Here is a 144,179-nt window from a genome sequence, read left to right as displayed (position 1 = left end):
TGCAAGCTCAGGCCTTGATGTGTGCCATGAAAACTGTTACTCTGCTGTCACGCCTGGAAGGGAAATCCCTGCATTATCCAGACCACTGCTCTCCTTGACAGTGGCTACTTTGTTCAGATGCCCACAAAACTGAGATCCATTGAGGCAACTCAGTTAAATATTCCAGAAAAACAGTACTTAGAATAACAATGACCCTCCTTGCACTACAGGTAATTAACCATATGTTTGAAATCCACTGCTTGCATTGGCATGCAAACAACAGAAAGATGATGCTATAACTAGCAAAGAAAAGCAGATAATGGAGGCTTACGTCAATACGTAGCACTGTACCATTGACATGAGTTGGTATACACCTGCAAATTCAAGACTCAAGGCAGTCTGAAATATGTGTAAGAGGCTGTGTCATGCAAGATACTATTCCTCCCAAGTAACTACTGATTTTTTTTTCCTGTAAGAAGTATCACACATCCTGATGCAGCTTCCACTCCAATTTCACCTACTACACTCACTCTACATGCCCAATTCCCATGGGATAGCATTCAGTCGAGTCATCTAGAAGGCTAGAAAACAGTTTGCGAACTGTGATTTTTCAGCTCGTAGCTTTTAAAGAGGCAGATATCACATATGCTAATGGTGTTCACTTGCAAAGATTTAATAAGACCAAACCAGAAAATCATGAGAAGGGAATCATTGCCTATAGATCCCAGTACACTCTTACACTCATACTTCTGCATCAACAGACGAGCTCCCAACCAGCCCTTCCAACTAAACGTGATCAAAGCTCAACTTCACATCAAATGTAGACACTTTATAGCAGCTTTCAGACTCTTGAAAACAAGAGCCTACTTAACTTATGAATTACAATCATGCCATCAAAAAAGCCCTCAAAAAAAAAAAAAGACGAGGGCAAACAATTAATTTAGAATTATGTATTGCTGAAGTTGAAGATGCATTCTTGTCAGCATAAGAGGAAATAACTTGGAACAGTCAAACAAAATTAGAGTTTTAGAGTACTTAATATACCAGTAAAGCCTTTAGATAGCAAATTAATACGGTTTGTATACTGTCTACTCAGACGTGCTGCACTGAAATCACTTTAGGCATTACACAAATACTTTGGGGACTGTCATATACTGAAGGTTGGGTGCACTGGTATTTCAGTGGCAGGATGTGGGAAGCCATAAGGCCTGGCTGATACCAGAAGAGATTTGCTGGCAGAGCTATGCAAGTCAACCCTCTCCTTCGGCAGGTCACAGGTTACACCTTCAACAAGCAGCATAGCTCGCAGCAGCATAGCTCGCAGCAGCTCAACAAGCAAAATAAACCACCAGACGCACTTCTACTTTGCCAGCTGCACAATTACAGACAGTCCAAGAAACGAAAAAAACATACCCGTTTCAATAACATAACCGAGTTCTCCACTGCACACTGGATCCAGCACAGCACAACAGCTTCTTAAAGGCAGCCAAAATGGTGTTTGACGTGAACCAGGCTCAACAGAGCAGTAAGGGCAAGAGTGCATATTGTAAGGAAGGCTCTTGCTTCTCACAGAAAAGCGAATTGGAACTCTATTAACTATCTATTTTCAGTGTCACTGCTATTCTGAAAGGCTTTCTTCACAAGCAGTTACGGATGCTAAAGAACCTAGTACACATCTCTTTCATAGCCTCAGCCTGATAGTTAAAGTGACTGAGAGACAAGCATTTCAGATTTGCATCTGTCTTTGAGAAATGGAGTAAAGCAGCTTTTGAACCTCTTTATTATCCTAGCCTAGTCCAGTTGTGGTTTTCACTTTGTTTACACACACTCCCATCTTGTCCTGTATTCGAGCAATTCTGTTACATGCAATAAGCCACCACAGTCACTAGAATAAGAAAACTCAAAGTATTTTCATCAGATTAAACTCTTCTAGGAAGAAAATACATCATGAGTTACAACCAGACAACTCTGTCTGCACACTGAAGCAGAAAGCAAGCTGCTTAACCAGCAATTGCTGCTTACCCTTTGATCCCACTCAGGGACTCCTCTAGCATCCTGATCTGAGCTCCTTCCATCCCACTAACTATACTTAATTCAAATACTGTCATTTTCCCAAACAAGTGCTGCTCCAATCACTTGTTTGTTCCACTGTAGCTATGTAAGTACTTAATATACACTGTGGCATGGTTATCAACAAGCTTTAAGAAAGATAAAGGTTTTCAAAGACACCTCCCAACCCCACATACGTATAGTTTTTCATAGAATTATTAGAAACATCTCAGCATTAACCTGTTAACATGGGTCAGCCTTCAAATCCCTCATATGATACTTCTTGAAGTAAAGGAGGAATCTGCATCTACAAGGCTGCCCACTCCCACAGCTGGACATGAAAATTATTCGGAAACAAAATTAATTATTTTTGGAGCCATGCAGATATAGAACAAGCAGGCAAGACCACTAATCCAAGTATTTGTAGCTCCTGCAACTCACCATCACATATATAAATAAAACCCCTCATGTTATGGCACTTTCAGCAAAAAAGTACAGATGAAAATAAGGGCAATGACTTCATGCAAATGTTATTCCCGTTGTAACAACAGAGGAACAAGGCCTTCTTTTGGAAGAGCAGTAGTGAGATGAAACATGTTGAAATTAAGCTTTTAATAAAAGGAAGGCAACAACAAACCCACTGTTGAGACAACGCACCGAAACCTAAACACGAGTAACACTCCACTGACTTTTCACCATCCAAGAGGAGATAAACGTAGAGTATAAATTTAATTAAAATGTGAAACATAATAGACAGATTATAAATAATGCAGATAAGCTCATTCATAGTGTGTAATTTTTACACCATCAATACCAGTTCTAGTAGGGTATTAAACTCAATACAAAATAAGACGATGGTTGACTAATGAATTTGCTACTGCAGAGACATTTTTTTCTGCATCATGTTTTAAGAACAAGCACTCATTAAACCAAACCAGAGCCCTTTCAAGCAGCTTGTTTCACAGAAGGCGTAGAAAGACAGAAGTCACAGTGCTTCAAACCTGACACCCAGTTGCAGCAGCTTCTGACACAGGAGAAAAAAAAAAAAAAAAAAGAAAAAGTACTAAGACCCTTATGGTTCTTACAGCTAAAGGAAAAAAGACTTGGTATGTCAGCATGCTAACAAGAAAACTAAGAAAACTCTTTTGTGGAAGGGCATCAAAAAAAGGTTAAAAGAAGCAGGGCTCAAGAAAACTGTTTGGAACCTTACATGCTCCTAATAACTATCAGCGTGCAAGTCAGCCAAAGTGAAGAAAACAGAGAAGTTTGTTGTTCCAGCACAGCTTCCGTCTGCCACTATGCTTGCCCCTAGAAAAGGCAGCTTTCCTTGGGTGTCATCTAACAAGTAACTGCAACAAGGCTGACCTTCCCAAGCACACAGCTGTATCTTCCCTAGCCCAGGCAGGCTGCTAGACTCCCTGTTCTGTGCCCCACGTTGAACAGCAGCTGCCTGAAAGCCAGCAAAGCAACACATCACTGCAAGGTGCGCAAGGGCTGTAGCACAATGTAACCCCACAGCGAACGCAACTCTTCCTCCAAACCCACTCCCTGGGTTTGTCAACGCTCCCTCGCACAGCTGTCAACTAGAGTTATGATGGCAGTGGAAGAGGCAGAGCCAGACCTGTAGTCAGCACCCCACGGAGGCAGCAGGACATCTCACGGCAATGCCTGTCAGCAGACCTAACAACACTCGAAGACAGCAGACTCACTCTTCGCCTGCGCTCACAACGTTTTCCTTTGCTCGCAAGGTTTTCTTCACTTGCCTCAAACAAGGATTTTTCTGCTCCGTTCATAGCGGCGTTGCTACAAACCTTCGGAAGCGCCTCCCGCGGCCTCCCGGCTCCCGCCCCGCACAGGACAGGCGTGTCTCCGCCGGCCACGAGACGCCGCTCCTCTTTTAAGGCCTCACCTTTAAAAAACCGGAGCGCCAGGCCGTACAGCTCCTCCAGCGCGAAGCCCCAGCGCCGCTCCGGGCTCAGCACCGCCTCCTCGGCGCCGCCGGCCTCCGCCTGCCCCGCCGAGCCGGGATCCTCGCCGTTCCGTCCCGCCGCGGGCTCTTCCGGCCCCGCCTCGCCCCGCGGCGCCTCGGCGTTGGGGCTCAGTGTCAGCCCGTCCACCGACACCTCGAGCCGGTCCGAGCCCAGCACCGCCGCCATCCTCCGCCCTCCCGCCGCTCCCACTGCGCCGTGCCGGCCACGTCTCGACTTCCGCCTCCGCGACCCGGAACTTCCGGCCCCGCCCCTGCGCGCACGCGGCCGGGTGGCTGCGGAGCACTGTGGGGTGGCGTGGGGGTGGTGGTCCGGGGCGCCTCCTGTTATACCCTTGTCCCACCTTGCCGTACCCTTTTCCTACCCTGCTATTCCTCCTTCAGCCCTGCCATTCCTTCTCCAGCCCTTACATTTCCTCTTCAGCCCTTCCATTCCCTCTTCAGCCTTTCCATTCCTTCTTCAGCCCTGCCATTCTCTCGTCCCTTGCCATTCCTTTGTCCTGCCCTGCCATTCCCTCTTCAGCCCTGCCATCCTCCCAGGGCTTCTGCTTGTGTGTTTGGAGGCCAAACTAACTCAGGGCTGGGGTTCCCCCGCCTCTGGCAGCCTCTCCCCATCTCCTGAGGTCGAGGTAGGGCTCCCTTGGCCTCAGGTCCCAGGGTGCTGGGGCTACATGGGTGTTGGTGGGAGCCACTGCTGAACACTGTGCTGTTTGGTTGCTTTGTAGAATGGAATCGTGGTTTCTCAACGGCTTTGTGTCACAGATGGAAAGCCTTTTGCCCCAGCTGGGAGTGTGGGGTCTGCTACTGACCTGTCTTACTGCTCCCTGAGGAAACGTGTCAGGCCTTGCACAGGAGAGGCAAGAAAGGAAAGGAAGGAGCCAGGGAGTGAAAAAAAAGAGTACAAGGCAATTATTTTTCCAAGAGCGGTATCTGCGATTAGCTCATTCCCTTGTAGCCGTGAAACGCTGTTCAGAATACTATTATCATAATGGTATCATGTGCTGCATGAAGGGAGAGAGTCACTCTCATGCATGGCTCAGGAGATTTATTCCCAGCACAAGACATCCCCCTGACAGGACTTCAGCATTACCATTAAATGCTGTTGGTCACATTTCTCCATCAAACCAAGAGGCAGACTGCATACCTGGGGAGCAGAGTTGTCTGCATCTAGTGTTTCATGAAGCTGATAGGAAGAAAGAGAACCACACAGCTCTGCAACCTCCTGAAACATGGGAGTGTGTATGGGAGTCCCCGGCTGTCCCCAATTGCTGAAGCCTGACGCCCGTTTCTGGGGTTATCTCCTGTAGTCACTCACACCAGGAGTTCAATGACTATTACAGGTAGTTTTGGATCCATCTGCTGATCTCTGAGGGATGCTGAAGAGATGTTATTAAGTCACACTTATAAACTGCTTTGAAGCCTTTGGGTGAAAAGGAGGAGAAATGTAAAACGTTAAAGTACCTAATTTCCAGTTAGTATTTCTTGAGAGAGTGAATGCCATCCAAGGCACTGATTATTACAAATGGGGCACAATTTGATTCACATGATGATTCATCATTATTCTAAATAAAGTTTACAACTAACTGGAAATCCTTTGTAGCTTCTTCACTAGCTTTTTTTTGATTGAGGATCAAACATAATACTTCGTTTTGTTTGTTTGTTTTGTTTTTTTGTTTGTATTGTTTGTTTTTTCCTGCCAGAGGCTGCAGAATAAGGGTGTATGGTCCTCCTTTGACAACTGGAGCTCTCCAGCGTACACAGTTCTCCATAATGTGTGGTGCTATCTCATGGAGCACACAAACAGTGGAACAGATGATTTTATCTCCTCATACAAGCCTGTACCCTGCTTTACAAGTCTGTCAATTCAGCATCAGATCCAGCTTCACCTTAAAAATTGTTAATTCTTTTATAAAATCACTTGTATAAAATGCCTGTTTTCAAAGTTTTGATCTGACACATTTTCTGCTTGGCTTGTAGTGTTTATGTTTCATAAATATTCTCTTATGGCATCACTTCTAGAGTTTAATCTGTAGTGAGTTTAATCTTAAGATTACTGATTCAAGAAACTCTAAATTCTTTATCCTAAAATGCATCTTTAGAGTAAAAGAAACTGAAGTTCTGACTGATCCCTACTGGATTTGCTGTGTTTCACCCTGATGGAAAGAAATATTTACATTATGCTAGAAAAAACAGAGGTGTTTCTGCTTTGCAGTAGGAGGCTGGCCTGAAACCAGGCAGCCTTTAGTTTGCTTGTGTGTTTGGAGGCCAAGCTAAATCCAAGAGGCAAGCTGATTTTGGGAATAATTACAGAAAACAGGTTTGTCTCCTCCTGACAGGCTCTCTTCACCCATAACGAATATTTGGTATATTTAGCAAATATGAGACTATTCCTCTCTTCTCATGCCAGCTTTGCTATACCGTGGTTACAAGGTAGTGCCAGTGAAGCAGGTTCCTCCATGAAGTGCTGTGTAGTCTTCTAGAGAGGTCCCAGCTGGAGAGCTGGAGCAAGATGTCACGGTAGCACTGCGTCTGACCAAGGTGTGACTAAGGCACAGCAGTGCAGCCTGCTTTTGTCACCAGGCAGAGAGCCACTAGGCCGCACAGAGCTGCTCTTAGTGACCCTCTACCTGCCCACCCTGTAGCCAAACTGCCTGGTGAGCGTGGAACAGACATGTCACATTGACTCTCCATTGTTTCATGCAGCTTCCAAGTCATATCTATAAATACGGAAACTTGCTGTTACACTGCGGTGTCAGTAAATACTGTGATGTGCGACCAGTGGACAAGCTGAGAGCACCATCACGTAGAGAACGGGGAACAGCTGTGAGATGATATGTTAGAAAAAAACCCCACAGGCTCAGATTTTGAGATGAGTCAGGAAGTCCTGGTCTGGGATAATGTAATAACAAACAATGAGATATTTTTCTGGAAGAGAATTTTGAATTTGCAGAGAAGACTATTTGAGCTACAGTGTAGAATCTTGGCTCATCTGGTATAAAATAGATAGTTACCTAGAACTTCGTGTCCCGGTGGCCTCCCTGCTGCTGGTGGTCTGGCTGATGGGCAATGGGGAGCACTCCCAGGCAGCAGGGCAGAGAGGCCACCACTGCACTGAGCTCTGGCCTTGGGAATTGCTTCAGCTGAGGGTTTTGCCTGTGGCCCTTGCCTGAGCTGTGACCACAGGCCACCCAGATCCTCACCTGCATCCCAACCCGCTGGCTTGCACTCGTGGCTCCCTTGGCTCCCCAGCTGTCGGGGAGCAGCTGGCCCTGGCTGTTCCCTGACATACAGGCAGTATGACTTCTAACACCTACAGTGAATTGCTCACGAGTCCTGGAAATGAATAATTGTTTCTCAAAGGATTATGACAAACAGTTTCCAATAGTTTATGTATTTAAGAGAACCCTTAGCAGACAAAATGCAAATCCCAGAGAGGTTGTCTAGTTTGGTAACAGTACCCTCAACTACATGTGTACCTAGAAACTTTATATAGAATAGATCAATTATTTAATTCAACCCAGTGAATGTTTAACAATGAAAAATAACAACTTAGCCGTTGCAATGGTAATGTGGACCATTAAGATATTCATAGAGCACTAGCCTCTCTTAAACAAACTGCGCTTTTCTTTCTGGTGTTCACCAGTCCCAGACCACCAGCCCTTCCTCCCAGGCACCCATGGATGAAACCCATGTGCTTTCTGAGGCAGAGGCTGTCCTTTGGCAGATTTCCACTTGCTCAGTGGTGGCTAACAGAGGAAGGAGACCAGCTTGGAAGGCATGGTCTAATGCAGTGTTTGCTAGGGAAATGACTGCTAAATATTTGATTTTCTCAAATGAACATCTCTAAGCAGCTCCATGCTATGGGCTCAAAAATGCAAATAATTCACTATGCAAATATTGTTATCAACTTATAAGGAATGGCTACGTTAAATAAACTAGGAGTGAACATCAATTCCAGTCCTACTGTTGTTGTGCCAGTGAGAGAACCTGTAGCTGGGAAAGAGTGGACAGCCTGTAACGAAAGGCAATGTGTATGTCTCAGAGAGTGACCAGATTAATGGAAGAATTAAATTCCCCAAGGTTTGGCAATTGAATTGCATTTTTGAGTAGTAACGGGATTCACTTTTTTCCCAGAATATGACAGTTCTGTTCCTCATTTTACTGTCTTCATTTTGCATTCATGAGAGTTTGCTAGCTGGAACAGACCAGGGCTAGAAGGAGTAAAATGTTCAAGATCTTTCACTTTAATTACAGGCTCTCTCTTTGTCTGTCTGCCTTTCCTTAAAGGATAGATTGGTTAGGAGCTGATCTTACACTGCAGAAGTACCCATGGAAGCACTATTACAGTCTACTGGATTCCCAACTCCACTAGCAACATCAAGGAAAACAAATTTTTATACTTACAGCTCTTCAATGCTCTGGCTGATATAATCTAGACTGAAGAGTATATGTAATATTTTTGTTTTCCTCTTATAGTTCTCTTGTTCACAGTAATTTTATAAATTTATTTTTTTTTTACCCCTGTTGGAAAATACCTTTGTTCCAGGAGCTACGGTGAATCTGCCAGTGTTGCCCATTCTAGTGACTACTCAGTTTCATCTACCACCAAGCTGCTTCTTTTGTGGCTGTTACTGGTTTTCCTGAAGTTTAGGAGCCTCAGGTGACCCCACTGTAAGTGCAACAGACAGCAGATCTTCTCAGTAACTCTTCAGATGTCAGGACACTTTAAACTCAAGGATCACACTCCAACCATTTGTACATGCACAGTAAATTGGGTTTGGATCTACTGAGATTGGCAGATCTCAGACAACAACGTGTATAATGGCACCACAGAATTTGTTGAGAGACAATTCTCTTGAGTCATTTAAATCTGTCCTTTTTCATTACTACTTGTTTATTCAAATGTTGTATGTCTGTGGAGAAAAATAAACCAATACAAGATTTTATGTTTCTGCTTTTCAGCTAAGGAAGGGAGCATTTTAAAATCACTTCTGCAAGACCTTCCCCCCAGTCTCCTTTGATAGTTTCAGTTTTTCTAAGAACTAATGAAAAGTCCAAAAACAGAGAGAGAGGAAAAAAGAAAGTGAAAGGTAATTTTCCAAGTAGAAACCTGTATGCAATTTTGGTCGATGCCTGAAAATAACCACAATTCCATTTCCTTTTTCCTTGAAGAGGTCTCCTTTAAAGCATGGACTAATCTTGCCTTGCACACAAGAGCAAACAGTGCTCCGTGCTTCACATCCTGTTGGATGACTCAAAGACAGTAGTAGTACAGCTGCAATTTTGCATATGCCTAGTTGCCCCTTCTGGGACCTCTCAACAGCAGGGTGGACAAGAGTTGTCTCTGCCTTGAAGATAATGCTGTTCACTGTGCCACTGCCTTACATTTATGTGGTAATTTATGGTGACATTCACACTGACTTCTCTAAATTATTACATGAGGTGCAGAATAACAGTTAATCGGATGCAGGGGCTGGCAATACCTTTTTAACTGTGTCAACAAACACTGCTGAAAACAGGTTTGTTGACAGAGTGCTAGAGTGACTCGTGAGGAAACGTACGGGTGCTAAAGTCATCTTTACTAAATATTCCCATTTTGACAGACAGCAAACATCCTGTTGCGTGGACACAACTATACCAGCTACAGGTTATGATAGAAGAATGATTCAGTCTAATAAAATAAGTGATACCAGTATAACATATATCTTATGCTGACAGGATTTCATCTGCAGCAGTGTAACAACCACACCTTTTACAGGCATATGAGCTGAGAGAAGTAGTACAGCACTGTTATCAAGAAGTCATTGCTAAACAAGATATGGCTGGGAATTTGATGACTTCCTGAATTCAATTGACTCCTCAAAGTGATTTTACAGAAGAGAGAACTTGGAAATTGATGCAATTAACAATTTCATTTTTGGCTATCTGCCCAGGAAAAACTGTGAATCAACAGCCAGATGAATGATTTCCACCCATGTAAATTCAGACCACGTACGGATGCGCTTTTAAAGCACCTCCAGAAGGGAGTGTTACCTGTGGGTTAGGGTCTGACCCTCACTAGAATGTGTCCGCAAGCATGACAGAGGTGGCACGCCCCTGCCCCTGAGCTCGACTGATGTTCCAGACACATCCTCTTCTGTGTTGTGCTACATGCCAGCTTCTTCCCCCTAGAGCCATCCCTCTTGGCTCTATTTTCAAATGAACTATATCAGCCTTTGGCCCCAAGCTGCCTGGTGGCATGGGAAATGATAGGCAGAGAGGAGATTTCTTTGCAAAACTTTTTGCTGATCCTCCTGCTTGTCTCTAGGGCAGAGCAAGGCTATGTGTGCAATACATGGTGCTATTCCCTCCTTCCATTCAGTACACAGAAGGATAACATACCTTTCAAAAACATGTGTTAAAGTCAATCCTCTTCATCTAATTCTCATATTCTTTTTTAATGGAGAACATGCAGCTGGTTCCCACCTGCTGGTCTGTGGCTCAGACCAGCCACACTTTTTACGTTGTGTGAGTGCTTTTTTGCTGCTTTGGATTAAATTTCATGACATGACTGCTGTCAGAAGGAGCTGTCCTGGTCTGCTCCCAGCTACACATCACACACATCAGCATCCCTGTTGCCAGCTCTTAATGCTTGTCAGACCTCTCAGCAACGCCCTTCACTTTATCAAGCAGGCAGAAAATTATTCACTTCCTAGGTGCTGGGTTCACTCTCTGCTGGCTTAGAGAGCCGACCCAGTTCATCAAGGGGTCAGCAAAGCACTGACAGCAGCAGGAACATGCTGCTGGGAGCAGGGAAGGGAGAATGGAAGCTGGTTGTCCTTTCGGGGGGAGAGCTTGCAGTTAGAGGCATGAGCTAAGGCCAAATAGCAGTGGTCATGCTCCACCACAGCTTTTAGCTGCATTCTCCTGCCCTGTCCCTTGCACTGAGTCTAGCAATGGAGTGGCTTTGGGGACAGCTGGCTGATCTGGGTGAAAACTACATATTTTTATGGCGTGGTTAGTTTGCCGTTCTTATGAGCCAGATGAAAAAATTCGCCCTGCGGCAACACAGACACTTGATGCAATGGAAGGAAAGCAACGTGAACTGGAAATGTGGGCACCAACTAGCTTGTAGGTCAGCTCAGCTGTAATACCAAACCGCACCCTAAGAAGTTGGTATACCCATCCAGCCACCCCATTGTTACTGGAATAGTCAGGTCACTAGATTGTTTGCTTCACTACCTATGATCTGCTCTAATGAACATACTTTCAGTGCAGGAAGTGTATTTTTATCTCCCATGTTCTGTGCAAGTAGAATTCCAGCAGGCAATTTCAACCTCTTCTGATTTTCGGTCTGCTAATGAGAAGCAGATACTGCACAGCAGGATGAAATCTATTGAATTCTGTTCCTTTGTGGTTTTTGTGGACCTTGGAAGTTGTTCACAGTAGCGACAACCATAGACTGAAATCTACTGCACAGCAGAACTGCTGAGAATTGCACAGGTCCCATTAGACTGGTGATAGTGTTTTAATGGCATTTTTTTTATCCTTTTTTTTTTTTCTTTCTCATCAAGGATAATACAATCAGAGCAGATTATGAAGAGTGAGGCTGGTGAACAAAGATGGAGCCTTTGAACTAAAACCTCCTCACTCCAGTTTCCTAATGGACAGCACAGACCAAATTACTGAGGTAGGACTTTCCGTTACCTACGTATCAGATCTCTGTGAGTAGCCTGTCCTCAAAGGACCTAAGCAGTAACATCCTTTCTTAGAAAAGAAATGCAAAATCCTTTGTTCCAAGGCAGAGTTGCAAATCGAATTTTGGTGTACAGGCTGCACTAGTAACTGTGCTCTCTCTTGTTTTGCTCCTCTTGGAGACACTGCAGCTCCTCTTCCCACAACTGCAGAAAGCTGTGTTTTGGTATGGTGGGGTTTCAGCAGCAATGCTGCCTTGTAGTGAAATGCCGCCTCCTTCCTTTTCCTCCACCCATTCTCTCTCTCTCTTTTTTTAAACTGGTTTTATTCCCAGATCTAATTCATAGTCCAGCCCCATAAACAACTTAGTCAGAGTGAAGAGCTGCAAGGAGAGGAGTACGAATGAGAGCGATGGCAAAGGAGTGGCAGGCAGGATCGCCTTAAGCTGCCAAACCCTTAGTTTTCATCAACTCAGAAGTCAAGACTGGCACATTTAGTACATCCATAATCTGACCCAGCCCCTTTGGCTTAAAGTTCTACAGTTTATTTACACACCTTCTGGTCCATATCTTGCTGACACTTGAGAGGAGTTGCTGCTGAAAAGGTCACATATTTATCCTCTTCAATACAGGGAGATGTGAATCCTCTTCCTTTCACAGATTTTGTTGCAAGATAACAAAATCTTTGAATGAAGAGGGGAGCGATGTATTAACATAAAATTTAAATTAGTCATGGGCTTATCCACTGAGGATCTCATCACGTGTCTCATGTAAAACAGGGTCCATGATGGCTGACATGTGAGGGAGTTTCCTCAGGGAAAAAAACACAGCAAGACTTCTCAAAGGAAAAGCTTAACTAAGGTGATTACATCTTACCAGCCAGATTTCTGAGCCATATTCTCAGGAGAGAAGTATCTGAATGCCCGATTCAGTGGTGATGCGCTCCTACACACCAGTCCTAAAATAGCAGAGGTTAACAACACTCAAAATGTCAGCACTAGACCTCTAAGACAAAATGCTATCATGATGAAAGGATATTTTTTCCTTCTGTTCACATAATCTGTATAAGCTGGCCTCCACTTAAGGAACCTTGCTAGTGCGATTATATGAGTTAAGAGCTCTGGCATAGTTATGCTGATAGGAGCCCTCATTTAGAGGTAACTATGCAGACATAGTCAGGAAGAGTGTGAAAAAAGAGGACGTAAAAAAAACCACCCCTCATATGGACAAGCCCTTAGGCTCAAATATATGTGAATGTCGTATCTCCTTTTGTGTGTTTCTTTTATTACAGTCCTCCATAGAGTGCCTGTCATCGTACTTCTTGAGTAGCCTTTATATAACAGCAAAATAATTTTCCAGCTAGAGAACAGGCTCTGATATTTGCAACAGTAACTGACATTTCTTTGCAGATCAAAATCAGGGGAAGGAAATTCCTTGCCAGATGGAGTCCCAAACATCACCAGTGTGCCCATCACCTCCCAGTAACATGTTAGCCATGACAGACAGCCAGTTCTTGCTAATCCTCTCTATTCAAAAAAGAGGGCAGTAGCAATCTTTCCTGGTTGAACCTCATCCCTGTGGTGCAAAATACTGCATGCAGGTCACTGGGTATTTGTTCTGACCCCCTCACTACATTTAGTGTGCAAAATGTAATTATCTCACTGTTGATCACTTTAATAGAATAATCCAGTCCCCAGGCATCAGTAGTCATGTCAAGAAGGGGCTGGTCCAGATTGGGACTCCCTAATCCCACAAAAATAAGTAAGACTATCAAGTACAACTAGTTTGATGAAAATAATACTTTTTTAGAGGCAAGTACTTTAAGGCACTGCAAAATATCTAATTATTTTGATCTTCTTAATGGCAACTTAGGAGTTGGGAGAAAAATCCTTCAGGAGGACTGGAAAGTCCTAAAGATCCAAAGAAGAAAATTTTGCTAACCACAGGTGGAAAGAAAAAAAAAAGCTAGCTTTAGCATCACATTCTTTGCAAAAGGATCCAAGTTTTTTATCAGTTTCCTTTTTTTGAAAGATTGCGTTTTGCTCTACTTGTAAAATATATTAGAGGGAAAACACCTGCTTTGAAAGAAAAGTTCTTTACACACACATCCCCTCCCAGTGACACATTGCAAGATATTGCCTTCTAATGCCTTGCAGAAGTTAGTTTGATGATTCCTTCTGACACCTTAAAGCTCCAAGACTCTACGAAGAGGCAGTGGAAGGATTAAATAAATTACTCGGTCACTGTGGAAACTCATAGCCTGAGGTTTCTATGGCTATTGTGAGAGACAGACAGCTTCATCTTGTCACCCATGTAGGATTGCTGTACTGTTTTCTTTTCTTCTTTGAACAAACAGGCTCATGACCAATAATTTACCAGTCTCACTTGTAGAAGTGTGGAAGCCACTTCGTGGTCACAAAGCCTCAGACAAAGGTAGACAAAAGCTTTGCAAGAAGTATCAGCCCTCCCGATTTAGAGTGGAGGCTGCTCAATATCTAAAGAACTGAGCTTTTAGTTATCAAGAGATCTTAATCGTAAATAATCTGCAGACTATTAGAGGACAAAGTTTCTGTCTGGTAAGTTATTTAATGTTCAAGGATTTCTAGTGTCTGTTTCCTACGTGCCATTAGAAACCCTTAAATTCTGCAGCAACTCAGCACCCTCTGTGATATCATTATGTATACATGGCTGGACACAAAAAATGTGCTGGCTCCCACCAGACCACATATTGCTACATGCTGTCACATGTAAATTTGCCTCTTCCCTTCTTCAGCATCACTTTATTTAAACAACCTCACAGCGTGTGTTCGCACGTGTATTTGCGCATAGAGGAAATGAGCTCTCCCCTAGGCAGCTCCTCATCCTGCTAGCACTGCTGTGCCTGTGGCACAGGGAACAGCTGAGCACCCTGGCAAAGTGGGGCAGCCAAGGGGGTTCCAGAGAGCAGGGAAGGACATGTCTGTATCTGCAGCACTGTGCCTGGGCACTAAGGCTCCTCCATGGCACACTTCCCGTGTGGCTGGGTGCTTCCAATTCCTTTGTGGATGAAACATCCCTTCTTGGGATCTGGGTGCAGCCAGCGCTGAGACATGGATAACCCCATCCAGCAGTGTGCTCATTTCCATCCTAGTGGCTTTGTCTGATGCCAAATCATTCCTCACACCGCCAAACTGTCCTGTCACCTTTGATAACTGCTGTGCTTGGCAGCCAACCATTTTCTTGCAGACCGGTGAGCTCACTGCCACTTCAAACCTTTGTCAGAGGAGTTCACACATCGCGTGGGAGCACGCCATTCCTCACCCACACTACAAGCGCCCGATCTGCACTACAAAATAAACAAAATCAACTTGCCTACAACAGTGCGGTCCCTTTGCACTGCTCAGTCTCATCAAGGCTGCAGAAGGGACCTAAGGCTCAGGCTGGTCTGCCCAGCAATGTGAGACAGGAGGGGGCAGTTCCTCAGCCTGGCTAGTCCCCACAATGGACCCCAGCAGGACTTCAAGCAAGCACCACAGCACTTGTGAGATTTTTCTGAAACTTTTCCGTGTCGTTTTTATGTAGCTTGTGCTTCCTGCACTCATATTTGTTGGAGGTGTCTCAGGTTGCAGAAAACTGAATTTGGGTGGCCCACTGGTAGCTTCAGCTGGCCCAGTGACTAAAAGAAAGGTTAGAGGGAAAGCAGAGCAGGCTCCCCTTCTTGTTTTGCCATAACTGCAAGCAGATTGCTCAACCACCCCAGGTTTTATTCAGACAGAGACACATCCCTGGAAAATGTATCAAGGTTCTCAACAGAAGGAACTCCACAGAAGGAAATATGGGGATTACTCCTAAATATTCATGTTCAGATTTTACAAAAGAATCAGCTTTACTACAGCACCCACACTTTCAGGGCTATGCTTAGAGGCTCAGCGAGACCCCATCTCCAGTACCTTGGTGGAGTATAATGCTAGCACAGCTCCACAGTCTTTCACCTCTTAAGCAATCTTGCTTCTAGGGGAACTCTGGACCTGGTTAGTGTGTTTTCAAATATATGTGGCCACATCTAGTTAAGAACAAAACCAGGCTTCATATGTCAGGTTATATATATATTGCTGGACATGTCCCATACAGTACAGACAAGTCTATAACTCTATGTGAACCACATCCAGCAAAACTGCCCAAGGAAAAGGTTTGCTGCTCTGTTGCCATTATGTAAGGATCACTAATGGCATATAGTCAGGGGACAGGTAAAAGTCAGGCTACATTACAAAGTAAGATAAATTACCTTTCTGTTAACCAACTGTGTAAAATTACCCAGTTTGGCTAACCTTGAATTCCTCTTGGTTTCTGGGGAGTTTATGTCCCAAATTCCTTGAACTATTTAAGATGATTGCTGTAATATTTTATTTCGGTTGTGTGCACATGAAACAGGGCAGCTTGATAATACACCAGAGACTGTGTAGAGCAGCAGCTGTTACACTTTCAAAGAGCATTACTGAGCTTTTTATAGAGGGCTGCAGTTGACATCATGGCTAAATAGAGTCTCACTCTAAAATGCATTCCACTCAGCCTATCCATTGCTGGAGGAGATGAGGTCGCAGGAAGCAATGCAATGCCAGCACGGAAGTAAAAGCCTGGGGATCTGTTTTCTTCTTTTTTTGTACATCCATTTTGAGAATTGCTCTTGAAAGACATTTTCAGGAAGAGTAAACACCTCTGGGGAAGGACAACAGAGTGAAAATTCTCATCTCAGGACCCAGCATTCAAATCCAGGCCAGCTGAGGAGGGACCGACAGCTGTGGTCACCTAGTGAGTAGGTAGCGCTCTCAGTGCCTCACAGATGACTGCCTAGATGAAAAGAGGCCAAGTGCTTTTACACTGTTACTACTGGCACCACCGTGATGCTGCTGGCACCTAGGTAAAAGCAGCTAAAAAGAAAAAGCAGTAAACACCGTTGGCAAGGAGCACTGCACTCCCAAGATCCTATATGGACCAGACCAGCAGCTTTCAGAGCTTTCGGGAGAGAGCTTTGCACCACATTCACTATTAAGAAAATAACGAAGCAGAGTTTGGGGGAAGCTTATCCAGAAATTGAGGGTACTGAGGATAATGGTCCCTGAGGATGACCTGTACTGTAGCACAGATCTCCTGATCCTTTGCATTGCTTTAGTCTTTTCAGCATGACGCACCACTGCCATGAGGACCTTCTGCAGCAGCACGAGGGAGAAGAGTTTGGGAACAAGTCCCATAAACCCAAAGAAGGGGACTCATCACACTGCTTCAGATCAACTCCTACTTGTACTCTTCAATCTCTGTAGCTAACACAAGGGGATTAGGGACTAAGGAAGGAGTTTGAGCTAGGATGCCCTCCAGACTGCAATGCTCCATGAATTCACCAGGGCTACTAGAATATGTACAAAGCCACACCTTCCCCTACCTGCTAGAGATATGGGATGAGATACGTTATATGCTTCTTCCCTATGCCTTCCTGGTATTTCTGTTCAGCAGTGATGCTAGTCCACAAAGCTGAAATCACACACACTCATCAAGTATTTTACCCCAAAGTTTCCAAATTGTTGCCCAGGTTCCATCCAGAGTCCTTTTTCTCTTTCCATCATCCTATCTGTCAGCTGACAAGAGATGTGATGATACAATATTAGAAGCAGATGCCATGATCGCTGTGTGTAACCGGGTCTTTTCCATGTGAGATATTCAGAAGATACTTTTTGTTCAGTTTTTTTTCAAGAGTGCTGCTCAAGGGATTGCCTGCGTGATACAAGACGTGCAAACGAGGGTGCAATAACATAGAGGAGGCTGTAATGTTGCTGAATGAAAGTTGAGTGCAGAGAACTCACTTGTGCTGATTGTATGAGGTCTAGTCCCCCAAATTTATAAATCCACACTGTGCCTGCATGTGTCTGAGTATCTATACTACTATCGTGCTGGACTTATTTTGTGTAAATGGCCTGGGTTTCCTGAGGAACCTTCCACAGCTTTACATGCACTGCACCTCCCCTCTGAGTCTGTGACTGCAGATAGTTTGATTTTCAGCTATGGTTTCTTCCAAGACCCTAAAAGACCTCATGGGGAAATGTCAATGTCTTACACTTCCCCTGACCTGCTCTGTTTCATCTTACAGAGACACACTGTCCTGACAAGAAGACCATTTAAAAGGCCAAGCCAGGGACGTCTCGCCTACCTTCACCAGGAAAGGCTGCAAAATGTGAGGAGACAGTACATCACCGCAGTCTGACAACCTTCACCAGGCATTGGTTAGATGGCATGCCAAAATGTCACAAGTAGGAGTTACTGCTACAGCCCCTTTTCACAATCTGTCACTGTTTGCCACCTCAAGGGTGAGGTGGCATAATTTGACCTTAAAACTGCATGGACACAAGCTCCTCTATGCTGGAAAACACATCATCCTCATGGCCAGGTGTATCAGCATATACCCAGCAGTCTGGAATGATCAGCACTGCCTTCCCCCCAAATGTCAAATGAATTTCTGCTTAAACATATGACACCTGCAACCACAGGAGTCCTCTCCAACCTCACCCCAAGCTTGTTGCTGCCCTCTTTATGCTGTGCTCCAACCTGGCACTACACGAGGGGACCAGTGGAGAGTGTCACACTGTCTCCTCACTGTGGCACACACACCCGTGTACTTCATGCAGGGCAACTAAGAACAGTAGCTAACAGCATCCCCACAAGGTAACCAGTGCTGCCCTCTGCTCTTCTGCGCTGAAATAGAAACAGAGCTCTAACAGCAAAAGCTCTCTTTGAACAAGCACTGCTTATTATCTGCAGGAAAGTAGGTGGAAAATAACACTGCCACACAGCAACAGCCACAGTAGGAGTATTTTGCTAATGTAGTCCAACAATAAATAGGTCAAATGAAGGCATTTCCTCACCAAAACAGGGCCAGTCAGAGCAGGTACATCCGTTGCTTGTTTCTGCTGCTCCTACTGAGGGAATGCTAGCAAAGGTATTTTTCCACCTAGCTTTCCCCTTCCTTTTCAAGCCACGCTCTGTGGTCAATTCCCAAACAGCGCAAACTTCATCCAGAAAAAAAAAATTGCAGTTATCTAAATAATGGTGTGTCTGCAAGCACTCCAAAGGTCACTTAATGACCCTTTATTTGCATAATTCACAATTCTGCATGACTACATGGAGAAAACCAGCAACCTGGACCTACAGAAACAAAGAGGCTTTCACAGGAGTGGCTCTCCTTTTGCTGTGAAGAGAAAAGGAAGACATGGTCCACCGTTTCTGCATCTGCTGAAAATACTGACAAGATTTTGAGAACTGACTCTGGGAAATCTGGACAGAGAAAAGAGGTCAGGCAGACTTACAGTGATCTGGTCTCCTGCAGCTCTTTGTGCATATACATTTTACATGATCCTAAGTAAAATTCCCCATCTGAAACAAGCTTTTCCACTTTGGTTAGCCAAAGGAATGCAGTGAAGCTGCATTGAATCATAGAGTCATAGAATTGCTTGGTTGGAAAAGTCCAACCATACCTGTCCACTACTAAACCATATCCTTAGGCTCTTCATCCACCTGTCTTTTCAACACCTCCAGGGATGGAAACTCGACCACCTCCCTGTGCAGTCTCCGCCAGTGCCCGATAATCTTTTTGGTAAAGAAATTTCTCCTGATGCCCATTCTGAATCTCCCCTGGAGCAGCTTGAGGCCATACCCTCTTGTCCTATCGCCTGTCACTTGGGAGAAGAGACCAACATCCACCCTGCTACAACCTCCTTTCAGGTAGTTGCAGACAGTGATAAGGTCTCCTTGCAGCCTCCTCTTCTCTAGGCTAAACAGCCCCAGTTCCCTCAGTTGCTCCTCATAAGACTTGTTCTCCAGCCCCTTCACCAGCTTTGCTGCCCTCCTTTGGATGCACTCCAGCACCTCAATGTCCTTCTTGTAGTGAGGGGCCCAAAAGTGAACACACTATTCAAGGTGTGGTCTCACCAGTGCTGAGTACAGGGAAGGATGACTTCCCTGGTCCTGCTGGCCACGCTGTTTCTGATACAGGCCAAGATGCCTGCAAAACTAGATAAAAAAAAAAAGGCCTGGAGAACAGGAAACAGACACTGATGGTGCCCTGGGACAGGAATCTTCTAGGACAACCTTGTTGGTCTCTGCCAGTGTGCCATGCACTTTCTCTTCAGCAGAAGGGCCACAAACAAGTTCCAGTGGCTTTTGATGTATGTCTCTGGACAGCCCAGAGTTGACTGGACACTGTTAATGACAACTCACTGCTTCGAAAACTGAAAACCTAAGACCTGTTTGAGAAAGAGGTCAGTGCTTGCACACATTCCAGACACTTCATTACAGGGAGGAAAGATTGCAACATACAGCAGTTTGCTTGTGGGAGCTTGGCATCCCACAGCTAGGAATTATCCTGGTCCCTCAAGCAGGAGCCACTTCTTGCAGCCAATGGAAAGATCACCCATTGTCTAAAGAGATGCAAAATCAAGCTTTTGGGGCTGGGAATGTCAGTCTTCAGTCAGTCAGGATCTTCTGTGTTGGCAGGTTCCCTGTTTCTCCTGCGCTGCTCTGTACCTGCCAGGACTTCTGCTGCCTTAGCTGATAAGAAACACAAAACAGGGAGGAAGGACAGTTCAACCAAGTGAGGAAGAGAGTTCCTGTCTTCTCACTTCTGCCCTTTGAAGACCCCTACTTTTATATTCTGGCAAGACTGGAGAGAAATACAACCTTTTTCAAAGGCTAGAAAATGATGAATGTTGCTCTGCTGGCGCTGACCATGACATAAATGATGTAAAACACACAGGTGATGCTGTGACTGATATGATATTCTACCCAATTTTGCAATTTCCAGCCACTATCATAAAAACTTTGTCTACAGTCATACTTCAGGCATTGACAATGAGCTGAGGGTGGTGACAAATGAGTGGTAGAACTGCAAATTGAATCCTACACTACCATGCTGCTGCACCCTTTTTTAGATCACTCAGCCTTGCAGCAAAGTGTTGTCAACTCATTTATACCTTCTCTTACCTCAAAGACCTTAAGATAGCCTCACAGATGTGAAGATATGACAGCAAAACAGGAAAAACATGGTCTTGTAAAGATATAGCGGATGGATAGGGTGGCAGTAGAGAGCTTGATCTAGGACTGCAGTTGTCTTATTTGTCCCGTTCCAGGGGGTGGGGAAAAAAAAACTGTCAAGGAGAAAGCTGTCTTTAAATGTCTTTTAAGTTGTCTTAAATCTCCCAAGTAAAATGTATAAGACAATCTTGGTCAAATGCAAAAGAGAGGGGAAAGAAACAAGGGAACTAAAAGATACTGGAGAAAGAGAGAAAAGTATTGTTAAAAGGAAAGGGAGTAAGACCTTTAGACAACAAAGACGAGCATTAGAGTAAGGAGGTGACAAGGGTGCACCTTGATAAATAAGGCCAAAATCAAGTAGAAAAATAACCCTGCCAGAACTAAAAGCAGAGAAGCTGAGCTTGAATAATAGGGGAAGAAAAACCGCTATCATACAAAATGGGCATGAGAGAACAAGAGACATTTTGAAGGTCTGGGGCAAGAGCTGCCTAAGCAGCTAAGTGCCTAAGCAGCCTAGGGGGGCACTGGTCCCTGGGGGAGGGCAGGGATATGCCCTAGAGAGCATGTTTGCAGAGAGGAGTGAGGCAACATGTGGGATGGTATCTGATAGCTTATCTGGGATGGTCGAGCGGGGAGGATGGGATAGCACGGGAGGGAGGTGGAGATACTTTTCTATGCAAATGTGTGGAGCGTCTGTGTGAGCCAGACACCAGAAAACTGTGCTGTGGGCTTACAAAAATCAGAATAATCCACAGAAATAATGCCTACTGCATTCACTGCATGGTATTCTTTCTTTTTCTTTTCTTCAGTAAGAGTTTAAATAGCAAAGAAATATGAGTCAATTCATGCCTGTAAGAGAATTACTTCATCAAATGGCATAGTAACTGCTGCACTCCTCAGCAATGCGCACCTGAAACTGCTGATTTAATGATCAATTGCAAATCCCCAACTCAGCTGGAACTTCCCACCTTCCATCTACATGTTAAAGCTGAAAATCTTCCAAATTGTACAAAGTCCTGGATATCTTTGAAAGTAAACACCCCGTAAAAAAAAATGCTAAAGCAAACTAAAATGGTTTTGCTGCAAATACACAAGAGACCAACACTCCCTTGTCTTCAAAACTAACCAGAAAAGAAGACGAGAAACATTTTAGAATGAATTATAAGACTGAAGCCAGAGGCCTTGGCATGTGCCTGAGCAGCAACAGGGAAGTACAGGGAAGCCAGGCTGAAGAAATCTTCAGTCAATACCATGCAAAGAGGAAAGCCGGAGAGGGGCTGTTTGTAAAGGCTTGTGGAGATAGGACCAGGGGGAACGGGTATAAACTGGAGAGGGGCAGATTTAGACTGGACATTAGGAAGAATTTCTTCGCTATGAGAGTGGTGAGACACTGAAACAGCTTGTCCAGGGAGGTTGTGGATGCCCTGGAGGTGTTCAAGGCCAGGTTGGATGGGACCTTGGGCAGCCTGATTTAGTGGGATGTCCCTGCCCATGGCAGGGGGGTTGGAACTTGATGATCTTTAAGGTCCCTTCCAACCCTAACTATACTATGATACTACGATACTATGATACTACGATACTATGATACTATGATACTATGATACTATGATACTGTGGCTTGTGAAGTTTGATAGCAGTAGAGCAGGCAAGGGTAGAGAAAGATAGTGGATCCCTGTTCATATTTTAACAGGCATCTGATGTTACTGGGAAGATTCTGGTTCTATGTAGTGCCAGCTGGTTTTGAACTACTGGAGCAGAATTTGCTTCACATTTGGATTCTTTTCTCAATAACTATTAGACATAAGCTTTAATGAAAAATAAGAAAGAAAGAAAGAAAGAAAGAAAGAAAGAAAGAAAGAAAGAAAGAAAGAAAGAAAGAAAGAAAGAAAGAAAGAAAGAAAGAAAGAAAGAAAGAAAGAAAGAAAGAAAGAAAGAAAGAAAGAAAGAAAGAAAGAAAGAAGTGAAATCCTCATAAAAATCTATTCATTGCAGCAGCTCATGCACTCAAACAGTTATCAAACAATGCAGGAAAGGAACAGAGACTCTTGTGATTGTCATTTGCTAAGCCAGGGTAGAAAGGAAACCTCATCACATGCAGCGGATTATGATAAGGGAATTGGCCGAGAAAAGGTCAGTTTAGGAATTGGCCAAGAAAAGGTACAAAACAATCTCTTAACACTGCTTGCTCAGGCCAAGAAGCCTGAAAAGGGAAAAGAGGGGACTGTATGGAGGTTTTCTTTCTGTTACTCAGTGCTATTAAAAGAGGATGCAGCCTCTCTGCTATGTATCACTGCCTTTCCGTGCTGTCGTGCTGTGTGTGCATATTCTAGCTGCACCCTGGGAGCTGCCTCTCCTAGGTAGGTGCTGTACAAAAAGGAGGTAAACAGGGTCCTGTCTTTTTCCTTAGCTCTTCCGTTCTTATCTTCTTTCTTTGGGTTTTTGGTTTTTGGTTTTTTTTTCTGTGCTCACCTCCAGAGATAGCTTTTTCCTTTGCATATACAATTTTAATCAAACATTACTAGGAGTTCAGATAAGCCACTCATTTATCTCTAAGAATGGGGTATGACCTTGTTCATAGCATGCGAGTAAGAAAAGGAACAAGATGAGCTCTATTAAATAGAGGCTTTAGGTTCTCTCACATTACTGCGTGGGGACAGAGATAAACCGTGACAAGGAATTGTTTAAGCCTAGGGCTTGCTGCCACGGCAATCTTTGTGGGACTGCACACTCACTGCAATAGTGAGAGCCAGGTACACACATCCTCCCATTCTCAGGGTATCTCAAAACCCGAAGGTAGACTAAGGTTTAACAGTGTCCAAATGCAACCCTAAATATCCCTTGTCCTTTCAACCAGCCTCTCCTGTCTCCAGATAGCTTCCTCCCCTTTCCTTTCCCTCTTCCCACCCCCTCCATTTGCTCTTATCTCCTTTCCACTCCCAAATCCTTGATCTTCCTCTCCCTCCAAAGGTAGGGAGCCAGCTGCCAGCCATCAGACATACTCTATTCTTGCCTCTTTGCTATGTCTGAGTCCCCTCTGAACCTGGGCATCTCGCCCCAAATCTTTTCCTGTTGAAACTTAGCAAATGCAGCCCCTTGATCTTTTCATATGCATTTACCAGGTTCTTACGCCTCACCCACGCTGCTTTCTTCAAGCCTTTCTGTGTGTCTGAAGCTCTTATCAACTCCTTGGAACAGAATACACGAATGGCACCATCAGGTCTTGAAGTCAAGTCTCACACATCTCAGGAAATGGCTTGCCCCCCCACAAGTCACATCCCTCTCCTAAGCACAGGGCAAAAGTCACAAGATACTATTAATTCCTTGTTGCCAAAACCAGAAAGATGTAGCAGTTTAATTTTCAAAGGAAAATAATCAAGGATATATAGAGGTAATCAGATCCTAGCCAAGCAAGACAAGTCATCTTTCAGAGAGGATACAACCACTTGTCACATTGCATTCTTTTTAACCCCATGGAAGATCTGTGCTTTCTGCTGTTGGGCAAGACCTGCCCTTCACTTTGTGATCTGGAATAACTGGTGGCACTGCAGCTGGGCTGGGCTGCACAAGCAGCACCCTGCATTGGGGATTGATATCAGCAGGCTCTGACATCATTCTGTTCTCCAATCTGATGGGCTCCATCACATATTTCTTAACTGTAGGTACAATAGCCCTGAAAGGGGTTAAGCCCTAAGCATGAGCATGTCATCGTCCACCCTTCCGAGAAGCAGAAGGAGCCCTCTATATAAAATATGCTTCTTGGGGTGACCAGGAAAACCCAGAAACCACCTCCCCAACTCCCCTTCTCTATAGAGTGCTGGTCCTTGTCTTCAGGGAAGCTGGGATCTGCTTTGGGACTCCTCTAAGGGCAGAGAGTCCTGTGAGGAGCCATGGTGAGGCAGTGAGGACCTCCTCAGCACCCCATCAGGGCCCTGGCAAGGAGGAGCTCTCAGGGGCACAGCTAAAAATCCAAGGTGGCCAGACACCTCAGGTCTCTCAAGAATACTCTCCAAGACATCTGCAAACTATGCCAAAGTGAGGACAATATGCAGGCCACCTTCTCAAGCTCTTCCTTTTTGTAGCCATGAGGGCTAGAAACAGAAACACTATGAAACAACAACTTTAAATTATAAACATGACATCACTGTGAGATCTTGGAACTCTACCTAAAAGCCTAGATGTGTCTCAATATATAGATCTCAGTGTACATACATTGGGAAGACCTGATAAACCTCTAAAAGCATTCAGAGGTTGCAAAGAGCTTTGTCACAAGTGACTAGAAGCAATTGGAAGGAAATTAAGCATTCATCGAAAGATTTCCTCTTAGATGGAAAGAAAAAAAAAAAAATCTAAGCCTAGCATGCATTAATGATTTTTTTTCTATCCAGACCATCCTAGAGAAGCTGGAAATTGTATGGTAGTGTCATTCCAGCAGAAGATCTGGAGCAAGTGTAGTTTTGTATGCAACCATGAAAATGTCTCTGGTCTACAATTAATTTTATTTGTGAGATAGTTATACAGGCATTCATCCATCAAGATCACTTAAACTTAAGTTTTAGCAGCAAAATCCATGGCTTTGTTTTTTCTTCTCTAAAGAAATTAAATCAGGTTTGTGTGACCACTGGTCCATTTTTGGTCAAGCCCCTAATACAAGCTTTAGAACCCGTTGGCCAGTTTCAGTAAAAATTGAGATCTCCAAGATACCAAGTCTTTGCAAGTTTACCCAGGTAGATGAGAGACCCCTACATGTGCATTATTAAAACTTTCATAGAGAATTAATGTTAAAGAGAGGCACCAAAAAGAAAAAAATTATAAGCTCTGCTGGAATGAAAAAAATATAATGGAAAAGCTGTATCCCTGCAGAGCCTTAGAAACAACAAAATGATGCAACAAGCCAGAGGAACATGAACACAGCAGAGGCTGTACTAGTGGTTACAAACCACTGCATGGCAAAAACATTTTGTCTCATCCCCTCCAGGACTAAGCAGCAGAACTGCTCACATGAGTTAATTATTTGAAGGGGTGCATTTGTTTTGGAAGCAGACATGACTGAATGTTCTGCTGTTGCCTACTCTTGCCATGTGTTTTGGGATGCTTACAGCTCTTCAAGTCATGTAAGGTAGGATCTTAATCTTACATTTAAAAGATGGCTTTGTGGTCCCCTCCAGCCTGAGAGCCTCCCCAGCTTGATGTGTAAAAAGCTGAAAAGCCAGCAGGCCAGCAAACCATGCACAGGGCCCATCTCCTTCTTCTTCTCCAAAATCGCAGTGTTTCGGAGCCTTTCTTATCCTCCCTGGATGCTTGGAGCTAGCAGTGGTGACATGATAGCATGTTTTCCACCTGAAGCTTAAAATTGTGTTTTCATTGCAGACACAGGCACATTTCACACTGTGAGAGTCTCCTCAGCACAGGTACCTCAGTGCAGAGGTACACCCAGCACAGACAAAAGCATAAGGAGTTTCTTGATAGATATAGAGAAGATCAATGTAAGGCTGCTGAAGCATGCTGTAATCTCTGTTATTTATACAAGGTAGCAAAACCCACATCTGCTATTCCCTTAGACATAGCTGTCTCAATTTTAGCTATCTTAATTTCAAAAAGCAAGCCCCTTCTGGACTTATCTCATAGCTTCTGTTACCTCGAGGGAAGACGTAAATCCCCTCTTTGTGCCTATCCGGACACAAATAAAACCAGGTATGCAGAAGGCAGAACAAGAGGGGGCAAAAGTCTGAATGCCTACCTAAATCCTTTCAATCCTTACCTAGGCAGAGCTCTGTGCAGATGCTGGTATCTAAAAGGCATTGGAAACCTCTATCATCAAACTAGGAGGAGTACAGCAGGATGCAAAACTTATTGTCAGGGAAAGGAAACTCTGCTCAACCCAGACACCCCAGACACTGTCCCTTTTCTTTCTGGAGGCACGCTGGCAGCACCTCACAGGCATTGCTTTTAGCACGTCAACAGGATGATATTCTGTGGGAGCTGCGCAGAGGTGTGCCAAACTTGGGAGGGGAGACAACTGGGACAATAAAGCAGAAAGCTGTCCTGCTTGCTTAAGAGTTGGCAAAAGCCTCTTATTCTCGTCTCCACCTAATAGCACACTCCTTCTCAGAGAACACTGTCCCTCTTACTGTTCTTCATTCTTTCAAACCAATCCAATACAGAAGGGCAGCCACCAGGATCCCACAGGGGAAACCAGTGTGTGATCCTTTGAGTAACAGGACAGGAAAATACAATTCCTGGGCTCTGGACTTGCCCCAGAACTGCTCTGCTTTTGTGTCCAGCATGTACTACAGGCACATAGTGGAGGACTCACCACCAACATATATTAGTGTGCTGGTATCAGCCATCCCAGAAAAGGAAACTGAGGTAGGGAGAGCGGAAGTAAACAGAGGTCAGCTCCAAAGACGTGCAGCCAGGGAGTTCCCAGGAACTTCTACTAGAAAATGCAATCATCTGCACAGGAGGAACTCAGTGACACTGTGACAGCTGCATTCCCTTGAGCCTATGTGTGTAATTCTGGGCTGTGTTAACGGATTCCCATGTGATGCAGTCACAGTAACAGAGGTGTAACGTAGCCTGTTTTATACAGTTGCAAAGGCAGTGTTCCTGTTCCCTATCACGGAACCACCACACAAACACCACTCACTACACAAGATCTACTGCAACAAAATTTGGTATGTAGAATTTATCTTTCTTCCACTACAACAAGGTGGACTTCTACATATGTTATATGTAGGTCTCCTAATGAAAGCTTTCAGGCCTGGAAAATATCCCCAGTCATTGCCTCATCAGGGGATGTTAGGCGCTGTTACAAGATAGTTAATGGAAGAGCTCTGATACCATAAAGTGCAAGAGAACCAAGGCAGCTTTTGGCCCAAAGGATGTCACAGCAGTCAGAGATCAAAGAGTCAGCCCATTTCCAGATTTATGAGTCGGGAATAGGTCTATTAGCTCCCAGTACTCGCTCTTTACTTAACATGTACTCAATATACATTGCTAAAGCAGTTGTCTTAATAGGAAGTCTGACACTGAAAACCACCATGCTCCTGGGCAGCCTCTCTCAGTTCTGTCATCTTCTGGCTCAGCACCAGATCCAAGTGTCAGCAGTCCTGGAAGTACCCCCAGATGGGATCCCTTCATTTCCCTCCTGCTCCACCCGGCAGCACCCTCTCACTTTTACAGCCATCCCAGGGGCTGGGAATCCCAGAGCTGGATAAAAGACCAAAACAACCTAGTGATGCTGTAGAGTTAATTTAATTGCGGTTAGCTCCCTGATTACACTGTGGACTCGCACATGGCTTAGCAACACACTAAGCCAAAGGGAAAGTAGCAGGATGGGTATGAACGGCAAGGGGCTGCACTGCCAGCAGCTACTGGAGCTGGGCTGCTGCTGCTGAAAGAAAACCCCATGTACGTGTGTGAAAAAAACCCCACATTTCACTGAAAAAGCTGCTCTCTCTGTCTTAATCCACACCAGGCAAGTCCTAGAAACTAAAGTCAATGTCCCTCTAAGAGTATCATTCAAAGCAGGATTAAATTCTTCAGAAACCTAAAGGATGTCACATCTCTGTTCTGTGTTACACGGGAAAGAAATCTTTGCTTATGGTTTTCAGCAAATGTTATTTGGTATTAGAATAAAATATTCACCATATAAATGTTATATGGGGTGATTCCCTTTTGGTGCCACCTGTGGCATCTTCTAAATCTGCACACAATCTGCAGATCAATTCAACTCTCCCCAGGTCTTTTATTAAAAACCTAAAATACTGCTGCCCGTGCTTCCTGGCTCTCTGCTCAGCCGTGCCCTTTCTCATCACTGTGCCCTTATTACACTAACTGAAAACACTGCACAAGCCTCGAGTTTGACTGCTGTCCGAAGATTTACAAGCCATGATTTCAGGAACAAACTCCCTAGAAACTTCATTAAGGAAAGCATCCAGATCACAGCATGTAAAAGCAAAAAGGTACAAACGCTTCAGGAACAAAACTTTAAAAAATGGCTTTTAATGCTCACACCACCATTCTTCCATACAAAACAATTTTTTTTGTTGTGTGGGAGCAACCCCCTTTTTAAGGATTTTGGTGATGGCCAGGCACGTGGTCAAGGTTTCACTGGGAGACTCTCCAGCTGGGAAACAAGTTCTGCGCGGGCACTAGCAAGCGGGTGGGAAAGGTGATGCCAGCGACGTCTGCTCCGCCCGAGCTCCGAGCCCTGCCTAGGGCTCTCCGTGGGAATTCAGCTTGCATCTCAAAGAGAGGCTGTCGCGGCCGGGCAGCGGCACAGCGGGAAGCGCCCTGCGGGCTCCCAGCACAGCTCTGGAGACAGGAGAGAGAACTGCCGCTTGCTTTGAGTCTCGCACCCCGCGAGATCCCTCGCTCGCTGCTGGAAACCCGCCCTCCGGCACAAGCTCCCCCCAGCCCTGAGCATCCCCTGAGACCCTCTGGGCCCGCTCCCCGCTGTGAGACACACTCATTCACTGGTAAAATGTTGAACAGGACAAAGCTTCGAAGCAAAGGCAATAATATTTTTATTTTACAATTCAGTGCTGAATCGGATACCCTTCTAGAGAAGGCACCCCGTCTTACAAAAGCAGTAGGTATATAGACTAGTTTTAGACAAAGAACCGTCTAAGTCGTCAAAGAATGTTCATGTTTAGGTTATCCAACCATGTCTGGAGACTCCCTTCAGGTTCTATCCTGACCAAAGACAGCTACATCTCACAAGTCAATTAATCATATCAATAAATTCTTGCAACTCTAAGAGACTGTTTATTCTTTCAGGTTATTCATCCATGTCTGGAGATTGCCTGCGTATCACCTCTTGATACAAGCCAGATTTACATGCCAAGATAATGAAACGCACAAACCAGCTGCAGCAAAACTTACCAATTAACGCTCACAACACGAACCTTGGCATCCCCCCGAGCTCCCACCTCCTCCGCCCCCCGCGGACCAAAGCATCCCCCTACCCCTGCCGCTCCCGCCCCCCGATGCCCTCACTCCCTCGGTGCCCCCCCCCCCCGTGGGCCCGGCTATAAGCGCCGCTGGAGCCACCCCCGCCCCGCTGCCGCCGCGATGGCCACGGCGCGCCCGGCGGAGCCCCCGGGGTGCTGGGCGGGGGTCGGCGGACCGGGGCCGGCGGCGGAGGCGCCGGCGGGCTCGCAGCGGCGGAAGCGGACGAACTTCACGGCGGCGCAGCTGGAGACGCTGGAGCTGGTGTTCCGGGACACTATGTACCCCGACATCTTCCTGCGGGAGAAGCTGGCAGACGCCACGCGCATCCCGGAGTCGCGCATCCAGGTGAGGGTGAAGGGGGGCCAGCGGCGGGGCCGCCCGCCTCCCGCTGCACCGCCGGCCCGCCCCTCACCGCCGCCTCCCCACAGGTCTGGTTCCAGAACCGCCGCGCCAAGTCCCGCCGGCAGCGCGCGCCGCCCCGCTCCGCCGCCCCGGACCCGCCGACCCCCACCCCGCCCGCCCCAGACCCGGCGCCCGGCCTCGAGCGCTTCCCGCCCGGGCTGGCGGTGCAGCCGTGCCGCGCGCTGTGCCCACAGCGTCCGCCCGCCTCAGACCCCGTAGCTGCCGGCGGGTGCGCGGGGCCGCGCGCGGAGTGGGACGAGAGCGCGCTCGGCGCCTTCCGAGCGCTCTGAGCGGGACCGCGCCCGCCGCTGCACTTTATCTTCCCCGGCGGCGGCTGCGGCTGCTGCTGCTGCCGCCTGTTGATTCGCCTGTTGATACGGGTCCCAGGGCGTCTGTTTACGCTGTGTGTAAAGATTCCCGTTAGCACGTTTTGTATTTCTGTTTCTTAGCCAAGAAGCTAACACATCGCTGGGTTTTGGGGCTCTGGTCTTAGAAAGCAGAAGAAGGGGACCGGTCTGTGGAGGTTTTTTTACTGTCGAAAACAAAAATAAAGATTTACATTTTTGCTCTGTGTGTGTAGCTGGGGCAGCGACGGGGCTTCTTACCTTGGGCCTGGAGAAGAGGAGGGGGAGATGATATTCCAGCTGCAGGGTGTTCACAGGTCCTGGGGAGCCACAGCGGTGGCTCAGGGGTGAACGAGAGATCCGAGTGCCTGGGGGCCGGGTTACAGAAACTGCCTGAAGTTGTCTCTGTCGGTATTTGCTTTACGTGGGCTCCAAACAACCATCCCATCCCTGACTGAAAATGCAAAGTTTGGCTTAAGTGAAACAAAACCCAAACCCTCGAATCATGGTCTTGCTCTGACAAAAGCCTTTCAACTCTGCTGCTTAAGCCAACGTTAATATTAAACTACAGCAAAGTAGAAGTATTCTGTGAAAGCCATAAAGGTGCTTTAGCTTTGAATTTTAATGTTAGGTGCAACACAGAAGCTGTTTACGTGATCTGAATGGCTCTGCACTGAGAACATCAAACTTGGTAGTAACAGAAGCTTCTCCTGTAATTCAGTCAATTTATTAAGGAAAGGGATATATTACTATACGTGTATGTCAAGGATCAGGCCAATTCTTCCTGTCTACAAAGACTCCAGTTAGGGAAGAGCACCTGAATGTTTTCAGGCTCTGATGGTTTGGCAGCACAGAAAAAGTAACCTGCATACTGGTGGCAGAAATACTCTCTTATCAGGAAGTGTGCTCCACAGAATAAGGTTACCAATGCATAAAATTCCGCAGCGTCATCTCATAACTTACCTGTTCTTGCAAGATCTGGGACAGCTGAACCATGATTGAATTGCAAACTTGTAAAGCTAGGTGGCACATCAAGATTTCTGAGTATTCTCCCTCTGGGAAACCAGAGCTGGCCTTGAAAAACACATGAAGCAAAACTCACCCAACCAAAATCAGGCACCATTTGCCTCAGGTGGACTTGGGTACCAAAGAAGCACATATGTTAGGGGTTGGGAAGATCACAGAAGAGATATAATTACAAGAGAAGACAAAAAAAGGAGATTTTTGGTTCTTGGGGGTGCTGGGTGAATTCAAGTTTACTGACTGTAAGAAACCAAACTATCTTGTTGGAATCATAAGCATCATAGAATTGTTTAGATTGGAAAGACTTTCAACCATAAACCTAACACTGCTAAGTTCATCACTAAACCATGTCCCTAAGAACCATATGTCTTTTAGATACCTCCTGGGATGGTGACTTATCCACTTCCCTGGGCAGCCTGTGCCAGTGCTCAAACAGCCCTTTTGGTGAAGAAATTTTTCCTAACATCCCATCAAAATCTCCCCTGGTGCAACTTAAGGCCATTTCCATTTGTCCTGTCACTTGCTACTTGGGGTAAGAGACCAATACCTACCTCACTACAACCTCCTTTCAGGCAGTTGTAGTGAGATAAGGTCTCCCCGCAGTCACCCTTTCTCCAGCCTAAACAACCCTAGTTCCTTCTGCCTCTCCTCATGAGACTTGCGCTCCAGACCCTTCCCCAGTTTCATTGCCCTTCTCTGAACATGCTCCAGCACCTCAGCTTCCTTCATGTATAGTGAGGGGTCCAAAACTGAACACAGGATTCAAGGTGTGGCCTCACCAGTGCCAAGTATAGAAGCAAAATCACTTCTACTGGCCACACCATTTCTGAAACAAGCCAAGATGCTGTTTGCCTTCTTGGCCACTGCTGGCTCATGTTCAGCTGGCTGTTGCCCAGCACCTCAAGGTCCTTTTCCACCAGGCAGCTTTCCAGCCACTCTTCCCCAAGCCTGGAGTGTTGCATGAGGTTGTTGTGGCCCAAGTGCAGTTGATTAAATCAACTTCTTTTAAAAAAATGACCTGAGACCATCTACAAAAAAGTTTGCATTGTTGTGAAATATATCAACTCTCATAGGTCAATTTATTCAGAGTTACAAATTTCATTGAGAATAAAAGATTTAGGCATTTCTCTTAATTAACAGAACAAGTTTAGCTAAATATAAACTCTGCACTAAAGTTTTGCAGTGGCACAATACCAACACAGAATACAGAAGCATCTTTAAACTATACAAAATTTTTAAATTGAAAATAATCCTGTTTACATATTCTTTATACAGTAACATATAAAAGACCTCATTTAATGAGGTGTCTAAAAGAATCAAAAACATCTCTACACAGCTATTTCTGAAAATTCGTATCTGGAAACAATTGATAACACAGAAGTTTTACAAGACTATTTAAACAAACCAATACACACTTTTTACAAGATTAACATTCCAAAAGGTACTCATAGGCAGGTTGTCACTTTTTAGTTTTGTGGTTTAATTTACTGGTTATCTTTAATTATAAAAGTCTTCATATTTATCTATGTCGGGTATTGTTGGATAACCAGTAATCCAATTTAAAAGTTGTGCAAAACAAACAAAAAGTTGGAAAAACAATATGTTTAAACAGTCATTTATATAAAACACCATGTGTGAAGGAAAAAAGCCATTACTAATCTCTTTCTAGAAAGTTACCATTTACATTTTTATATTCCTTCATTAGGCCCCTTCTATAAGTTACGATAAATTAAAAGTTCTAAAAATACATTGATCAATAGACCTGCCTAACATCCTCAACTTTACAGCTTCTATTTGCTGTCCGTATCCTGCTGCTGCTTCTTTACATCAGGAACACTCAGCCTGCGTTGTCACCACGCACCTGGTTGCTGCAATGGCAACTCTCAACACCTCCACAGAAGTGTAGCTTTATGTAACAAAGCCATGCCATGTGGCTACTGATTTGAGCCATTTCCTCTTCATCACTTCTAACATACCTGGAGAGCCAACAGCAAGAGGTTGTGCAGAATTAATCCGAACTTTAAAAGTAAGTCTGAATTATATGGAAGCATGTTTTCCAGTTTATTATAATAAATGCAATTACTAAGAGGTTACCAGTTAGCAAAACTACTGCATGTGAATAAGAAATGGAGATATCTAACATAATGCTGGCCAGTAATGCTGGTTTTCTTAAGAAGCAGATAGATTTAAAAAAAGGGTCCTTTTTGAGAAGTTTTCTTTTCCCTTATCTTCTGGCAGTTAGGATATTTGGTGAAGCCTACATAAAAGGAAGAGGATTTTCCAGAACTACTTGATGTACACTTGAAAGAAAATTTTCAGTCTCTGTTGGTGTTATTAGCTGCAAAAGCGTGCAAATTTCCCATCTGGCTCAGACCACTCTGAATATGTGCAACATGGATCTCAACGTTATTCTGAAAACAACTACAGGATGAAAAGAAGAAGAAAAAAAAAGTGTTATACCCCATATTAAAGAGTCGTGTCTGAATATTTCTGCAGTGAAAGCCAAAGTACGAACATAACCAATATAACAATTCAGATGAAACAGAGTAGTATGTGCTAATGCAACTTATACTAATGCAACTTACTAGAGCTGTATCTGAAAATAGGATTTGCTCAAGGAGCTGCATGAAATAAGAGTTCTTGTCTCAGGTACTTTAAAGAAGACTTTAACATGACCAGAGTTAAAGAAATATAAAATATTATGAAGAGATGTTAAAATACCCAAATAAATGCAGTAAAATGGAAAGAACATCACCACCTTCACAGTGTATGTCAACCTTTAGCTGAGTCCATTCCAACGTGCTATTTGCAACGTTGATTGTAGAGAAGTTTCACTAATATTTGGGGTTTATTTCTTTTTTTTACTAATGAAAAATGCTATAAAATAGCATTTCTCAGTAATTATTTTTAAATCAAAAGGCCATCCTACTATCTTTGCAAAAAGAAAAAAAAAAGAAAATGTCACGTGTATAGCATTGTTGTGCAGCAATATGAGTATGGAGGGTGTAAGGAAACACTTTCCATTTAGGTATACTTTCTAAGTTAAGTAATTTAGCAACATTATAGTAATAAAAGAAATCCGGGTCACAAACTGCTGGAGGCTGCAGTGTACTCCAGACAAGCATCATCGCATTCTTGCTATTTTTATAATGCTTTCTCGGGCACCTGCTTGTAACAACTGTTGAAAAATGGCCTATCTAGACTACATTGGCCTTTGATCTGGGGACAGTATGGCTGTTCTCCTGTTTCTTGGTTTAAAATATTGCCAATTGCAGCTGGTGAGAAGACAGAATTGTCTCATATGCCAGGTTTTGATATTTGCAGACAAGAGATTGAGTAACTACACAAAAATAATAACAAAACTGTACTGTTCTGTGGTTTAAAGAACTTACATTTACTAGTGAGATTTCTAAGTGTTCTAAACCATTTATTAGTCACCATAAATGGCTGAAGAGCAAGAAAATCTAGTTGTTGCTGCATCAATTTAGCACCTTTTTCTTGTTTTTTTTTTTTCTTTTAAATCAGGTTATGTCATTGATAGGTGCTCTCTTTTCACTCTCCCTTTAAGAAGCCCCCTTTTAAATGGGGTCATTCCTATAAGAAAAAGTTCCTAGATTAAACCCCTTAATTATAATCAATGTTAACTTCTAAAATATAGTAAGAATTGCTTCCTGGCACAAAACATGTAATTAAGAATTAAATACTCAGAAAGTAATACCTGATATTTGAAGAGTCTATTGAATTCTTAATGTCATTTAATGAATCTGTAAGTGATTTAAATTCGAAGGAATTCAGGTCACCTCCTTCTGCTAGACACTGCAGGAGAAGAAAACAAAAGGCGTTCTCTTGGTTCACAGAATCACAGAATGGTTGGGGTTGGAAAGGAGCCCTAGAGATCATCTAGCCCACCCCCCTGCTAAAGCAGGCTCACTTAGAGCGGGTTGCACAGCAACACATCCAGGCAGGTTTTGAATATCTCCAGAGAGGAGACTCCATAACCTTTCTGGGCAGCCTGTTCCAGTGCTCTGCCACCTCACAGTAAAGAAGTTTTTCCTCATGTTCAGATGGAACTTCCTGTGCTTCAGTTTGTACCCACTGCCCCCTGTCTGGTCACTGGGCACTGTTGAGAAGAGTCTGGTCCCATCCTCTTGATGCCTGCCCCTTAGATATTTGTCCTCTCAGCCTTCTCTTCTCCAGGCTAGGCAGACCCAGATCTCTCAGCCTCTCTGCATACGAGACATGCTCCAGTCCCCTAATCAACTTCATGGTCCTGTGCTGGCATCTCTCCAGTAGTTCCTTGTCTTCCTTGAGCTGGGGACCCCAGAGCAGTACTCCAGATGTGGCTTCACTAGGCCAGAGTAGAGGAGGAGGATAGCCTCCCATGACCTGCTGGCTACACTCTTTTTGATGCACCCCAGGATACTATTTGCCTTCTTGGCCACAAGGACACATAGCTGTTGTCTACCAGGACTCTCAGGCCCTGCTCTGCAGAACTGCTTTCCAGTAGGTCAACCCTAACCTGTACTGGTGCATGGGGTTATTCCTCCCTAGGTGCAGGACTCTACACTTCCCTTTATTAAACTTTATTATGTTCCTGTCTGCCCAACTTTCCACCCTCTTCCATCCTGAATGGCAGCACAGCCCTCCCAGTTTTGTGTCGTCAGCTAACTTGCTGAGGGTGCACTCCGTCCCCTCATCCAGGTCATTGATGAATATGTTGAACAATACTGGGCCTAGTATTCCCACTGGGGAACACCGCTGTCATCTGTGCCACCGATGACAACCCTCTGAGCTCTGCCATTCAGTCCATTCTCAATCCACCTCATGGTCCACTCATCTTACCCAGACTTCCTAAGCTTACTTTTGAGGAAGTCATAGGAGACAGTGTCAAAAGCCTTGCTGAAGTTGAGGAGAATAACATCCACTAGTCTTCCTTCATGTACCCCAGCCAGTTATGCTCTCATAGAAGGCTATCAGATTGGTCAAGCATGACTTCCCCTTGGCGAACCCATGTTGACCACTCCCAATAACTTTCTTCCAGATGCTTGGAGAGGACATCCAGGATGAGCTGTTCCATCACCTTTCTAAGGATGGAGGTGAGTCTGACTGGCCTGTAGTTTCTGGGGCCCTCGTTCTGGCCCTTTTTGAAGACTGGAGCGATGTTAGCTTTTCTCTAGTCCTCAATTAATTTCTTCTGTTGCCCATGATCTTTCAAAGGTGATGGAGAGTGGGTTAGCAATAACAACTGCCAGCCCCCTCAGCAATCGTGGGTGCTTCCCATCAGGACCCATGGATTTGTGAATGTCCAGTTTGCATAAATGATCTCTAAACTGACCCTCCTTGACCAAAGGACAGTCTGTCTTTCCTCCAGCATCTGGGATTCCAGGACTAGCCTTAGCAGTAAAGACTGAAGCAAAGAATCAATTCTGCCTTCTCTGCATCCTCCATCACGAGGGCACCCACCTCATTCAGCAGCAGGCCCACATTTCTCCTAGTCTTTTTCTGTCTGCTGACATACTTAAAACAGCCCTTCTTGTTGTCCTTAATCTCCTTTGCCAGATTTAATACCAAGTGGGCCTTAGCCTGCCTCGTCGCATCCCTACATAATCTGACAGTGTTCCTATATTCCTCCCACCTGGGAGGAAATTTTATGAGAGAAACTGTAATTTTTGCAGACATTTTACCTTAATCTGCAGCAATATTGCTGTAAGTCTAGAGATGAGATCAGTTAAATTTTCACTTTCAACACAAAGCTGTCCTGTTGTTGAGGAATTTGCTTGCCTGACAATCTCCTGAGCCTCCTCTTCACACCTACGCCTCAGATCTGTTGGTTGGTCTGCAGGCTGGAGGCCTCGGTCAGGAGCAAGCTGCATGCATATAACAAAGAGAAACAAAGAGTGCCAATCTCTTTTGCATTTGGTGTATGTAAGCAATGACAAATTATTTCAAAGACAGGTACATAGCGTTTTTTCATCATTTATGTACATGCACATCTATTTAAAAACTGACCACTGCCATCAGCCAAAGTGCATTCTGGCAAAAGAAACAGAGACAGATGGACGAAGGCAGAGACAGAAATAGAAAAGGAATCCAATGCAGCTGCTAACAGTTTCATTTCGAAGTGACCCCCATCTATGCCTTATTCCCAGAAAATTCTGGTATTTTTTTTTTAACTTAGGTTAAGCAAAACCAAAAAGTATATACAGATTCCAGCAAAATCTTACCTCATAACAATACTGTTGAACTTTATGTAAAACTTTATTTAAGTCTTTGTTTAGTTGTTCTAGATCTAGAACAATAGTTGCATATCTCCTCTGAAACTCAATGCTTATTGGCATAGAATAGGATTTCTGTGGAAAAGACAAAGTATATAAAAGTTAATGCAATACTGTACCTATGTACCTTTTGAATGTATCAAAAGGAATTTTCACTTCAAAATAATAGAGATATTTGAAATCCTGTTGTTTAATAGAGAACAGTTGATATACAAAATATTAAAACCTAACCTAGTATTGCTATCAAAACTCCAAATGACAACTGTGTAGTAAGTATCATGCTTTTATTCTCTTCATAAAGTGCTATAATAATCTGTGGTGGCAAATGCTACATACAACAACCACGGTCCGACCTGCTTATTTCTCCAGTAGTTGGGTATGGCTTCTCTCTACTGTATGAGCAGAAAACTATCCTCTCAGTAGGAGATCAGTATAGCACAATATGGCCATGACGATCTCTGCTGCAGGATGGGAGGAGGTACAGCTGCCTACTAAGTTAGTGGTCAGATGAGGATGAATCTACATACCTTCTGTTACAACCAATGGTTCTGCCAAAAGAAAGTTACTAGAGTTTATATTTGGTAATACAAGTATTTAGGGTAAGCACAATTTTCCACAAAAAAAAAAAAAAAAATACCAGAATAAAGTACTGTTTTCAGTTTGCACCTTTAATGTTTTCAGAATGCACCTGGACACTGTTCGGGTGATATTTGCAAAACTGAAACAGACTATACAATATACTGTAAAATTTCCTCCACAAATGGCATCTCGCAAGATAAGCAAGATATATTTCCACAGCTTCTTGGACACAAGTCTGAGATACAGGTATCTCACACAATCAGACCTGTAGTCATAGATTTTATGATTCATGATGAAGCAAAATGCAAAGTCAAGAGCCTTCATCGGGAGGATCTAGGTCAAAACCTCAAAATCGAGATTTCAGTTATCAGTACAGTTGTTAAGTTCCCCATTAAACTTAATCACTTAAATGATTTCTAGGGATTGACAAGTCTGAATAACAAATTGATAGGGCTTTTAACTAACATCATAGCTTCAGATTTCACTTAAAAGCAAACTAGAAACCATCATAAATTTGACATACTTCCACAGCTCTGGAATGTTAGTAGACAATAGTAACTTTCAGACCTTCTTCAGTAACCAGCCCCTCTAGAGCTGGCTGCACTACCACAGGTTCGCTGTGAAAGCCACATACAATTGTGAATTCCCCATTAGAGAAGAAAGGCTAAGGGCATTCTATGTTAGTGAAGATGAAAGAAATATTTCTTAGCACCACCACTATTTCTGATCCAGGAGCAATCAGAGATCTGGAAACACATACAGCTGAACTGGCAGACAAAACATGGATGGCTTTTAGTAGATGGAAGCAGATAACATCCGTCACTGAGCATCTACATGCTTCTCTACAATGACCAGCATCACCTTTATCTTGTCTTTATTGCAAGTCAAGTGAAAAAAATGAACTAGCCATCCTTTTCATTTGGATTTATTTATCTAAATGGGTGTTGGAAAAGTGTTTACTGTTTTATGTACATGATAACTTGTTTATAGCCTGTTACCAAGACTAGTAGTGATGTCAAGATGCTTAACAGCTAATAAGCTGTCCTTTCAGGAAAATTAAATAGAAAATGTGCAGTTGCATGTACTATTAGCTCCTCTGAAGGCATCCCCCGCTTCATGTAAACTCATTTATTGTCAGATAATAACTCATGACATTCAGTACCAGATCTGATTCTGATCAGTTCTGTTTATTTCTATATTGGATCAGTCATTAAAAAAAAAGTCTCCATAAAAGGATGCCTTTAAACCAAACAGAGGTGTTACTCTTAACAATTATCAAATCACAGTTGTATGAATTATTATCAAAATCTGACAATTAAACTATACCCGAATGAACTCAAAGGATTCTATTTTATTCATGTTCAAGTATGTTACTGATGTTCGTGGATTGGTGGTGGAAAAACTCTAGTTCAAAGAAAATACATTCTAAAGAATAAACAACATTTACTCAGTGGCACAAACATAGATGGGGTGGACAAAGAGGATTAGAAGACAGGCTAAGAATATGGACCAAGAGAAAGGTATCTCTTCCTCTATTTTTATCAGGACAACCTTGAACAGTAACAGAAGTTGCTTTATAATTGCTGGTTTACAAAGGAAACAGCACAAGGGAAGTTGTATCTAGGCTACAACTGAGCTAAAACATTTTAAATGTAATGTTTATTTCTAGATCTGTTTCTTTGTTTGCTCTTTCAATTTTGTTATTTTCCTTGATATTCTTATTGCACAATACAGTTAATGTATGATTTAGTGGCAGAGTCACATGTTAACATCTGGATTCTTGTCAGAGGAAGGTTACTGTCATTCTTATGGATTTTCTAATCCATGCAGAAGTAAAACCAAAAGTTTTCTAGTTTGTTTTAAGAAAGTTGGTAACAGTTCAGTATTAGTGTTACAGGTTGCAGTATGCTTTAATCTTGCTTCATTTTGCATCTATTATTAATATGTATGATGAATGTCTTCCCATATAAACTTGTACCCAAGATTCTCAAAACACATAGTATTGTCTTACTGTATGTGTAACTGACGTATGCTATTCTGATGTTAACATTAATCAGTTTCCAAAGCATAATGCTTGCAAAGGAGAATGATACTTTTAAACAACTGATCTCTCTGACTTGTCTTTAAAAAACAATAATTAAAAAAATCACATTATAGAAAGCAGTAAAATATAGATTTTATCTGGACTGGTTTTAGTTGTATCTATTTGCATTAGCTGATAGAGCATATTGTGTTTTAAGAACCGAAAAGTAAATATTCTCACCAGTTTTTCTGCTTCTGTATTCATCTCTCTCAATCGTTTGATGTGTTCCTTCTTGATCATAAGGATTTTTGATAACCTGGTCTAAAACAAAGGAACTATTTTTAGAACGAATAGGTACTTAAGTTTTGAAATGCCACAGAAATTCAAGGCAATAAAATGTGTTTATTTCATCATTTTAAATTCCATTTATCAGTTGTCATCAAGTTAAGATGCAGAAATAAAAATAAATTAAAATTAAATGATGGATTTTTTTAGAGACTTTTAAAGCATTTTCAAGAGCCCTAGAGTGGAGAATGCTAAAAATCCATCAGCTGAAATTCCCTATAGGAAGACTAGCAGAACTTATGGCTAGCTAGAGGCTGAAGAATCAAGAATCTTGGTTTTTTTCAGCCTGAAGGAAAGCAAAAAGTGTTATCATCACATAGTACAATTAATTTCACCTTACCATACCTTTTTTCACCAGCCCTTTGTGTACACTCCTGCAGTAAAACCTGGTACAGAGACTGGATCTATTTCACACAGAAAAAACTCTGGCTTTCCATTTCCCTCTAATGGGAATACCCTGTTTGTGCTGCCCTTGGGACATAGCAGGCTGAAGTGGAAATCACTGGGAGTGTTCTTAACACACACATCATGCCTGAAACTATTCATACTCTCTAGGGCTCCAAGAGAAGTCCTAGCTCCACTACAACCAGCAACGGTTTTATTACTAATGCAAACAGCCAAGATTCCAGGTTTTATACACTGCAAAGGGGTTAACTGCATCCTCATACTGGAAAATAGAACTGGAAGAAATGGGAACTTCTAATTCAAAATACATCTGCTTTATGTATAATTTCCTTTGTTGATTTTCAAGTTCAGACTTAAAACAGCCAGGTTTCTTGCCCTCACAAATCCTAATGGAAAATTGTTCCAGGACCTCTTTCATTGATTACGAATCTTCTTGGAATTTCCACGTTAAATGCATCCTTATTCACTTAATTGCAATTTATTCTGCCAAAGCTGTTTTTCAGCTAAATATAGGTTTTACCTCCTTATATTTATCCCTGTTTATTCACAGACAGTAAAGTCTTTCTTCTCTACATTAATTTAATTAACCTAGATTAATCAAAACCCAATCCTTTCCTGTTGTCTCTCCCATAAAAGGCTCTTGACCTCCTAAATTTTTGTGGCCCTTCCTGTATAATTTTTTCCATTTGCTGTCCTCCTTACTGAATGGGAGCAACAGGAGGCCTGTACCAGGCAGACCTGTAAACAGACCTGTAAAATAGCATCAATACTTCTCTTATTACCCACCACAATACTTTGCTAGATGCATCTTATGAATGGATGGCCAGCCATGGTACAGAGGGTTCTAGCTGCTGATTTCTGCTCTTGTGCTGTCCCCCAATGCCCATGCTGAGCTGATACTTGTGTTTTTGCATCTACATGAGGAACTTGATCAAGGAACCAGTAATGACAAACAATAAGTTCAGAAAAGGCGTGAAAAAAAAAATTTTTTTTAGTTGTTACCTCTGAGCTGGATTATCACTCTGATCTAGTTTCTAGCACACACACACGCATGCTCTTGTTGGCCAAAAAAAACACCTGGGAAGAAGGAAATCACCGTACACCATCTGCCACCACTGCCAAAAAGTTAGTCATCAAGCTCTGCTTGCACCAACATTCAGCAACTGCCTAACACATCCAAGTCCTCCTTCTTGATGCAACTGGTGAGTCTCCTACTTAATGCAGAATATATTATTTGTTCCCCAAACTTCCAAGGTATTTGCTACTTAACTTCTATGTTGGAGTCCAGACATATTTGAGGATGCAGGGTCCTAGTTCTCCTGTTTATGAGCTTGGATTTTACACTATATTCCTTCTATTCCCAAATATACTCCAGTGATCAAGATAATCTGATTCCTTCTGTAAGAAACTCTGATCTTGCACTTTAGCAATATTGTCAAACAACTTTCTCTTGTTGACATATTTTACTGAATAGACTTCAATTTTAATTTGCCAGTATTCTCACTGAATGCCTTAGTTCAGCTCTATTTTCCTTGGGAAATTCCAGCCTAACAGCTCTGTTTACAGCATAACTTTGTCCTGTTTTCTTGTTATAGTTTATGGTGTTCATTAAATTGGAAATGAGATTTTAGTACAATGCTTTTCCATATTAAAAGATATGATGGAACAACCCAACCAGTATGTTTAGATTTGACTTTAGATTTCATTTTAGTCAAGAGTATTTGTAAGAACACAAGCATTTCAAAGGAAAGTGTTCAATAACTATGGAATATTTTTTAAATTTTTATAAGCACAATATCGTAAAAAATCCAGTATCCATTTTTGGACTTTTCATCATGCAATTAAGTTGAGGAGAACAACATCCTTTTCCCACAGGAAGACACCAATTCACTTTTCTGAACGTGCTGCCTTAACCATACTCTCCCTCTACTGGACATGCAGCAACCTGCAACAATCTGTTTTCTAAGATTGTTTCCTTCCCAAATCTAACTTTTTTTCCCAAAACAAAAACAAGAGAGAGGGGAGCTATAGCCCAGCACTTGGAAAAGAATCATCCAAATTTTAATACCGACTAGAATGTAAGAATCTAATCTATCAATTTTGACCTGCAGTATAGCCTCTGAGATATTTAAGGATACATTACAGATTGCATGTAATCATGAAAGCCCTTTCATTTTTTAAATTTATTACTTGTTTCTTGTTGACTTTATTTTTACCTATCATAATGTTAATTTTCTTTTCCTAACACACGTTTGTCCACAGTAAAAAAGAATACCAGAAAGAACAAGCAGTCTCTGGTGCAGAAGTGTAAACACACAGAAATTAATACAAACAAAAATTATATCACCAGTGTAGACTATGATTAAAATAGTTGTTACGAGTCCCCAGTGTTTGGCTTACAACTGCAAGTTATATGTAAAGAGAATACTCCTAACATTTAATTGTCAGTGTTTGCACATGATTTTGGCTGTACTTCCTTTTGTAAAAAAATAACAGAAGGTCTGGGTTGAAATCTTATTCAAGATGCTGCATTTTTTTCTGTTTTGTCCAAAAATAAGTTTGTCCAAAATAAAGTTTTCCCATGAAATTGTTTATTTATGGTATCATAAATAATCGCCTGGCAATAGTTCTCCAGAAAGTTTTATCTGAATCAAACATTTCTGACCATTTACTTCCTGAATCACCATTAAATCAGAATGAGGGCGTTTCACCTCTTTAATTGTATCAACATATAAGAAAGGCTACCAACATCTTTAATGACCACCTTTAACATAAAAGTACATCTGGTGAAAGCAGCGCAATCACTAATCAGTATTCACCAGTCTCGTGTATGTCACAACACCAAATTTCAGTACCATCCTTAAACTTCTATTAAAAAAGTTGATGCTTAAAATGCCTAAGGTGCTAGAATTAAAAATAATGCATGGTCCTTCTATAAGTGGGTTTTTTTAAGCCTTCTGATTCTTTATCAAGAACCTGGATTAAGTATCAAGATGCTCATGTAAACAAATACCAAAAATCTGTGGCTTGATTTTGTTCAAAATGTTTTGATTATCTTCAAGTAAAAATATGCATTAATGTAGTATTCCTCTAAAATGCCACCATTTGTAATACAAAATGCTTACACTTTTAAAATTCAGATTTCCTTACGAGTAATAATATACCACCAAATGTGACTGAGAAATCACACATTTCCAGATAAAAATACAGAAATATCATAAACAGATCAACATGACATGCTAAATAGTTGTAAAGATAATACACTTTAGTTACCCAGTTTCATTGATTTGTGACTCAACTAGGATAGGTGCAGATACAGTTTAGCAGCATAAGCAGAGATCGTATTATTTGGTGTATTTATATTTTTAACATTAATCTTACAGCAACTACATCTATTTTAAATTTGCTTAGTTAAGCAAGATGCCAAGCCACCTTTTTTAAAACTAGCTTCATACAATGAGTTTCCCCTAAAAACCTGAACAGAAACATTCTGTCCAATAAAATTCATAATGTTGAATGGCCAAAATATTAGTGTCTCATGTGAACTACAGACACAACTTCAGTCTTTTGACCGATTACATACACTTTAAAATTTGAGAAGCATTTAGCAACATTATTTCTCAGTTCTTCATATTTTAAACAAAGATCATTCCAATCTCCTTTAGCATGTTCAAAAGAGCTTTCATTGTTAAAGAATTCAATCACAGACTTTAAGCTAAGCCAACACGAGCAATTATGTTCTTCCACCACCTTGAAGAGTAACTTTCTTCGATGAGTTTTGATATGCAATGAAATCTTAGCTTCTTAACATTATTTGTCTGTGCCCTTCTGAACTGGTGTAGAAAAATCACTGAATTTTTTTCATAACAGACAAGACAAAAAATAGTTCTCTCATATATAACATGCATGTTTACTTTCAGAAAAAAAGAATGCTTATTTTCTTGTCAGGAAGGAAGGACATAATGTAAAATACAATGTTATAACAACATATGATAATGCACATGGGCAAATATTCTTTGCATAATGCAAGTATATTTTAATTTTTTTTTTAAATAAGTCAGTACAGTGCAAAGTTTGCAGGTAGAAATAATGCCTATTTTTAGACCAAGTGGCAGAGCTAGAGAAAATGAGACACATTTTTGGGGACATAAGTCCTTTGTGTGGTCTGAAAAGGCAGCATATGACATCCAACACAAAAACCAGTGAGACTAACCCTATGACTTGGGAACCAAGAGTGGGAGGGGAGACACAAAGAGATGGTTACAGAACATGTTTCTAACTTGCCACATTGAGACAAGGCTCCTCTCGGTCGCTTCACTCAGTATGAGCAGACGTGGTGCCAATACAGACATTTTCTTACCCTCAGTTGGAAAATTTCAGTGTGCACTAGCCTACAATGCTTTGTCTGTGAAGCAGATTTTAGCTAATAACATCACTCTGCTTCAGCACCAACCCTGTTCACCAGACTTAGCTCTCTGCGATTTCTGCCTCTTCCCAAAGATCAAGTCGATGCTCAAAAGAACCCACTTTTTGTCAGTAGAAGATGTGAAAGCAAAAGCAACGAAGATCCTCAACAGCCTTTCAGAAAACCATCTACAGAATCACTTTGAAAGATGGCACCATCGTATGCAGCTGTGTGTCAACTCAGAAGGGAGCTGTTTTGAAGGTGATCATGGTTGATTTTTTTAATTTGTTAAATAAAAAAAAGAGTTACAGGCACAGTCACAGTTTTGGTTTTTATGTCAGACTTTGTATTTCAAAGCTTATAGACAAGAGAGAAAATTAAGAAGGGGACACGGGAAGATGGAGATAAAAAACAAATACTATTAACACTTTTTCACCGTTACTGTTATAAATCAACAGAAGATCATTTAACTGTAGAAGAACTGGCAGAATAAACACTGGAAGATGTACAAAAAATAGAGAGTTGGAGTTAACACTTACCACTTGAATGAGGAATTCTACTGGAAAGCCTCCTAGCGTTTCACTGTCTGTGCCTGAAATTTTGTTCTTCCATGAAGATTGTCCTAATAAAGGATCACTATCCTATACAAGAAAGAACATTCAATTTAATAGCTAATTTTTAGAGGGATTTGCTGAAATTTTTATCTTTCCAAATAGCCTCAGAGAATTAATCTCAAAAACTGTTTAAGGTAACAGCTTCACCATGTATCAGAAAATATTTAAATTAATAATATTACATGAACAGAGTAACTTACTGTAATTGGAGACTGGAGTGAAGGTGTGTACTGCAATCGGGGAGGGGTAATAAAGAACCTTGAAGGCCGCTGCTTCTGTCCAAAGGCAGCGATTGGCATGGTTTCATGAGGCTCATTACTCTAAGACAGGAAAAGGAAGGATATACTTCACCTGTGAGATTAATTAATTTTCTACACTTCTTGGAATACATGCTTTATTCCTGGAATCTGAAGTAGCGATGCCATCCATGCCCAAAACCCAACAATGTTAAAAGATTAATGGCTTGCTTTTGGGCTAGCAGGAGCTTCAAAATCATATTCCACTGCCGGAGTTTTCAAGGTATTATGGCATCACATTAAATAAAACTTGCAAGAATAATTCCAAAAATTCTACAGGCATGTTGCAGACAAATCATGACTGTGCAGGAGTTCAGCAAAGGCTCCAAATCAGCGACTAGTTCTTAGACAAATTATGGGTCCCTAATAGATTCAGCACTACTTAAGATATAAAAGAAAGCGAGGTCCTCTGAAAAGCTTGCAGTCATCTAGGTCAGGCTGTTTTGCAGGAACAATTCCTGGAGCTCACAATTCAGTACAAAAGCCTATGAGCTAGGAAATAATCGCAAACTGTTTGACCAAAGCAACATTCCCACAGGTAGCTTCATTACCATAAGAAGTTTCAAAATGTGGTTCAATCAACTTGCCTGTGACCACCAAGGGCCCTTCCAGACTTTGGCAAATTACAAAGCCCCATATTCTTGAACATGTGCAAATTCTGCCAGGATCCTATAGCACATTTTTCTTTGGGATCTTACACTACTTATTACATTTCTCCGTATTAAACTCAGCCTATTATAATAACCTATAATAGTACCTTTAGCAAATTATTCCAGCCTGAGCCATTATGTTTTTATCATAGAGGGTTATCCTGTTTAATAAAACCATAAGAGGTAGAAGCTCATTCCCCTGGAATTTCCCATGCTTGTTTCTACTTTACGACAATGCAACCTGGATGTAATATTTTGAACTCTCTTCTTTTTGATTAAAGCATACAGCTGTAGATTATATTTTATCACAGGTATTTTAAGAACGTGTCATTAATACTTACAAGAACTTCAAAGTCTGGGACTGTGTGTGTTCCGAGACCTGCCCTGTCAAAAGTCACTCTATATGTAGCATTAAGAGTGTCTACAGCATCTATTTGTCCAGTGAACAGTCCGTCATGGACACCTCGCAAACGTGCTTTAAAAAAAAAAGAAAATAACAACAAACCAAACATTACCATGTTCTGATACCACTGAGAAAAACAGACTCAATAAATCTTTTGGCAAGTAACCCTTTATCTGCATATTTAAAAACCCACAGATTACATGAAAAAAGTAAATCCAGAAAAAGAATTGTCTGCAGTAGAAATTCTACCAAAAACTTCTACCAAATTTATCTTTGCAAGTCAAGTATTTCCCAAATCTAATCCTTACCACTACACTTATGTCTAAATAAAACACTATTTAATACCCAACACCTTCCGACAGACAGATTTTGCAGGCAAAAGTCAATTTCCAGATGATTTTGCATAGCATTTCTTTTGATCACTTCCACTGATGACTTGCATATTTGCAGGACAATGAGGAATGCACCTCAAGGCTACAGCTCTATGACAGTGAGGAGACGGCAGTTGTTGTGGCATGCCTGCTCTTCACCAAGAATTAAAGGCAGTGTTGCTGAAGAATGCAAAGAGCAAAGAACAGTAGTGGCTTGAGGGGGAGATACTATGCTTAAGTGAAAAGCATCTGGATCAGAAACAGACAGGATGGTGGAATTAAAGTTTTTATAAAATTAGACAAAACTTGTGGAATGTTTTTAACAATACTCCTTTCTCAGTTACATCTAAGTTTTCCAGTAAGGCAGTTTCATGTTTAGTATACAAGTCCAACTACACTGCAATATTGGTTGTATATCTGCTTCAAAACCGATTTTTTTATATTTTTAGAAAAAATAACTCAAGTTAGAATTTAAACTATCAGACAGCACTCAGCTCTTTGCATTTAAGCATGTCTCCTAGACCTGTTAAACATACTTGATATAAAAAAAAAAAAATCTACAATTTGAGCAGCAGAAATTTTGTTGAAGTTTTAAATTTATTTTAACTATGTATAATAAGTATATTATCATTTACTAAAATCGTTGCAAAACCCTTGGCCGTTCTTCTCTTTGTTTTTAAGAAAAATACCGTGTACTTTTGTTCCAATTACAAGTGGTAATGGAATTTCTTCTGGAAGATCTTTGAACTGTGAAATATCTGCAACTTTCCGCTGCTGCAGAAGTCTTATTTTCTGCCGTTTCCTGTTTTACGCTGATCTCTCTTCCTCAAAGAATGCAGAGGAACACCTATAATACAATTAGGTTAAATTATACTTAAATTGAGCACTGAAAAGGATACGTATGTGAAGACACATCCAATAAACAGGCAGTTTACAAATCAGAGAAGAAGGAAATGAAAAGCTTGGTGAGTGTTCAGAAGAGAAGGATTTCCTATAAATGGATTTAGACAGTCTTATCACTCCTAGAACAAACAGTTTATTTAAAAAGTAATACTCCGGAATGCTAACAGGTTGCATTAATATATAAAAAAGTACTTACTTTTAGGACTTTTCTGCTTATAGGGATCCATCTAGTGTCACAACAAAGCTAAAGCAGGTCCCACAACCAGTCAACTCTGAATACCAGTTCAATGCACGTAAAGAGGCCTTACTGGGAGGTTCCTGGTTGCCATCACTTATATAATAGTAGATCTTTTCACAACTGTCCCTCATTAGCTCAATTAAACTAACTTTGTATGAAAGGGCACAAGACTCAGAACACAGAAGAGCACTTTTCTGTTTCTTTTACTCTGCAGATGTATATTGAGCTATTGTGTAAAATCAGATAATCTCTAACAGTCTCCTCCCGTTTTGGGACAGGTGTAGTGCATCTTTAAAATGTAATCTAAAAGACAAATGACTTACTCCCAAGGGCCTTACTTGGCTTTAATAATTTTTTCACTTTTAACCTACTGAATAGACATGATGCAATGAGAGAGATACTTAAAGCATGAAGACATGAAGGACATTATCTCTCATTCCTTATTAAAAAATTGTTTTAATCATTCTTATGTCAATGAAAAGTATTTAAAAGCTACTGTAGGTTTGCTTAATTGCAAAGCGGTTATTTATCAAATAATTTACAACCTTCATTAATTGCTTTATTGCAGTCAAATGCAATTTAAACATGTTCTGTGGAACTCATACGGTTATACATTGATCACCAGTCAATAAAAAGTCCTATTTTATGAGGTTATTTTAGAAGACATTGACAACTCCTCCACTGGTTCCCATTTCTTCTTTGTAGCCCTCCCTCGCAGAATTTCATGAAGCCATTTCACTGTTTTCCACAATTTCTCTTCCTTGCAGTATGTTTAAGATCATTAAGAACTAAGCTGCCAGGGTGCTGAGAACTCTTTCTTTCATACTTACTAGCATTTTTGCGCTTGCTTGTCTACATGCATACATCATTTACCTTTTATCTTATACACTGAACTGAAGCTGTGATGTACTTCAGTACTTCTGTCAGGTATATTGCAGTAAGAAGTTCTGCACCAGAAGTTCTTTACAGGCTCTCCAATCCTATTGCTGCAAAAAGTGTTGCTATTCTTTGTAAAGTCTAGAAATTCACCCAGTTTACCACTGAAGAGCAAATGGGTTTATCTGGAGTTGTGTATAGCCTAATGATCCTCATAGGAATTCAAAATAACTGGAAAGGGATATGGCAGAGAGAGAGTGATGGTGGTTTGGAGATTTATGCAAAGCTTATTTGGATATTCTCATTTAAACATGCTCTTTGCTTCATATTTACTACTGGGGAAGAACAAGTGTGAAATAATGCTTGCTGTGGGCTGTGAATATGCAGTAGCAAAATGGAGGTCAGAGCTTTTCAATTCCATTGAGGAGAACAGAGTGACTAATCACAGCAAGACATAAAAGGGCCACAAAAAAAGCAATATAGCAACATAGACTTTTAATATTAGTTGTCCTAATCCTGGCCAGGGTCTTGCATTTGGAACATCAGATATTGCCTGACATTCTTTGATCCATACTGCTGAAAATACAAATTCAAATGCCGATATACTAATTACTGACGTAATTACAACAGCAACTACTGTTTAAGGCTAGCTCAGATGTTCTTAAAAAGTCTCCATTTAGAATGCTCTAGGTCATGGATGTAGAAAGTATTTGCAATGAACTTCTGGCTTTTGTTAAAGGAAATGTCCAACCCCACATCCCCCAAGTGTATTTAATAAAGGTTATCCCAATCTTTATGCCAGTCCTATGACAAAATGAAGATTAAAATTAGGTCACATTGCAACCTCATTAGTTTTCTGTAGAAACTTTAAGGGGGTGAACACTCTTCTCAGTTTCTACCTCAATCACAGGAATCTGAACTAATAGAGGAGCCGTCACCATCATATAATGGCAGGACAAGCATATCTGAGCTTAATTCATATCCATTATTATTTCACAAATGCATGTTTATACAGAGTACACAAGACTATTACCTCTTCCTTTTCTTGAAGCATATCTTTTCCCACAGTCTACCAGAATCTTACAAGCTTTGCAGGCTCCCATGAAGAATACTGTAGTGCCAATCAACCACACTGTTGATGGTGTGATAGGACATTTGAAGTAGCAGCAGATATAAGAAAATATTACAATATATTTAAAACAAAATTTGAAGAAAGACAAGAACCACATGCGCAGCCATCATACAGAGACACTATTATCCTCTGCAGTCAATACTGTGGATGCAAAATGCCTCTTTTTTTTCTTCCCTCAAAGCGAGATACTAGTATTGATAAGGAATCTAGCTTACTTGCACATGATGAGGACAGACAGAAGAAATTTGTAACAACAGAAATGTAAAAAAACTTTGCTCTAGAGGTAGATGAAAATTATCTCGAAAAACCATTCATAGAATCATAGAATCAGTAAGGTTGGAAAAGGCCTCTGAGATCAACAGTTCCAATCATCAACCCAACACCACCATGCCTACTAAACTGTGTCCCAAGGTTCCACATTTAAATGTTTTTTGAACATCTTCAGGGATATAGATTCCACTATTTTGCTGGGCAGCCTGTTTCCCAATGCTTGACCACTCTTTCAGTGAGGAACTTTTCCTAATATCCAATCTAAACCTCTCTCTGGTGCAACCTGAGACCATTTTCTCTTGCCCTATTGCTAATCACTTGGGAGAAGACACCAACAACCCACCTCATTGCAACCTCCTTTCAGGCAGTTCTAGAGAGTGATTAAGGTCTCCCCTCAGCCTCCTCTTCTCCTGATTAAACAATCCCAGTTTGCTCAGGTGCTCCTCATAAGACTTGTGCTACAGATTTACACCAGCTTCGTTGCCCTCTTCTAGACATGCTCCAGCCACCTCAATATCTTTCTGGTCGTGAGGGGGCCCAAACCTGAACACAGGATGTGAGGTGCAGCCTCACCAGTGCTGAGTACAGTGGCACCATCACTTCCCTATTCGGGCTGGCCACACCATTTCTGATACAAGCCAGGATGCTGTTTGGCCTTCTTAGCTACCTGGACACACTGCTGGCCCATGTTCAGCCAGCTGTCAACCAGCACCTCCGGGTCGTTTTCCACCACGCAGCTTTGCAGCTGCTCTTACCCAAGGCTCTAGCATTCCATGGGGTTGTGATCGAAGTGTGGGACCCAGCACTTGGCCTTGTTCAACCTCATGCAATTCACCTCAGCCATTTGTCCAGATTCCTCTGTAGAGCCTTCCTTCCCTCAATACTGCTGCCCATTTTGGTGTCATCTGCAAACTTACTGAGGGAGCACTCAATCCCTTTATCCAGATCATTGATAAGACAGTAAACAAGACTGACTCCAGCCCTGAGGAACATCACTTGTGACCAACCACCAGCTGCGTTTAGTTCTGTTCACCACAGCTCCCTGACCCTGGCCAGCCAGCCAGATTTTTACCCAGTGAAGAGAACACCTGTCTAAGTCATGACCCACCAGCTTCTCTAGGAGAATGCTGTGGGAGACAGTGTCAAAGGCCTTACTGAAGTCAAGGTAGACAACACCCATAACCTTTCCCTCATCCACTAAGCGGGTCACCTGGTCATAGAAGATCAAGTTGGCCAAGCACAACCTGCCCTTCATGAACCCACAGTGGCTGGGCCTGATCTCCTGGTTGTCTTGCATATGCCTGGTGAGTGCACTGAAGATGAACGACTACATAATCTTCCCTGGTACCGAGGTCAGGCTGACATGCCACTGGAAGGCCTCCAGTCATCTGAGACCTCCTCTGTTAAAATTTTATCAATGGCCCAACAAACTGCTGCATGAGGCAAGCTAGTCTTTTACAGTAGCATCCACTTTTGGCAAAAGTCAAATTAATAAGCAAAGATTTAACCTCCAAATACACCATTACCCACTCAGTGGGAAGCACGATAGAGGAATGAAAAACTATCTCAATCAAGCTCAAATGATATGAGCATCTTTCCAAAAGGAACTATTTTAATCTAGTTCTGCTGCCTTCCCTTGACTGGCAATTCTCAGTTATGTAAAGTTGTTTATAGGTACAGAAGATTAAATAGCCTCCATCAGACAACATGTAATCTGACCCAGCACAGTGATCTATGAAATGGATTCAGTTTATTATTTGTATTTTCAAAAATAAACCAGTCTTTTATTTCTGCAACACCAGTTTTACATTTTCCTTCCGATCTTGCACAATGACAGGATGAGTTTGGGAGGGACCTCGAGATCATCTGCTCCAACCTCTCCAGCAGAGTCACCTACAGGAGGCTGCCTAGGACCATGTCCAGATGGCCTTTGAGTATCTCTAAGGGCGGACATTCTACCACATACCTGTGCAACCTGTGCCAGTGCTCAGTCACCCTCACAGTAAAAAGAAGTGTTTCCTTAGGTTAAGACTGAGCCTCCCATGTTTCAGCTTGTGCCCACTGACTCTTGTCCTATCTCCAGATAACCCTCAAAAAACTGATCACATCTGATTCTCTGTGCCTTCCCTTTATACACAGAGATGAGATTCTCCCTGAGCCTTCTCTTCTCCAGTTTAAATTGTGTATATTCTGTGAAAAGGCTGAACTGAATCAGTGGGTTTTAAGAACTAGAATTTTAAATTAGAGAAAAAATTATGTTCTTTGCTAAAGTTTTCTTCTCCACAATGCACAATATTTTTTACGTAACTTTCCTCCTCCCTTTTCCACCAGGAAAAGTTGAGGAAATATAAAACAGTTTAAAAAATAACAAAATAAATGAGATGAAAATGTGCACGTTTCCCCTATGAAGTGCTAGTTAACAGCCAGAAAAACACCTTGGTGAAATTGGCCTGTCTTCCGTGTAAGAAAGCACTGCAGCACAGAAGATACAGTAACAACTTCAACATATTCTAGCTTGGACCCTCAGTTTTATAGAGTGGGAAGAAAACACTTCAAGTACAGGCTCATGAGAACTACATGGACTGGACACACACATATAAAGAGCAGGGTATGTGCTAAGAGAACACCTTTCCAATAAAATATTTTCCTATTCTCAGCTATTATTTTGCTTTACTACCTGTATACAAAACTATTTTAGAAGGAATAATTCCAGTAATGTCAAAACTATAATAGATGTAGATACTAGCTTAAAGGAAGGAAAGAAAAAAAAAATTACCTTCGTGGTTTTCCCATTAATCGTCTGATTTTCCCCCACTCTACTCTTGTCAATTTTCTGGTTTTCAAAGTTGGAAAAGATTCTTTCAGGCATATACAGAAGTCATTATCTCCTTCAAATAGTGGTCTGTTGAAACATAATTGATCTCCTGTTAACTACACTTGGTAAACTTTTGTCATGAGATTCTAAAAAACATCCATCATAAGAAATACAATGAAAGAAAAAGTATAATTTAGTCATATAAACAAAACACTCCTATTCAAAGGACAATTTTAACCTGAAATAAATTCAGCCAAAAACAAAGACAGAAAGTTTCAGGACTATTGTTCTTTATTATTATCTTTATTATCTTTATTCTATTAAGCTTTATGATCAGTGACATTTTAAAAAGTTCCTTTCTCTTGATACTAGAGGGAAACATGTTTTCACCCTGCTTTACAATATATGAAGGCACCAAATGAAACTTCAGCAAAGCCAATGCAGTGTCATGAGGGTACTGCAACACACTGAAGGAAACTATAAAGATATGGTGAAGTATTGAGAATAAAGGAAGAGACAACGTGATGCTGAAAAACAGAAAGTCAGCACCTTTTTCATAAATTCAGTTATAAACCAGATTCTAAACAGAGGGTTCCAAAATACAGGAAACTGAGCCAACTTGTCATTCTTTACAGCTGTACAGGTGAGACTTCTATTGCGTCATACCATGACTCCATGATGAAGCAGAGGGTCAGTATTACAGAAGTGACAGTTCAGAGAACCTACCCACATAACTCATGAATTTCTCTTTGATGCTATGACCTGTCTGTATGTTTTATGACTGCCTTTTACTTTGTAGTACCACATCCTTCTTGGGCTGAAGAGACAAAGGAGCAGGAATGGATATGCCTGTCTAATTGCAGGTTAATCATTAAAGACTATGTGGAACTGAAATAGATATCACCTGCTGAGAACAAAATAACTGCATCCTAGATGGAGCGACTTTTCTCCACTCTCTGCAAGGTGCTGGGGTTTAGAAGGCAATATCCCCAAGCACAAAACAAAGAGGATCTTGGAAGCTATGCTGCTTTCAAGTGAGCGTGTGGGGTGGCAAGAGAGAGGAAAGGTGCATGGAGATAAGAAAGCTCGAGCAAGAATCAAAAAGAATATTTTTGCAGTAGGAGAATCTACAGCTGTGGCATGAAGTGAAAGGAAACAAAAAAAAACGATCAATGAGGCTCAGGAAACAGACAAGGAAGTGTAGAAAAAAGCTCTTTATCTGGATTTACTGTTGCTAACTTAAGACATCTGTGTAAAGAACAACTGTTTGGGTTTTTTTGAGAAAGAGAATCTGTATTTGGTTGGTTTCACTACTGCTTGTCCCTAAGCAGGTAAACTCACAGCATCCACAAGATTGGAAGCTCTGGGAAATGGTCTAAGTAAGCTATAGCTGCATCTGGTTTTGAGGGTCTATGATCACTGTAGTTAAAATAAATAGCTCTCAAGGACTCTCTGAGTGTTAGAAATCAATGGGATTTCATAGAAAAAGAGTCTTCTGCAGCAGCATAGAGAGAATCCAACAGACACAGTGAAATAGCTTCAATAATTTAATAATCACAGATTATAGTTGTACAGATTAAAATATTTCAAAAACTTATAGCAGACATAGCATTTAAATGGATTATTTCAATTTCAGATGAGACAATTTGATTATAATAATTTGAGACTTATACAGTGAGCCATATTTTGTCAGTTGACAGGATTTTGCTGTAACTTTTAAGCTTCTCATTAAGTCTAGATCATATTACTCAAAACAACACACATCAAAGTTTTTCTTCCAAAGATACGTAGTTCCGTAGTAAACTGCTATAATATCTTAACATGATCATATCTCACTCGCATTACAAGAATACATTGATAAATATAAAAGAGGTCTTTCAGAATTACCTGATAAACTCAAATTCTAGTCTACTGATACATCTAAAGTCCCACAGACAATTATTTGAGAAGAAACTAAAAGTTCTTTGAGTGTTGCAAAAATCATAATTATAGATGTCACATATTAAAATTACTACCAGGAATAAGTAGAGTTCAAGGTCTTTCGTTTGCTTTGCTTTTTTTTTCCCTCAAATAAGGGGGAAAAAAGGCATGTAAAGACTACTTCTTTCAAAGGAATTAAATCCTACAGATGATGAATTTAGAACTAACTAAAATGGCCACATAATTTTTCTACATGTGAAAACATATCCTAAAACGTCTTTCTGTTGCTATGACTGCCTTTTTAGTTAAGAAAAAACTACCACAGCAATCATGATAAAAATAGGAAGAAAAAACACTAATTATTTTGCTATGAATAAATTCTGGAAAATACTGCTTGTTAACCCTGAAGCAATTCTTTAGAATATTATATACAAGTGTTTCATCTATTAATCAGTCAATGTAGATTTTAAGATTCTATTCATCAGTAAGGATTTTTACATCTTCAAATTTTTAATTTTTCATGATTAGGGACTAAATTAAAATGGTTCTTCTAAACAAGTCACAGCACCTTGCTAGTAGTGTTAAGAGAGCAAATGCCAGAGAGACTGAGACACAAATTGCAGAAACAGTCTAGGAGACATATTAGGAGATCCAGGAAGGCTGCTGATATCTAGACAACAGCTGAATAGTCACCCGGAGCTCTGTTAGTGATCAGAATAAAAACAGAATGAGGGGGGAGAAATATCCAAAATCAACATTTATACCTTTTAGGGAAGCAGCACCTTACGAAGCAGCAGTCTCCTTCCCATCCCCAGTGTGTAACACTGATCCAAGGGTTCAAAAAAGTCTAAGGGTTCTGATAACTTCATGCTTAAGATGCTAAAAACATACTGAATAAAATCTTGTATCTGGTAGAGGCAGAGGTGATAAAAAGAAAATTATTTCCATGAAGGAAGGCTTTCCATATAAGAATACCCAAGTAGGTTACACATTATAAAAAAAGACGGGGGCAGGATGGAGGGGAGGGGGCAGAAGGAAGAAATAATTTTCAATAGCTAATAATTTAATAATTAACTTTGGGGAATATCTAACCAGGAGAGGGAAATTTGGCAGCTCAATTTCAGAAAATGACTTGTTTTCTATACTAATAAGAGATAATTACATAAAACAAACATACTTATCTATATTTGAATAGAACCATTCGTATATGCACCACTTGTGAGCTTTGGGAAGTTTGAGCAGGTTACGTAGCCGTAAACCAATCTTCTGTGATGCTTTCTTGTCTGGTGTTGACATTGTTGTATTTAACTTCTATGTAGTAAAATAAAGCAAACAGTTAAACACAGTCTAATGTTCTTCTATATTCAAATAATTGAACTAGATTTTCTTGATGAAAGTTTGCACTTTAATAATTGTTACATACATTGCACATAGTATTTCATGACAATTTTTTTAGGGCAGATTTTTAATAATCCTTGCTGTGTTGTATCAGTGATGCAATCAAACATAACATAGCAAACTTTAGCAGGAACAATATAGAAAATTATCTCAATACAAATCTCTCCTAACAGAAACACTTTCCAACACTCAAACTACATTATTGGCAGCATGGTACTGAAGTACACACAGATTTCAAAAGTTTGAGGCACCACTGAACAGTGTCAAGTGAGCATACGTGATGTTGCAGCTCAGATGTCAGCAACACCAACTGCCTCATTTGCACAAGTGCTTCTCTCTTGCTAACTCTTCTTCTGAGGATGAAGCTAGCACAGGAACTTTATAGAGACAAAGCTTTGAGCAGAGTGTCCTTTTTAGAGAACTGCAAGAGAAACTAAAATGGACTTAAGCAATCAAGTTTTAAATACATTTGAAGCTACATTATAAAATAAAACTGCAGTAAAGATGCTGGCTTAGATTGTGCGCATAATACATAGATGTGCATTTAAACAAGAGTGTAGAAAAATAATTCTGTAATTTTGTTCCAGGGATGGCTGTCTTAACTGACAGAAAGAAAAACTTATTTGCAGAAAGCAACAGCTTTTGAGAACATTAGTTTAACTGGATGCCCATGCCATAATGAGTTAGCCCTTCCCATACACTCAAAAGTACTTTGACCTTTAGTAGCAGCCATAATAGAGTAAAGCATAAGGTAAGGCACTTTGCTTGCTCCTGGTGCTCTCAGCCACTACTCCCTAGATAGATGTCCCCTTTCTCCCACTGGAACTCCAGGAAACAAAGCCTAGCAGGCCAGCCAGATCTATAAGCTACAGCAGTTGCAGTCTCTCACAAATGTTTATCTAGCCATCACTGAACCTCCTGAACCAGACATTTAAGTACAAACCAACCAGACTTAGAACATTATCCAGGCCTTTCTACTCTTACTAAATCATGGTCACGAATAAAGAGAAATGTCGTGGTCCTCATCTCTGACAAAACGAACCCAGCAAAACAGCAGCTGCTAAGTCTTCCCCATTCAGCTCTGCACAGTACACTTCCAGAAGGCAAATAAGATCAGTATTCAAATAGTACTTCTTCAGTGTAGCAAATTCAGGCTCACAAGGTGATGGTACAGAGAAGTGATGTGGATGACTAGGATAATAGAGAACCAATTCTTTGACACTAAGATATGTTGCCCTGAGAGAAATTACAGCTGCTCTTTCATGTTATATCAAGGAGTAGACAGTCAAGTGGAAAAGTAGAAAACTGAGCTGCTTGAATTGCAGGACATTACCATTACAGGATTGAGAAGGTATAGATGGCCATGAACACATTTAGGCTATGGATCTAGAGCAAGTTCTTAACCATCGGAATACGCTAAGTTCTACAGCAGCTTTCTAAATGACACAGTCAGTCCAAGAAACCTAGTCAGTTTTTAACTGAAGCTGAGTAATTTTATGCAGACTATAGGATACGATTGTTTGTGGGGGCAAGATGGGCAATTAATCTGAAATCCCTTCTAGCTCTGTATGCTTATGGCCAGGACCAAAAAGAACAGGTACACCCCTAAACAAACTGAGGAACCCAGTTGTGAGGAAGAAAAATATAAATCTGTTTTGAATTGTGACTTATATCTAGCAACAGCATTCCTCACAAAAATATTCATGAACTGATAATGTAACTTGAAAATCAAATGTATTCCAATTTTCAACTACCACAGATTGGCTTGTTCCCCTTTTTTGTAAAAATATCTGCATACATGTAGGTACCTGTGGAACCATCGCAACCTTCTGATTTCTTTTGGGTGACCTTGTGTTTATTTGTCTGTCATCTTCTTCACAGAAGAGTCGACTCCGTTTTGAATTTCTGAAGGGCTGCGTGTATCAAAATTAAGAATGAATTATAAGAAAAAAAAAATCTGATTTCTCTGTTCATGCACAGAATTCACAGTGAGAGAAATGGAATGCCTTTTTCTTTTGCCACCTGTTGGTTTTAAGAAACATGGTACACAATAAATAACGTCTCCTAGCAATTAGAGATCTAAGGGCTAAGAGAGGAGAAGGAATTTAAGATTCCAGATTTTCCAATGCTAACTATAACCCATTACTATACTGCTGGCCCCGGTCCACAGAACTATTTAGAACCTAACTCCCACTTGTTTCCAGAGGAGTTAGGTGTCTAAACACTTGAGTAGCTAAGCTTAAAATAGTCCTTGCTTTGGTTACAAGCACATCTGTTAAGCAGTTCATTATGAATTTTAGGTAAAAAAAAGTTTATTCAAACACTGTATTTGTTTTGGTATGTTCTCAGTAAAAGCATTAGCTGGATATGTTTTTGCAAGGATTTCTTAGAGGTCTAATAAAGTGTTGCGGATTTGTTGTTTTTTTAACACACTGAAAATGTCTACACTACAAAAAGCTAAGCAGCTGAAGTCTGAAGAAATTAAACCTTGAATAAGTTATGTGAAAATAGCAGAAAAGAGAAGAGTTTAGAATTCATGCTAACTAAAATGTACTTGATGTTACAGCTCAAAGAGAATTAGAAGGGTGATTGAAATCAAGAAATACTATTGCAAATGTGTCATGAAAAAAATACTTCCATTTCCCAAGCTAATGATTCTATAATTTAGTTTTCCTCAACATTTTACCCTATGACAAAAAAACTTGTCCTTTCAATAAGGACAAGAGAGTTAACAGGCTGTCAGTGCCGAGAGCAAGCAGCTTGTCCTTCCATTAACACTTTGTGGCCCACAACTGAAATGTGTCTCCTTTGCAGAATGCCAAGATTGCACCATGTAGCATTCCTTGTACTTCCAACTATTTACAAAGGTGATGAGTAAAGGCAGAGCAAATGCAGATTCCACTTCTTTCAGGACAGTGGTGAAAGTGCTACAGATTGATATGGGCATGCAATCTACAACACCCACAACGTGAAGAATACTTACGATAAAGATAAGCCCTTAATAGGTGTCAGAAACAAAATAAATCAGCAAAGTGAATTAAAACTTCACTAATAAGCACGTACACATAAGACAGTAAGTCTGTGACAGATTAAAGTATCTGTTTGAAAAAAGATATTCTCTATTAATTAGCAGTAGCAAAAAATCTGTTCCATACCATGAGAACAGCTGGAGCTTTCCCAGGGAAACATGCCTTTCTTATTCTAACTTACATGTATTTTATAAATATAACTACACAACTGTATTTAAGTAACAGTAGTGCCTTGTATGTGCTCTAAGCACATTCAGCACACAGAAAAAATGCCCATTCCTTGTAGATGTTACAAACCAGGAAGGGGACACACACTGAACAGAGCAACTATATATCGACAAAGTCATCAAACGGTGTCATATTAACACAGTAATTAGTTTATCATAGTAATTGTTATGATGTTACTTTTCTCTCTTCACCTAGATACATCGAGGTCCTTTCTTCACATCTTCCAATTCACTAAACCTTAAGAACAATCTTAAATTTCAATTACAATGTCTTTATGTTCTTTTATAACATTTCCCCCATCCTTGACAAACTATCATCCTAAAAAAGAAAGGTCAAAACTATTCTAACTTTTAGAGTAAGAAAACAGTTGTCTGTTCCAACAATAAAAACTCTTACATCGCAGAATTCCAGAACTTCTTAGTCACTGTATTCTGCTCACAAGATGAAGAGCCACATTCCGATTGAATGTTTGCAATTATATCTTTGTCTTGTCATTTGAGATGCTAGTTCCAGAACAACATTTGTCTCCCAAATGGCTATGTAGTTCATCTTGATTTTCTGACACTATACCAGATGAAATGCATGTGTCAACACAGGAACACAAATGATAAAACATTCTAGACAAAACCTGAGACTTCCTTCAACCTTATGCTAATGCTGTGATCCAGATCAAGAGAACTATTTTACAGCTCCCAACAGAAGCTGCCAAATTCTATTCCAAGGTACTATCCAAAATGATAAAGAGTGTTTCATCAGTCTGGACTGCTACTGCTTCATACTAGAATAAAATAACAAGCGTCACAAAGAGGTATCACGCAAGTTAGCTAAATAAGTCAGGCATTTTTTGAAAGATTTTTCAGCCAACAGTACAACACATCTGCAAAACTTCCAGTGTTCAGGGAACTCAAACTAGCACAGGAGACTACGTTGCATCTCAACAACATAAGGCAGTGCTAACGCATCAGACTATCCTCTGATATTTTTCCCAGTTTCGTACAGAATACTGAGCTATATTCAAAGTTTTACTCCTTGCTGTTAATATCTATACCCAGTACAAATAAAGACCAACAAAGTTTTTCTACAATGTTATGCCTAGTGACTTAGGTTCTTTTTCATTCTTTTAGCACATGCCATCTTCTAAGTTACTGGGAAGGCTTGTTCCTGTGAGAAGATGAGCGCTCGTGAGGAACAGCTGAGAAGTGTGACATGAACTCCTGCAGGAACTATGGGCCTCACAAGTTCTGCCCACCATCTGGAACTGCATTATGTAGACCTTATGTTCTGTAGCATGAATACATAGCAACATGTACATACACATGCCTGTGTGAATCCTACCTTCTCTGTAAATTTCTCCCTACAGGGAGATGACAGAAAAAGCTATATTTGACAAACACAAGTCACTTTGCCTGATGAACCACTGGATGCTGCTCAGCTATTTTGATTATGTGCAGAGCAGGTAAGTGTAATAGTTTTAAAATATAACATTTCCCTTCCAATAAACAAAAAGTTCACAATAAATAATGATTTGAATAAAAAGTTGATAGTTGGCAAGTTGGTAGCAATTACTGTAGAAGGTTGCACCAGAAGAGCATGGGAGAAAGATCTGCTTATTGATTTAGACAGCATTTCATATCCTCTTCGGGGTGTAGCAAACAGAGCACACAGAATTACAGATGCAGGCAAACAAGGCACTGAGTGAAATACAGATATAGTAGCAGAACCAAACCAAAATGACAAAGTTCAGTAAGGTAGAGGAGGTTGTGAATAGTCAAGAAAAGTTCAAATGCGATATAATGGAGAAAGAAACAACAATGGAATATTTCAAAATGAGAGAGTGAAATGGTCAATCCAAACACTAGACGCCCTTGGAGGCTGCAGGCTCATTACCTTTCAATGTCCCACCCAAAGGCTGTTATTTAACATAAGGTCTCCTAGAAGACTTCTCAGAATACTACACAACATTTAACTGATATTCCTTTATTTTTATCAAAATCAGCCCCAAAGAAGGCACAATGATGGAAGTGCATTGTGACATTTTCCCTTCCTTTTCTTTATGCATAATTTCTCAGCCATAATTAGAAATGAAATATTTCATGAGACAAAACAAATGGTTGATTAGAAATGGTGATTCGTAAGTTGAAGTACAAACATTTCACACAGTGCTTCCTTTATAAAAAAGGTAGAAAATTATTATGAACTATCTCTAACAAGGTCAGCAACTGAATTAGTTTGATTACAAAACAAGTGAAAACAAGTTTTTGTCTCAAACTGTGTAGACTGCTTATGAAGGACATAGTTTAACATACAGAAATTAACAAACTATAAGTTTCAGTCAAATTTTCAGATCTTTAATTTGATTCACTTTATGGTATTTTACCAATCCTGAAGTTGTCTTTTCATTGCTTCTTACCATTTCCACTGCAGAACCAGCATTCTTGCTTTTCCAAACGGGTGTTTTCTGCAGAGAATTATACTTTTCATTCCATGAACTGGATAAACTTCCCTCTATTGTAAAGAAATCATGTCATTAATATACATATATGTATGTACTAACATAACTACTTTCCAAAACTAGTATAATATCACTGATTACTAATACATTTTTGTTACTTGTGACACCTTCTTTGAACTAGAAATGGATTTTAGATTTCAATATTTTAATTATTTTTTCCTGAAGACTAATGAAAAAGAAATTGAAAGAGTTTTTCAGTACAAAGAGAAACATGAATAAAGTATTTTTTACTCCTGACAACTTTTAGATTTCTAGAAATCTCCTTTGCTGGAATCAGTTACTTCCACTGCCAGGTTGACACAAATGTAGACAGCTGTAATGTGGCTGTAGTTGAAACCTGGAGAAGGTAAAGCTCTAAAGACCCAGACTACTTTTGGTTCTAAAAAATTATTAAGTGGGTGCACACCAAAATCAAATTTTATTGGAACAAACCCATCTTAGTTACAACAGACCATGTCTTCTTTGTGTAATAGAAGCCTTGTAATAGATAAAGAAACTGTTATTGTTAGGCAGATTATAAGTATTCGAAATCTGTATGAAAGTTCATGAAGACAACTTCAAAGAAAAAATTTGATTTAGCCCACAACTTGTTGACTGAAAACACAAGGAGATTGCGGAATTCCTTTCTAATGTAAATTTTGTCACATGTATAGGTAGCAAATCCTTCTCCTATCTCATCCTCAAGAGAAGAAAGGTTATCTCAGTCTTCTCATCAAACCTGATACCTAGGCAGTACTTAGGAAAAAAACCCAAAACACATTTTGGGAATTTCACCCAGAAAAGCAGTGTCTAAACACACAGCAACATACTAAGTTTCAAACAATCCAGATTATTAATCCACAAAACAACAACAAATACCCACAATAATAAAATATCCATATTTCAACAAAAAAACCTTCTTCAGTGTTATTTAACTTTTTGAGGCCAGAAACTAAGTAGATCTGAAAGTCAGATTTGGTAAAAGTAAATAACATATTAATTTCTTACCTTTCAAGCTCACCAGTGCTTTTGCTGAAGAACCTGCAATATACCAAAAGTCCACATAAATCCTAAGTTATTTCAAGCCATACAACTTATGCACAGCCCACTCACTCTTAATTCTTAGGCAGAAAGTGGAATCTAATGTTAATTCTTTCACAGCTAAATGAGTGAACCCAGTGTACCCTCAATGGCACTATGTTTATTATGCAATAAGTCTTGAAAGCATGTTAATGCTGTTTTTTTTCTTTAGTTTCACATCTACAAAATGGTTTCAGATGCCAAGCACCTTTGTGGCATGGCAAATTATGAACAAGCTTTATGTCCAAACTACATACTTCCCTGTGGCTACTTGTTTGATGCAGCTGCAAATATAATATAAAACTCACAAGAAAACTGTAATAAACACTTCTTTTTTAAATTATTTCTACCAATTCAAAATACTTCAATGCCAAAAATTCCCACAAAAACAGTAGTTTATGCTCTCCAAGCTTAGTTCACAAGTGCAGACATGTATAGGTAGTTGCCTTCAGTTTCCTCCTTGTTCAGAAAGGCAGCAAATTCAGATATTAAAAATGCAAACAGGATCCTTAGTTTGCTTAAACTGTCCAAACTGTGCAACATGTCCATCAAAATTTCACTGCTTCCCTTCTACAGCATGTGTAGCACCTCTGCAGTGCTTCTGGAACAAAGGCCTTCATGCTCTGGAATTTTCAAATGTCTCTCTAACAATAAACTGTTTGATGCAATTACATTAGCAGAGGGAAAAGATATTTCTGCATGACAATGCTTCCACAGATCCATGCTTTATCAAATCAACTTCATCTTTACAGTTATGACCTAGTGTTGCCACCACTCCTTCTTGCACTGCATCCTCTTTTCTCCCTCACTTTACCCACTCTCTCTTTCAGCTTCTCTTTAGAATTGCTGTTCCAAGAACGTTTCTGACTCTAAAGGTCCAGAAATTCCTTTTCTTGTGGCTACTTTATATCTAGGTCCTAAACCCACTTAACTTCATAGTGCCAAGGATCTTTCTTCTAAGAGGATACATTCCAGGGAATATCACAGAGCCAAAGAATGAATTATTGCCCCTTTCCAGGAGAACAGAGTATTTTGGTTTGGGGTGGACTGTTGAAGAGAATACAGGTGCAGTGATGTCAAAAAAAACCCCATGTTCCTTATTTTTTCATCATATTGTTTTGTTTGCTGCCATCTTATTATGCCACATATTTAAAGAAGTTCAACAAAAAAAAGAAAAATGAAAGAAAGTTTTAATTATTTTTTTTAAAAAAATCTTTAAGATGAGAAATGGAACTAATTTGACTAACAAGTAATTCAGAAAGCCTCCACTCCAGCATCTCGCAAGCTGCTCATATCTACAACAGTTAATGCATAGATTACAGGTCAAAAAGTAACAAACTTGGGCTATACTTTCACCCTTCTTGCACGCTTCTTTTCTGACACGTCACTTTTGCTGGTTTGGAGACTCAACAGTGACTGCTACAGAAGCAGTCATGCTGCTATGATGATCTGATTGACTTGTGAATCCAGCTCCTGTAACTAAGCTGTACGTTAAAGGTGTTACAAGGTTAAAACCTTTTTTTATTTTTTTTTAAATTACATACTAATAATCAGATACTGTATACCATGCTTGTACAAATATATGGGTACCCTGCTATCAACCAGGAATGTGGTCCTCAACAGTAACAGTAGGAACAGTAAAGAACTAGTGTCCCCCTCAAATTAACATATGCAATGGTGAGAAATATGTGCAGGGATTAATAAAAGTACACAGTTTAAGAATACAGGGAAAGCACATGTCATTGGGGATCAAGAGGCAGAAGCAGGGTCATCAGGACTGTGAAGTGAAGGAGATGCTGGATTTTCAGATGGAATCACTATTCTGAAAGATCTCTTCATCTGTAGGACTGAACACACAAGCATTTTCTTTGTTTTCTGACTATCTTTCTGACCATTGTGCAGCAGGTCAAGGGAGGCTACTCTGCCCTAGTGAGGCTGCATCTGGAGTACTGTGTCAAGTTCTGGGCTCTCCAGCTCAACAAAGACAAGGAACTACTGGAGAGATGCCAGTGCAGGACCATAGAATTCATTAGGGGAGGGGAGCATCACTCTAATGAGGAGAGGCTGAGAGAACTGGATCTCCTTAGCCTGGAGAAGAGAAGACAGAAGGGACCTTATCAATGCCTATAAATATCTAAATGGCGGGTGTCAAAAGAATGGAGCCAGATTCTTTTCAGTGGCGTCCAGCAACAGGACAAGGGGTAACGGGCACAAACTGGAGCACAGGAAGTTCCACCAGGACAGGAGGGAAAAAATTCCTTACTGTGAGGTGACAGAGCACTGGAACAGGCTACCCAGAGAGGTTGTGAAGTTTCCTCTTTGGACATATTCAAAATCCACTTGGACACGCTCCTGTGCAACCTGTTCTAGGTGACCCTGCTTTATCGCCAGAGGTCCCTTCCAAACCTGACAATTCTGTGATAGGAATCAAGTTCAATTAATGCAGTCAAGGTTTAGTGTGTCAACAAGAGAAATGAAACAAACCAGCAAGAGGCATCAACACTTTCTTTGGGGGGCAGTGTCAATTTCATAGGTGAAGTGCCCAAGATCCTTTGCTAACCATCAAACTCAGATGCTTCATCTGTCAGACTGATGGTGGGCCAGTGGAGCAGGGCATTAGATGACTGGCATGAGAAACAACAGGTAGAAAAGTGATGGACAGCAGAATGTTACTGTGCTACCTTCTAGCGCTATAAAACTACCACTCCAAAACAGTACTGTTTGCCAAAGACTTTTCCAGACAGGATAGTAACTGTTCCTCAGACGCATGCTTGAATAAGCATGACTGCCTCCCCTTCTGAATAGCAAATATGCCATAGGCAGTCTTTTTAAACAGTACTTTAATTATAAACACAGAGACTAAAGTAGAATATACACATGCTTGAATGCCAATATCTATTATGACAGTGACACAGACTTAATTTCTAAAAACATCAAACACTTAAAAAAAAATGGGTGGAAAGGAAGAAATAAGGTCTATACATCATTTAGGGTATTACAACCAAAATCTGCTGCCAGCTCTTCCAGGTTCAGAGGACCAGAGAGTTGACTTTTTTAATACTGAACGTAAAAAACCCTCAACCTAGGGAGATGTACGCCAGCTCACTACAGCAGTTGCTGAAGAATTAGAAGGCCTGAATTCAGTAGCCTACACTGGCACACTATTCCAGTGCAAACTGTACGTTTGGCTTAGTCCCATCTTAGTATCCTATTTAGCACTGCTTTGCATATATTGTTAGTAAATTAACTACTTGAACACAGTGTTCACACTTTGACTAAACTTGAAAAAATTAGGAAAGTATTCAGAAGACAACTAGGAGAAAGATTTGAAGATCTAAAAACATGCCTTATTGCGAGAAGTAAAGACACTCCAATCTTGTTCTTCTCAAAGAAGGTCAAGATCTGTACTGATCACAAGTCTGTACAAAGGAAGATAATTCAGACAGTAAATAGCTCTCCAGCCTTTTTTTACAAGGAAAGGTACAACTAAATCTGTTTGTCAGAAAATGGCATCAGGTAAGGTCAGGTTAGCAATGAATGCAAAGTTTAACAGATTTTATATAACTATACTAAGAAAGGGCATGTCAGGTCCCTATCATTCCAAGTCTTTAAACTGAGTTTAAATCTGTTTTTAAAGAGAAAATGATAGTTAACAAAGTATGGAATTGATGTACAGAAATTCCAAATACAAGTATCCTAGCACACGTAATGAAGAATGCAAGATGATTATAACAGCCTTTTCTGGCCCTAAAAAAAAATATAAATAAATAAATTTAAAAAATCAGTAAAACACACGCATCACAGATGTGCATTCAAAATAACTGTGCCCTAGCTTATGAGGCATTTAATAGTATGATAACATCAAGCTCATTAAAGAAGAAAAAGGAATAAGTGTGTTTATGTGCTTTAGAACACTTGCAAGAACCCTTTCATTGCTAGGCTAGCTAGAAACCTGATCGGCTTTAGCAGCTGCCGGTGCAGGGTCTGGCGGATGGACAGCTCCCCGAGTACTGAACCTGCCGCTCTCCTTGTGCCGGCACAGCTGCCAGGAACAGTTTCTCTCATCTCAACCTTCTTCTCCCACCACAAGAAAGTATGTACAGAGGATTACCAGGAAGAGAAACTGAAAACCTCCTCTAACTGGTCTGCAAGCAGCATGAACAGACTTAAAAGGGAACTTGGATAATTTGCACACCAAAAAGTATTTCTGATGTGATTTTGAGGCATGGGAGAAAAGAGCTTTCAAAAATCTTTCAAATGTTGAAGTCTTGAAAAATTAAAGTCGGGTTTAAGTTTAAAACCAAGCATCTTTTTGCTCTCCCCATTTGAAAATACAGTTAACGAAAGAGGTGGGTATGACTGCAATTCAGTATGGGCAGTTGTGGATGCCCTTATGTATATTTTCAGTAAAACAGCTTCTCAACAGTTGATCTTAAAATTTAATACAGAAATGAAGACAAGCACATTACATTTGTGAAAGTATTTGCAGATTTTTCTCATTAATGTATTTGTGACAGTTGACTACACTTTTGAAAATAAAGGTAACAAATAACCACAGCGACATTCCACAGCTACCGATTTTATCAATGTGTGGGCCCAAAGGAGCATGCTTAAATCAATATAGAAAATTCTAGGATCCAGACAAGCAATTACATAGTGTAAAATCTTTCTCCTCCAGATAACCACACTATTTTGTCTAAATTCTGCACAGGTGAGCAGTTATTTTTAACACTGGTTGCATGACTACTTCAAAAGCCTATGTAATTAAACTACATCACCAGCACTAAAAACTGTGGAACAGAGGAAACTCATGGAGAAGAAGGCAAAAACATGAGCCTTTTTTATAGCTTGAGTCATTAACCCTCCAAGATCATTCATCTATCTACACAAGCATGGTAGAAGTTGTTTCAGCAGAGGAAGCATCTCAAATGACTGGCCACTAAAAAGATGGCTTATTCAAGAAAGTGTAGAAAGTAAAAAGCACAGATCAAAGGAAAAAGTGGCTTTGGGTAGCTTTTAAGCTCCCCCAAAACTCTGGGCTTGTTGAAGAGGCAAATAAATAAATAAATAAATAATAACTTTTCTCTTCAAGTATGAATCAGTATTTCCCTAACATTATTACCTCACGATTAAACTGATATTTCTGTATTTCCAAATCCTGGAACTACTGGACAGAAGCCAGTTTTTCAGCCATGTGAACCCTTTTACAGGACTTGAGCAGACGATAACCACAATAACAAAACCCTCTTTAAAAAAATTATGTGCTCATGATGATGCCATGGTAACAGACAATTTTAAAGGTATGCAGCACAAATGATCTCAAAATTAGCAGCTTGTGGGTACTAATTAGCAGCCATGAAACTGATCTTGAGCCTACTCCCAGATACTGTAATCCCATAAAGTTGTGCTGATTCTTTGCCCTCAAATGTCCTCAGTGCAGTGGTGCTAGGCTCATGGCCCCTTGGGACTGGAAAACAAAAGTGGCAAGAGGTGTGCCACATCCCTCCTTCATCCATCTAGGAAAGGATCAGAGCAGAGCAACGGACTATGCTGGAGCAAGGTGCCTGCAAACCACGGCATAAGGTTGTGCTGGGGGTAAAGACAACAATTTCTGCATGAAGCGCTGCTGCAACACTGCAGCCTCCATCCATGAGATAAAAGACCACACAGAAAGACCCTTGTCCCCCTTTCCTTCTTCCGTCTGTCCTAAAATGCAAGTCCCTAGAAACATTACCAGTTATGTCTACTAACATATGACATTTGGCAATGCACTACTGTTTTCAGTACTTGTACAATAAAATGTTAACGTTTTGACACCCATCACTACTGCAGCCTGGCTTCTTTCTGATTCACCTGCCACTATGTTTATCTACATACCACACAGAAACACTGCACTCAGCCTTAGCTCAGTGGTTTACTTCTGGTGGTGGTCCCGTCCTGATGATCATTTAGTTAGTTAAGAGTGCTTTCACTTCTAGCAAAAATGGCATGTCACTCTCACTTTTACAGAGCTGATTACAGGTGGTGTCCCCATTCAGATTCACTTGTGCAAAAGAACGCACCAAGATGCAGCTTTGCCCACGCTGTTGCCTACAGAGCTCTGCCCGTAACAGGTCTAGGACAGATTTCTAGTCACATCTGCAGATGTTGTTTGTTATCAAATTTTCACCTCAGCTTTGCTCCATGTATTTTATAACCAAGTAATTGTAAACAAGATTGCTGGGACTAGTAGCAGGGATCAGAGCAGCATTATGCACGCTCCAATAAAATCAACTGTTTTCCTCTCCTGAGACAGAGGGAGATAGGCATCTGGTTTGCAGCAGTAAGACTGCCCGCCACTTGCCTCCACTGCAAAACTACAAGGGTTTGGTGAACTGCATTGACTAAAGTTAGTCACTCGTTGGGCACCAACCCAATAATCTGCAGAAACAAATTTTTACTCCAAAATATAAATCCAATTGTTAGTATTGGAAGTACTTCTGCAATTGGGACCTTTAATATCTAGCTGATTTTTTCAGCTAGAGGATTTGCCACAGGATTGTTCTTCCTTCACAGAACTTTGCTCCATCCCAGGTTACTATAACTCCCTCACCTGGCAGCACCATTAAGAAAAGGCCTTGACTACCTGAAGTGCACATAAACTTACAGGCTGCTGTCTTCTTCATTTTTTTAGGTTGTCAGTGTGAACTCTCTTATCTGTTTCAAAGGGACAGAATGTCAGCTTCAGAGAAGAATGGAACCACAGCAGATAAAATAAGCACATATTATGGGAGACAACTACGTGCATTACATTTATCTGCCTCCTGGCTTAAGGAATATTCACTGCCTAACTCTACTACAGAACTTGCCAGAGGGCAAATAGGTGCTATCAGAATACTCTGGGACAAATTCCGCTTCATCAAATTTCCAATTTGAAAATGAAACTGTATAGTTCTTGCCACACTGCAAAATTTCAGTTTTCTTGTCAGCAAGTACGCTGTGTTTACTTATAATTCTTTTTGTGTTAATATTTAATTATGGCTTTACTATAAAATATGCCTGAGAAAATTCACAGGGATGATACATAAATCTGAAAGTCTGGTAGTCATGGACTATTCTAATCTTTTTAGGATGTTACTTTCATACCACTATAGAAGATTCCAAAACCAATTTTGTGATGCTTACTGCTATTATCCCTTATAAATTAAGTTGTAAACTGAAATTTGCATGAAATTAGTGTTAAATCAGTCTAGACTAAGTTTATAATTTCATTTTAGGTATAGGACTAGAAATGAAAGAACTATATGTGGCAATAGTTATAGTGTAATTGCAAAACATCCAGTTCACCAGACCTAGAAGTAGGAATGGAAGCAGAAGGCAAATCCCCTTTGAAACTTTCACATTTCTAGCAGTTCACCCACACTAGAGAAAAAATGAAGCTTCCTCTCAATTTGATGAAAAAAAAAAACCCACCCCCCTACCTGCATCAAACTTAATAAAATGCAGACCTCGGGGCAAGGTCAGCACAACAGAAACCACAAATGCACATACTGTGCTTCTGTTTCACCTGCCCAACAGATATCATAGCAATGACACTGCTAGCAAGGGTCTGCATTACAGCACAATTCCGAGTGAAACGGAGTCACACACTCTACTATCTGTTACAGGTGAAGCAAAAGATCTGTCAAATCTTCCTGATACCACCGTAGGCAATACAATGGTGGCAAAGACAGGGAAAAACTATTTTTCATACTTCACATTAACTTCTTGAAACACATGGCGCCTTCTCTGTAAGATGGGTACGGCAAAACCAGGAATTAAACACTGTCCATTCTAGCAAAGAGGTAAAGCAGATTCAATAAGAAATAAAATCTTGCTAATTATTAATTACAGTTGACCCAGTTGGTCCAGGACTTCCATTAATCAGATTCTAATATGGTACAGCGTACATGACAGAACTGTACCAAACTGAGAGCGTCAGTTCTATCCTTAATTTACAAAGATCCTTCATAAATGCATTTCATTTGTGACGAGCAATAGGAACGTAAGCCAGCATTTGAAGAGCTGCATCCTAGTGAGATTCTTCAGACTGCTCCATGAGGTGATGGGCACAATAAGCCACACTTGAAATGTTACTATACAAATGCTTGCAGTGCAAGGAACAAGCAGGAGGAGCTGGAAGCCCTGGCCAAGTCCCACAGATATGACGTAATTGGCATAAGCAAAACCTGGTGAGATAAGTCCTGTGACTGGTGTGCTATGATGGATGGTTACAGGCTCTTCAGAAGGGATAAACAGGGCAGGCGAGGTGAGGAGGTAGCATTTTATGTAGTAGAAGGACTACATTGCATGAAGCTTGCAGTTGGCGATGGCATAGTTCAGAGCCTATGGGTAAGGATTAAGGGACAGACAATTTAAATAGATGTCATTGTGGGAATTTGCTACTGGCCACCCAATCAGAAGGACAACACCGATAAGTCATTCTTTAAGGAACTAAGGGATGCCTCCAAGTCATCTGCCCTTGTCCTCACGGAGGATTCCAATTTGCCAGATATCAGCTGAGAGAACCATACAGTTGGTAAAAACAGGTCCACAAGATTCCTAAACTCTCTGGGTAGTAACTTCACGGCACAGGTGCTGAGGGAACCAACCAGGAAAGGGGCCTTCCTTGATTGGCTGGTTGTTAACAGAGAGGGTCTCATCGGTGAAGCGGCAACTGGCAGCTGCTTTGGCCACAGTGACCACAAAGCAGCCAAGTTCAACATCAATGGCAACAGGAAAAAAACCTGACAGCAAGACCTGAACTCTGGATGTGAGGAAAGCAGACTTCAGGTTGCTCAGGAAACTGCTTAGTAAGGGCCCCTGGAAAAAAGCTTTTGAAGGTGCTGGGGGTGCAACAAGTACAGGACCAGGCTATTCCAAAATGCTGGAAGTCAAGCAAGTGAGGCAGAAGGCCAGCCTGGTTGAGCAGGGATCTTCTTCTGGAACTAATGCGTAAAAGGAATGTGTATGGTCAGTAGAAGCAAAGACTAGTGACATGGGAGGACTACAGAGAATGCTGCATGAATTTCTGCCCTACGGTGGCAAACAGCAAAAAGCTCAATTAAGAGTTGAAGCTGGACAGCACTGTGAAGGATAAAAAAAGGATTAAAAGGGCTTTTATGTTATGTTAATAGCAAAAAGCAGGCCAGAAATAACATTGGCACATTACTTGATAAGCATGGACACTTCACAAACAGGGATACAGACAAAGCAGAGACATTTAATGCTTTCTTTGTCACTGTCTTCAACATTGATGATGGGCCATGGCCTCCCCAGAGCCCTGGACAAGACTGCGCAAATCATAGAATCACTAGGTTGGAAGGGACCCACTGGATCATTGAATCCAACCATTCCTAACACTCCCTAAACCATGTGCCTCAGCACCTCATCCACCCGTCCCTTAAACACCTCCAGGGAAGGTGACTCAACCACCTCCCTGGGCAGCCTGTTCCAGTACCCAATGACCCTTTCTGTGAAAAATTTTTTCCTGATGTCCAGCCTGAACCTCCCCTGGCAGAGCTTGAGGCCATTCCCTCTTGTCCTGTCCCCTGTCACTTGGGAGAAGAGGCCAGCTCCCCCCTCTCCACAACCTCCTTTCAGGTAGTTGTAGAGAGCAATAAGGTCTCCCCTCAGCCTCCTCTTCTCCAGGCTAAACAACCCCAGCTCTCTCAGCTGCTCCTCATAAGACTTGTTCTCCAGCCCCCTCACCAGCTTCGTTGCTCTTCTCTGGACACGCTCCAGTGCCTCAACATCCTTCTTGTGGTGAGGGGACCAGAACTGAACACAGTATTCAAGGTGCGGTCTCACCAGTGCCGAGTACAGAGGGAGAATAACCTCCCTGAACCTGCTGGTCACACTGTTTCTGATACAAGCCAAGATGTCATTGGCCTTCTCGACCTCCCGGGCACACTGCTGGCTCATGTTCAGTGGGCTGTCAACCAACACCCCCAGGTCCTTCTCCTCCAGGCAGCTTTCTAGCCAGACTTCTCCTACTCTGTAGCACTGCATAGGGTTGTTGTGCCCCAAGTGCAGGACCCAGCATTTGGCCTTGTTGAACCTCATGCCATTGGTTCATGATAAATTTCCAACCCACCCCGAACTTGTGCAGGATTTGCTGCTCCAGCTGGATCTCTATAAGTTGACGGAGCCCAACAGGATTCATCCAAGGGTACTTAAAAGAGCTGGCTGAAGTCATAGTGAGACCTTTATCAACGATTTTTCAATGCTCTCGGGAGTCTGGAAGTACCAGTTGACTGGAAGCTGGCAAATGTCCCCATCTTCCAGAAGGTCAGTAACTACAGGCCTGTTAGTCTCACTTCAGTACCTGGTAAGATTATGGAGAAGATTATTCTGAGAGCTACTGAAAAACACTCGAAAGACAACAGTCATTGGCCCCAGTCAACATGGGTTTATAAAGGGAAGGTCCTGCCCGACAAACTTTATTTGCTTCTATGACAAGGTCACCCACCTAGTTAACCAACAGAAGACAGATGATATAATCTCTCTGGATTCAGCAAGGCCCTTGATGCCGTCTCTCACAGTATCCTCCCAAAACAAAATGTCTAGTATCCAGCTAGATAAACACATAATGCAATCAGTGAACAACTGCCTGATGGGTTGGGCTCAAAGGGTCATAGTCAATGGGGTTACATTGGGCTGGTGACCAGTCACTGGAGGGTTCTACAGGGATCCATCTTAGGACCAGTACTCTTCAATGTCTTCGTAAGTGACCTGGATGCAGGATTCAAATGTTCACTAACAAAGTTCGCTGATGACATGAAACTGGGGGTAGCCGTTAACACTCTTGATGGCAAAGAGGCCCTGCAGAGGGATCTGGTCAAATTGGTGACCTAGGCAATTGCCAACCACATGAGGGTTAACCAGGGCAAGTGTCAGGTTTTGCACCTGGGACACAGCAACCCTGGATATACATACAGACTGGGGAGCGAGAGGCTGGAGAGCACCCCTGTGGAAAGGGATCTGGGGGTTCTGGTTGATAGCAAGTTGAACATGAGCCAACAGCACTCCCTGGCAGCCAAGAGGCCAACCGTACCCAGGGATGCATCAAGCATAGCATTGCCAGCCAGTCGAGGGAGGCAACTGTCCCACTCTGCACTGGTGCAGCCACACCTTGGGTAGTGGGTGCAGTTTCGGGTGTCACAGTATGAAAAGGATATCAAGCTACTGGAGAGTGCCCAGAGGAGGTCACAAAGCTGGTGAAGGGTCCAGAGGAGAAGTCGTATGAGGAGCAGCTAAAGTCACTTGGTCTGTTCAGCAGAAGAGTACCTCATAGCAGTTTACTGCTTCCTCTCATGGGAAGAAGGAGGAGCAGGCACTGATTTCTTTTCTTTGGTGACCAATGATAGGACCCGAGGGAATGGCAGGAAGCTGTGCCAGGGCAGGTTTAGGTTGGATGTTAGGAAAAGGTTCTTCACCCAAAGGGTGGTGGAGCACTGGAACAGCTCCCCAGTGAAGTGGTCGTGGTGCCCAGTCTAACAATATTCAAGAAGCATTTGGACAATGCCCTCAGACACACTAAACTGAAACCATTATCAAAATTCACCTACATCACGACTATTGTCAAGGCTACAGTGTCAAGCCATTGAGGAGAAACCCCTCTCCCCAGTAAATCCCCTCTGCGTTTTAGATCAAGTGAAAAACAATGGATTCCACACACAGATCAATACAATAAAATTTCCACAGAAAACCAACAGAACTATTTTTGCCCTCAAAAGAGTAGAGCCCATAATATCTATAGATAGTAGAGGAACATTTCTCTGTCAGGTCTTACCATACTCCTAAGTCACTTCTAACAAGAGATTTTTCTTTCCAGAGGCCTCTTGGTAATTTTAGATGCATTACTTCTTTCTTACTGAAAAACCCTCTCTAAACAACTATAGTGAATTTGTAGAACCAATAGTTATGCACAAGCAGCATCTGCAAGTATCCACATGCATGACATAGGTCTGTATGCAGTTGTGCACGTATGTTCTATCCAAACAATGCCTTCACACTGGCTCAATTCTTACTGCCACATATATTGTTTCTAAGTTGTGCACCATCTCTGTGACAAAAGCTGTCTCAGCCTTCCAGATTGCTCACACAAAATCCACCCTTTCGTCTTTCATTCACTGGATCTTACTTAAACACTGTCTTCGGTGGTGAGTGCTAGAACTTAAAATACATGAATGATTACGAGCGCATGTGATAGATATCACTTTAGTTGATTTCATACCATTCTCCATCCTGTGGTTTCTCAGACTAAGAATTACCACTGCTGCTTAGTGTATCACTAGAAGCAAAGGGGTAATGGGGTAAAAGAAAGACAGAAAGGGCTAAAACCAAAACTTTTTTAAAAAATATACCCTCCAGTTCAGCTTAGGGCTCTGTTCAGCCACTGCGGGTCATTAAGAAATACTTGTTTTTTTCTTTCAGGACACCATTTGTCTTGTGGAACATGGTCATGATTAATCTAGAATCCACAGCACGCAGAAATCGTCCTACTAATTACTTCCAAAGCTGCTGAACAGCACAAAGAAAGCATATAAAAACATGACCAATTTCTCCTTATGTGCCCCTACTGCCCTTTATGTTTTCTCTTTCTGGTATACCAGCACCTTCAATTACTCGCTTGCAAAACTTAGAACAAAATAGAACTTGGGAAGACTTTGTAAGAAGACATACCAAGGCAGCATGTAGATACATTCTATGTTAAATTACATCCTCTTCTAAAACACTTGGTTACCTTGTCTATGAATTTCTATATACAGCCACACATGTACCTTTCTCATCCATACCCAAGTTTTTACCTAATCATAGAATGGTTTGAGTTGGAAGGGACTTTAAAGCCCATCCAGTTCCAACCCTCTTGCCATGGGCAGGGACATCTCCCACCAGACCAGGCTGCCCAAGGCCCCACCCAACCTGGCCTTGAACACCTCCAGGGATTGGGCATCCACAACTTTCCTGGGCAACCTGTTCCAGTGCCTCACCACTCTCATCGTGAAGAATTTCCTCCTTATGTCTAGCCTAAATCTGCCCCTCTCCAATTTATAGTCATTCCCCCTTGTCCTGTCACTATATGCCTTTACAGAAAGTCCCTCCCCAGCTTTCTTGCAGCCCCCTTCAGGTACTGGAAATCCTCGAAACCCACATTCAGACAAACCCCGTAGGTCTGTCCGCGCGCCCCCGCACTAGCATACTCCCCCTCACAGTCAGGTTTCCCCTCCCGGCGCTCGGCGCGGGGTCTCCGAGTTCTGCCCCCCGCCCGCTCCGGCCCCGGGGCGCTCAGCCTGCACAGCCCGCAGGCAGCGAAGACGCGAGTTCTCATCCCCCCGGGCTTCCCGTGAGTTCGGGAACCCCGCGGCCGCAGCTCGCTGTCAGCCGTGCCCCGGCCCGCGCCCCGCCGGGGGGCTCCGCGCCCGCCACCCGCGGGGCCGGGGCCTCGCCCGGCAGGGGCAGCGCGGCTGCCAGGGAGGAGGCCGGGGCTCCGGCGCAGCGCAGCGCCCCGGAGGAGCGGCGGGGAGGGCGGGGGCCGGCCGGGCGCCGCGGCAGGGGCGCGGGTGGGCACTCACTCTCGTCGGGCAGCTGATCGAGCTCCGCCATCTTGAACGAGCCGCGCCGCTTTTTCAAAGGCTGCCGCGCGCGGTGCATTCTGGGGCGGGAGGGAGAGAGTAAGACGGGGCCTGGCGCGGGGCGGGGCGGCGCGCGCGTGCGCCAGGGGGCAGGGTCTGAGCGTCGGCTCCCGGCGACGGGGGGACGGTGCTACAGAGCGGGGTAGGGTTGGGTTAGGCTGAAGCGAGGTTTCATGTAAGTCATTGTATTTTTTGAAAGTCAGACAGAATGTCCCTCTGAGAGCACGTTTTCTCTCAGTGTTTTATCAGGCACTGTTAAGCTTTGTGTGCAGCGTGATCTGTGCTGAGCAAGTGTCTCTGCTTTTGCAATTGCCTCTGTTTGCAGCCTTTCCTCACCTCAAAGGGCAGGCAGAGCTGGAGCCAAAGCTCTACATCAGCAAGAGTTTTGACTGTTGTGAAGTTCATCAAAACACTTCACAGAAAGGGCTCTCGGGCACTGGCAGAGGCTGCCCAGGGGTGTGGTCGAGTCCCCATCCCTGGAGATGTTTAAAAGGCAGGTGGATGAAGTGCTCAGAGATTTGGTTTAATAGCAGGCAGGTACAGGTGGGCTTGATGATCTCAAAGGCGTTTTCCAACCTGGGGATTCTGTAAGTCTATGACTAAAATAAGTCCATGGAAAGTAAAAGAATATGTGTAAGGTTTCTGGAAGAATTTATCTGTGTACAGGTAAGCGGGACATATCCTGTCCCAGCTCTTGTCTCGCTGCACATGATTGATGGAGATCACTCCCTCATGTTGCCCAGCCCTGATAAAGGCTGCTGGCTTTCTAGAACTCCAAAACAAGTCTTAGAGAGTTTATTTGATGATATTTTCAGTATCAAGGGGAAAGAGAGTGATCAAGGTCTCATGTTCTCAGCCAGTACAAGAGAGAGGCAACAAACCAACAGCAAAGGGCTGTTTCCCAACAAACTCAGTATCTTTGCCTGGCTTCTCATGCAGTCCTTCCCCAGTCACCACAGCCAAAAGCTTTATGGAAACAGCAGTGGTGGTTTCCTTGAGTAGTCCCCTTAGGTCTCTGCAGTGCAGTGAATTTTAAAGATTCTGCATCAAGAACTCAAGCAGCAGAGACAACATTGTAAACCACAAGCACCCTAAATACTTACTCTTGACATGTGGTGTTGGGCTTTGACAACAGTACCTACTGTTATTTACACCACCCAAAACTTTTTTTTTTTTTAAAAAGCAGTTTTTGAACCACTTTTTTTAACTAACAGTATATCTTAGTCAAGACTAAGTCCGTGTCACATCTCAAACATCTTGCCAACAGCACCACTGTATAGTGCAAAATGGATGCAAGGCCTGTTTGTTTTCCTCTCTTTAATAGCTAGGTGAAGCCAAGGATTCCACAAATCACCAAAAATTTATATCTTGGGACATGGAATAATTTTTAATTTGCATTCTTAATTTGCTAATGAATTCAAGATGACTAGGTACTCTAGCAGGTTGCGAGGGACAGGATATAGGTCATGTTATTAAAGAATTTAAAAAACATAAATAAATCAATGCTGCCCTTGTGATTAAAAGGAAGAAATTAAGTTTCCAAGAGAAGAAACAAACCAAGTAAAATCCTTTAGAATTTCCCCCAAGGCTTTCTATGTACATTATAGCAGAGTTTAAAATAAAACTGAACCAACCAACCAACCAAACAAAAAACAGGCAAAGCCTAGTACGAATTTCCACCCACTTTTCCAGGTCATTGTGAAATAGCCTTCCTTCCCTTTAGCCCCCAAAGGGCCCAAGACATTTCAGTGAGCGCTTCCCATACTGCACTGCACAAAACAAAGCAACTACAGTAGAGAGATACAAAGCAGTGTAGGCATAACACTGAAAAAAGTAATAAGAAAAAGCAACAAAATAGCAATCTGTGCCATTTCAAAGGCAAAAACTACTCAACATTAAAGACTGCACAACTTCTCACTTGAATAAAACTCCCCCACAACCCAAAAGGCCTGTAATGGCCAAACCTTCCAGGCTTCAATAAACAATAATGTGTTAACAACACTAACTTTTTCTGTATTTCAACTAGATTCTCCTTGTTCTAAGGGTTGCATGCTCAACTAAGAGCAGTGACACTAAGACTTTCACAGTTGACAGAAGACACTGATCACCAATGAGGTTTTTACTGCTGTGTTTTGTAAACCTTGTCATCAGGTTTCACTGTGCTGAAAGTAGTGGTTGCCCAACACCACCCTGATACTACAGCTTTCACCAAGACAATGGATTTTCAGGGAAGGAAAATTTTCTACAACACAATCACATTTTGCAATTGTTCTCAGAGCCTGAATTTCCAGAAGGGAAAGAGGAAAATATAAACCAAAAACCCCAATGTCTTTAGTGCTACTTCGTCAGTTGTGATAAAACTAGAAAACAGATGAAAAAGCTAAGAGATATTTCCCCTCATCTCAACACCTCCTGCCAATCATCTTAAAAATTACCAGGTCAGAAGGTAGAATTCAGCTCCCATTTCCTTCCAATAGCTGCATTTGGAAAACACTTAGCAGAAGCTATTGTCGTTCATTGTGCTGAAAGGGTAAGAAACCATACTTATGAGGATTCCTGCTGTAAAAGATCTTTTACATCTTGGCCTTTTATGAATACTGCACCGTATCTATATTCTGTTTCTTTCATTTCTCCTGTGCATGCTGTTTCCAAGTCACACAAATGCAACCCTGTTTGACAAAGCTGTAGCCAGTGCCATTTGACAGTATGCAGATAAACATACAATGTTTTCAGTGCGTCCTTTTAGCATTCTAGCAAATCTGCGGTTTGCACTTGGGTGACGTGGAAACGACACAACTATTCTAATAATGAGATGGTGGGGAAAGCAGCACCTTCCCATTTCAGTTGCTTGGAAGCCATTCCTTCTTCTTGCCTTCACACTGTCCTTGCACATTGACTTCCTGTGAAAGCAACCTATGATGCCCACTGGTCTGCATGCTGCCTTCACACTGGAACAAATGAAAACCAGCAAGTCATCTTGACTGGGATCTACATCACCATTTCTTCTCATAGGTGCCACTGATCTCCAAAATGATTTCTCAGCAGCCTGGCATTTATGTGAGAGTAAAAGGACACAGAAGCTCTTGGTCAGATGCATATACCCTACAACAGTGCAATCTATTTATGAGCATAACAGAAGGAGTAAAAGTACAACAGACTAAGTTAGGGGGGCCTCACCACATATATAAAAACAATTTAAGTAAAATACTAAGTGGGATATAAATTGGCCACAAAAACACTTCAGCAGAAAATCACGTCCCAGAACTCACAGAGGAAGGTCTGGAACAGTCTTCCAGAAAGAAAGCTGAAACAAAGACCCCAGTACTCACAAACACTGCATGACTCATTTAAGAACATGAGTGCAACTCTTTATGGTGCTGAGAAAGTTTGATGTGCCCAGATGTCTTTTTCACTTATAAGTTATTTAGGTGGATTTTTCCCCTTTCCTCTGATTAGAAAAAGAAGGGAGGAGATTTCATTAAAGCCTGTACCAACTGATTTAAAGATTGTTTTATGTCTGAAGCGCAGGTTTGGGTGACCTGTGCTGTAATTTTTCTCAGCCATTTCTGCCCTGCATGAACTTGGACAAGTCAGAAACAATTTACAGTAACTGCCAATCAGTAAGCTTAGGCTGGTTTCCTTCAGTTTACCCAGTTCATACAAACTGCATGGACTACCTTACCATTTGCAAGCCATTGTACAACAAAGTCTCCAGCCACACTAAATAAAGGTAAAATTGTTAAATATTTATACATGGCTGCATTTTGAGGATTTTCCTCAACATCCCTCCTCTGCAAAAAAGCACATGATGTCATGAGACCAAATGTCTTGACAACTCATCCCTTTAAAGTAGTCCCATTTCTGTCAAAACTATCTATTCATCCAGCTCTGCTTCATACACATACTGCAAAAATAATGCCTTCAGTGGTTTTCACAGTGCTGCTCTTATCAGCCTGGCCCTGGGGAGAGGCTGCCTGTATGCTGGGTCACAGCTTTCAGAAGCAGGTCAGACTTGCAACCAGACCAGTCAAGGTGGCAGCGGAAGCAGCACCTGAGCTCACATTAGATTTCACTGTAGGACAGTCACACCAGAGCTCTCCTATAGTCCCCAAAGGACCACCTGCTGCCTCTTCAGAAAGTCCTGTCCCACTGTATCTTGTACTGCTGTATTCGCTAGAGACAGCTTGGGATATACTTGCTTCGGCTGCAATTACAACTGAGCACAATGTACACATTGTAAAGCACTCCTTGCACCGCTTGGGTTGGAGCAAAAGGGAACCTTGAGCCACCTCTGGTACAAGTGGCAAAAGCAACATCAAATGCATCTACTTTTAATTCCTGGTCCCAAACTAAACTGTAATCTGGAGGTTTGAGGGAGTATTGTTTGTTTGTTTGTTGAGTTTTCTCGAGGTTGAGGGGATATCTGCCTAACAATTAAACTGAACCAGTTTCTGTGTTTTTTCAAAGACTGACATGATTATACCTAAGTGACTTACCAGAAGTTTCTGTTGGAAGTAAAACAATGATTAACCACTAGTTAAGCTAGTAAAGAACCAGAAGACAAGGGATACTCTCTCTCTCTCTCAACTTCCTCTCAAAATCCATTTGCACCAACCTTAATCAATTCTCTTCTGTTAAACTGTCCTCAAGTGATATGACTTACCCAGTCCTTCCACATTTCCTTCTCTCCCTGACAGCAGCTCTTTCTTCCATCTACCACTCCTCATTCTCCTCTCCTTCATGGGTCCTGGAAGCAACTGCATGGTAAGCAACCGCTTTGGCTTCAAACTCGTATTTCAAAAGACACCGGGACATGACAACACTTTAGGAAATGGATCTGCAGTTTCTATGCAGGTTACCAGAGACTCAATCTGCAACCAGCTTGAACTGACATAGTGGGGAGATACTGAATGATAATGAATCAAGTATTCACATACTGCTCAATGATTTGCAGAAAATAAGAAATATCAAACATGACTAACCATTGAAATTGTTAGTTTATATTGATGCTTTAAAACAGAGAATTCAAGACTACCCACAGAGTGGCAACAGACTCCAGATCATGATGAGTGAAGCTTGAGTCCAAATTCAACTTACAGCTTCACTGGAACTTGAGTCTACAACAACCAACTTACATCACATTGAAGGTAGATATTTAAAGGAGGTTTATTTGGGCCAACACTAAATTCAAACAGCTACAAGTTCATTTTCCATGTTTACCACACCAACTGTTAACAGATGAAATCTCATTGTAAAGTCCAAATTTTCATTTCACCATGACTTCCTGAAATGCAACTACAGATTTCATCATTTGGCATTTGGTCTTCAGAGAGAGATATCATGTTTAAGAACATCTTACCAAATACATTTAAACCATGACTCAAAGCCAAAACAACATGAAAGTTTTGAAGCATAAAGCTGTTAGTATGAAATTATCTTTTATTTTTTTAACCTGAAAATAAATGCACATTTATCATTTATTCAAATGAAAACTGAAAGAGAGTATCTTAAACAAAAGGGAACCTTAACAGAGCAAACGTAGCAAACACCCTCACGTTACTTCTCCTGATATTGCCTAGCTCTGCTTGGCTAAAAACATGAGGTTTTTTTTTTGCAGGAGAGGTCAGTTTGGTCAATTAAAAGAAACACTTGAAAGTCCCAGAATGATAACCGGTGTAAAACAAAACCAGGAACTCGTTCTCCTCAGCATTCAGGCCCATGTGTTGCAACATGTTTATATAAAACTTTCACTAAGTGTTGTACTAAATAGGATTTAATAACCTCTTCTGCAGTTTAGCTGTTGTTATCTTGGTAAGAGTACTCAATGTGTAAGCATGTCAGAAGTCAACGCTATAGTTTAACTACAGTATATGTCTAACGGGGCTCCTAAATACTGTTCACCAGAGTGATGTCTTATAGTTGAATTTCAGTTTCAGCAGGTACTTCAGATTTACCTGAGCAACATCATATACAATATATCTGGGAAGAACGTTAAGGAAGAATGACAGCTGATGATATTGATAGCACAGAAAAACCTCAAAACACAGTCAAATTCACCTTTGAACTTAAGTTACTAATAGATGTTTGTGTGATTATGCAGTTCTAACAGCTCAAATGACAAATCTTTAAATGTGACTGTTCTTTGAATCTGAAAATGTTTTATACAATAAACAAGCAACTAACAGTCATACAGAGAATGGTGCAGCACGAATCCTGAGTGACAGGTAAGTGAATTGACTAAGATATGGGGGATGGGGGTTAGCTCTTTAAGGTTATTTTTTGTCAGCCAGAGCTATAACTCACAACATCTGCAGTCACAAACCTGGCATCTACGATCATAATTGTAGCTCTGTTGCTACCTTCCAGCAAGAAATCATTAATGTCCTCTTAATTTCCCACTAAAATCCCAAACCAGAATTGCAGAAAAGAGCTCTGCAATGGTTTCAGTACTTGCACATTCTATGACTGCACCACACCATTTTATTTTTTCACAAGACAATCCTAGCTCACCTCAGCATTTTAGGCCTCAAACTTACATCTAATCCCAATTTTAGATGAAAAACACCCCATTAAACACAGTGTAAACCAAACTGAATGCACATCGTTTTACTTGAATCTCCTATTAACTGTATATTTTGTCATCTGATCAAGACAAATGCTATATTTAAGAAAACTCAAGACGTTATTCCCATGAGTTTTGTTTTCAAGACTGCTTCTAAGAGGAAAACTGCTTACCAAGAGAAACGACAGTTTCTACACACCCAAAAATTGTATTTATGGGTTACTTGCTTACTGTGAGGGGAAAGATTGATCTGGGACCTTCAACATCACTTATACTTATGACCTCTTGTGAAGGCTGAGCACACATTTATTCGTGGGCACTTCTGCCTAGAAAGATGCACAATGGCTACATCTCTAATGGGCATGAGGTTTACCTCAAAACTTGCAAAGGGTCTGGAGAACACACGAGCTGTGTGATGAGAGACTCCAAGCCGTAGAGATAGTTCTCCATCTCCTCCTGGCCAAGCTGACCAGCCACAGTACCACAAGGAACAAAGCAGACTAGAGTGATGGGAAACCACAGGTTGCATTCCTCTTTCCTTTGTCCTGACACAAAGCACTACTGGGCAGTGTCACTATCGCCTAGCCACTCCAGTGCCTTCAAGCACTGAGTCCTGTCCGAGGCAGCAGCTTTTTGCCTCATGTATTGTTTCCATTCTTTGCAGAATGACAGTTTAAGTCTGGCAATTGTAAAATCATCTCACTCAGAAGACTCTGAGCTGTCTGCAAGTATCTTAAAGTGGATCTAAAAGAAACAAAATAGGTGCCAAAACTCCCGACCCACAATAACAAGGTCCTGCTAAACTGAACAACACTCAAATACAGTGGTGCAGCCAACATGGTAGCAAAGGATACTCATTATACAGAAGACAAGTATCATTAATTCCTGTTGAGATCCCATTCCCTAAGGGAACCTCCACACCATCAACGGTGATAGTGGCTGTAGGATCAGGTGCAGTTTTGCCCAAACCTAGGAAAGGAAAAACAATTAGTTACAAATCTAGAAGGCAAACGCAGACTTTGCACATAAAGAAAATTACTCAGCTGGCCAAATATTACTTCACATATATTTTCAAATGCTGACCAAGTCTAAAAGTATCTTAAGAACACAACGGATATTCTCTCTTTATTCAATTCAGCATCACCATACTTAACAGTACTCATACTCTGCTATGTTAGAGGTGAGAATTTTAGACTTCTGGCTGTTAATTGTCTAATCTGTATGATCAAAGTTAAAACAAACCAGATTTATAGCTCTCCTATTGTAGGTCTATGCATGAAAATGTGGACATTGCAGCATTTTCAGAGAAGTATAACAGACCAATTTTTGTTCATTTGAAACTCTCCAATATAAATCTGATTTGACATCTATAATAGTTTGAGTTGTATGCATTACAAAAGGTGCTAAATCACATTTTATTCTATTTTAGGCAACTGATTTAAGCCTCTCAACATGAACAGTTTAAGAAAAGCCACTCATTACTGAATGTTACTGTTCTCAGTTCTTCTATCTCAGTACAGAAAATAGTAATGATTACCATTTCTTTTGCATGAATTAGAGAGCTAAGTCTTTTCTCTCATCTATTCCAGGGCAATATAATGATATTTTTTGCAGGTAGAAATGTAATGAGAACAGATGTTCCATCTGAACTTTTATTCTTTGATTCTCCCATCTCTCCAAGCTTCTATGGCACTTTGAAAGCTAAACAATTATTCTTCTGATCTATCAAACCTCTCATCTTTCTTCCAAATCACACAGTCTTGTTATCATGAAAGCAAGTAAGTTAGAGAACTTTTCTCTTACATAATATCAAAGGAAAGTTTCCCCAAACTTCAGGCAACATGTTCACTTCAGTCTTAACATCCCAAGTGTACTAACAACCCCTCTCTTAAAACACCATATATACATATACAGATGCAACTACAAGGCAACATTATGCAAACAATTAAAGGAAGTACAAGTCCAAATAACTATAGTTCTCTTTGCTAAGCAGAGAGCCACAAAGCAAGTTTGTCATCAATAACAGACTACCAATGCTTACCTTTCACACTGTGTTTTCCCTTAGGCAATTTTGTTATGCGAGAAGCGTTCTTTAGCTCACACCTGGAAAGCACAAAGAACATACAAAAGCATTTCACATTCATCTCAAACCATCTGGGTGAAAAAAAAATTTTTTTCCAGGTTTCACTTTATAGCGAATTAATATAAAGTTAATTTAGATTTACTGTTCTGGAACTCCACAGCTTTCCTTCTTTGTCTCAGTTACTGATCTTAATGATACTGCCAATTAATGTAAGATTCTAGACCTGCAACACTGACTTTTTTTGCCTCACCAAATAGCTCTCATCTTAAGAAGAAAGAAATCTTGTTTCTAAGGAAATACAAAGCATACTTTCTTCACACTGAAGAAAAAGCTTGCAATTTTAGCACCACCTTCTACCACAATATATTAAGCATGTTCAGCAAATACTATTCATAAGTTACTTACATATTTCCAAGGGCAACTTCTCCCAGAAGTACTAGGCCTATGGGATCAGCCTGAGATGTGTGACAGTAGTTGGCACTCTTGGATACCATGTCTGCAAAATAGATGCCCTTCCCAAACATGTAGCCAGTCTGCAAGCAGCAAAAGAAAAAAAAAAAAAGATTGGGACAGAAACACAAAGGCAGCATTGAATCCAGCTGGCTGGCTCCCAGGAGAGCAAAGCTGCAACTCAAGCTCTTGTGGACACCAGTCAGCAACCCACTCTGGACACACAATGTTGCCTCCACGCTGAGAGATAATACTGAGCCCTCCTCACAGAGAAATGCTCTTATTTAGGTGGTCTTCAACTGCGGCCATCTCTGGGCACAGGGACAGAGGCAGCCAGAGAAGCTATCTCGTTAACGTACCACAGGAGCTTCAGGGGGGGCTATCCGGAGACCCTGTGAGAGGATGCCAGCAAAGTTGGTGGTGCGAGAACCATGCCATAGCAGCTGGCGATTGTGAAGCTGCTTAAACGGTTTGTAACGCTGACTCTCTCCTTCACGCTCAATCCTGAAGATCTTCAGTTCAAAAACAGACAAAAAAAAAGAACAAGCAAATATATCATTACCTTCATGTAATTAATCAGATGAAAAAAATCATCCAATCTGGAATATACATACTAATCTAGGATAATTGATCTGGATAGTTTTTAGTATTTGCAGTTTCATATGACATGCTAGCAAAAAAGAGGTAGCACTGATCACACAGTACTAGCTACTGATTATAATACTTGTCCACCTTCTCCTCTGCATTTTCATACTTTTCTGAAAATTCACTCAATGAACTATGGCTCAGTTTTAGAAGATGGTTATTCTTCCACCTCCTTTTTGAGGCCAATTAAAATAAAAACACACCCTCAAAAACACCTTAGTAAGCTTAGACTCATCTGTGCCTAGACTTTCGCTATTCTACTAAACAGCAATAGAGCTATCAAATCATCCCTTTAACAAAAAAAACTGGATAAGCTACTCAAAAATACACGGAGCTGTAAATAGGTAAGTCAACTTAGACAAGTCCATCTTTGCAAACTTAAACCCCAGTATTGCCCAGCTTACATCCACAACTTTGAGGTCATATGCATTGTGAGTAGCAGCGTGAGTATTTTTCACATATTGTTTAATAATCTTGGCTTCTTCTGAATCTTTGTCAACAACCTGCAAAGAGGCAAACAAGAAGTTTCTTTAGCATACAAACTAGCACGCTTATGACAACATCCACCCTATGCTTGCAACTCCCTAGTTCAAGCCTCTTTTATCATTTAGGTGGAAATTATTCCCAGCTGGAGGAGAAGATAAACAGATATACAGATAGTACTCAATCACAGAATGTCTGAAATGGGAAGGCATCTCTGGAAACTCAGATCATTTCCAATGCCCTTACTCAAAGCAGGGTCAGCTGGATGAAGTTGCCAAGAGAAGAGTCCAGTTAGGCTTGAAACTTCTCCAAGAACAGTCTCCACAGTCTCTGAGTAACCTTTTCCAGTGTTAGACACCCCCACAGTAAAAAAGCAAACAAAAAAACCCCACACCAAACAACATCAACAACAAAAGCTTTTTCTTTATACACAGTTCCCTGTATTTCAGTTTGCACCCCCTACCTATTGCCACTGGAAACCACTGAGAAAAGTATGTCTCCATCTTCTTTACTCCTTTCCTCCACCTCCTATTCATAGACATTGACAAGATCATAGAATCATAGAATGGTTTGGGTTAGAAAGGCCCTTAAAAATCATCCAGTTCCAACCTCCTTGCCATGGGCAGGGACACCTCCCACCTGATCAGGTTGCTCAAAGCCTTATCCAGCCTGGCCTTGAACACCTCCACAGATGGGGTATCCACAACTTCCCTGCACAATCTGTGCCAGCGCCTTACCACCTCACAGTAAAAGATGTCTTCATAATATCTAATCTAACTCTACCTTCTTTCAGCTTAAAACTGCTACCCCTCCTACTATCCCTGCACTCCCTAATAAAGAGCCCCTCGAGCCCCTCCCAATCTTTCCTGTAGGACCCCTTTAAGTATTGGAAGGCTGCTGTAAGGTCTCCACAGAGCCTTCTCTTCTCGAGGCCGAACAAGCCCAACTCTCCCAGACTGTCCTTGTATGCAAGGTGCTCCTGAGCATGCCGAGATATATCCCCTGAGCCTGCTTATCTCCAAGTTAAGAAGTCCCAGCTCTCTCAGCATCTCCTCATGCATGCTCCAGTCCTGTAACTATCTCTGTGGCACTTCGCTGAACTTGCATCAATACGTCCTGCAGTTCAGGAGATTTGTTACATGCCAAACTAACAGGACATCAGTACTCACAGTCATTCATTTCCTTTACCTTAATATCAGTTCGAAGCTTTTCATAGTTGATATCAATTGGGTCTTTATCTCCATCTTCATTTCCACCTCTGAGAAGGCTGTAAGCAACCTCAATATCAAGCAAGTTGTCCAACATCTGCACTTTAGCCTGAAGAATTTAAAGAGGTTATTTTACTTCCGTCTTTGACATCTTCTGAATACCTCTGGAATACCCCAAATTATAGAAGCGTACGTGAATCACTGGTCACACACTGCCATCTAACAACACTTTTTTTTTAAAAAAAATACATACTTAAATATATTAAAATACACACATATACACATGTATACAAATAGACACAGAACATGCATATCTTCCAAGACATCCTATATATGATTATTTGCACATATGTACATGCATATACACAAACAAACAAACAAAGATATTCTGAAGAAAAACAAACGTAACCTCATGAAAGCAAAATCTCACAAAGAGATGTCTGATATCAGACCTGTTGCTTGCAAACATTATAGTGTCTCCTGTCAATACCTGAATGTATTCCAAGTTATTTAGGAGAGGTGGTTTCTTCATCCCAAAGTCATGAGGAATTAGAGTATAGAAGCGGTTGGAGAGGTCCAAGATCTGGGATTCTGAACTGCTGTCAGAAACTGCCTAGACAAAACAAGTACCAAAGAAAATTACTGAGTAAGATTAAGTCTCCATACAATAGACACACACGCAAGATATTTGAGGACTAATACACAGAAGCAGCAATACAAATAGCGTTAATGCTGAAACTCTCAGAGGATGAAAAAGGGCAATTATATTAAATTGTTTTGCACGTTGTAAGTTGAAGTACTTGCACAGACACAAGAATTTCTGGTACAAGAAAAATTGAATCAGGTTTATATTCCTGGAGGGCAAAAAAAAGGCTTCTGCATATGGAAGGGCTACATGTTCTTGGCAAGGTTCTGCTCTGCTTCAACAACTGAAGTAAAACTACCCCTATCTATGCTTTGCCAGGGAGTCCGTGACAAAAAAAATGGGTATGCTGGTACATTTTTTGCAAGCTGTACAGGCAATATTCTGTAGTAATTCTTGGAATGGTCCAGATCATGATGTGTAAATACAATAATGTCATCAAGCCGGACCCTCTCCTGTGTCCACTTTACCTTTATTCTCATCCTCAGACCTCTCTGCAGTGGAAACACCAGCTCACTACTAGATCAAGACACCAGCTTCATTTGCTCAGCTGCCAGCCCAAAGCTTGTACTACAAAAGTGTGAAAGATATGAGTACTGCCCAAACTGGTATAACAGCAATGAGAACTAACTAGTTACTCATGGACGGCACATTCTCTTCTCCAACGAGAGAGAGCATAGATCTTTATACATACAGCTCAGCATTGACCCCACTCTGAGCCCAGAAGAACTTCCAAATTCTTCTCTTGCTCCAACATCTCTTTCACACTTACCTGCTGAACTTCATTTAGGATGGAGTATGCGCTCTGGATCTGTCGCTTGCTCAGTTTTCCCAAAGGCATCTTCTGCAGGTCAATCTGATGAAGATTTAAAGGATTAAAACTGGATTTGACTACATTGAACACACTGCAGCATTCCCCCTCTAGTTTCTAGGGAACAAATCTCTCTGTTCTGGTAGGCCTGACCCCATGAAGAATAGCAACATTTCAGGCTCTGTGGATTAAGGAACAATGTCAGAAGGACAATAGAAGATGTCCTATAAACAAAGGAATATTGCAATAGGAAACTAAACATGTCTGCTAGCGCAACACAAAAATTGGGTGCTGAGCATCTGGCTAGAAGTTTTATGTTAATCTGGTGTCAGATGCATTCCTCAATCACTTCAGTAACCATACATCTCAGGCTGGCAATGCAGAAAACAGAATGAAATAATTCTCAATCATGCAATCATCTGTGTCTCTAGGTGAACCTAGGTGCTTTCTTCCAAGAAGGTTTCTGGCTGCAAAAATGTCCAAAGATCACAGATACACCCTCTGGACTCTTGACAGTACTCACTATTCATTCTGCTGGTCAAACTAGCTTTTACTTGACTTGATGGGTTTAAGACTCAGCACAAGGACAGAAGATCCTATGAAACAGTGTATGTCACGTAGAGTTTGGATATGTTCCACATTATTTATTCACTATATAGCTAGGAAATCCAGCTTTATGCAAATCTGCATAGTGAACTTGGAAGGCTTTTCCAAGCTACAGACTAGTGTGAAAGCATTGAAGTGATTTTGCATGGTGATCTCCAGCCTGTACTTAGAACTTTCACCTTTGGCTGCAGCTAAGCATACATAACGCCAGATACTAAGAAAACCCAAGATGGACTGCAAGAGAGAAGACAGGCTTCAAAACTAATCTTGTCCCGGGGATGTGAAAGTGACAAAGTTTGTGGAAACCCAGGTCTTCTAAAGATCTGCAGCTGGTGTGAATTAACAGAATACCAACAGAGTTTAAAAAAAGCCAGAAGACAAAGCCAAGAAGACAGAGGAGTATCAGTTCAGAGTCTTTAGCTAGTTCCAGTTACAAAGAATTATTAATATTTTAGAAGACTTTCATGTGAAAAACCACTGAAGGTACAGGAAAAGACAATTAATCCAAGGTAGTACAAAATGCTGGGCAAGCCATCTGAAAGCTTTCTGATAAGCTGACATAATGGTGCAAAGCCTGTTCTGAAAAGTAGATACACAAATTACTGATACAGAGAGCAAACAACAGCTGCTTAAATCTAGTCTTAGATCAAGGTAACTAAGCTGGCTGACAAAAACTTAAGCTTGCTGTTTAGAACTAAGCCAGGGTGAATGGCTGCATTAAAACAAACTGCAGGATCTCTCAACACCAATAAAACTGTTTCTAAGGCAAGAAGAGATGGTACTACCAGACCACTCTCTGAAAGCTTCTTAGAAGCATGGATCAAGAAGTATGGAGGAAAGAAGAATGGACAAAAACAGGGTATCACTAGAACAAACAGAAATACAGAAAAAAAAAAAAATCCCACAACCCTCAAGTTTGACCTCTTTCAGAAGGCTATCTGGACTTTGTTGAGGCACTTCATTAGTCCATGTATCAACTGGCAGCATTTCTGAGGTCTGAGCTGCATGTTCATTTGCTACCTAAATGAGTGGCAGTACTGCCCCGCGCCCCCAGTGTGGTTCACCACTCAAAAACCAGAAGTGCTTCCTGCCTCACATCACCATAAACTGGCTACGTTAATATTTTAATATTAAAAACCTTCAGTGAGCAGTAAGATGCTGATACAGATACTCCCTGCTGAAGAACAAGGAATATATGCTTTAAAAACTGCACACATCACAACTAAGTTTGTAGTTCCAGTGCTTGGCAAATTCTGGTCAGACTTTTGCCCTTATTTTAAGGCTGATTTAAAATTCATACTGACTTCTAGGAAGTATGATGCACCCTGGATTGCAAAGAACTTGCTTCAGGCTGTATGATGTAAAGAGAGAGAATTAGAAGCAAGAAAGAAAATGTGTGTGGTCACCTCAAATTCCACCATTGCCTTCTTCATGCTCTCTACATCAAAGATCATCTTAATAAGGTCTTGGACTGGCTTAGGAAGTTTTGACTTAGTCCCAGCACCCACTGTCAGTTTCCTGACAGCTTCTTCATCCTGGGAGGTAAAAATAGCATCAGAGTTAGCAAAATCACAAAAGATAAAAGTAACAGGCTGGCTGCCATGGTAACAACTCTAAACCAATTTAGCATATGCATACTATGACTAGCCTGAAGTTCATGGGGAGCGTGGGACATTGCTCTGACAGTTTGAAACAAAGTAGGTTTAGAAATTCACCTATTCAGTAATGTGGCAGACATTATTACAAGAGGTAGTGCTGTAAAATATAAGCAGAATTAAGGGAATAGGAACTCTGTGTGCATGTCTTCTTCACCTCAAACAACAAACTTCTGAGAGCTTTCTGTTGCAGAGACCGTGTGATCTGAAAACAGGCCTGTTTAACTTTGTTTCTTTTATGACAAAATAGAGATGCAGTAATTAGTTTCACTAAGTTTTTGTAATAAAAACTGTCATCGATGAGTACAGAAATTATCAATTAGCCAAAATTCTACCTAGACGCTTTCACCAATAGAGTGTCACACCAATAAAGCATCTACCAGATGCTTCAGAATATGATTGTACACTGCAGTGTAACAGACCTCTTGCTGCTGCAATATTCAAATTATCAGAAAACAAAGCTAAGGATCAAGTACCTTGCATTGAAAGATGACAACTGGTAATTTGGCCACAGAAAAATGTAATAGCTTGATAATATGTTCTCTGGTATCTTTGTAGCTATTAACAGCATTCAATTAATTTGTCTGAAAATAGTTTCAGTTATAGGTATGATTTTAAATAAAGATACAGACCCCTGCTGGGCAGGAGGAAGGGAATTCTTATTTAGCTTAGCTATCGAAATAGCCAGACCTTACTGGCAACGAATAATTTCTCGGCCTGCTCAGTGTGTGCACTAGGCAGAATGCTGCATAGGAGTTGCTTCACCACTTGGGAGGATTTTGGATGTGGAAGACAAAGGAGAAGTATCTATTTTAAATAAAAGAAAACTGTAGTTTTAGACAGCATATATGTGAAATGACTTCTGAACTAAGTTCAAATTAACACCCTTAAAATTACAGTGTAAACAAGAAAGAGCACTAAAGGGACTCCAGACTTGACAATGGAAAGCTACTTAGTTTCCCAACACATCTATTTTAACATATGACACTCATTGATCTACAGCACTTTTCCTGTGACCCAGAGAAGGTGCAATAGTGGTACCCGCACTTCATTCCTCAGGTCTGTTAAACGCAAGTGATCCAACACTAAGCACTGAACAGAACAGCTCGAGGAATGCGGCTGAGCAATGCTCCACAGGAATGCTGCAGAGTTACCTGTCCATAATCTATTTCCAGTGGGTAGAATTTTTTGGGGTATTTAGTGAAGTTCTTTGAATGCCAAGAATTGCCAGTTTTCTCTTCATACAAATTCAGGAAGTGTTCAACAGCATCTTCTTTAGACGGCATCTGTTCCAGCTTGTTACTCCCAATTACAGTGCCCACGCGACCCCAAGATCTGAACACCCAGTATCTACAGAAGTAAAATGTGAGAAAAGACATAAGACATGCTGGCTCTAGATCTCAGATCAAATCAAACTGATCTGGTAACAACCATGAGACCGCAGGTGAACCATCCATTTGCATACCATTAACTTTATGAAAGACATTCTCCTATCAACAACTGCAGAAGAGCAACACAAGAGCCACCGCAGAGCATTTATCCAAGAACCAGTGTGAAAAAATACCCATTGTTAACACACCACACCCTACAGCCCTGAGGATAAACTTGTGCACAGCAGGAAAAAGAGACTAATACCTCTTCAGTCTTAATGTCTTGCTAATATGAATCTTCAGGCATTAGGGTCATATATTTGGAAAACAAACACAATGTATCTTTAAGCCTCAAGTCTTCAGAGTTCAGATTTTTGGAGAAACTAGAAGTATCTCAAATATTTGTTTGTATTACTGACACCAGTTTGGGTAAGCTTTCATTGTATTTATAGGGATACAATCAATTGGCCTTTCTAATGTGTCAGGCACAAAACACAGGCACTGAGATTCCTCCATGTGCTAAAACACTGACCCAGATACAAACCCTACATATAAGAGCCAGCAACAAAAGCTTATTACGCACATGGTCAAGTATAATAAACCCAAAACTGAATCAGGGTCATTGCTACCAGCCATTAGCTCCCCTGGATTTCTGTGTGTCCCTTGTGTGCTTGGGAGGGCAGTTTCATTTTGAAGAACCCTCTCAATTTCTCTTATCTATTCAGTAATGCAAGTACCGGACACCTGTGCCACATGTCTGATGAGACTGGAAAGCTAAACACACAATCATCTCACCAGTTCAGTGCATTTTGTTTCATCTCTGGGCATGTAATTCAGGACTACATTGTGGTAGAATAGACAGAACCTTGTTTCCCAAGCTTACAATTAGAAGATTACAATTAGAAGACAAGCTTTTTTTTTTTTCATTTCTTTTTTTGTTTACCAAGCTGCAATTAGAAGACAAGAGTAAGTTGAAGAATATGGGAAAGATTCCCAAGATTGCTGACTTTGTGTGGGGTCTTGTTAGAACAGAGGTACGTCCACCAATTCTGCTTCTGTACTTCCAAGGGCAGAGCAGGTTAGCCGACTAACTCAGTCCCTAAAGACACCAATTGTATGTGCCTCACATTCTGTGATGCAAGAACAAACACTACCAGATGCAATTCCCCAGAACTGCCCACCTGTGTTATGGCAGCACCACAAAGAAATGCCTGCATGCTGAGCACAGATCTCTCCAAGGGCGGTTTATTGTTTGGGGTTGTTTTTGTACTTTTGGGAGAGCTGGTGTCTTTTCTTTGTTTGGCTCTGGTTGTTTGGTTTTTTTAAATATATATATCCATATCTCCTCACAAAGACATTTTACTTATAATTTGCTTTTGTAGATGCCAAAAGCCCAACATTTATCAGAAAAAAAAGTGAACAAAAATATTTATAGGAAAAACTACGCTCACCTGTTCTCTCTGTCATCTTCCAGCAGCTGCAGTTTATAATAGGAATTCATTCCTTTCACAATATCTACTAAGCCCAGGGTTGCACTGTAAATTTTTCCACCTTTTTCAAAGACGTGAGCAGAATCCTCCAAACCTACAAAGAAGAAACTTTCAGAGAACAGTTCTCCTTCCTATGTTTGCGCTCATCCAAATTTTTCATGGAGCAGCATGAATATTAAATACATCACAAAAACAATGACCTTGCACTCATTCGAAACTACTTAAAACATGTTTTCTTTTTAATAAATTGTGAACATGCACCTTTAGATATACTGTAATGAACCTCAATTCTACCTAGAAGGGAAAAAAGACTAACTTTTGGAAAAGGACCACCTAAAATCTATTACTCAACACTGCATGACCAGCTAGAGGAATTCTCAAAAGAGACACAGCTCTGTAGGTGTCACGTTAGCAAATGGACTGAAATCATCCAATGTGTCAGCCTTTGATTAATATGAATTCTCAGATCAATGTTTGTGGTGCACCACAAGTTTGGAAAGCAGCATAAGCTGCCCCGCAAGAGCCTGGGGAGATGCTCACAACAGACCTGCAGCCTTTGCTGGCCGGGCCTTTATTCACTCCACTGACAGATGCTTTTGAAGCTGAACAAGGTGGACACCTTAATTGAAACAGTCTCTGGAAATTAATCAATACTCTTCCTCCAACAGCAGGGAAGAAGTGGGTTGAGAATTCACATTCCTTTAATGAAGTCCTTACCCCTTGGCAGGAAAATAGTTTGCAAACAATCATGCAACTTGAAGACTGTGTGTGGTGCAGGCGCAGCCACTTATCACTCACCAGAATCAGGATCTACCGCTGCTCCACCTTTAACTGTTAGCTTCATTTTCTTCTCAGACTTGCTAGGTCCTGCAGGGAAGAGTTATTTTTTTCCCCTAGGGAAGCAACAGTCTAACTTGGATCAATATTTAAATTCTCAATTTGGGTAATTATCACCCTAAGGAGACTTCAAATCAGCTTCCCAGTATACGAATATGAAGGCTTCAATGGCATTTATTACCTCGCTTTAGCAGCCAATTCACAGCCCCTAGTCCCCCAGTTAAATGAAAAATAAGATCTCCCCAGATCCTACATATTTCCTTCCTCTGAACTCAAGGGGTGGGCTACGTGATTTTTTTGACCTGCGCAGCAGATAAACAGAACCACAGATGTGACTTCTGAGACTACTGTGAGATTATCTGACAATAATACACACAACTGTATGCAAGTCCTACACTTGGAGGACATGGAAAAAACAGGTTCTGAAAACAGGGTAGCAGCTGCACTGGTTTTGTTCACTGTTCAGCATTTATAATGCAAGCTGTCTGTGGCACTGGTAAGGACTACCACTGGTGTTAGATATTATTCCTCATCCATTAAAAAAAGTGTGATTTTCTAAACGAAGTTGATCAAAGATCCATTGCTCTGGACCCCAGTATTTTCTCATTTGCTAACGCCCCTTGGGAATCACAGTAGTGTCTGTCACATCTTGATGGCCGAGCACTTCCTTGGAGCTGCAACACTGACCCAAACTGAGAAAGAAACTGACATTATGAGGAAGAGCCTAGACTAATGTCAGGGAGCCAGGGCATGTACAGCACAGAAGATCTCTGAAGCAAGGCTGATCTAGGAGAAACAAGAGATAGTTCAGGAGACAGCTTCATGTTTACTTACATCTAGCCTTGTCCCAAGGTCTCATTATTTAAATTTATTATGAGAAAAAGGGCTGAGAACTCAAGGAAAGGGCAAGGATAGACTATACCCAGCTTTGCCCTGTGCATGCACAGCACTGAACAGGCCTGTGAAGAAACAACCACTTTATTCTTCACCTTGTTCTTCTTTGACCTTCCCAGCACTCTTCATACTTGGGGGCTTGCTGGACTTCCCATCCACAGCCATTTCCTCATGCTCCATTTTCACCTCCGCATCCCAAGTTGAAAGCACATGGCGAGACACAAGCTCTTGAAAGTTCTTGCCGGAGGATTTCACATCCTGAAGAAACTCCTCAGAGATCACACGGACTTTGGCCTCCTTCACCTCTTCCATCTTCTTGCTCATCTTCTCTACATCCTCTGTAGAGACAACATGGGAAATAGGAAAGAAAAAGCACCAGTGAAGCTTCAGACTCACCCTCCAGCCATGACTTAGGACTCTTAACACCCTGTGGAAACACAATCCCACCACACTTTGGATTCACCATGTGATGGTGAATTTTGGAGACTCAAATCCCCAACAGGCTGAAAGCTGCAGTGTGGGCTAGAGCAGGAACACTCATATTTTATCAGGCTGGTCCAGTTGTCCCACTTCCTGGAATTGGGCTGGCACTGTATAGTCCCTCTTGCACCCCCCAGCAGGTGGGAACAGTTCTCCTACCTCAGCAGCCAATTTGCACCTCAACTCCATGAGGGAGCACTTTCATCCAGAGACGGGTGGCTTGCACACCACCATCATGGTCTACATACAGACCGGAGCCCCAGCTGCTGCAGACCCGACAGAGCCTTATGGCACAGACACACAGGATTAATGTGCTAGGTAAATAAAACTGAAACAACATGCATCTGTCTTTACTTTTCCAAGCACACTAAGGCCATGTGCACACACAGCACTCCCCCTAATCCAAACACAGATCCCCAGAGAGCTTCAAGGACATATGCCCTCTGTAATCTGCCCATCTATTACCAGTGCTACCAGCAACCAAGGCACAGCTGCTCACTCTGTGTGCTGATGCACAGGGTGGCTTTGTTAGCTGTTGTTGTCATCTTTCCTCCCAGCTCCTCCACAATGCTTTTCACCTCCTCCTTGTTCTTTGACAGTTTTCCAACAACCAGGATCTTCATGTTGGTCAGTGGTTTATCTAGGGGTTCAGAAATAACACAGCACATTAGCAACAGGCGCAGAGCCTCCCAGGCAAAAAACAAGAGCAAAGGAACAGCATACACCACACTCGGGACATTCAGCCCAGCTGGCAGGGAGACAAAGGTCCAAAAGCACATCTGACTATGCTAAGCAAGTGCAAGGAAACTCCTCTTCACCTAGGAAAGGCAACAAAGCTCAGCACCTGCCAACAAACAGAAGGGACGAAAGATGGGTATCTACGCGCATTGTTTGCCTGGCCTTTTTTTAATAAAAACAAAATTAAAAAATTATCAGTCTGCTTCAGCACTGTGCTACTAGAGTCTCAGCTCTGCTTCACCTTCCTTTGATGCCTGGATAGCATGAGGGAAACTCACTGTAACGTAAAAGCTCCTACCTCTTCAAAAGGAAATCTGTTTCGGAGAAGTCGGAGAAACAGGATCATCTCTCAAGAAACAGTGTTCCCATATGCTACAGTACATTTGGGTCTTGATCTTACATACAGCACAAGGTTTTATCATGCAAACTCCGTAACAAGCAAAGTGCAAACTGGTAACCATCTGAGGCTCCATCACATCCTTATGTTGACACCTTGCCATGCACGTGAGGTCAGGACAAAGTCTAAGAGCATATCTGCACTGCTAAAGATAAACGCTATTAGCTCTGCTTGACCAACTGAGGGGTTTGTTTTCTCCTCTCCACCTACTCAGATTAGTTAGGTTGCTGGCAAACAAAGTGACCTGGCTTTAGCTCCGGCCAGCACTTTGAGTTTACTTTCAAGGGAAAGCTGGAATCAGCTTGGCAATAGGAACCAAGACACGGGTTATTTTGCCTTCATTGCTAAAACACAATCCAGCTAAAATTAGCTGTGCAGGATTACTACCACCCTTTTCACCGAGTAACAATAAACACCTGCTCCCAAAACTATGGCCAGGGCTAAAAAGGCTGAATAATAAATAAGTCAGCTTAGCTCTTAGTGGAGAGGCCGTATCACCAAAGCACACCACTTAGCCTACAGAGAATTTCTGGACTCTAACCTTTTTGTGGGCTTGAGACAGTATCTGTTTTGTACAAGGGGAATCAGTGTCTGGTGCAAAATCTGGCATTATGGAGGTCCCTGGATATTCCCCAAGAAGCCTAACAAGGTGGCATTTCAAAGTAGGTGTCTCCTGGGACATATTTTGCAGCATCAGCCTTTAAGTTTGATTCACTGCAAACACACCACTTCTTCCTCACCATTAGGAATTAACCAAAATGATTGGTTAGAAAACAACCAGGACCCCAAAACCCAGGACCCATGTCCCCAGGCAACAAACCATATCAGGGTCTACCGGTGCTAGGAAGATGAAGCACACGAGACTCTGCTCTGCTGTTGTTTTAACAGGAGAGCTCTGTCTGCCTGGGGGCAGGAGAAAAGCACGTCTGTTCCAGGTGGCAGGTTTGTCAGCTTGGAATGGCATTACATACCATTGACTACTGCCCAGCCAGCTGCTTACCTCTGGGTGCAGACGCAGTCTCTGTCAAAGGAGCAGATGCAGAGGGAGGAGACACAGAGTTCCCAGTTGCAGCATCCGGAGGGAATACCCTGTCCTGCTTCTTACACTTAAATTTTTTCAGGTAAGGAATTTCCCGAAACTCCTGTGGGATGGAAGCATAAGTAGTTTTAAACACAAAAAGATAATATTGTAAGATTTAAAGGCTAAACTAAGCACTCGCCAGATGTTGGCTTTTACTGCAGGTCTTACCCACTTTACTGACTAGGAAAGCAAAGCCAGAAGAGGGAAAATTATGGGTTTCAAACCAAATCAGCAACCTCTCTCTCAATTTAGTGTTACTGGAAAAAAAAAATGACCCAGTTATGTATTAGCTGCCTACCGATGACGACATCTAGCTGTGACAGGACTTCCCTGCTGTCAGAGCTGCTCAGTACTGCAGCACACTCTGCTCTTTGGCATCCAATACTGCTGATAATTCAATCTCCTTATAAGAGGTAACATCAGTTAAGAAATGTGCTTTGGATCATCAAAATTGCAGAAAACACTCACCTTTGGGATCACCCAGTCTTTCCTGTTGGGAGCCTGTGTTTTAGAAACACACTTAGTCCAAGCAGTAATATCCCCCGAACAGTAATATGCATCACTCTTGAACACAAACTGCCCTTTACACTCCTCGCAGGGAAGCAGAGCTCCAAATGCCATCCCATCTGCTACTCGGTCCAAAATCTAAAGCAACAAAGAATACAAAACAGGTCATGGCAGAAGGAGGCTAAGAAGACCACACACGTTACACTGAATGCTACAGAAGAAAATAACTGCCAGGCTGCTGGCACACACAGACATTTACAGCACTTGACATGTATACGCTGTGCATAAACCAAGACTGTTACCAGCACTGACTGATTTATGACACCTTAAAGACATGACATGAAGTTTCCCCAGTCACACCATATCTGCTCATACCCATGGCTCGCAGTCTCTCCTATCCGGATTTGGCATTCAAGACAGCATACACCCCACACACGACCTGACCAGACAGCCATGCCAGAACAGCCAAGGAGATAAGCTACTGCATCCGAGCACAAGTACATAGGTGGGAATGCAGGCGCAGGGCTCAGACAAGTCCTAGTTTTCCTGCCTACAGAGTATTCCTTTATCATTTTGAGTCTAGACACTTCCCACATCCCAGTACACACTCCTTACAAAGACTATTAATAAATACAAATACTTAAAAGTGATGTGTAGCTCAAAAGAGAAGACCTGTACAAGTTACACTGAAAAGTGACTGTTTCTAGAAAAAGGAACCAACTTGTGCATTTTTTTCTTTTTTTTTTTTGTGATTTACCAGTTGAGGGAGGCAATGGGAAGTGTCATAACTAACCTGCTCTTAAAGAACCAGCAACAAAAAAAACCCCACCAGAGCCACATGGGTAGCAGAAAAAAAGGCAATCACTGTGGCTAAGGCGCTGAATTCAGCATTACACATGACCACACAGCCCTTCACAAGCAAACGTAATAGCAACACTGTCAGTCCTAGGACAAAAGGATTGGGGCTTTGCACTGAATTTTTCTGAAGTGTTATGTTAGGAACCTGCTTCAGACTTGTGGACCTTGCAGCAATCCTGGTTTGGGTCAGCTTCACCAATTCAAAGACCCAACACACATGCAAAGCAACTACAGACCAACTCACAGCATTCTCCCCTGAAGGAACTTCCTGCTTGTTGGCGATCAGCAGCTCTTTCAGGTCATTAGTGGAGCAGACCTTCCTCAGCTCATCCTTGATGCCCCAGATCAGCTCTGTCTGCTCCTGTTGACAAAACCCAGCAGCTTAGCTACTTGCAATCAATTGTTTTATAAGAACGCTCTGGAAACTGCAGTATGTAGGCAAGCTTTTAGCAGCCCATGGCACTGTAAACACAGACGGCGAGGTGAAAAGCACGCAGAACCAGTAGCATCACCAAAAGAGAGAGTCACACATTTTACCCATAAACCTAGAACAGAACTTTGATTCAGTGATTCAGGTTTCAGTACAAATACATAAGCATATTGTGGGTTCAACAAATGCTCTCTCTTAAGATTACATGCAGAAGGACATCCTTCTGGCATTCTCTATAAATCAAGGCCTCTCCATAATGTATATGTGAAGAAAGGCCACAGACTAACATTTACAGCACTACCCTGCACAATAAGGTTCAAGGGACACTAACAAGACACATAGCTTTTAGGTAGAACGGAACACATGTTTCTGTCACACTTCAACCTTTAGCAAGCTCCCAAACAGCCTTTGCAAACATCACCTAACTAGCTGACATGGACAATAGAGAGGATGCAGCTCTATTTGAGCCTTGCATTAAAACAGAAAAGCTGATTGGTACTGTTCTTCTTTTAAGTCACCTAAACTTAAGAGGAATTTGTATCAGACCAGTCTGTACGGTGCAGTGGAGCCTGTACATTCTTTCAGGCCTTTCTACAAAAGCTAAAAGCGCTGCACATCCAAGAAGTATCCTAACACATCTCAGGTAGTTTCTGAACATTATTCACTGGCTACAGTCAAATACGCAGTCTACCCTGGAAGAACTGGTTGACTCTGTTAAATGGTTTGATTTTCAGTGTTAATGATTCTGCTTGATGAAATGCTGTTAAAAAAATAAATTAGCAAACCCAAAGTTAACCTGGATCCACAAATTGCCTTGATCCATTCCAAGCATTTGTATTGCAGCAGCAAAACCTTGATAACGTCTCAGCTAAGTTTTGTTGAAAAATAAGTCATTGCCACACAACACAACAGAAAACTTTTGTTCAAAGGCAGACACACCATTCTACAGCTCCATTAAGACTTCAATTGTAAAAAAACAGCTTGTTAATTTTCTTCTTAGAAAGTACCTATGCCAAACTTTCAATAAGTACAAAATTCCCAATGCTCTATTGGGCATTCTTACCAGAACATTCTAGAAAGTGAAAGGCAGAAAGCTGTGATCTATTGCACTTTGTGCCCAAGAACTGAACACAGCTTCCCAGAAGGTGAAAAGCACATGATTTCTCTAGTTCTGCACTTTACCTCTGTTTAATTTTTACAATGAGCTATTATTGGTTTGCAAGCTCTTCTGCAACACCACTCGTGCTCAGAGCTTCAGCTGCCACAAGAAGATGATACAGGAAGGACCACAGAACCCCCCTCCCTAAGAGGGAAGGAATTTAACCTAATCTATTTAAATCTAATAAGCAGACATCTCAGAGAACTTCCTTCATGTCTTTCAGGAGAAAGCAGTAGAGAGAATAGCTTTCAGCAAAGATTTAGTGCCAGAGCATCTTCTGTGCCAGGACATGAGGACTGGTGGTGCTGCAACTCTGCTTCATCTGGGCAGGAGTTACAGGCCCTCTCCAGGTGCCGCAGCTTTTTAGTTAGTGCCTGATACTGCACTCTTGTAAGGAAGCAGCCTTTTAGGGTGTGATCAACTAAAACTCACCTTGAGCTGTTTCTCTTGCTTTGATTCTCTCTCTTTTTCTTTTTTCTGCTTCTTTTTCACAGTCACATTTCCATCTACCTCTTCTCCTTTTCTCTTTCTAACAGAGAAAAACAAACAAAACACACACAGAAAAGGAAGTTATTTAAATGCAAGTCCAGCACTTACCAGAACTCAGTTTACTGACTGTCAATATTTGTAGAGACCTGAATATCCCCAGTTTTGGCAGGAAAACTCATTGTTCAAATTCCTCAGTGTTAGATTGTAGACGTGTACTTGGCTCTGTAACACTAGCTGCCTCAATCAGGTCAGGTACACTTAAGAGCTTTTTCACAGGGTAACTGTATGGTCTGGCAGAAGAACACATGAAATACTGCAACATCTTCAGGCTTACTCATCTACATCCGTATTAGTTACGCTAAAGGCACACCTAAGTATCACTGAATATAAGTATACCTCTCCGTATTTGAGGAGATGTAGCAATCCAGGTTAAAAGACTATAGTGTCTTTCAGCTGAATCACCAGCTTGAATTTTCAGCTTAGATGACATTGAAATTGGGATACTGAAATAGAGGACAACAAACATCGTAACTGTAATAAGCTGACACATTGGAAAACTAGACATTTCCTAGGTAGTTTCTCTTTGGACTGGAATTAGGTCAGATCTCCAAAAACAAACAGAAGGAAGTTTGTACTTGCAAAGAGCTCCCAGGCTAATAGCAGTTTAATGATGTACAACTGTGCAGTTGTGTGAGGAAATTTATTATTATTAGCTGGGGCCTTAAAGCTGTGCAAAGAGAAGTTACAGAAAATATTGTTTGATAAAGATTGGAAAGAAGAGGAAGCCAAATAAAAACGGGGGTTTTGGCATACTTCAGAATGACAAGAGGCCTCAGAGGAAGATCATTTATGTTTCCAGAGTCATGTCTTGGTCTGTCTGGCTTCAAAATACATCACTATCAATAAATCAAATCAGTGTGTGCTTTCGTCATAAGGAAATAAAGGGAAATTTTGCCCCACTTGAGGCAGGATGGGTATGGACCTTGACGCAGAGCATGAACACAGCTTAGATCTTGCACTTCATTTTGACAGAGCTGCTATTCTTTTGAAACATTAGCCAGGTTTCTTTCTAAGAAAGCACGTCTTAACTTTATAAGCTGTGGCTGATGGTTAAGCCATAAAGTTGAAATTCTCAACTGATCTCCTACTTACCATTCTAAACCCTTCACTTTCTAGTACTTTGCTACTCTTAAGACTAACCCTGTCATATATCTTATTAGATACAAACCTGCAGGAAGACGTCAAAAGGTACTCTTCTCCCCAAAGACTCAAACCTCTAACTGTCCAAGCCCTAAAATTGGACCAAGTTCTCGTTCTATCTGCAGTGGCCACCACTAGCCTGTCATTAGCACCTCTGACCAAACCATGCTTCAGAGCACTTTGCACATCTAAGGGGCTGTTTTTGCAGAAGAACTCATCTTCCCGCTATCTCCTTTTGAGGTCATATCAGTGAGGTGGGGCTATACTATAAGACACATTGCCTTGGGGAGGAAAACAGCTGCACTGAACTACCAGCAATTGCTTGCATTTCTTGAGAAAAACTCCATATTGTTTTCTAAATCAGGCAAGCAGGAACCAGCATGGCAGGACTTGATACAGCACATACCCAGCCATGCCTTTGCAAATCCCAAGGCCAAGAAAGTCCCCTCTCCTTCCTGGCTGCAACCCCTGCAAGGGGCAAAAGGAGAGCATTTGCTGAGCCCTGCCGTGAGGATAATTCTGTAAATTTTAACAGTCACAGGTACACAACATAATCTCGGAAAAACATATCATCTTCAGCACAAAGCACTCTGCTGCACCTTCACAAGACAGAGGGTTTAATAATGTAAGTATTCAGGGTGGGTACTCAAGTGCTGTTTATCTGCAGTGCCTCTCTTTTGGCAGACTAACAGTCAGGCTGCATTCAGCAAGTCAGCACTCAGTTCTAGGTCATAACTTGTGCCCCAGTCTCCAAAGGAAGGAAAGCCAGCACACCAGTCACTGGAAGGCAATCACCCTGCCAAGAGGCCCTAGGACCCAGGGAAAGCATCCAAATTCCAGCAGGGACTCACACTTTTGGCAGTGTCTTCTCAAAGTCAAGAGATAGCGGGTTGCTCTCCCACGCAGAGTGATTACTGTACCTGTTCCAGCCACTTGAACAAACCACAAAACAGGGAGGTATCATCCAGATTGCAGAGTGGCATAAAGCTCAGTCACCACCTTACCTACTACCCTATCTACACCCAAGACTTAAAGCAAACACCAATCAATTCACCTTGCATCTTCCCAAAACAGCAAATTTTAGAATAATCAACAAAATACACTTTCACTGACACACACATCAATTTTATCTTCCATCCTTGGGAGCAAACACTGATAGCAGACAGGTGCTACTGCGTACAACTTTTCTACTTCTGGGGAAGAGACAGTCTTCCCATATTCAACAGGTACAGCCCAACAGTTTCCTTAGAAGCACTGATACTTACCATCCAACACAAACCACTTCTCACCTGGAGGATACACAACTGCAAGATTTATTCCAACTTTTGAGAAGAGGGAGGTGAACTGTTCCGACCTAGTCTGCCCTCTCCTTACCATCTACTATTTATTTCTCATGTTCCCCTCCCTATTATGAAAATGAAGGATAGGAAGGGCAGTAACAGCAGCCCTGGACAAAGCAAGCAGCTGACGCAGGGAGGAACAAGTACTCCCCTCTTCCCCTCCCTGTAAAGCACTGCCTGACTGTTGCTGACCTGAGTACCTAACCTTTGCCTCGTGCAATTTCTGCAGTTAATCCAGCGCTCCATGACATCTCCAGAATGACACTTGGCTTCTGCCCTGGGCAGCAATTCTACCCAAACAAGCAAGGCAGAAACAGGAAAGTATTACAGCTTGGAGCAGGAAGACAAAACACACACCATTGAAGCAACAGTCAAGAGGAGCTTGCAAGCTGCTACTGCATTTCCTACATCAGCACGCGAGCACTCTTTCCAACAGAGAAGCTGCTGTCAAGTACACAAGATCCTCTTCCCCGAGGCCTGCAAAATGCTTGTGCTTGGGCATGACAGCCTGCAGCCCAGGAGAGGGTCAGTGTGTCTCACTCAGAGCTGAACAAGGAAAGGAGCCAGGATCCCTGCAGGAAACCTTCCCACTTTTGCCCTTCAGAGGGAAGGGATTTTCTTACCTGTTCTTGGCAGCCCTGCTCAGCACCTCACTTCTCTCACCCGCAATAGGCATGTTACACTGCCACCCTTACAGAAAGGGCTGACAGGGCAGTCCCAAGTCTGAGCTTCTTCTCAGAGTATGGGCTAGACATGCTGAAGCAGCACAGGACTTTCAACATGTCACACGTGAATCGCAGAGACATCTGAGTCAAGATATAATTTGGACATAGCACAACTAGAAATATCTTTATAAAGATCCTTTTGAGAATCTCGCCTACAGCAGATGCTATAACATCATTTCTGCAAGATGCTGTAATTTCTGTTATCTGATTTAATGAACAAGTCAAATTATTGGAGGTAACCGCCTCTCATTCAAGCTTCTTGAGTGTTTTTCTTTGGGCTTCTCCGGCACTTCTGTGTTTTCCTGGCAGAAAATCACCAGGTGAAAAGCACACCACACCTCTCCACTTATTCTATTTATTTACACAGTCACTCAATCAGTTTGTTTGATGGACAACTATTTTTCCAATTGACCCTTACTTCCCTTGGCTGAGCACAGACTAAACAGGTAGTGGAGCGTAAGAGCCAGCCAGCAACTTCACAGTTGAAGGGTTTGTTCATGCTGCACTCTGAAAGCAGGAAAGATGAGATGTCCTGCTGCTTTTCTGGCCTGAGGTCCTGGTTCGCATTACCCTACATCACCAGTCAAAGCATTTTTCCATTGCAATTCTAGTCTTTTATTTACACAGTGACTTGGCAAACTGCTCTGTGGCCTGTCTTTACAAAGCCTTCATATTTCACATAGCATCCCAGAAGTAGCCCAGAAAAAGCAATCAGGGCAGACAAGAGAAACACTTACACAGTCAAATCTCTAGAGCTTTGTTGAAGACAGGAGAAAACTACAAATAACCCTATTAAACTCACACAGTGTTCTAGGACAAAGCAGAACGTGCACCTTGGCACAAAAAAACAAAGGACCACTTGAAAAGCTGCAAGTGCATTAAAACACTAGACTTCTACTTACATCCTGCAACACTCACAGAGGTAAAATACCTATGTGAAAATACAGCAGGCTACCAGGCAAATGCAGAAAGCTTGTCTCAGCTGAGTGAAGTCAACAGTGTAGAACCTGATGAGGCTACAGCAAAAGCACCTACTCCTGCAGCAGGACCATCCCCACAGCACCTGCACCATAGCTGAACACTTCTGGAGGAACCACTTGCCAACCAACAATAAAGCATGAAGTTGAATGGCAGCCTCTTAACACATAAGTCAGTTTACGCATGTGTCACTGTTACCTATGGCCGAGGATGACATGCAAACACATGCACAACTCTGAACAGGATGCCATGCCCATCAGCCACATCTGGAGGACCAACAGTGACAAAGACTGCACAGACTTTACACAGTTATGGCTTCTCAGAAGACAACAGGAGTCTCACTGGACAGCTTTATGCTGAATTCTTGCAAACGCAAAGCTGAATTCAGCCTATGAGGTACATGGAGAAACTCAATGTTTTACAAAAACAAGATCTATCCTGTTCGTAAGAACCATGAACACCTTATGTTCCTGTTTCCATGGGCACAACACAACACTGGCTTGTGTTATGAAGCATGACTAGCAAAGTCACTTCAAAAACAAGTAACAAAAGCCTTCATTAACAGAAAAAGATTGACCAAGGCTACCAAGCCACCTGCAAACAATTCTCTGTCAGTACAAGTTCCATCAAGAGCCTACACTAAAAATTTCAATGCAAGGCAAAGAAATTTGGGTTGCACCACAAAAGCTATAGCAAACAAAAGCATCTGAGTCTAAGCACCACACCGCCAATAAACACCATTATCAGATTCAGTGCCTGTCACAGATCAGCAGTTCACAGATAAGGCATGTCAAATCAATTCTCTAACAAGTGGTTAGAGAAACCATCACTGATAACAGCATCTCACAAGGAGGCACAGAGCCCAATACCCATTTCTATTAAGCATGCATTATTTTATGGTTGAAAGCCCTACATCCATCCTCCAATTCACAGCTGCTGGTCTCTGCATTTTCTCAAGGCAGTCACACGGGGCAAGCGGACTGTACTCTCCTACAGAAATTTGTCTGTTGTCATACGCCTAAGGTCACAGAAAGGACCAAATGCTCTTACAGCCAATACTCTTGTAAGACAGAAAACTGTCACAAAACATTTATTGTGGATGTAATTGAAGGCAAGCAACAGCTCCTCTAGAAAAAACAATTTGTGGCATTCCCCACATACCCTTCACTCTTGGTAGCTGGGAGCTGCTTCTTCAGAGTTTCTTTGTCTTCAGCTTTCAAGATGCTGAAGCCCAGGAGCTGGGAGGCCCCATACACCGGGAGGAAGCCCAGCTCCACTCTGCGGCTCACAAAGCAGTCCAAGTGGTACCAGTTATCTATCATTCCCAACTGCGGCTTTTCAGGATGCACCATCTTCTTGGAAATCCGGATCTGGCCCTGAAGCAGATTAAAGGAACACAAGAGCAATTGTCAGGCCCTTCTGGAAAAGGCCTTGATGTTAACAAGCTCATTACCAACACAGCTCTTCTATCAAAACCTGCAACTTTTTTCATGCCTTTTCACTACAGTTCCTCTGCTTTCTTCAATTCTCTTTTTAGACTGAAAAAAACCACAGCTTTTTTAGGTAGTTTTCTGTTCAAAAAACACCTGTAACCCTGTACTCTTTACTCCAACTCTCAGTAAGCCTGAACAAGCAAAACTCACATGACCAAACTCCATGCAGGAAACTCTAAAAATTAAATTCATGTTCCTACTACTCATCAGTACTTACATGATCTCACTCCATCTCACTGCGAATTACTTTTCAGATATGCGACAATTAGTTGTTTTAGGTGCTTTTATACTGCAATACTGTAGTCTAAAATACTGCAGTATCTACACAGTCACCAGTGTTTCTACAGATACATGCATACCAGCACTGGAATTTGGCCCTTGCCAGCTTTATCCAACTGGCAGGTCTAATCACATCTAAGAGAGGTACGTAACGTCATTTTGCCAATTGTCTTTGAAAGCAGAGCACCAAGACATGTTCAGCCATGAGGCTCCATCATTAATTGGCTGCACTGCTGCACAAATAGAGCTGGTGTGGCCACGGAGGAGGAAGAGGGAAATGCCTTTACGGTGCTGCAATGAACAGGAAAAGCTGTAGTTAGTAGCAGCTCCCTTGCCACAGAAATGCTGGTGAGTGGTGTTCCAGCCTGCTCTAAGACCCAAGGAGGCATCAGGAGGTTTGAAGCCCAGGCTGCAATGCCTGAGGTATACCTTTACTGTTAGCTACCCAGGACGCAGCTGCTTCTCAGGCACAGAGGAAAGCAAATGCTTTCTATACGCAAGACAGACAAGAAGCAATTATAGAAGTCACAATTTCAATTGGAACTGGTGGAAGAAAAGACAAGAGACGGAGAACTAAGAAAAGCTTTTTACCTTTTCTATCTTCTGTTCACAGCCTTTGCAAGTACTTCTATTAGACTTAGCATATTCTGCAGCAAAGTCATGTAAGCTCTTCTCAGCCTTACCACCTCCCTCCTGTTCCCCTCCTTTTCCTGGAGAACAAATCAAATACAGAGTTTGACTTTAATGGCATGCTCTTGTTTTCTTATTCTCTGTCCCAGATTGTTAGCTGTCTGGATTAATAAACCTCTGTGTTCCAGCAACTCACCTGTCAAGAATTTGAATACAGAGCAAGATAAGCAGTCAGTATTCAAAAGCACTTTTAAAATCGAAAGAGTTCTTTAAATAGGCAAGTAGCAATTGTACAGAACTGCTTATTTAACGATTTTTAAAGACTTCCAAAGGTGCAGAGTGCTAACCCTTTCTACTTCTTTCCCTAAAGTAATGTCAAATGATATCTTACTGAAGAACTGACTGTAAGAGGATTCACAATTAGCTCTGCTTCAAAGACAAAACCTGTCAACTACCTTTTATTTTTCTGTAGTACTACATTTCAACAGGCAGATATCGATCTAAAACCACACAGCATCCTTGGTTTACAGAGACAGGGTGAATTTAGTCCAGGCTGTACTTAGACCTTTCTCACTTGCCTCACTAGTTCACAGTATAACAATTTCGAAGTGCCACCAGAACCATACGCTGCAGAGAAGGCACCATTAAAACAAGATATTCCAACAGTATTTGTTAACATGAAAAAAAATGAAAACACAACACCTGATAAGAAATACCTGGTAACACATCTGCCAGTTACTATGGCTTTTGCCCTCACTGATTTAACGTGCTCGATCATACCACCAGCATCCTAGTCCTGGTGTGCAGAGACACCATGACAATTCTTCCAATATCACTTGCTAAAGGGACACGGCAAGCAAATAACAACAAGAACATCTCGAGAATACGGAGCATGGTTCCAACTGAACCTTCAAACACCAGAAGTCCTCTGCTTACCTCCTCCAGGGCCTCCAGTTTCAATGGCTTTCTTTATTTTCTCCTGATCTTCCCACCGGAGCTCAGAGAAGCCATCAATGTCTGTGTGGGACACAATTCGAGCCCGCTTCCAGAAGCAGCTGTAGTGGTGCCAGTGAGGGACTTTGCCATCAAACATGGGCGACTAGGAAGAAAGCACATTAGGTCAAAATGAAGCAACTCCTGGGGAAAAAAAAAAAAAAACAAAACTGAAACCCAAGATAAAAAGAAGTATTTGGGTAAACACAAGTGATTTCTTTTTTTTTAAATTAATAGAAGTATACTATTTAGGACAAAGCCTAAGAAGAATATCTAATCTGACAGGCAAGCTGCTGAAGAGAGGTCCCGAAGGAGACAGACATGGAAGAAGCATTTATCCAGCTTAACCAGTTCATCACCCTGCTGCTTAGCCCATCTGTTCTACTCAAAATGAAAGGGTCATAGCCTCAGTGCAGCTATACCAACCTTGAGCAGACAAAGAGAAGTTTCTTCTCTGTGAGACTCAGACCATCAGCAGGCATGAGAAAAGCAAAAAAGAAGCCGTGGAAAAACTAACACAAGTAACTTTGGAAGTGACCTTTGGAAGAAGGAGCAGGCAACTCAGGAAGATACAAGGATGTCATGAGGCCATAGAGGGAAAAAGTCAGAAGGGCCAAAGCCCAGCTAAAACATAATATGGCTACTGCCGTAAAAGCCAATAGAAAATGTTTCTATAAACATTACCAACAAATGGAGGGCTAAGGAGAATTTCGATGCTTTTTTGGATGTGGAGTGGGGCCAGAGGAGGGCCACAAAAATTATAAGAGGGATAGAACACCTCTCCTGTGAAAAAAAGCTGAGAGTTGGCGTTGTTCAGTTTGGAGAGAAGGTCCAGTAAGACCCTATTGTGGCCTTTCAATACTAAAAGGGAGCCTGTAAGAAAGATGGAGAAAAGCTTTTAGCAGGGCCTGTTATGACAGGACAAGAGGTAGTGGTTTTAAACTACAAGAGGGTAGTCTTAGACTAGATATAACGAAGAAACGTTTAACAATCAGGGTGGTGGAACACTGGTAGAAGGTTGCCCAGAGAGGTGGTAGAAACCCCAACCCTGGAAACATTCAAGGTCAGGTTAGATGGGGCTCTGAGCAGCCTTATCGAGCTGAAGAAGTTCCCTCCAGGGGGTTTGGACTAGATGACCTGTAAAGGCCTCTTGCAACCCAAACCATTCCATCATTCTATGGTTGAGCTGCTACAGCGTGTCCAGAGAAGGACAACAAAGCTGGGAAAGGGTCTAGAGAACAAGTATTATGAGGACCAACTGAAAGAACTGGAGTTGTTTAGTCCAGAGAAGAGGAGGCTGAAGGAAGACCTTATTGCTCTCTACAACTACATGAAAGGAGATTGTAGCAAAGTGGGTGTTGGTCTCTTCTCCCCAAGGTAACAAGTGATATGACCAGAGAAAACGGCCTCTAGTTACAACAGGGGAGGTTTAGATTTGATTATTACGAAAAATTTATTCACCAAGCATTGGAACAGGCTGCCCTGGGAAGTGGTTAAGTCACCATCCTTGGAGGTATTTAAAAGACACGTACACATGGTTTTTAGGGACATGGTTTAGTTGTGAACTTGGTGGTGCTAGGTTAAGGGTTGGACTCAATGATCTTTAAAGGCTTTTGCAACCTAAATGATTCTATGATTCTAACAGTATGTGGCTCATCTGCTACAACCTCCTTCAAGACTGCTGCAGCGTAAGAGGCTGCTGGCCATGTTCTGCAAAACCTCCAACTGCAACACAATCTCTTTGAGAGCCACTTCTCAAGCTAACAGTTCACACAGTAGGCAGCCCATCACTAGACACAAGATAGGAGGAGCAGCACCAAGCACTGCCTGAAGAAATTCCTGAGGGGACTGCAGGAGGCAGAGGCAAAATTTCACGGAGACAACAGAGCCCAATGAAGTCCTGCATTAGGACAGAAGCATCACCCAACTCCTCCCCTGAAGCACAGCTCCAGAGTGCTCCTGCCTAGCACCAGCCTCATCGTGCAAGTGCTCCACTTGCTCAGAACTCAGACACAGGAAGTACCAGCCTGACACCATTCTGGTTACCCATCAGACAAAACAAGGGTACAGTGGTTTGCCTCCAAGTAATGCACACAAACAACTGCTATACTAAAAATACTCAGCATTGTACAATTATTATTACTGATGATACAGAATTGACAACCTAGGAAAGCATTCTACATAACACTGACCAACAGGATGGAGATCTCGAAGCTGAAAACAATGGCACAGAGTTTTGTGCATGAGAGTGAAGGAGAAAGATAGGGCTTTGAAGACCATGGTGTGGAACTACAAGACCTGGGAGCCTCAATTACAACTAACCATCAACCAAAACTGTAAGAGGGCATTTGTATTTCCAGCTGGACTCTTTCCATAAGCCAGGACTCAGATTACCTGCTTACCCTCACAACACCACAGCCACACAGCAGCCTCCCTAGAGCTACTCTCAATGTGTCTGGAAGTCACCCACAACCTTGGTACTGCAAGCTGGTCTCCCCTGGGCTCTCGTTTGGAGTTTTCCTGGAAGACACCTTATGGCTCTGACCCTAACACAAAGGCTCTGGGGACACAAGGCACTGGGATGTATAGAAGGGTGCAGAGCTGGCTCAATCCTTAAGGTAGTCATGTAAGCAGTGAGTATATCTCCACTACATGGAGCTGTGCATCTGGAGCACAACTGCTGTGTGGAAAATGAAACCGCCAGGGGACCTAGATCTTGTTTACACAACTTCCCTGAGCTCGCCTACCTCTAGACCTTAATTTCCTTAACAAGCTATGGAAAAAGGAGAGATCAATTTGCTTTCACATTGTGGATAACAGAAACTGCTTAGTTCCAACTGGAAGCAAAAGTCAAAGCTGTGCTGGTCCTGCAGGTCCTTCCCAGGTGCCTGCTCTGTGCCAACACTAGGCATCTCACAGTCATTCAGAGCTCTTAATTTGAAAACCAAAAACATAAAGGCAGAAATAGTAGAAACTGCACCCAGTGAATGACTTGGTCTGGGCCTCCCAATGACCTCTGCACAACCTACAAAAGGCTTTAGTACATGGAAGGCAGCGCAGAGGCTGCTTTGCATGGGATTTCCCCAAGAGGAAACCAGGGGCCTGGGTGCTCTGAGGAAATTCAGGTTCTCACAGCGGGGTGAGGGAAGATGCACAGCAGCAGGGTGTGAAACCTGCTCTGCTGGCACAAAAACTGGCAACAGGGACAGAGAGACCTTGGCAGAAGGGATCAAGCAAAGACATTGTGGGGCAAAAATAAAAAACTACAAGTGTTTGGTGCAAAGCCAGCAGTCTGGGGGGAGCTGGCTGGCCACAAGGCAGTGACTCCATGAGGGATGCCACCACCTCACCTGCCCCCAGAGATCACTCAATAAGTCTCACCCTACAATAATCAAACCCACTACCTGGGGTACACTGCGGCCCCACAGCCTCCGTGGAATCCACCTCACATCAGCTTCAGCTGCCAGAGAAGGCAGCAAGGGATAACAAACGAGAGAGAAGCAGCAGCCGGAGCAGGGGAGGAGGCGCAGAAGGGAGCAGACAGCTCCACCGAGCGACTGAGGGCAGCAGAAGAAACAAAAGAAACAGGCAGCGGGAACACGTGCGAGCACAGCCTGCAGCTTGGCACTGCATGGCTACTCGTTTTTCCTAGGGACGGAGACTGCGGGGAACAAAAGCAGAGGCAGGTAGTTCCCCTCCGGGAGCCTCCGAAACGGGCAGCTCTGCACCGAGGGGTGCCGAGCCTCCAGCGGCGCGAGCAAGGGGCGACCAGGCTGGGCTGGGCCACGCAGCAGTATGTTCTTCAGAAATCGCTCCTCAAGCGGCCAGGAGCCTCCCCGCCCATCCGCAGGGCTTTGCTCCAGCGCTCGCTCCCAACCATCCGCACACAGGCGTTCGCCCGCCTTTCACAAGACACACGCCGGATACAGCCCGCTGTTCGCCTGCGACATCGAATTGCTGGGGGTGCCTTTTCATCTCCCCGGGCAGAGAAAGGTCCGGGCAGGCAGCTCCTCGCCCTTCCCGAGGAAGCCCCCGCCTCCCCTGCGGAGCGGCCCGTTCCCCCGCATCCTCCCGCCAGAGCGCGGTTCCAGGCCGGCCACGTTGTGCATAGCACCATTTCCAGCCTCCAACAGGAGACGGGACCCTTCCCTTCATTTTGCAAGAAAGCCACGAGAGTCTCTTCCCCAGAAGGCAAAGAATTTGAGGACAGCAAAACACGCGTTGGCGTTCGGTTCGCCGACTGCCGCCCAGCTCCGTTCCACACCTGCCATGTGCCGGCCAGCTCCGTGACCCGCTGCTGCCGGCAGCCCCGGGGCGGCGGAGAGGGGAGTGCTGTGCTGCTCGCGGCCTCCGAGCCGCTTCAGGACTCGTTTTTTGTTTCTTTTGTAAAGCACGTCCCAAACCGAGATTTCCCCGAGCCGCCGCCGAGCCCCCCGCGGCACCGCAAAGTGGGTCGCTCCCGCTAGTGACCGCGAAAGAGCCGCTGTGCGCCCTCTCCTCTGCCCCCATTAAGGCGGGGAAACCTCGCTCCGCTTCGCCTTCCGCCGCCTCCGGACTCCGTGACGGGGACGGCGCCTACCCCAAGGGAGCCGCCACCGCCCGAGGTGCCGCCGCTGGAGATGGGCGGCGCTTGCCCCCGCAGAGGGCGCCGAGCGTCCCCAGGGCTCCACGGCGGGCGCGGGGAGCGGAGCCCCGCCGATGCGGGGAACCGAGGAGCCGGCCCAGCCCCACCACGCCACGCGGTACCTGCACCATCAGGGCCAGGCGCAGCGAATCCTTGGCGATGCTCTCGCCGCACTTCTTGCAGGAGGCGCGGCCGCTCTTGGCGTACTCCGCCCGGTACAGCTTCTCCACCGGCTCCGCCATCGCTGCCTCCGCCGCAGTGCCTTCCCCCGCTGCCGCCCCCTCGCCCGCGGGGCCCTTAGCCGAACGCCGAGCACGCGCCCCCGCCTCGGCGCCCGGCCGCATCTGCCGCTCGGGTATCGATTCAGCGCACCTGGCGGCGCGCGGAACGTTCCGAGTCGCTGCGGTGGATCAATGGGGGGCGGAGCGCGACGCATCACGTGGCCCTCCCCGGCGCCGCGACCGCCGGGTAGTGGCGGCATCGCTTCCTCCCCAGAAATGCTGCCGCGAGAGGTTAACTTGGTGAAAGAAACGGGGTGCAGAAGGGTCACTGGCTTCTCCCAGTGCCTTTCCCTCCGCTCCGCCCTTGGTGCGAGCCCCACGGCCTTTAGACGGTGGAGAGCCCCTGGCGATGCGGAAACAACACCTGACCGGCAAGCGAAGCCGCCGCGGCCCCGGGCGCTCCCGGGCCGCTATTCTGCCCCCGGCGCTCGGAAAGGTGCGGGCGAGCCTCTGGGCAGGTGGGAGGAGCACCCTCCTGGCTCCGGCTGGGGATGCCAGAAGTAGTGACTATCACAAAGAGTACAATAGCTTTGATTTAAGCAAAAGCAGAGTTAAAGTTTCATGTAATTCATTGTATTTTTTTGAAAGTCAGACAAAATGTCCGTTTGAGAACACGTTTTGTTTCAAGCTGTGTTTTTCCAGACACTGTTCATTCTCTGGAGCTGATAACGCCTTGTGTTCAGCGTGATCTGTGCTGAGCGGGTGGCTCTGCTGCTGCGATCACTTCTGTTTGCGGTCTCTCCTCATCTCAAAGGCAAGGGCAGGTAGAGCTGGAGCCAAAGCTCCAAATTAGCAAGAGTTTTGGCTGTTGTGAAGTTCGTAATAACATTAAAATGAGCCCTTGGAAAGTAATAGAACGCGCATAAGATTTCTGGGAGAATTTATCCATCTGCATGTGAGTGGATAATACATCCTGTCCCAGCTCTTGTCTTGCTGTACACGATGGATGGAGATCACTCCCTCATGTTGCCCAGCGCTGATAAAGGGTGCTCACTTTCTAAAACTCCCAAGTCTTAGAGTTTATTTGCCGTCAGTTTTATCATGGGGAGCCCTGGCAAGTGGTGAGAAACAGGGAGTTTGTGTCGTGCGCTGCCTGAAGTAGCCCCTCCACCCAGGGCAGAGCCTGCCACGGCAGGCAGACTGCCTAGGTCTCGGCATAACCTGTGCTTAGCAGCTGTCTTGGCCAAATACTGGCCAGGTAATTTCACTCCCAGGTGGAAATTTCCTCCAGTTCCTGGGGAAACAGAATGGATGCTGAAGAAAGCAAAAAAGAGCTCTTCAATAAGTTCAGTCTTGGCTTTTTCTCTGTTACAGGAGGTAATATTGTCTAGTATCAGCATTGGTTCTATAGCTTCCCTAGAGAAAGGACTAGGAGAGCACTGAAGTTTTTCCAAACTCTTGCTAGGTATTTGTCATTAGTTTTACAGTACTTTAGGAACTGGGGTTCAAGTAAAGCAGGATTTTCAGTCCTGAGTGGGCTTCAGGCACCTCACAAGTATCAGTCCTAGTTGCACACTGGCACCTCAAGAAACCTGTATAGCCTGAGATGTTAATGTGCATCTAATCTTGTACTTTCCATCTTCCAGGCTGTCACACATTTGCTATGAACATGCACAGCGTTTGCCTTCACAGTGAGCCCTCCAACAGCCTACAGACTAGCAGTGTGCCAGTGATGGAAATAGGTACCTTGAACATATCACTACACATTTGGGGAAGGAGTGAAAACAAATTTCTGTAAAGCACTAGATGGTGCTGCATACACACAGCCAGATACAGATACTGACTACAGCAGTCTTCACTATTTCTAATTACTTGTTATGAAAGTCCTTGAAGCAGACACCAGTGGTTCAGAGGCAGATCAGCACATTTAATCTTACACTGGAGAAAAATGAAAGACCCAGGCAAGCTCATCTAGATGATCTGACGGGGCAAAAGGTGGTTTCTTGCCACACAGCCTAGTATGTCTGCATGCTTTACCCAATTTGAAGCTGACTAGCATTGAAGTGTGGATCTGCATTCACCCATTTCAGCAAACCTACTGCCACCCTGCTCCATTCAAGGCTTTCCAAGAGAAAGATTGTACACAAACAAGGATTGACTCGCAAGAGTTGTCCTTAGTCAAGTCAATGGCCTGTTTAGCTCGTACCCTGCCTCTCCAGTGACTGTCTGCCAGGAGCTGACTTGAGAAAGGCCAAGCAAGCCGTACTTTCTCTCCCAAATGTTTTTCAGCCTCCCAAGATTTGTGGCTCAGGGATTTCCTGCATGCCGTCATCCTGGAGGGAATTATTCTTCCAAGAATTTGTCCAGTTTCTCTAGAAATACTTTTATTTATAGGATATTTATTTATAGAGTTCAAGCAAAAGAGAAGTGGCTTCTTGTCAGTGTTTCCTCTGGCTGGGGCCATTTACACTTAGAAGGAAAGGCAGCCCTCTCTAAATACCCAAGTGCCGCTTCACAATCTGCAGCCTAGAGACCATCAGGGATCTGTAAGATATCATGAAGTAGTCTACAGAACCACATTTAGCCACTCACAGGCTTACAAGCATGAAAACAGGCAAAGAAAGTGACTGTCACAAATTCCTATTTGAAGTTTAGCCTGTTTTGGTTTCAATTGTGAATGCAAACCACTAAATTAATACTATACAAAATAGAGTTTAGTGAGTTTTCTTTTTTAAAAGAGGTAGGTTGTTCTTCTGTACACATGAGCTCAAACACACTGCTTGAAAGGATCAAGCTGAAAGCTCTGAGCACTTTGCCTCTTCAACCTTACTTTGAGAAAGTGTACAGGATTTTGTGTGGTTATAACCAGTGTAAGTCTTGCTTTGATACAGGAATGTCTACACTAAAATAGAATCATTGTTATGATTCTTTTTATTGCAATGTAATTTCTTCTGTAGGCAAACTGTCATCCTGATTTGTGGTGTTAGAGTTGCCAAATCACATTAACCCCTTTCATAAATCTGGTGTTCTCAACATACCTTCCTCACTCTGTGACTTTGTTTCCTGAGTGTGGCATGTGTATCACAACACTTCCCATCTCCTGTCACAGGGCAGTGGGGGATCAGTGAGTTAGTGCTCATGCAGGGCCCTCAGTAACACAAACAGCACGGAGAATCTAAGTTTTGTTACAAAACAGAGAATGCTCTGGCAGCAGCCATGAGAAGTGGCACCTGCAAGGCCAATTTTCCAGGGGACCATTCCCTTCCCTTTAAGTAAATCCGGTGTTTCAAAAGCCCCTGCATTTGGTTGTGGGGTTTTTCTAGGGGCTGCAGCAAGAGCAAGGGCAGATATAGGGGAGAGATTTTTATAATCTCATGCATGTTGTCTACATCCCTTTCTAACAATATTCGCATCTCAGTGGACTGCTGGCTTTTGGGATCCTGTTGGATGATAAGTACTGCATGGACATGTGAAACCAATAGTTTGGTTTTCTTCTCTGTTACCAGAGCAGACATCATGGTTACAGCATGAAATTCCTTAAAGATAGGTTTTGTTTATCTCCAAATACTGACACTGAGATGCCAAACTGGCTGCTAGTGCTTACAGTGCAGTGTTTGTCAGGAAAAACCCACATCACACCTGTGATCAATGACTCCCCTGTCTTGCCGTGCCATGGACAGGAGCGTAGGTGAGGAAGGGGTTATAATGAAAGGTCTGATTTGCAGGCTTCATCATAAATGTCAGGGTATTTGGTATTTTTCTTAAAGCATCTGTTTCTGAAGTCATGTGATTATATAGGTGTCTCACTTACCTTTAGGATGCTGCCAGCAATTTCTGACCTCCAGAGTAAACCCCCCAAAAAACAGCAGAGAAGAAAAGAGCAACCCAAGAAACCCCAGCTCTAACAGTTTTGATTCTCTCATGATGTGAAACTCAATGCCAAGCATTCAAGTGCCTGGCACTTGTGACTTCAGGGTACCACAGAGAGTTGTCTTGCGCTTTCTGGGCTATTTTGCATTAGGTTTCTCTGAAAAGCAGAGGGAAGCAGGTCAAACTTCTGGTACTAGGAAGCCATAAGATATCTCTTCAGCAGCACAGGACCAAATGCTTCCCCTCACATTGTGCTGATGGTAACCTGAGCACTAAATCTTCCAGACTGTGTTGCTTTGGGCTCCATTTCTAACATATGCTTGAAATGCCTTTCTACAAGATTCCCAACCCACTAAGCATCTCTTAAAGGGTGAGAAAAAATTTGACATATATAGGGAATATTATTGCTTATAGCCTTTATGGATGACAGAACTGTTCTTGCTCAAGTCAGGATTTGTTTCTGGGGGAGACTTTGTATTATCTGGCCTTTAATATTGGACGGCTTGACAGTTTTTGTAACAAAACTCCATTTCAGTGCTACATTATCCTGTCTATATTGATTCTAAAAAATGTTTTTAATGGCTTAAAAACCTCCCATGTCTCCTCTCTCTGGTTAACATATGCAATCTCTTAAGCAGAATTTAGAGTGTTCCCGCAGGGTAAAGGTGAAGTTCTCGGTCTCAAAGCTGACTTCATTCTCAGGCCTCCTGAGCAATTTTGCATTACAGAGCAGCAGAGTTCTCTGGGAAGCAGCTCTGACAGTTCCTCCATTATTTAGAAAGCTTCCTTAAATAAACCTGTTTCTTCAGCTTTGCAGATGCCTGGGAAAATAGATGTGGGAAGAGACAAGGAAGGAGGGGGTGATTGAAGAGAAGCAGCATTGCAGTCTGACTGGTAGCTTAACTGAGCAGCCTGGTCTCAGTAGATTCAGTGGTAAAATAACAGTGATGTGACTTACACGTCCTGAGTTTGGGGAAGATTATAGTCTGAAGTCAGTGGCAGAGAGATGAGTGCAGCCATAGTACTTGCTGTGGTTGGTAAAAACCCAGTCTAGCTCCTCTGTTCTCATCTGGTTTCAGAAGACTGTGAACTAGTATAAAATGCCACAATAAGGAGCACTGACCATTTATCTAACCAAGTTTGCTTTCTGAAGTGTTTCTTAGCTCTGACTGTTACAATCACACAAGTTAATGTTACTAAAGATCTCCAAGTATGGATTTTATCTTGAGAGTCTTTTAAATTGTATATTCCTGATGGGGAATGCTAGTCTTCTTAGTGATTAATAGCTGTTTAGGGGGTTGCTGAAAGGATAATTAGTTTCTTTGTCCTAATAAAAATGAATTTTATTAAGAGCATCTGATGCACTCACAAATCTGCAAAATATTCAGCCACTAATTTACGTGCCTTGCCTTCAGAGTTCTAATTCCATTTACACAATTTGCTCCATAGTGATCATACAGAGAAGGAAAGCTGGAAGCAGAATCCAGGAGTCCTGATGCCTGCTCTCCTCTCTCTCGATTTCAGAGAACAACGTCTACACTGAGTGCCTATGCTTCAATGTTGCTCTAATTAAAGCTAACTAGATACAATCAGATTAACTGTGCTTGCACTGTGTTTGTATACAAACTGCACGTAAAGCACACCAGAGAGCTAAAGCATACAGGACAGTGATAATATATGGCATAAATTAAAGAATGCAATGATGAATATGACTGCCAGTCAAAGGCACTACATTTTAGAGGAAGACATTAGTTTTAAGTAAAGCTGCAGCAATCCCTCCAGACACTAAGCGAATTTTACAGAGGATTGGTAGTCCTGGAAACTGAAGTCCTTTCTTCATCCAGACTAAAATTGCATGAGAACAGTACAAGGCCAGTTTTACCACTAATACATCTTATTCCTGGGCACATCGACTTCTAGGTAGGGGTAGGAGGGGAACAAATCCATGTATTTTCTGAAGTCATCGTCAGCCAGAGACGACTGTGCTGTTAGTGTTGAGAAGTGGACACATCCCTTCTGCAAGTGAGCTGAGACCATGTGCCCACTTCATGAGGCTTAGCACATGTTCAGCTGCTGGCAGCTAGTTTTGGATACAATCAAGTTTCAATTACGTATGGGGAGCTTATGTGGCCCTGACTTCCCACAACACCATTGGCTGCCGTCCAGGGCTGCGGAGGGTGATGCAGAGGGCAAGTAGCTCTTGCCTACCTTGATGCACTGGCAGCTGCTGCTGCAGAGAAACCGGCTTTGGCATCTGTCAAAGTGTAAGGCTCCAAGTTTGCTCACCAGGTCTTGTTTACAGGTACTTTGCCTTAGCCATGCTGTTGTCATTAAAGGACTGACAAATCAATGACCTCCAGCAGAGATCCTGGAGTTCTATAGTCTCCTTCCTCCTAGGGTTGTACATGTAGTTGCTAACTTGTTGTCAGGTGCATGCTTGTCTCAGTGGCTGCTCATTAAGTGAGACCCATTATCATTACAGCTGATGGGAAAACATGCTCTCCCACTGAACCAAGAGTCTGTAGGAGTGAATGGGATATGACAACTTTCATTATCTCCTTTTCTAACATAAGGAATTCAATGGCCAAAACCAGCAGGGAACATATAGCAAGAAACTTGCATTTCCTAGCCAAGGGAAAGCATATGGAAACCATTTATCTGGGGCATTAAAAGCTCATAGTTCTCCCAAAGTAAAATACTCTTTTGTTTAATCATTCTACAACTAGTCTTAATTAGTTATCATGTGTCATATTTCTATTCACATCTCCAGGAATCAAAATAGACCAGTGTATGCTTCTCAGGACAAAGTGAGAAAAAAATGTATAGCAGCACTTCAGTTTATACCAGCTTTCATATCATGTAGCTTTCATAGAATCAGATCACAAGGGACCTTAAAGATCATCTAGTTCCAACTCCCCTGCCATGGGCAGGGACACATCCCACTAGTTCAGGCCCCATCCAACCTGGCCTTGAACACCTCCAGGGATGCGGCATCCACAGCTTCCCTGGGCAACCTGTGCCAGTGCCTCACCACTCTCACTGTGAAGAATTTCCTCCTTATGTCTAGTCTAAACCTGCCCCTCTCCAGTTTATACCCATTGCCCCTAATCCTATCACTACAAACCTTTGTAAAAAGTCCCTCCACAGCTCTCTTGTAGGCACCCTTCAGGTACTGGAAGGTCACTATAAGATGTCCTTGGAGTCTTCTCCAGGCTGAACAACCCCAACTTTCTCAGCCTGTCCTTGTGTGGGAGGTGCTCCAGCCCTCTGATCGTCAGCTCTATTTTGGCTACCTGACATCTTGGAGGTCAGAGCATCCTGGCTAGGGAGGACCCTGCTGTGAAGCAGCCCTGCACAGTCGCTCCTGCATGCACAACCTGGATAAGCAAACCGGGCCCAGAGCTGCTCTCAGGAAGTTTGGGGTCAGCTGTGCTGGTCACAGACAGTCGCAGCATCTGGCACATGGGAGCATAGAAGTCATGCAAGGGTGGGTGATGGTGATGCCACGGTGAAGCAACCAGTGCCATTTCTATATATCAACAGTTGTCCTGGCCACAGTGATGATGCTGCAATATCAATACTGGAAGCCAAATGATGAACTGTAGCCCTGCTGCTGAAAGAGTTATTGTTTTTTTCTCCAGTGCCCGTGTGGTTAGTGGCGTGTACTTTTTTAGCTACCTTAAGGAAAATGAAGAACTTTAAACTGATATATTCTTTAGTTTTCAAATGCCACTGATGTTTTAAAAAAAGAGGAGGTGTAGTCTCCAAGAGAGAGCAGCCAAAAGAAGGCGAGCCAGTGGAAGAAGCATTGAATCGGTAATGTCAGAAAGAAAGAGAATATACGCCAAAAGGTAAAGATTTGGGGAACTATGTTAGAAACAAAGAAAAGGGAATTGTAGGAAGAAAATTATAGAAACAAAGAATTGTAGGCTAGATGAACATAAAGTTATAGAAACACAGAATTGTAGGCTAGATGAATGTAAAGTGAAAACAAAGAAAGGGGAATTGTAGCGTAGGGAAATGTAAATGTTGTAAATGATGTAATGTTGTAAAATGATGTAAAATGACGTCATGCTGTAAATGTAAGAAAATTGTGGGTTGTAAACGAGATAATTGTAGGGTAGCTGAGCTAGTCTTAATTGCTGCAGCTGGGGTAGCTGCTAACGAGGTGATAAGGGTGTATAAAGCCTGGCGTGGCAGAGCAGTTAGGAAGACCACTCAAAGGAGGGGCTTGGAGTAAGAGAGAGTATTCCAAGAGAGAGCAGCCGAGAAAGTTAGGGCACTCCAAGGAGGAGCTCGTAGAGCACTCAGAGGAGGATATCGGAGTTAGAGCAGCACCCAACCAGAAGCCATCTTGTCGGCACGAACCCGGGAGGCGACGGGGAACGGAGACCAGCAAGAAGTCCGGCTATCCGCGGCAAGGAGGCAGCAAAGCTTTCTGCCCTCCCTAGCCCTGATTCAGCATTGTTTCTGAACTCATGATCTTATGGGTCTTATGTGCCTGTCTAGCATTAAACATACACTTAACATGTCTTGTTGCGTTCTGAAGGCTCACACCCAACGCACCCCTGGGGCAAGCTGCTGTTTTGCATATGCTGCTGTACCGAATCAAGGAAACAATTTTTCAGAGCTGATATGCTGGGTAGCAGCAGAGGTCTGACTGGGAAAAGACAAGCACTAATACTCTGCCTGTGACTGAAAAAGAGGTGACTGCGAGGCATGAAGGGGTTAAAGATGCTGGTGGTTAGCACTCTACCTCCAGGTCTCTGTCTGTGAAACAGGAGGGTAGATAGGGCCTGAGCTCTTCCCCTGCCAACAGAACACTGCAAACTATTGCAACACATTGCAAACTATTGCAACACATTGCAAACTATTTTTTGCGAGCCCACTTAGCTCAAGAAGTAGTTTTACTTTGTGAACCTGACCCCCGTCCATGGTGCTGTGCTGTGCCCTGCACCTTATCTATTTTCATGTAATGAGTGTAATCAAAACATCACTGCTGGCATCAAAACAAAAGATTCTACTTCTCTATCTAGTGTCTCTTGTCTAGAAAACTCAGTTCTGACACGGAATTCATCCTATGTTAGATGCAATGCTTTTTGAAGTAAGAAATTGTCACCTCTGATGTTTAGAAATAAGTGCTTTAGTATTGACAGTGTGAAACTGAGGAAGAATAAGGTGCTACAGGAAAAAATACCAGCAGATGAGTGAGGGCAGAACTAGGAGGAGGGTAAAAAGGAACAGAATAGGGATGTAGAGAAAAGAGAAAGAGAAGGATGAAGGACAACCTAAGATCTAGAGCTGGGTTGCAGAGTGGCACTTACCCTACACTTTAGAGACAAATCTGAGTTTGAGGCCCAGGCTTAAGTACCTCCTCAAGGCCCAAGACCAACTCAAGCTCCAAAATCTGCATTTATAGCTTGTGACTAGTTTCACAGTAGGCCAAAACCAAACTACATCCAAACACAGCCTGACTGTGGACAATGTGCCTGCAAGCCCAGTCAGAAAGCTTGTGTCTTGGACACAATTCTCATGTACTCCAACAAATGATTGGGTTTTGTGGGATGAAGATGTATTCCATTGCTCAATGGTAAAGATCATGTGGATGTATGCCAAACAGAAGGGAGAGGTATTGCATAAGGACTGGTTCCTGTGTTCTTTGATTACTGCCTATTAGCCTTTATCTCATACTTGGAAACACCAGCTTTCTGTCAAAAGAAATGTTGCTGTGTTAGCTAATGCACTTTTTTCTTTCCTTTGTAGGAGGCTCAAATTCACTTTGGTACAGCTTTAAATAGGCATATTTAACATCAGGCATTTAAGTTTCCATACTGGCTTGCAGAGGGAGTGTCAAGTCACAGAGAAGCTTGTCAAGAAGAAGAAAGAAAAAGCAGACCATGCTTGCCTTTCCCTGCCATACACAGAATAGCATTTGTCTTGGTGTAGCTCTGCTATCTAATTGTATAGGTGATTTTATGCCTGAAAGGAGCTTTTTCCACCCAGTCCTTCCTGAAGGGCTCTGATAGATAGGAGAGCTGCTTCCAGTGCTCACATGCTCCATTCAAAGAAAAACTCACTCTGGTGGGCGTGTGGTTTGTGCCTGTCCAGAAGTCAGTAAAACTTGCTCACTTTGTGACATCTGTGTCACATTTTTCCCCAGCCAAATAATCTCCCAGCTTTCCAGATCATGCCAGAAGCATTAAATTTGCTTTGTAATTCTGAGTGCCATGTCCTCTGAAGAAAATGGAGGACTTATTTAGAATTCTAACAAATCTGTTGAACACTTGCTTAATTTTGTGTCTCTGCTTAAACTCCTTGACTTCAGATTTAAAGCCCAAGCATATGCTTTGCAGAATAGCAATTCAAATATTTGCAGAATCAGGACCATCTGAGGCACTGTTCGTATGGCGTGATAGCTTCTATAATAGCTAGTTCACAACCGTCTCCTGCCACCCCATGGCAGTCTGATGGCTGATGCCAGATCTGTTTAAGAAACTAGTGTTAATTTTTTTTGTGAAGTGCCACGTATAACACAACATCACAAGGGATGACTGTGTGTTCAGAAACTGCCTGCCAGCCATCGTGGCCCTGTTCTCTGCCACCTCTCACAGTAGTAGGTCCTCTCACAGACACCAAAGCACACACTGACTAACCCACATGACAGGCTATGGCGGTTTCTGCTGCTGCAGACAGATAAGACACTTGTGCCTTCTCTAAAGGCCCATGAAATAATACCCTGATCTACAAAACGCTAGATACTTATTGTCAGCCCCTTTTTTTGTCATTTGCCTACAGGAACCACAGAAAGCTTTAACTACTGCAATCAGAAAGCTGACTCTGGCTGCTGCTGCCACCCTTGTACTGCAGCACCAAGCCTTATGTCAAGGTTTGCTGTGTTAATCTGAGACTAGAGCCAGTACTGTGGCCCTGTGCCTCCCTGGGAACTCTCCTCAGATGTATTTTTGTGGCTCCTGGTGATATTATTTCATTATTGTTAACACAGTCTATGGGAAGGCACAGACTGCCACATGCCAGGAAGCTCAAATGGGGCGGAGGACTACATTCAACAGCAGAGTTTGCCAAAGGGGAACGCATCTCTCTCACCTTCTAAGTGTCTTGTCCACCTCCACGAAGTTTGAGAGGCGAGTCTGAGATTGTCAGCTGAAAGAAGCTATAGTGATGCAAAGAGCTATCATGAACTAGGCAAGACAGATGAATAGTCAAGTCCTTTTCAGAATGGGAGCAAACAAATGTTAACAGGATGCCCTACAGTTATATCCCCCAGAACCCTGCCTCGGGGTCAGTTTGTACTGTGAAGTGTGAAAATTTCCATCTGTGTTAAAAATGGTAAACACTGCTTTTATCCAGGGGAATACCTGATCCTTTCTGGTAATCTACTAAACCATTTGCAGCCCTGTGCAAATTGTGAAATGAATATTTGAACACAGCTAATTGCTAAAAATAGCCACTTTTTCAGCAGCATAGGAGGTGGCAGTTCTTTCAAGTCACGTTAAAAATGCTGCTTTAGTATCACTTCAGCAGAAAGTTACCGCTGTGCATACTGTGACAGTGAGTGGGGACTGCCTTGAACCTGGACAGGATTTCCTCCAGCATGTGACGCTATGTGGGACCCACAGCTCAGAAGCTGGTAAACTGCAGTGCTAAAAATGTGACTGTTGTAACAACAGAGTACCTTGGGCCTGTAGTATCTTCTTTGCAGCTCTGCATATTTTGACTCCAGTTTACGAAAATAGCTCTATTAGGTCAAAGTGAACAAGGAGGTACTTCTTAGTAGGTAGGAACATTGTGGATCCTTTGATGTGCAAGCCTTGTGGTCTGAAGCAAAAAAAAAGACATACTGATGGCTGTTGATATCTGCAAATGATGAAGAACAGCAAGTCACTTAATGCTGGAAAAGTCCAGCCAGCCAGTGATCTCCCTGGGCTGGGTGGGAAAGTGACTGTACATACCAATGACTGCCATTTTAGTGTGTGACAGCTTAGGACATTTCAGTTATAAAACAATTTTACAAATACGTGGCAGGTCTTTGGATTTTAGATGGTAACCTGCCACAAATCCAAATTTCTAAATAGTGTCTCAATTTCTAACCTAAAATTGAAAGCTTTTAAATGTTAGGAGGACGTGATTTTCACTCAACATTAGCAGGAAGCTTAGGAGAACAGTTGTTTTCTGCTACTCAGCACAATAGAACTCGTGCAAATCGTGCAAGTGCTGTGCTTTTCAATACAAACCTGTGAAATAGCTGTGTTTCAGTGCTGAATCCTGTTTCTGAAATTACTCGAGACAAACATTTTGTGTTAGCCCAGCTGTACTTTGTATTTATGGATCTGAAAAGTGGAAGAAGAATGCATATGATACCGGACATACAAGCAAATAAAATCTCTAAAACTTGTTTTGGAGTTTTAAGAAGAAAGCACCCTTTATCAGGCCCAGGCAATACAAGGGAGTGATCTCCATGAATCATGTGCAGCGAGACAAGAGCTGGTTACAGAATATATTTCCCACTTATATGCATATGGATACATTTTTCCTGAAATTTTATGCATATTCAATTACTTTCCAAGGTCTAATTTTAATGTTATTATGAATTTCACAACAGTCAAAACTCTCAAGTCCAGCTCTGCCTGACCTTGAGATGGGGAAAGGCTGCAAACAAAGGTGATTGCAGAGGAAGACACATTTGTTCAGCGCAGATCACACTGCACACAAGACATTATCATCTCCAAAGAATGAAGTGTGTCTGGAAAAAATACTGTCTGAAAGAAAACGTGCTTCCAGACAGACATTCTGCCTGACATGCTGGGATGGAAATGCAAGCTTGTGCTGTGCTCTGAAGAGTAGTGAATTGGGCCCAGCACCACAGGTGACCCACTGTTCCTGGACAGTGAATCTTACAACCCCGACAGAAGAAGCTGTCAGTGGATGCATGGCTGTTAATCTTGGTTGCTTGGATGTGACAGCCCAAGAGACGTGCTAATCAAAATTTAGCAGATCCAGAGGCTGTTCTGTTTAATTAGATCTGATTTTGTTTTGCTCCCTTTCAGGAGTACAAGATAGTGGCCAGCAAGGAAGCAAGGTGTAACCAACTCTCAATTCTCCCTGTGAAACAAAGGCTAGGAGTTGTTTCCTCCAGCTCCTGCTGATTCCCAATGGTATGTGAAAAGTGCTTAGTGGGACTAAGCAAAGTGCAAAAGTCCCAGTCAGATCAATATAACTCTGTGGCCCAAAAGCACAGAGTAGCCTTCAAGATCGAACAATACATCTTTCTTTTTTCCTTTCCTATTTTTTTCCTTCTACCTTTTCCATTTTGTCCCCTAATGTGATGTTTTATTGCCTTCACTGCTTCTGTCAGGTGTATCTATAAACTGGATATGATCACAATCCAGTATCACAATCCAGTAGACCATAGGGCGGACAAGGAAGGGAGGAAGGAAGGAAGGAAGGAATTTATAAAACATGCATGCTAGGAAGAAACTCCTCATGTTCTATCCAGTGCAAGTTCCAGCTGAGCATTCATATTTTATGGGGCAAAAAAAAGCAATTTACAGAGAAGCTGTCTTATCACTAAAGATCAGATCCCAGGTTCTGTAGGGAATAGAGGGAAAGGCATAACAAAGGCTGCTTTTTATGAACCTAAAGCCAGAGATAAATCGAACTAACTAAAGCTCATACTGGATGTGATAATATGACACACTATGTAGCATAGTCTACTATGCTAGTAGTATAGTAGACACTGAACTGCTGTGTTTGGACCTTTTGGAGAAAAGGATGGGCCCACAATGCTGTGATTGTGACTGGCTGGCATGTAGCTGCTCCTGCTGGCCTCACACAGGTCCTGCCATGAGGACCACATGCAGTACATGCCTTGCATGTAGGATTGGGAAGAGGAATGCCTCTGCCAAAGCAGGGAGCCTTGCTGGAGAAGAATTTCTGCTAAAAAGCCTATTTAATTTGTAAAGACACCCTGTTTCCAGCAGTGACGGGCTAACCCTAATAGGGCAAATGAATAGCAGGTATTTCAAACTAAGAAACCCTAACCATTAAAAAAGGAAGTTAGAAAGCTAACAAGTGAGTTTGCTGAGCAGTAGAAGAAGGGGTTTGGGAGCCAGCAACCTGCAACTCCCATCGGCTTCTGTGCTAAGGCTGAACCTAAGTGTCATAGGCACATCCCTCTTCCACACCATGAAGATAAGCCTGGCCTAGCAGCAGTGTGTGCTTGTTTTAAGGGTTCTTGAACTATTTCCAATCCTTGTGTTGCCCCCAGCAATTCAATACACTCTTATCTGGTAAACTTTCTCACATTAGTTGAAATGACATATTGATCACCAGTTAAGCCTAATGATACTTGTTGCTGATACCTGAATACAACAGCTACCTAATATGGGGGGCGCTGCAGGAACACAAACCATCGCTGCTCCTGCCTGAAGAACTGCTTCTCCAGATTTAATACACAGAAATACCGAAAGCTAAGTATTAAAACTCAGGAGATTACTTCAGTGGTGTTACATTGAAACCATACAGCAAGCAAATAATTCTGCCTTCCCAGTTCTGACTCATTGTGCAGCGACTCTGCATGCACTCTCTCCCTCCCCTACTGCTACTTGCACACTCTGGCAGGATAACAGCCTCTCCTTTTCTGGTCATATCCCAGCCATGTGGCACTGGTGTCAGTAATTTGCTGCTGCTGCTACAGAGATGAAAAAGTTTTTATAAATGTGTTTGGGCTGACCTTTACACCCCTCGAACCAGGATTACAGGAAATTCTGTGGTGTTTCGGGGCTGAATAAAACTCTCCCTAGTTCAAGCTGGTGCTGTGGGTCCTGTGCTTCACAAGGGGACAGACCAATCACCTTTCTCGACCACTTAAAATACATACATGTGTTAAGCATCACTCTGTTTCCTCTCAGCTGGGACCTGTTTTGTTGATATCGCCTAATTCCTTCTCCCTAAAAATACCCACCCTCTACCAGCCCATTCCTAGTGCTGCTGGCTACCAGGCCCCACTGCAGTCCGGCAACATGTAGCATCAGCAGGGTTCCGGTCCTGCCACCCTTTAAGGCTCCAGCGCTGCCTCTCTGCACGCCTAGAAGAGCTGCCTGAGCATCATGGGTTTTATTTTGCTTGCTGAACAGCATACTGCACCCTCGCAAGGGATTTTCATCAGTTAATTGAAAGCAATTTGATGGTTAGAGAAGATTCCATTAATAAATTAGTATGTTCCATCAAGGTATCTCAAAACATTTCCATCAATGTAAACTTAATTTCACATCAGCTGAGTGGGAAAGCCGCAAATCAGTAGGATCCCTCTTGCAGAGAGGAAAACTGAAGCCAAGAGCCCACTGCATGCCAGCAGCAGAAGTCAGGACCCCTCGCCTCTCAGTCCCTTGCTCCAGCTTGTGACTGAGCTTCCTTCTGGTAACAAATCAATTGCATATGAGCTATATTAAATGACAATGTTATGTAAGTACGAAGTAGTAGGATTATAGCTGTGGGGGAGAAAGATCTCCTGGGGAGAGGGGACATTTTGTATCAATCACCCCCTCCCCCGCAGCCACCCACCAACTGCGGGGATTTTTCAAGGCACTAAAGATGATACAGTTTGGTACATTTAAATCAGTTTCTTACTCCATGGAATTAGGGTAGAAACACTACTTGAAAAAAAAGAAAAAAGGTAAACACAGCAATTAGGTGTGGTGTAACCTGCAAAGGAGATACAGGTATAGGACAGCAGGTGCACTTCGGACTCTATGGTGGAGACAACAGCTGCCACCTGGTGCCTCATTTCTCCCTGCTGGACAATAACTATGTCAAGTACTAGGACAGCAGTTTGAGTGCAGTAGAGCAGAGAAGCCTGTAAAAGGGCTCTGAGTTACTGAAATACACATTTTGCCAGGGGAAGTGAACAAAACCAAATCCAGTTCAAGATGGAAAAAGGTGTGTTAGAAGTGGGCTAGGGGAATAGTGTTTTGATCCTAGTTCGTCACTCTAGGAAAAGTCCTTGGCACTAGAAGTCAAAGTTGTGAGCCAGGTCTTCCTCAAAAGTACAGTGAAGATCTCTGTCCATGTCATCATTTTCCTCTCAAGCCATAAAATATTTGTTTTCCTGTCCTGGTCAATGGACATGGAATGAAGGGAAGGTGCTGAGGTAGCTCTCTGGGCCAGAAGTGTCAGAGAAGGAAGGGAACAGCACATTGGGACCACTGTCAACACTCTGGCTACAGCCAAATCTGGCACAAAGTGGTAGTCTTTGAGCTACTGCTCATGTCTGCTTATGTTAGGGTTGTGCCTGAACATCTCATCCCTAGAGAGGAGAATATCAACAGTGTGGAAGAGGGCAAACAAATGCTGAAACGAGAGAGGAAAATCTGGTCTGTTGCATGCTGTAGTAATCCCTTCTGGGCTATAAAACTACCATCTCTAATTTTAACAAACTGACTGAATCTGACAATCATGAAATTTAATATCATCTAGACTAGCTCTTCAACCACAACAATGTGTTTTATATCTTTTGCTCATTGAACACCATGAGAATAAAAAAAATACCCTATTGGGCATGCAGATCCTCCATCCTGTCTCAGATAACCTGAGGCTGGCCACTTTCTGCAGCCTACTCCCTGCTTAGTCAATCAAGATGCACTGCTGTTGCTTAGGGATGCTACAGGTTATAAACACAGAAGCTCACTACCTTTGTCTAAAGAGGTACATGTTATTTCTCTATGAAACCCACCCTCTCCAAGCATCATGAAGTGCACCTTAGCTCTAGTACTATGTGATTTGATGAATAACAGCTCTGTGCTAATTGTGCCCCCTGCCTCCATGCTGGTCTACTAGGAATGCTGGTAGGTTGCCGGGGGGGCACTTGTACAAGCTGGAGAACATGATTCCTAAACAACAGACAGAGTCAATGCTGCAGGGCCAGAAAGATGTGAACAGGGTAAGGCTGTGGGCAAGGCAAGCCAAGTGCTGGCAGGGTAGTCCAGGACCCTGCTGGGGAAATATGCTTTGTAGCACACATACTCGGTGTAAGGTCCTCTGTGTAGAATCATCCCACCTAAGACATTCAACTGAGGTATTTATGGTGAAGACTAATATCACTAGGCTCTTTATCTTGTCAGTAGAAAGGCTCAACCTACTTTTGAGAGCAATTTTCTCCATTGAGATCACCTGAGAGAGTCTCACAATTCTGTTCCCTCACCTGAGCTGCTATAGCATGGCCAGTTTATGCCTGTCTCTCCTGTGGGCAGTGGTGTGGGTGAGAAAGGAGGGATTCTATGCCATCAGGTTGATTTTTCTGCTAGTTTTTCCTCCAGCCTTCTCTGATTAAGAAAGAAGCAGCCAGAGAGGGCTTAGTGGCACTGTTAAATCCTGTTGCTTTACTCCTCCTTTGAGTCAAGCAAGACAGAAAGTTTGTCTCATGGAAGCTGATCTTCACTACGTATGTCTGTTAAAATTTTTAAAGGATTTTTTTTTTTCAGGGGCAGTGCTTATTCTCATGAAAAATCATTATCTGCCATACATGTTCTGTGCTGTGACAGCATTGTGCAGCTGTGAGGAAGCAAACACAACAGCAAGTGAAGCCCTTTCACAGCCTGCACATGGAAGAGAGAAAAGCATGGAATAAATATGGGTTTAGTGCCATTTCTCCAGTGGCACTGACTGGGATATCCTTGCATCCTGTGATATATGTGCTCCTGCACATCTTTTCACCCCTCTCCTTCCACTTGGGCACAGCACCTTCAGCTCTTGATGGACATGGCAAAGCCTTCATAACTACTGACCAGCAATCTAAGCACATGGACAGCACATAATGGTATTCCAGGCCCTGCCCATGTCCCCACGAGTCAGAACCAGATTTGTCTAACTTTGCCCCCTCTCACACTGTGGCTCAGTGTGAGCCATGGGGCTAAGTCCACCCAGCAAACTCGACTGCGTATCTGTAGCAAGCACCAATCCTTTACTGGGGACTGGCCCTGACAGAAGCCCAGCAAGAGACCAGACTGCCCAGCACGGCACCCCTTGTGCTAAATATGCTGCAAGGGGAGGAAACAGACTCAGAGACAGGCCTAGCTCATCTGCTTCTTGCACTTTGGTGCTGCAGAATTGGGAAAACACCCTCCAAGCCTCTACCAATAGCACACAGCAAAGGGAGATAGCAGTGGATTAAATGCAGGCACATAGGCTCCAGCTCTGCTAACTGCAGTGGGGAGGCTTCTTGACCCACTGGGCAAGAAAAGGAGTCAACCAAGGAGGGTCTGGAATGGCATCCAGAGTGCATGCATGCACTCTGGCATCAAAAAATACTCCCAGGGGCCTCTGCCGATACAAATACTGGTGCAAGAGTGAAGCACAGACTTCAGGACTCTGTGTGGCAGGATTTCTGGCGTGAGAGCAGCTGGCAAGCACTGGGACAGAACAGCAGAAGGGAGTGGGTGCTGCAAGCCAGTGGGCTGGCCCCAGCACATGCCTGTTGTGCAAAGAGACATGGGGATACAGAGGAGCTGCTCTCTGTGCCATTCCCAGACATACATCTGTGTTGTTAATAGGCCAGGAAACCTCTCCCAAGGAGCACTCGGAAGCTCTCCTGACCCTCAAGATGCTGCTGGTTCCTGGCACAGGCAAGCAATGACCTCCCAGATGGGCATATGCTGGCGGTGGTGAGAGAAGCAAGGATCCAAGTACCCTGTTTCTCTCAGAAGCAGAAAACTGAACAAAAAAATTATGCAGACAAGCCTCTCTGCCCATGCTAAACTGGAACAAAAAGCCAGGGCATTGAGGAGGCAGCAATGCTGGGCAAGAGAGTGGCCCCTGGGGCAGCTCCCTGCTGTCATCCCTGGGACTGGAGACAGGTCACAGGCCTTGATCCTGTGGTCAAGGTACCCATGGGATGCCCCTAGCACAAAAATGCATATGATGAAACACTGTCCTTCTCCAGCAGCTGCTCAGTGCTTTGTGCCATGTATTGGTGCTGTGGTATTGCCAGTTTGGAAACTTGACTCCTCTCTCAGCTGTCACAGTGCAGCAAAGCTTCGTGCTCCTTCCAGCAATTCTTCACGTCTGCCTTGCTACCTCCTCCATCTCATCTGCTGCCAGCACCCTGCAAGTGATTGAGCTGTTATTAATGTACATCAAGAACCACCAAGAAAAGCTCCTGGCCCAGGTTTTGCCTGCCCTTTCCCCAAGTAACTCCAAAAACACTCCTGAGAAACCTGCAGCTGTTGAAATGCATATCTTCCACAGCAAGATAGACAGAGCTAGACAAAGACATAGGTAGACAAAATCTAGCTATTTTTGAGTAATTCCTTGCTTTCAGTAAATGGAAGAGTAATCTAGAAAATGCCTGATTACTAGGCACACCCTTCCTTAGCATAGTGATTTCTACTGCACGGAAAACCATTTGTAATTAATCTATCTGTTGTAGGCAGCATAAAGGGAAAAGCTGCCTTCACTATAACACCGAGGAGGCAGCAAACGAGACTTCTAGAAAATAACTTGACACTTCTGTCCAGGTTGCAAGTCCTTTTGTGTTTTGGCTGGTATAAAAGCGTCCAAAGAAATACATAGCTTGGAAAAGGACACTTAAAGTTTGAACAAAACTTAGACGTACCAGAAACAGCCTAAAAAAATCTTGCACCTTAAATCAGATTCTGATTAAAACTGGCTGAAAATTGACATGAAGCCTAACATGTGGGGGCTCTCAGATGGCTCACCTCCATTCCTATAGTAATCAATCTCTTCTTGATAAGAGGACAGGGATAGGCCACAGGGTGTTACCTCTTCTGTTCCAAACTATCTACTGGATCAGAAAGCCCTGGAGTACTTTCAATTACATTGCTTACCATCTGTGCTCAATTCTATCAGCAGGCCTTGCTTCCCTGCCTTCGTTGTATCTGGCTTTCATTTTCTTTCCTCTCCCAGGCTGGTGGAGGCCTAGGCACAAACAAGCCTCCAGGGCCATGGAGTTTATAATACGGAGCTGTTCTACTCCTGGTAAAAAACAGCAGCATGGAAAGCAGCTGTAGGATGGTCTAGTCTTAGACTATATTGATGAAGCTACAGTGTTTGTAGGATGGGGAGATGTTTGTTCTGTGAAGACACCTGAATTTGCATCTTAGGCCCTCCTGACAGGCTCTAATGGGGGCAGGGTTCAAGCACCACAGGGAAAAATTCGAATGGTGTTATTCTTGGCCCTGTGCAGGAGAAGAACGTCAGTTCAGCTTGCTACCAAGATAATGAGTCCTCAGCCTGGGAAACTGAGACTGAGGGTCTAAAATAGGTGGCTCTACTCAGGGAGGCAGTGGGAAAAAAACACACAATATAGCAGAGAACCCTCTTACTCCTAGTCCTGCTGCAGTGAAGGTGCTCTGATAAGACAATATACTTTTATGTTAACTGCCCTCGCTATGCCTCACTTGCTTTTTTTCTGCAGTTTCTACCAGTTCTGATTGTTACTTTGTCCCAGGGATATCTTCCTTTACCATCATCAAAGAAGCAATTTAGTACATGTTTCTTACGCTAGTACACCACTGCCTAGAGCAGGTGTTCAGTCTCAGCCATCCCAGTCCCTCAGGCTCAGTAGCATCTCCATGCCCCCTGAGCACCAAGGCTTGCTACCCTGTAGTTGTGGCTACCTCCTCAAAGCCTCAAAGCCATCACAGCCAATTGCTCCGGTCCAAGTGCCTGTCCACTGCCTCAGATCTACTCAAGTATTCATCTGTATTGCAAGAGAAAGAGTCTACATGACTCTTAATGGAGATTTTGTAATTAAAAATGGATGTCACAAAAAGAAGTCCCAAACAAAAACTTAAACAGAACACTTAATCTCTTTTCCTGTCTCCTCCCCCCGCTTTTTTTTTTTTTTTTAGGGTGCCTTCACAGCTTCACTGTACCTAAAAAGGCCTCCCACGTAAGTAATTTTCTATCACTTGTCAGCAGATACTGACAATCTTCCCTCCCCACAGGGCTCTTCTCCACCTTTGATGCTGCTACCTGCCCATTTTCCTGGTTGAACACCAAACTTGCTCACATGCACTGGTGAGGCTGCACCTCAAATCCTGTGTTCAGTTTGGGCTTTTCACTGCATGAAGGACATAGAGGTGCTGGAGCGTGTCCAGGGAAGGACAACAAAGCTGGTGAAGGGGCTGGAGTACAAGTTTTATGCAGAGCAGCTGAGGGAACTGGGGCTGTTTAGTCTGGAGAAAAGAAGGCTGAAGGGGATACCTTATCTCTCTATACTGCCTGAAAGGTGTTTGTGATGAGGCAGGTATTGGTTTCTTCTCCCAGGTAACAAGTAACAGGACAAGAGGAAGTGTCCGCTCCACTTGCACCAGGGGAGCTTAAATTGGATATTAGGAAAAATTTCTTCACGGAAATGGTTGTTAGGCACCAGAACATGTTGCCCAGGGAAGTGGTGGAATCCCTGTCCCTGGAGGTATTTAAAAGACTTGTACACGTGGTGCTTAGGAACATTGTTTAGTGCTGAATTTTCGGTGTTAGGTTAAGGATCTTAAAGGTCTTTTCCAGCCTAAATGGTTCTGTGATTTGCAAAAGCGGGGCTGTAGAGGCAGGCTTACAACACACTGTCTTAAGAAGCTCCAGTTCCCATGGCCAGAGCTGGTCTTTCCTACCCTAGCCCCCATCAACATCTCACTGAACTAAGCAAACTCTACCAATCACTCTTGAGTGAGCAAGAGACAACAGCTCAAGAGATAGCAGCCTAAGTACTTCTGTGGCTGTGGACCCAAGCCACCTGGCTGAGCGAATCAGTGGCTGAGCAGGGACTTGAACAAAGGTGGGACAAATGTGCTTGTGAATGCCTGATTAGCCCTCTTTGCATTTTGCTGTCTGATCCATGCCAGGTTAAAGTCACGACAAAGTAGTACTCAGAACCACAAAAAAAATCTGCTCATTGCTGTAAAGAAATAAAACACCAAGATCTATTCTGCATTCTTCTGTAATAACTTGATGCTCAACTCTGCTCCTGTCCAAATCCGTGTAAGTCAACAAATTTACAGTGGCTTGCTTAATCAAGACAAGCCCAAGAGCAGGGTCAGCTGTGAATCCAAATATAGATTTTCAGGCCTGCTTCGGTTCATTTGAGATGGCTGATCTATCTCTGTTTCAGAATGAGTTGGTCCTTTTGGTGCTAGGAAAAAAGGAAATAGCTTCAAAACATTTCCTCCTTTTATGTAAATAACTTGCTGCTGTAGCAGCGGATGGAAGCAGCATGCTTACAACTCTATTTTATTTCAGTATACCTAATACATGTCCCTGTTGGTTATTCAGAGTATATATAGTGCTGTATGCGTTTGGCAGACTAAGAAGATAATCTGTGATTATTTGCCCCTAGATATATGCTTAGTTTAGCATTAAGTCATTTGCTCAAATATATTACCTAGGTGTTTGCTTGAATGACAATGTGAAGTAGTTTGGCTTCATTCATTCTCCATTCACTTATCAGTATCCTAGAACATTAAATTCTTGGTGTGTGTTTGCACACACAAAATACGTTTTAAAATAACTCATCCAAGTGAATCCAGACCCAGGACAAATACCTAAACTGCACGATCAGCCAAAACTGAATAGAATTACGCTTGGATCATCATATTCTATCACTTCTGTTCCCTCCAAAGTTCAAACAGAGAGCTGAGAAAACACCTGGAGATCGAGAATCATAGTAGAAGAATAGTCATATAAAAAAATTATTCTTGACTCCCTCCATGATTTTCCTCAAGAGGACTACTTAGTCCAATTGTGGAAAAGAGGAAAAGAAAGCAAGAATTGCCAGTTCAGTTAGTAATTTTAAACCAAGCAATCAGCTTGTTAATGACATCATTCGTATCAGAACTGTTTTCCACGGTAGGCAGGATGAAAATGGCAGGCTTACATAGAGGGTAAGATTTGCCTTAGTAAGAAACTGACTACACTGAACTACATACTGAAATCTTTCCTGACTTGTACAGCTTTCACTTACACTTCCCAGAAGTTAATAGCTCTTTCTAGAAACATATGTTACAATTGCAATCAACTGCAGTATTTTCTATTTTAGTTACATATCCAATTAAAAAAAAAAAAAAAAAGAAAGTAAATGAATGCCTCATTTCACTTGCCCACAGAGCAGCACCTATGAGGTGGGTGAACATTTCCATACTTATATCCTATGAGGGCCCCTTTTATCCTTTCCCCAGCTTCTCATTATGCTGAATCCAGAGGCTCAGACTCACTTTGACAAAGCTACTCCATAGGTCTCAGGAGACAAAGAGCTGTAGTGACTGCTGCCTCAAGCTGGTGGTCTATCAGCAGGATAACTCAAGTCCCATTCCCAGTCACACAGGATAGCTCCCTTTTACCAGCTCATTCAAAAAAGATCATTTTTCTTGAGGTAACCACACACAATTTCAGTTTCCACAGCACTGTTTCTTCCTCATCCTCAGAAAAAGATCAGGACAGGAAATATAAGAAGAAAATTATCCCTAGCATATTCCAGCTGCTGGGTCACTAAGTTCCATAGCTCATACCAACCGACTTCTCTGATGCTAAATAATTGTTTGGAGATGTCACAATGCTACAGAGATGATTTATTCTTTGAGAATCACCTTGTTATTATTGCAATTAAATTGTTCGTACCCTACATACACAGTGGTAGTTGAAGACTTGCTGCTAGAATTTCTGTAGGCAATCTCAGTGTAACAAAAGGACATTTGTTTAAGAACTGTAGGTTTCCATCAGAGACTTTAATCTCCAGAGCATATTTCCAGCACAGATATCTTTAACCAGAGGGTTTCTAGGAGACCTAAAAGACCTTTGCAGGCAGGCAGTAGTTATTCACAAGACCTGACAATAGCTTCTGTTATAGCGAAGTGTTCACAAATTTGAGTCTAATAAAGTGGTTTTTATTAGAGAAAGAAATTAAGAAAATAATCTAAATGCAAAATAAATAAAAAATAAAAAGTTCCATGGAAACATAGCACAGCCAGGACCTGAAATCACATCCTATCTCACAACAGCCACAGCTCAGATTTGGACCTGCCCGGTTCCTTTCCTAGCCCTTCCCCACTTACCTGTTGTCACTGGAAACTAGATTCCAAAGCTGAGCCAATGAAACATCTGTTCCTCCTCTCTTGTGAAGCTCAGATCTCTGTCAGGTTTGCTATCTGAATTTAATTTCTCTGTGGCCAGATAAATGCCAGAGCTGGTATAAGGAAAGCCATAGGACCACATAGAGATTTGGGGGAAGAACACCTTCCCTAGCTGGCAGCTGTTAAGTTAGTGTCTGATGAGAAACTGCACCTTGAAGTGTCATTCACATGTTTCCATCCTTCTCTCAAATACTTTAGCCAGGAATTTGGCTCAGCTTACTCCAAGCACCTTCCCAGCTGAAAAAGCCAGCTGCTTGTACAGGTCTTTAATGGCATTTTTCTGGGTCCACCTTCTTAGGTGTCTTATTTACACAGCCCTAATCATAAAATCATGTCCTTGTACCTGATGAAAACTTTTCTTCTTGCGAAGATTAAGAGGCTACTTGTGCGTGGATGTTGCCTGAAATGATGATGGCCAGATTCTAGTGTCTGAAAGAAATAATGTGGCAGCTCCCCAGCAAGCTTTTCTGCAGGAGCAGCCAACCTACTCCAGATACCTGTCAGACTTCTCATATAGCCAAAAGCTACCAGAGATCCATCACTTATTTCAGGGACATATTCACAGGCAGGGGACAACCACAGCCTACCAGCAGGTTACGCTGCAAGATGCACTGTAATGAGCACGTAGCTGGAGTCCACAGCAACATGCAAACAGGAGCCCAGAGCTGCCTGCTGCCTTCTCTTCTCAGGGAAGAATTTCCCACCAATGTCTGTGCATGTACAGTCTCTTTTGTGGTCATTGAATATAGCTGCAGTGTGCAAAAGCCACACTTCAACTGCCTGACAGTAGCCTGAGTCTTGCTGTGGAGCTGCTCTGCCAGAGATTTATCGGTTTTCCCCACTTGGGAAATCGGAGTAACAGAGTAGTCCTAACCTTTTCCAGATGCACAAAGGTCACCAAGACTCCAGGGTCACAGCCTCTCCTCTGCAGCTTTCTAAATGTATAATCTCTTCCTTGGAAGTCTGATGTAGCTCTATAAAACAGAGAAATAGATGCTACACTTCTGTATCACAGGAATGCTGGTTATTGAAGTTAACTAAAGTTTATGAGGTGCTTTATTGGTGTGATATACGTGTAAGTCTGATTACTTTAATAAACTTGCACATGGTTCTAGCATTGCTATTCACTGACATTATTTTTCCTAGGCAATTTTAAGCAGCTTTTTCAATATCTAATTTCGCTTTGCCTGTTTACATCGTACTCACTGAAAAGGCTGAGGGCTATTTTCAGCAGCTTTTTCAATATGTAACTTGGATTTATTTTCCCTTTGCCCATTTACATCATACTCACACAAAAGGATAAGAGGTCAATAAGGAATCTGCATATTACTGGTGTTTTTTATTTGAGGTGGTAGATTTGACATGCGTGAATGAGAACAGTTCTTTGTATTACAATCTACTAGTGAGGGCTGCGATCTTGTCAGATGTCATAAACTAAACAAGGTCAATCTTTGGATTAAAACCTTGGAACACCACCCACATGCTGTGTGAAGTAATATTTCACCTTCTGAATCATCAGTCTTACCTGAATCACTCCTACAGCAGGAGCTGAGCTTGGTGTTTGGGGTTCTTTGCTGATAGCTACTACAGTTATTACTATTTGCAATATGTTCAAAGGGGGCCCTTATCATCTGTGCTCATTAAAGAGCTCAGAATCATTACCCCACAAGAACAAAACTATGTATATAGGTATTTTGCACAGGTAACAGGCTGTACTTTGTTTTAGGAAATTCTGCCAGAAATTTCATTTGGATTCAGTATTTTTGTCCTTTTGTCTGTCTGGGACAAAGACAAACTGCTACAGGTTGTATTTCTCTCAGATACTTGTGAATAATTACTTTTATGAGAGAAGAAACTGCTGACTATCCAGCAGACTCCTGTGGTTTCTAGAGAATGTGGAAGGGAGTTGTAGGTGATTAACATACCTCTGAATTTGGCCAAAAGGATTTTGAGTTTTGGAAACAGCTGAGCACTACTCTACACTCTGAGCACTTTCTCCTCCCCCTGAGTGCAGTAAGATCAGGAGAGCTTGCTTTCAGAAGTACACACTTGCACACGTGAATGAGCGCCAACGCACAGAATCATAGAATCATAGAATCACCAGGTTGGAAAGGACCCACTGGATCATCGAGTCCAACCATTCCTAACACTCCCTTAAACCATGTCCCTAAGCACTTCATCAACCCGTTCTTTAAACACCTCCAGGGAAGGTGACTCGACCACCTCTCTGGGCAGCCTGTTCCAGTGCCCAATGACTCTTACTGTGAAGAATTTTTTTCTGATATCCAATCTGAACCTCCCCTGACGGAGCTTCAGGCCATTCCCTCTTGTCCTGTCCTCTGTCACTAGGGAGAAGAGGCCAGCTCCCTCCTCTCTACAACCTCCTTTCAGGTAGTTGTAGAGAGTAATAAGGTCTCCCCTCAGCCTCCTCTTCTCCAGGCTAAACAACCCCAACTCTCTCAGCCGCTCCTTGTAAGACTTGTTCTCCAGCCCCCTCACCAGCTTTGTTGCTCTTCTCTGGACACGCTCCAAAGCCTCAACATCCTTCTTGTGGTGAGGGGTCCAGAACTGAACACAGTATTCAAGGTGCGGTCTCACCAGTCCCGAGTACAGTGGGAGAATCACCTCCCTGGACCTGCTGGTCACACCGTTTCTGATACAAGCCAAGATGCCATTGGCCTTCTTGGCCACCTGGGCACACTGCTGGCTCATGTTCAGTGGGCTGTCAACCAGCACCCCCAGGTCCTTCTCCTCTGTACAGCTCTCCAGCCACTCTTCCCCCAGTCTGTAGCACTGCATAGGGTTGTTGTGCCCCAAGTGCAGGACACGGCAAGCAGTGCTTGGGCAATCTGCATGTGCTCCTGGCATTTCTGGGTTTGAAGACCCAGTGCATTCTGAGAGTGGGCCGAGTGCTTGCCTCCTGCTGTTATCACAGAGGTGGACTTGAGCTGCCAAATTTCAACATGCACAATTTCATGTCTGGATCTCAAAACCCTCCACTTAACACAATTTGTACCTGGAATGTGGATTTAAGCTTCATCTTTATTTTTCCACATTGCTAGTTTACAGACTTCTAGTTGCCTTTCTTGCTTTGCCACAAACATTAGTTGTTATTGCTTTAGCAAGATGAATGGTAGCTTTCTCTTCTTAGGTGTCTTTCTAAGCCATAAGAGACATGTTCTCCTCAGTCCCTTCAATGTGCTAATGGGAAGAATTAAATTTTTCCTGTACAGAGCCATTTATAATTTATTTTTAATTTGTATATATGGCACAGTTTTGTCTGGGGAGCCTGTTAATACAGCACTTGTAATTTAATAGTTCAGAAAGATTAGGATAAAAAGTGGTTTGGAGAAAATCTTTGACAGTTTCATTACTTGGTTCTCTTTCTAACCAGGGAAGTTAACCCAGGCTTCTTGCTTACCCCATAGGTACAATGGCTTTTTTTTGCTTTGTTTCTGACTGTATGGGGGATCTTCCCTTAGTGACTTGCTACTTCCCTTAGTGACAGCTACTTGACCTGTTTCGGGTATGAGAGTGTATCAGCATAGGTACAAAATGTAAGAAGTTTCTGCAGGAATAAATGGTGATTAAAAACATGCTTGCTTATAATAAATGCTTATTTATTATATACTTTCCCTGAAAAGCCCCGAAGTGTTATCAGTGGAAAGCCTGAGAAGGCTGTGGTTTCAAGAACTTGTGAGACTGAGAAAACACAATTGCTTTGTTACGTAAGAATGGTTTGTTGCAGCTTCTTTTACCTTGCCTGTCTAATAGAGACAATACTTGTAGGTTTAGCTTCTCGGCTCAGCTTTGGCACTATAAATTCTTTGCCGAGACTTTTTTATTGCCTTTTGTACTCATCTGAGATAAGTGGTATCATTAGATAAATAGTTGATATCACACTAAAGCAGCTTAATAAGTTACCAT

General features: G+C 42.5%; 4 protein-coding genes across 5 annotated transcripts in view; 1 reads left to right on the top strand and 3 right to left on the bottom strand.

Moving 5' to 3' along the window:
* ACBD3 (acyl-CoA binding domain containing 3) overlaps positions 1–4,233 on the bottom strand; it is a 19,528-nt gene extending 15,295 nt beyond the window's left edge. Inside the window, 1 exon segment of the mRNA XM_054063207.1 lies at positions 3,938–4,233. Coding sequence (XP_053919182.1) covers positions 3,938–4,184 — 247 coding nt within the window. The 5' untranslated portion in view covers positions 4,185–4,233.
* Positions 4,234–29,804: 25,571 nt separating this feature from the next.
* Positions 29,805–31,831, top strand: MIXL1 (Mix paired-like homeobox). Its single transcript, XM_054063552.1, has 2 exons — positions 29,805–30,042; positions 30,126–31,831. The coding sequence occupies exons 1-2, from the start codon at positions 29,818–29,820 to the stop codon at positions 30,387–30,389; spliced, it is 489 nt and encodes a 162-aa protein (XP_053919527.1). The 5' UTR covers positions 29,805–29,817; the 3' UTR covers positions 30,390–31,831.
* Positions 31,832–32,221: 390 nt separating this feature from the next.
* Positions 32,222–77,893, bottom strand: LIN9 (lin-9 DREAM MuvB core complex component). Its single transcript, XM_054063553.1, is given in 15 exon segments — positions 32,222–33,887; positions 35,185–35,282; positions 37,151–37,333; positions 37,691–37,816; positions 40,584–40,664; positions 46,038–46,139; positions 46,313–46,432; positions 47,400–47,533; positions 48,522–48,679; positions 54,028–54,153; positions 57,164–57,297; positions 59,193–59,297; positions 63,052–63,146; positions 64,141–64,173; positions 77,808–77,893. Coding segments are annotated over 15 exon segments (1,680 nt in total). The 5' UTR covers positions 77,887–77,893; the 3' UTR covers positions 32,222–33,781.
* A 5,084-nt stretch (positions 77,894–82,977) lies between these two features.
* PARP1 (poly(ADP-ribose) polymerase 1) lies at positions 82,978–116,354 on the bottom strand. 2 transcript variants are annotated; one of them, XM_054062969.1, is made up of 23 exons: positions 116,128–116,354; positions 111,325–111,487; positions 110,350–110,468; positions 109,148–109,362; positions 103,687–103,783; positions 101,910–102,026; positions 100,769–100,945; positions 100,220–100,361; positions 98,584–98,724; positions 97,700–97,942; positions 96,672–96,740; positions 95,835–95,967; positions 94,168–94,363; positions 92,765–92,893; positions 90,714–90,797; positions 89,789–89,911; positions 89,279–89,407; positions 88,012–88,110; positions 87,322–87,474; positions 86,918–87,045; positions 86,471–86,532; positions 85,284–85,398; positions 82,978–83,846 (listed from the first exon to the last, which is right to left on the bottom strand). In XM_054062969.1, the coding sequence occupies exons 1-23, from the start codon at positions 116,347–116,349 to the stop codon at positions 83,765–83,767; spliced, it is 3,138 nt and encodes a 1,045-aa protein (XP_053918944.1). In that variant the 5' UTR covers positions 116,350–116,354; the 3' UTR covers positions 82,978–83,764. The 2 variants fall into 2 exon arrangements, with proteins under 2 accessions (XP_053918944.1, XP_053918945.1); XM_054062970.1 differs by lacking the exon at positions 116,128–116,354 and adding an exon at positions 115,646–115,795 and having other exon boundaries at positions 82,980–83,846.
* Between the last annotated feature and the right edge of the window lie 27,825 nt (positions 116,355–144,179).

This window comes from Cuculus canorus, chromosome 3 (assembly GCF_017976375.1).
Source record: "Cuculus canorus isolate bCucCan1 chromosome 3, bCucCan1.pri, whole genome shotgun sequence".
Taxonomy (NCBI): Eukaryota; Metazoa; Chordata; class Aves; order Cuculiformes; family Cuculidae; genus Cuculus; species Cuculus canorus.
Note: the sequence above shows the minus strand (reverse complement) of the source record. Positions and strands in the feature narration are given on the sequence as shown.

What these genes read in the sequence shown, in the direction of transcription:
- MIXL1 (XM_054063552.1), top strand. Translation starts at nt 29,818, where the DNA reads ATGGCCACGGCGCGCCCGGCGGAGCCCCCGGGGTGCTGGGCGGGGGTC. An exon ending in TCCCGGAGTCGCGCATCCAG is followed by an intron (nt 30,043 to 30,125) that starts GTGAGGGTGAAG and finishes GCCTCCCCACAG; the next exon opens with GTCTGGTTCCAGAACCGCCG.
- PARP1 (XM_054062969.1), bottom strand. Translation starts at nt 116,349, where the DNA reads ATGCGGCCGGGCGCCGAGGCGGGGGCGCGTGCTCGGCGTTCGGCTAAG. An exon ending in AGCAAGAGAAACAGCTCAAG is followed by an intron (nt 102,027 to 103,686) that starts GTGAGTTTTAGT and finishes TTTTGTCAACAG; the next exon opens with GAGCAGACAGAGCTGATCTG. An exon ending in GACTGCGTCTGCACCCAGAG is followed by an intron (nt 98,725 to 100,219) that starts GTAAGCAGCTGG and finishes CTGAACCCCTAG; the next exon opens with ATAAACCACTGACCAACATG.